At 47.2% G+C, this 117,875-nt stretch overlaps 2 protein-coding genes across 9 annotated transcripts in view; one reads left to right on the forward strand and one right to left on the reverse strand.

The window, feature by feature from the left end:
* The first annotated feature begins 11,587 nt into the window (after window positions 1–11,587).
* On the forward strand, window positions 11,588–92,498 carry LOC119860079 (LON peptidase N-terminal domain and RING finger protein 1-like). Of its 4 annotated transcripts, XM_038413282.2 has the most exons (13): window positions 11,589–12,532; window positions 18,745–18,863; window positions 21,870–21,992; window positions 22,952–23,095; window positions 23,967–24,117; window positions 25,378–25,477; window positions 29,530–29,644; window positions 30,423–30,544; window positions 31,054–31,212; window positions 31,988–32,150; window positions 32,928–33,074; window positions 33,551–33,715; window positions 35,634–39,063. In XM_038413282.2, exons 1-13 carry the CDS (start codon window positions 12,226–12,228, stop codon window positions 35,829–35,831), a joined length of 2,013 nt encoding a protein of 670 aa, XP_038269210.1. In that variant the 5' UTR covers window positions 11,589–12,225; the 3' UTR covers window positions 35,832–39,063. The 4 variants fall into 4 exon arrangements, with proteins under 4 accessions (XP_038269212.1, XP_038269210.1, XP_038269213.1 ...); XM_038413284.2 differs by lacking the exons at window positions 32,928–33,074; window positions 33,551–33,715; window positions 35,634–39,063 and adding exons at window positions 73,246–73,404; window positions 91,075–92,498 and having other exon boundaries at window positions 11,588–12,532; XM_038413283.2 differs by lacking the exon at window positions 33,551–33,715 and having other exon boundaries at window positions 11,592–12,532.
* A 10,340-nt stretch (window positions 92,499–102,838) lies between these two features.
* GRIA1 (glutamate ionotropic receptor AMPA type subunit 1) overlaps window positions 102,839–117,875 on the reverse strand; it is a 217,983-nt gene continuing 202,946 nt past the window's right edge. For 3 of the 5 annotated variants that reach the window (XM_043520205.1, XM_038413281.2, XM_038413279.2), the window contains 2 exons: window positions 109,230–109,364; window positions 102,839–107,297 (listed from right to left, as the gene is read on the reverse strand). In XM_043520205.1, the coding sequence (XP_043376140.1) occupies window positions 107,109–107,297; window positions 109,230–109,364 (324 nt within the window). In that variant the 3' untranslated portion in view covers window positions 102,839–107,108. Of the gene's footprint in view, window positions 107,298–109,229; window positions 109,365–117,875 lie in introns of those variants that run through there. The other 2 variants (XR_005294422.2, XR_006283121.1) reach the window with 2 other exon arrangements.

The following is a 117,875-nucleotide window of genomic DNA, read 5'->3' on the forward strand; positions in this document are numbered from 1 at the left end:
TGGATCAGGACCTGTGGATGGTGGAACAAATGACCTATCTAATTAAACAGAGTTTATAGGTGGGGGGATCTCCCGGGACATGGATAATTTAGGATGAGCATCTAAATTAAAGACTAACATGGCTGCTACTCTGAAACCTAAATTTTGGAATGTTTATCTGAGCCACATTTCAACCCTGCAAGGGTTTCCCACGTTACCATCTTCCTAGTGCGCAGTGTGCTTCAGGATAATTTGCTGTGTTGTTTGACTGCTTGGTGTTTAGAAGGAGAGGACGCTTGTTTGATGTGTCCTTCTCTTCATAGCCTTGTAACACCAGCGCTTGGGGTTGGATACATTTTACAGCCCTTGCGAGTCTAGAAGCAGGGGTAAGATTATTTCAAGGGGGAAAGGAGAGGTCAGCCTGGGAGTCCCGACCTTTGAAGGTGAGAAATATGTCAAATTAACTCAACAGCAAAAGCACCTGGCCTGGCTCCCTGCTCCAGATTTTATGCAGCTGAACAACTGCTGAGTTTGGCTCCCTCTTTCTGTACACAAACCATCTTTGCTTGGGTGGGAGAGAGCGAGGTCATTTTGCTTTAGTGTTCCCATTACTCACACACCTCAACGGCACCACTGAAACTTGCTGCTCAACTGCCGGATTTAACTCTCATTCACTCATCGCCAGCATGCTGGCTGTTCTCCGCTTGCAGTGACCAGCCAGCGCAAGGTTCCATTCAGGGATGCTTTGGCCATACACTGGGAACATCGAGAACTGAGATCTGCCCGAGTCTGCCCCTACATCACAGGAGCATGAACCTTCCAGCACCTTTTCTGCTTGATAGAACCCAGGATTAGGCCCCCAGGTAAATGGCTCTGTGGGGTGCAAGGGAGGGTCTGCCTCGGTATTCAAATGTGGGGTATTTGAAGATTTGGTACTATTGAGGGTCTCCCAGCTCAAGGTTCATCCTTTTTAGCTTCACTCATGGCAGCTGATCCTCCTCTACTGCAAGCGTATCACTAAGCCTCAAAGCAAGCCCCCACGTGGCTAAATACTTCCAGTGCCATCAGAACTGCTACAGTCACCTTGACAAAGATCAGCCAATGAGTGAGGTCTGCCAACGAAAAGGTACATTGCAGTTTGGCAAAAAGAAATGTCCGTTTTTTCTGCTCTCTCTAAAGCAGGGGCTTTTCAACCTTTTTTCATTTGCAGACCCATAAAAAATGTGAGTGGAAGTGCGGACCCCTTTGGAAATCTTAGACATAGTCTGCAGACTCCCAGGGGGCTGCGGACCACAGATTGAAAAATCACTGTTCTAAAGTAACTCTTAGCAGAAGCAGCAAATGATCTATGTTATCCTCAGAATTCTTTGCTCTGAGAGTCCCAACCTCTGTGTCATTACCCACTATAAATTCTGTTCAATTAGATAGATCATTTGTTCCCTCTTGCTATGAAACACCAACGTCTATTTTATTGTCTGAGCTAAACAATAAAAGAAAACAGAACTCATTACTTGTAGCTGAAGAACCTGAAATTTCTAGGCCTTTTTAGCTCCCTGAATGTCAATCATACCTTGTGGTGCTCTCCTGTCCCACCCATAATATATTTTTCTAAGGTTTTTGCATGTGGTTATAACAAGAATCCCTAACTTACACTCTTTTTTTTTTTGTTAAATACCAATGATAAGATGCTCCCTAGTTTTTCTCCACTTAACTGTGCTTATTTTTGTCAACTTTTTTAGGAGAATCTGATATACTGTTTAACAAATTGTCTTTTCCCTACAGTTCTTTGATTCCTGAATTTGGTCTTTCAGAAAAATGGAGCCCTCTCATGATTTCTAAAGCTGAATACCACAGTTTTAAAATCCACAAAGGAATGGCGGCAGGTTTATCCCCTTTGCTGAAATATTCAAGAAGATTCGTGTTTTGTTCCAGGGGATTTGCTTGGACAGGTTTCACTACAACAGGTTTCACTTCCACTGAGTCACCTCAGTGGAAAAAAACAACTGGGTCCCCTTTAAAAGGTGACTCGTTGGTGCGTTATGAAAGCGGCATGCTGGTTAGTAATCTGATTGGAGAGAGCCATGAGCACTTATACAAGCATGATTCACCTGAAGTCTAAAGTACAGGAAGAGGAACATGCAAATAAAATGGGCAAAAAAGCAAAACCACAAAGGGGAAAGGACCAGAAGCCAGGGCTGCAGAAGCTGCAATGTGCTGCTAATGTACACCCAGGCTTCAGAAGTCTGAGGACTCTGCACTGGCCACCTCCAACATTCCTAGCCACAGACTCTGCAAGTGGGTATTTATGTTTTGAGCAGGGACAAAGAGGCAGCCTGGCTTGTCCACACCAGGGATTTTGGGCCTCAGGTGAGGTCTGATGTAGTTCACTGTCACTTTGGTGTGTATGTTAATACTAGATCTGGGAGAAAGTCAAGGGCTTGGGGTTTTTTTTTTTCGTGCCATCTCAAGCAAATCTCATGTCTCCAATCTCCACCTGGAAATGTTGCTTTTCCATGAAATTTCAGTCCAACTAATATGTTCTCCCCCTCCCACTCCCCCCCAGTGAATCGTGCAAAAGCACAAGAAGCCACCTGCGCGTGGAATTCTGCACAGATACAATAGTGGGACAGCGGCTATCACTGGAACGTTTCCTTTGCACGGAGATGGGAAGCTACGGGACAGCGTGAGCAAAACTGCAAGGCAGGACTGTGCGACACTCACACTGGTGAGCACTTCCTCACACAACAGGCTTGGATGAAGTCAGTGAGGCCTCTGGGGTGAGTAAGGGACCACCAACGGGAGTAAGGCTTGGGCAATCTAGCTCTTCCTGGGCCAAATTCGCCACAGTGACGCTATTGACTTCAATAGGCTACTGCAAATTTACACCTGAGTGAACTAAGAGCCACGTTCGGTCCATTATGTATACACATCTCTGAGACACACATACATTTGGCATGTGATGGAGACGAATGGGATGCTCCACCTTATGCTGGGGACCAGGTTGCTCTTGTCAGCTCCTGGCTCATCCATCCTGCCCTGTGCATAGCTCAGCAGGAGAAAAGGCACTGGCAATCGAAGCAGGTTGTTTTAATGGAGACATCACTCCAGACAAAGACTTGGCCATCTGTTCAGTCTCCCAGCTACACGCTCCACCCGCCCACCGTTCACAATTTCACTACACAAAGCCAAAGGCGGGTGGGAAGGGAGCCCATGTGCTAGCTGCTGACGTGTACCCTGTTGGGAATCATGAGGCCTTTGACGGGTGAGTGGGAGCCCAGCAGAAACAGCTAGCGCCGCCCCCCACCCCAGCTCCTGATCTGACAGCACCTATGAACCTCTCAGGCTTTTCCCACATGCCGAAGCCCCGCAGTGTTTTCCAGCTGAGAAGGGGTGCGGGTTCTGTAGGGGGTGTTAGGATATAGATACTCAGGCCTGTCTGTAAAGGCCTATATTTTAAGAATTTAGGTGTATGTTTATCATTTAGCTAGTAATACAAGAAAGAATCTGCGTAAGGGCCTTCTCTCACTGTGACAGTCTGAGACCCTGTTCTTAGGCTGAGGCCTTTGGCTAAGCAACAGAGGCAGCCATAAGCTGCGAAGTGACCGGTCACCTCCTCACATTCCAACCTAGCCAATCTGGGGCTGTTAGGAAGGGGATCCGATCTATCACCTCCAGAGAAAGTGAAGAGCCTAGAAGATGTAAAAGGAAATTTAATTTGATAGTTTTCTGTCTGGTAAGAACTCACTTATCAATAGACACAGCTAGGAAACCCTTATGTCTTTATAGATGTAGTCGTGAAATCCTCACTTCTGTATTGTTTTGTCATTATAGTTCCCACTTTGCTATTGTTTATTTGCATGGTCTCTGTCTGATTCTGTGATTAATTATACAGCAGACAGAAACAATTTTGCTGGGTGTAAACTAATTAAGGTGGTGGGACATAATGGGTTAGCTAATCATGTTACAATATGTTAGGATTGGTTAGGTAAATTTCAGTAGAATGATTGGTTAAGGTATAAGCTGAGAATGTTACTATATAAATTAGGGGCAAACAGGAAGTAAGTTGGGATTTGAAAATAAGGAAAAAGGAACTTGGATTTAAGCTTGCTGAAAGTTCATCCCAATAAACATTTCTAATTGTTTGCACCTTTGGACTTCAGGTATTGTTGCTCTCTGTTGATGCGAGAAGGACCAGGGAAGTGGGAGAGTGAAGGAATAAGCTAACAGGGTGGGGGATGAGTTTGTTGACCATCTGCTGAGTCACGGACCACAGACATTAAGAATCACTGGATTTGATGCCTAAGGCAGCCCTCTGTTTATTTAGTCAGCTGTGGTAAGATTGTCATCCAGCCAAACCCACATCTAGCATACAAGTGCTACACAAGAGGCATTGCTGGGCATCAGTGTTCAGCACACACTCTTCCCTGGACTTCCCACGCAGATTAGTCCTGCTAGAGCAATCTGCGCAGATAGGGGGTGTCATTGCCTTTGCTAGCCCTGGGGGCATATACGTTCAATCAGATTTACCTCGTCCTGATCCCCAGGGCCACCCCTGGGATGCTGCATAATCTCTCTGGGTTCTTGCACAGATCCCATGACTGCACCGTCTCTGAATGGATACAGCCTTTCAACAGCCCTGTGAAGCAGTGAAGTGCTATCACCCCCAATTTACAGGTAGGAAACTGAGGCATACAGGGAGAGATTAAGTGATTTACCTGATTCTGTTGTCACACTGGTGTAAATCAGAAGTAGCTCCTCCAAAATCAGTGGAGTCCCACTGGTGTGGAAGTGGGAGGGGGCGAGAGCTGCAGGGGGCCCTTGTCTTAATACTTCATTTGTGATTTGCTGGGGCATAGGCTGTCTTGCTAATCAAACTTAACAGGGACTTTTGTTCACAACATTTGAGCACTTGTTCACTGGTGCTGATCCTGCGAGGATGGGGGTGCAGAGTTGGACCATCCATAGGCCTCTCTGATCCTGCTGGGTTGTGCTGCCGTGGCACAGTGACATGTTCCAAATGATCTCTTAGCTAAAAGCATCCTCCAAATATTGTAGGAGCTCAACATTTGTGGTGCTGGAGAGCCCCTCTCACCCCCTGCCTTCCAGAGTCCCATGTGGAGATGGCAGCTCTGGACTAGGCCCGCTGACTATGTATCAAGCCAAACGTGTGCAGAAACATAGTGAAGTGAACGTAAAACACCCACTCAGCCTATCTCTGTGCAGACAGGAAAATACAAGTGAGATTCATGGTCCAGAAGCTCAGCTGCTGACTTCAGTGGAGCTACAATGATTTATATCAGGCCCCTTTAGTGCAGCTGGAAAAGGAGCTGAGGAATTGTCTCTGATTATGTGTATGTACAGCCTCTGGCACCGTGGGCCCCAATCACAGCTAGGCCCACTCGACACTACGATATAAACCATAATGATTATGGAATGACGACCGAACTGGGCTTCACTGCGTGAAAGAGAAACTCCAATGACATACACAAGATATTCTAATCCAGGGGTTCTCACAACAAATTTTTTGGTGGCCTCAGAGTGCAGCCACCAAATCTTGCTGGTGGCCGCTCTGACAATTTTCCCAAAAATTCTTAATTAACTTTAGGAAAAACTAATAAATATGCACATACACATGCCCAAATCGTTATAATTTATCTATGTAGGGTTTTTTTCCCCCCAGACTCAATTATAAAAATAATGTACAGTTGTCTCTATTCTTTACTGGACCTAAACAGAATAGAAGCACAAATAAGGCGCTTTGAATGTTCTTGTCTTTTTTCTTGTTGTTTCTTTTGTTTTTTTTTTAAGGCTTGCTAGCTAGAAGTAAGTCTGCTGCAAAAAGTGATATTTTTATGTCTGTTAATATCACTTTTCACAGCAGACCTACTCAGCCCTGGCAAGCTCGGGGACAAATTAAGCCCTGGATGGGGAGGTAGGTACAGAGCCAGTGGGGGCATGGGCGATGGGGCACTGGGAGAGACAGTGGGGACCGGAGGGGATGGTGGGGGTGAGCTTGGGCCGGAGCCTGCCACCGAGCAGCCAGGGAACAGAGCCCGAAGTCCCACACCCTGGGGACAGAGTCTGAAGCCCAATGGCTGGAGCTTGCCCCCTGCCACCCCAGGGCTGAAGTGCAATCCCACCACCTCCGGGAAGGCGGGGAACTCACTGGCTGCCTGCTTCTGCAGGCAGTGTGTCTCCAGAGGAGGGCCGCCAGAAAAGCTCCTGGTGGCTGCATATGGCCACGGTGGCCGCATTTGAGAAACACTGCTCTAATCACTATATCCAATTACAAAGAAGAGAGAACCACGAGAAGCATTTGAAGTGTCTGTATGTGTCAGAGCAGGGCAAATACATTTCATAACAAACTTCCTAAACTGACTAATGAGTCAGCTCTGGCCATGCCTGTATTCTGGCTGTATTCACTTTCCCGGAACTCTCAAGAGGTCACATTTTTATTCACATGAATGCCTGCGGAGAGCGTGCGTTAAGCTTGCAAGCTGGAATATTCACACCCAGAAAGATATGTTTAATAATAGATGGCAAGCTGCTTCAAAGAGCAGGGGGACAGAATTCCTTCAAGCCCTTCACCAGATCCCTGGCATAGAGGCATCTGAGCCATGTCCCTCATAGCCAGGACCTCGGATGAACGCATAGTTCCTCTGTGTGGCTGGGAGGAGAAGAAATTAAATTTAAGCTTGGGTCAGCAACCAATAAATCTGATGGTTGTTCTAGGAATGATATCACTTCAGGCAAAGTCCGTTTGATTTAGCAAGGAAAAAGATTAACATTTTCTTTAATTCCCTAATCCTGTTTATCCGATCCCTCTTACTGAGAAGATCAGAGCTGCAGTGGCTTCTTTGAGTTCTTCTCCAGATGATAAGACATTCATGGACTTGAAACAATACCACTGAACATACATGACTATTCATAGCTAATCAACAGCTCAACTTCGGAATATCAAATACCAAACACTTGCAGCAAACTGTCTGTGATCAGCCCAAGAGAGAATAACATTCACATCAAAATTTAAGTGCTTTCAAATTGTCATGATACATAGAATGCCAGCCCGTCACAAAGAGGAGGCATTTATTAAAGAAAACTGCTGCAACTATAGACACAAGCAAACCGGCTTCCACACAGCTGGTCTTTGTTTACCAGGGCTTGTCCGGATCTCTGTATGGCAATCAGAGAAATCTAGTGGTTGAATTATGTACTGCAAGTAAATGTATCGTTACACAAAGAATGGAAACATTACATGGACATATGATCCACTTGCAGACCCCCTGGCAGTGGAGAAAAGGATTAAATGAATCATGCCAATTATTTGCTGCCAATTATTTGGATGTATTGGGATTAAAATAATTGTTAAATTAATCCTTAAAAAACAATGGTTACAGAAACTGAAGTTTTCTGATTTCCACTGCCTTCAATATGGGGAAGACAGTTCTTTCCATAGCTGCACCATATCTTCAATCCAGTTTACTCCAAGGAAATGTAACAGACAAAATAGATGCCATGAGGTACTCAGATATGATGGTGACGAGGATCACACAAGATGATAGGTAAATAGATAGGGGTGTGTGTGGGGATAGTTAGATATTTAGCGAGATAGGTAGGGGTGTGTGTGTAGATAGATCCTATAGTATATTTGCTGAATAGAGATAAAGAAATAGGGCTCTGCTTTCCTAAAAAGTGACTGAAAATTTATCTCTATATTATCTATTCCAGTTTAGTATATACCTATTTAGCAGTCCAAGGTGCTCACTGCAGACGTCCTATGACATCTACCTTCACAGGCAGCGCCTTTAGCTTTGTGCTGTTAAATTCACCTCTGCCCTCATTCCTCTTAATCATGAGCTTGTTAAATATCTACAGCCAGTTGTGATATCAGATTTCACGTACACACATAGGGTCCAAATTCATCCCTGGTGTCACTCCGTTGACTCCAATGCTGCACCAGTGAACAATGTGGAACATGTTATCCAGGATAACAGCGTGTGCACATACTGATTGCGTGGACAACATCTGGGGAGAAAGGAGTCAGTTAAGATGGTTGGTAATGATTACACAGAGTTCTCTACCCTCAGCTGGCTCTGGGCTGTGCATTATATTAAAATTTCTACTGTGCTTTGCAAGTATCACCTAGTAAATCAATGTAATTTGTATTGTGTAACCCACTGTGCAAAACAGGAAGTTCTCACTCAGTTGGTTTATGACAGCATGATCACTGCTGGGTATTTAAGGTGGTTTTTAAACTTTTCTGGCCAATGAAAGGAACAGGAATTTGATGTCAGGAAAGTAGCTGCATTTGGCTTTCTATGGTATGAAGAAAAAAACCGCCCAGTTTGGAGTTAGGGGAAACGGAAACAAAATTTCTCAGCAGCAATGAATGGTCTACTTCTGGTTGATTGCCCTGCCGTCCAGTCCTCGACCAGCAGGAAGAAATCAGCTGTGAAGGAGACTGGGCCAGATGCAGAAATTTTTAAAAGGGACCCTTTCCACAGGGAGAAGATCTCCCTGAGAGAAGACATATTACTGACTGCACAGGGTACAAGCCAAGCATGATGGGTCCAGCTAATCTATGGTTTTGGTGGTTTTTATGCATATGACCCTATTTATTAGGTTGTAAGCAACAATACAAATTAGCCCAAATCAACCCGCAGGCCTGCTTCCAAGCCATGACTAGCCCCACACCTGTGGCTGCGCTCAGGGTTGAATGACCAACAGTTAACCAAAGGAATTCCCTTTCCCTCTTTCTCCAGTCCATCGCTAGTTAGTTCAGCAATGGGCAGAGTATTCCCATACCCCATAGATCCCTCTCAGTTCAACCCCCACTTCGAGCATGTGTTGAGAACTGCTGAAATAAGGTCCCTCTTGCTAAATGAAGGAGTGAGCAGAAGGGGAGGTTCTTTAGTAACAGATCTTCCATTCAAACGCTGGGCATAGCCTTAGGTATGGGACTATTGATGACCTCGCCAGCAACAGCAGTGTCATGAGAGAAGGGGCTAAGAAGCCCTGGATCCAGAGAACAGGACCTGCCACTCTTGGTGATCAGGGATAAATTTCCTTATGCATTCAAAGGTGTGGACTATTGGCCGGGGCAGGTCAATATTAGGGAAGACAGTTCCTTTGCTCTGCATGAATTTCCCACCCCACATGCGGTCCCCAAACATGCCTAGTGGGAGGAACAAATGCAGCTGAAAAAATATCCAATGCTTAAGGTTGTTATATTCTCAGTAGTTATCCCTGCTCTTAGGACTAGCCGATAAATGGAACAGCATGGATAGCAGATACCGAATATCTGATCTTTACCTAAAGGCTTTGATTTTCTAGTGCTGCTTGCTGTTCTAGCCCCCGATCAGCATAAAGAACCAGTGTGTTGGTGTCTGTTGCCATGGTGACTGAATATTGTCCCCATTCTTTTGGTTGAAATTATAACAACATCTACTAGTTCCTTTGTGCTCCACGCTAAGTGCAACTTTAAATGCCAAAGGGCACAGTCCACCCAGTTATAAAACAGTTGCATTACATACACCCAGAGATGAGATCTGGTGAGCAAATTCCATGCACTTGCAACCTATTACACAGTTGCTCTGCCGTCTTTATAGGGCTGGGCTGGGCTGATCTGCAATGGCTATATCTAATTCAGCCAATGACTAGAGCCTCCTTTTTTCTGTGTTGGGAACAGATGGAGGTTTCCGCACATTTAGTCATTATTTCTATTTATTTGATTAGTCTTTTTTTAACTCAGGGAGCCCACAAGGAACAGACAAACCTCCTTCTCCAAGCAGGTTGAATATGCAAAAATACTTTATATAATGTACGATTTGCTGAGCCACAGAGAGTGCAAAAACGTTAATATGGTGCCATCATTTCCTCAGGAATGCATTATATAAAACTGCCTTTGCCACGTAATTATACTGTAGAATGACAGAAGACTAGATTAATAGTTCTTCGGGCTTGCCACAATATCATATCGCCTTCATGCCCCACACAGAGACACATGAATATATATGAAAAAATGTAATGTGACTATGGATCTATACATTTCTAATTGCATTCCAGTGGAGGGGTTTTATGACTACAGAACTGGACTGGTATGATCTGGATTCAATTCCCAGCTGTGGTGTAGACTCGTGTGTGGCCTGGAGGAAATCTCTTGATCTCCCTGGGTGTCAGTTTCCCATTGGCTAAGGGGGATAATATAAAAAGAAAAGGAGGACTTGTGGCACCTTAGAGACTAACACATTTATTTGAGCATAAGCTTTCCAGAGCTACAGCTCACTTCGTCGGATGCATTCAGTGGAAAATACAGTGGGGAGATTGATATACACACACAGAGAACATGAAACAATGGGTGTTACCATACACATTGTAAGGAGAGGTTTCAGAGTAGCAGCCGTGTTAGTGTGTATTCGCAAAAAGAAAAGTTTTCCACCAAATGCACCTGATGAAGTGAGCTGTAGCTCACGAAAGCTTATGCTCTAATAAATTTGTTAGTCTCTAAGGTGCCACAAGTCCTCCTTTTCTTTTCTTTTTACTGTAAGGAGAGCGATCACTTAAGCTGAGCCATTACCAGCAGGAGGGGGGACCTTTTGTAGTGATAATCAAGGTGGGCCCTGCATATTTTCTCCCACCCTCTGTCTGTCTTGTCTCTTTAAACTGAACACTTTGGAGCAGGGATGGTCTCCGACCATAAGAAGTCATTACAGGACTGGCACCATGAGACTGCTCCCAGCTCCAAGAGGAATGCAAACAAGAGTAGGGAAAGCGAGGGCGCAATGGGAGAAAGAAATGCGCCCTCCTCCTTATTTCATAGTAGGAGCCCTGTTAGTCTGTATCCGCAAAAAGAAAAGGAGGACTTGTGGCACCTTAGAGACTAACAAATTTATTAGAGCATAAGCTTTCGTGCGCTACAGCTCACTTCATCGGATGCATTTGGTGGAAAAAACAGAGGAGAGATTAATATACACACACACACAGAGAACATGAAACAATGGGTTTATCATACACACTGTAAGGAGAAAGAAAAGGAGGACTTGTGGCACCTTAGAGACTAACAAACTTATTAGAGCATAAGCTTTCGTGCGCTACAGCTCACTTCATCGGATGCATTTATTATTGAATGCCACGATTTCCCCGGAGCCCCTCGTACACTCTGCACCTTCCTCAGCCCGCGCGGACGCCCCGCAGGGAGCCAAGCCCTGACCCGGGGGCAGTGCCCCGCAGCCGAGCCGGGTGACCGGGGCGCAGGCAGGAGCACCGGCGTGGCAAGCGGAGCAGTTGCATAAGCAGCCAAGTCCCTTCCCCGCTGGTCCGCTAGGCACCGGCCCCGGCCCCGGCCCCGGCCGCAGGGGGCTGCTGCAGGCGGGCGCGGGCTCAGGGACTCCTTGCCCCCAGACCCCGGCTGCGGCAAGCTGAGCCCACGGCTCCGCGTCTCGCCCTCCCCGCCGACCCCAGCCCCTCCGGTCGGCGGTTATGAAACGCCGCCCGCAAGGTTTGTTTCACAACAGGGGCGGGCCTGAGCCGGGCGCCAATGGGCGGCCGCCGGAGCCGCGTCACGGGGGGGCTGCCCTAGATTTTACGTAATGTAGTTTTGTGCAAGCAACAAAAGCGTTTGCAAGCCGCGGGGGGAGGGGGGGGGAGCAACACCCCGACAAATCGCTCCTCGGGGATGGAGCCGGGCTGCTCCAGCCCCGGGGAAGTGGCTGCACCCAGCTGGCCCCCCTCTGCCTTCCTCCCCGGGAAGAGGAGGGTGGGAGGAGCAGCAGAAGGGATGCGAAAGGGGAGATCCGAGGAAACCTGCGGCCGCTTGGTCAGAGACGGGGACCCCGGCGCGCAGGAAGGGGGCAGGAAAAGCGCGGAGGGGCCGTCACCCGCGGGGAGCCCGAGCGCGCCCCGCCGCCCCCCCCGGGGGGTGCCCGCCCGCCAGGCGCGGCGGGCGAGGATGGGGTAAGGGGCGTGGGTGCGTCCGGATGGGTCCCGCAGCGGCAGCCCCCCCGGCGCGGCGCTGAGCCCGAGGAGAAGGCAGGAGACAGGGACCACCCCGAGCTCCCTGCGCGGGTCCCGGGCCGCCAGGGGAGGGAGAAGCCGGGACAGAGCTGCGCCCCTCGCCTTGTTTAGGGGCGCAGCCCGCCCGCCCCCCCGATTGCCGGGGCGCAGTGCCCCCTGCCCCAGGGCCGCATCCCCCCGCGCCTGCCCATGCGGCGCGCTGCTGCCCCGGGAAGGGCGCGGTAGCTCCCCGCGATGGAAGTTTTCCTCTGCCCCGCCTGTCGGTTTGTCCTGTGGGACCCGGTGACCGTCTCCTGCGGCCACTCCTTCTGCAAGCGGTGCCTGGGCGGCGCGCTGCCCTCCCGCTGCCTCGTGTGCCGGGGGAGGCTGAAACTCCTGGGCTCGAGGGCTGTTCACTGCAACGTCCTGCTGGGCGGCCTGCTGGAGAAGTGCCTGGACCGGGACACCAAGCTGGCCCGGCTGCAAAGCCACCTGCAAGATCTGCTCAGGAGCCGAGACTACAGGGCCGCTCTGAGGACAACCCAGAAGGGGCTGGAACTGGGTAAGCGTGGCGGGGGAGAGGGGGTCAAGGGTCTGGGGGTGGTGGGGAGGGAGGCTGGTCGATGTCTGGATCCAGGCACCCAGACAAAGCAAACCCCCACCAGTTCCTGGTTATGTAACTCCTCGGCGGGCATGCCTGATTCGGAGGCTGCACCGTCTCGCTCGTTATCAGTTTCCTGTCAGTAAAGAGCCGCTTTATTAGCTGAGACGGGAACCCCACCATCCGAGCTCCGTGCATGAAGCTGTGACTTCGCACGGCGTCACTAACGGATGCAGTTGAAGCCAACCTCAGTTTCACCAGGCTTGCACAGATGAAGGGTTTAATCCCTCCAAACCCCACTCCTTAGGACTTTTAAAAGAGCACTTTTATTATCATCTATACCAAAGTTCAGAGAGTAACAGCCCTCTGCTTTTCATTCAGTTGCCGATATTTTCTTTTGCAAGTCCTGTGCACTATTTATGTTATTCACCTGCACGTATGTAGCTTCCCTCCATGCATATGAGCAGACATTGCTCTTCTTTCATGGGCAACTTCTTTAGCAGGTTGAGGGGTATAGTTGCTGGGGCAAATTCTGCTGTCAGCCACTAATCCAAAGGGTTTCATGTGTGTAAGTGGTAGCAGAATTGGAGCCATTATTTTCAGGAGGGGCTGTGAGTTTATGAGAGGATGGGAGGGGAACAGCTGTTTTAGAAGTTGGAAGATCAGTAGTGCAGAGTGCTCACATGCAGCGATGTGTCAGTCCCAGAGGAAGTTCTTTGCCCAGCTTTGCTGGTCACAGGGGCAGTGCCATGTTGCTGGAGCAATTTGGAAAAGGGCTATGAAGATGGAAAATGATCAGCAGGGTTGTGAGATCATCCCAGTGTATCCACCCACAGTTACACCTGTCTGAGTCACCTCTGCTTCTTGGGAGAATGCAGCCATGGCAAAGACTCTTAGCCAAGGTTTGACTAATTCTCTAGTCTCCCAGGACTCCAAGGGCCAGGGCTGGATCCTGCAGTCTTCTTTTAGGATTGACCTCCAGGGGAAATTTGCCGGCCCTGTATTTTCTGAACATAGGAGGAAATGTGGATTGCTCCTAGGACAGCAACAATACTGAGTAGCACTTAGCTAGAGTTTTGCATTTCCAGTGCATGGCACAAACATTAATTCATTAATCACAATAGTACCAGCGCCTGGGAATGCAGTGTTTCTATGTAACTAATTTGCTGATGGCTAATAAATCCTCATTGTGTCCTGAGCAGATCCTTTTATCCAACATATTAACAAAAGGCATGCATCACTTTTCAGCATCACGATTGCTTGATCAACAGTCTTGAAGCAAATGCATGCCTGTGTGTTAATTAACATTTTCATTACTGTTTTATTTTACATCATGGGATTTCTGTAAAAGAAATGTAAGAAAAATGTTCAAAAGTTCCAAATCCTTGTTACACTATATGTGTGCTCCAAAGGTTCGTAGTTCTATGCTTACCATCTCCCCAACTTGTCTTTATTCTTATCATTTGGATTGCTGTTGCACCAGTCTCCTGGTGCTCGGCGTTGTACAAACACATGGAAAATATTCAATCCCTGCCCAGAAGAACTTCCCTTCTTGGTTATGGATACTGCCTGTCTATAAACAACATCTTAAAAAATTGTATTATTTTCAAGGGAAATGAAAAAGCACTTTGCAGTTAACCAAAGGCAGTGCTTTGTTAATACATCAGTTGCCTTATGTCACTTTTGCCAATGAGCTAGTGTATCAGTGGGAATCGTGGACCTCTCTTTAACTTATAGTGGCAATCAAAATTATGAAATGCCATTAGGCAACAGCCACAGATGTAAAAGAAAACACAGAACAGTCACAAAAAGAACATCTAGCCAGATCTTGAACTTTCCCCCACAAGCTCAAGTTCACGTGTGTCTCGGTGCATGTGGCAAATAAATCCGATCTGTAGGCATCATTAAACCTGTGACTACTAATGGCCATGGCATTCTGTCTTTACGCACACATGAAGGGGACAGGTGAAGTAGTGCAAAATAGTCACATCCTAGCTCTTCTCCTCTGGATTCTGAGCTCGGCTCAGGCCCCAAATGAAAAATGAGTTGTGATTTCACCGTGGTTTCCATTTCTCCTCTTAACAAAACACACTGCACAGCTCAGTTTGGCTGGCAGTCCTGGCTCAAAGACTAGGTTGGGAGGAGGGGCTGCATCTCCTTCTATTATATATATATAGCACTAGCACCCGGGAGAGGAGACCCAGTCAGAGATCAGAGCCCCGTTTTGCTAGGCACCAAGCAGATAAGTAAGGAAAGGCAACTGTTACTCCAGAGAGCTCATTCTCCAGGATTATGACAAGACACAACAGGTGGATAAAGAGACACATGGGGATGTGGGCAAGGTTACAGTAAAGACAGGTATGTTTGCATGAATAAATAGTCTCATTGGCCATCATAGTCACAGCTGTCTGCCCGCCAGGACTGCGGCTCATTGGCAGAACTGCATCAGAGCCTAGGTCTGGAATGGCAGAGGATTCAGGTGCACTGGCAGTGTTGTGTGCTTGGGAAACGCACATAGCAAACCAAGCCCAAATCTGCTGTACACCCTAAACACCCTCAGGCTTATACAGAGCAATACACCAGAGCATATGTTCAGAGCACTTACGATTGTTTTATTATGGAGAAGAGAGCGCTGCTAACATTTCAGCAGCATGTCTTCTTCAGAGCGGTTTTGCTAGAATCTCTTATCTGTGGTTAAATAACTATAACTACTTGGAAAGCGTTTCCAGTTTGTTGCTCAATTTTAGCCCAAGGCCCTTTTTTCCTTTGGCTACAGAGCAGTCCTTGGCTGAGTTTTCTTAGAGCTACGTGGGAGTTTAACACTCACATCACACAGCAGATTTTTGCCCCCCTTAGTCATAAAATCGTAGAATCACCAAAATGTAGGACTGGAAGGGACCTCGAGAAGTTGTCAAGTCCAGCCTCCTGTGCTAAGGCAGGCCAAATAAACCCAGACCATCCCTTTCTAACCTATTCTTAAAAACTTGCCGTGATGGGGATTTTACAACCTCTCGTGGATGCCTTTTCCAGAATTTAACTACCTTTATAGTTAGAAAGTTTTCCTAATACCTAACCTGAAGCTGCAGATTAACATTACTTCTTATCCTGCCTTCAGTGGACATGGAGAACAATTGATCCCTGTCCTCCTTAGAACAGCCCTTCACACGTTTGAAGTCTGTCATCAGTTCCCTCCTCTGTTTTCTTTTCTCAAGACTATTCTTTGTCCACAAATGAATTTCCAGAGGTGTGGATGCCTGGCCACTGCGTTTATGTTCACTCAGAAGGACGGCACCACGCCTGCCCTTGTTATAGCTTGGTTCTGGGTTGCTGCTGTCAAGCTCTCACTTTAACCCACCAGGGCAGCCCAAATGAAACCCACCTGAGTAAACCCCCTGCAGGGTGACGGCTTCCCCAGCGCAAACATGGAGGCGATGTTATCGAGCTGGCCTTTCCTCACATTCCGAAGTTAGAATCTGGAGTGGTTGGGGAGATGAGCCTTCCTGGGAGTGCCGGAGAGCCAGCAGTATAATTAGTGCAGGGGTATTTTCTCTCTCTAATCTGCTGTGCATCGCCAGCTGTGGATTACAGAGGTGGGCTAAGGGTTCACAGCCAGGCTTTCTCATTGATTAAGCTTGTACCCCTCAGCAGTCATGTAACATTCTCACAAGGAGTGACTGAAAGAGAGAAAATATTCATAGACAGACAGCTTGGCCGGGAAAATTACTAGCACACTGGGGGATAGGTGGCCCCCTCTGCAAATTAATATATGGTATGACCGGTTGAGCCAGGGAGCCTTTTAACTACAAGTCATCGGCTGAAATCCAGCCTAGGTCAGTAGGATCTGAAAGTAATATCATCTTATGCTTATCCGGTAACCTCTATGAAATTAGAATTGGGGGTGTTAGTGAACAAGTGGCCATGTGACATCAGCAGTCCCCCTGGAACTCGCAGTGGAAGTGCTGGAAGAAAGGTAAACCTTAGAGGTGATCCCACCAGGTCAAGGGATGAGGCCCAGTGTAAGTGTCTGTCCAGGAGCTAGCAGAGGTCTGTAGAATTGGCACTACAGCACCTTTCGTTGGTTCTAAAGCGAGGAACTTCAAAGGTGCCCAACTGCTATTAATCTGTCAATGAGAACTGAATTCCTCGTCCCCGTAGGCTGCTTTGGGGAATCTCAGTCTAAATTTATACTTGAAAACATAGAGCCAGATCCTCAGCAGATGTAAATTGGTGTAGATGCATTGAATTTATGCTGATTTACCCCAGCTCGGAATCTGGCCAATAAGGGCTACAGATTCCCTCTCTTTGTTCCATATTCCTCCTCCATCCATCTTCCTTGACGTGGAAATCACAAACACTTGGCCAGACAGACTTAGAGGCTGTCTAGTGTCCCTGCAGCCTATGGGTCCTCAGCCGAATGTTGTTTTGTAATGTCTCACAGCAGCATCACTCAGTGACTCACAGCAGACACCTCTGGGCCTTCTATGGCAACAGCACACCACAGGGACTATTTTTATTCTTTCTCCAGCCACAGAAGCACAGCTGTGTCCCAAAAGACTGCTTCTGGATGTCTGGAGAACAGCCCCCACCCCTCCTCCCCAGCCTTGAACCAATAGGTCCTGTTCTTGAAAGGCAGCTGTAATATGCATGGTCAGATTCCACTCAGTTGAGGTCTTGCTAAGAGGTTGGGTACATCAGGATAAATTGGAATGAAGGGAAATTGAAGGCTGGATATTTGGGGTGGGAGAGGGGAATCCCTAGGTTTCGTAGATTGTTGAATAGTCTCTGAAGGGATGCTGGCTGTGATTCAGCCTTATTACACCAAGCACCTGAGATTAAAAAACAGGGAGCTGTTCAGCATTAGCAAGGAAAGGGAGTAGATGAAATGGAAGCTCTGATTCCCTGTCTCTAAGCAGTCTGTTTTGTAACTGATTGCTCTGCTTGTTATTCTGTCCATTTCCCATAGCCTGTGTCTGGCTCATCTATTTGGGACAGTTTTACAGCACCGAGCACAGTGGGGCCCCAATCTTTGCTGGTCCTTAGGCATTACAATAATAAACATGATTCATTATTCTAAGGGTGGGTAGTTTACTTGGGATACCCTTGTGACTGGTTTTAAGTAGAACTGGTCAAAAACTTTCAGCTGAAAAACAGTTTTCTTCATGTTTTATGTACCATTTTCATTTTTTACTTATCAGTTTTCAGTTTGTTTTCTTTTGTTTTTGACGATTGTACCACTCTGGATCAGACCAATTCACCACGCGCCAGGCTTCTACAAAAAATCAGAAGTACACCCTAAATGCAAAGTGTCTATTTCAAAATTGAAAAAAAAAAATCATTTTTGAGAAATTTCCAAAACATGGGAATACAGTAATGCAGATAAAAGAAATCCTTGTAAATATTTGGAGATCAAAAATGAAAAACTAGGCCCATTTTGAAACCTAGCAGAATGAAATCAGCTTTGAAAATTTCAGAGTTTTCATGAGTTAAGGTCTGGAATTATAGAGTCTTTAGCTTTGTTGACCAACTCTAGTTTAATCGTAGCCTGCTTTGCATTACCCGTTCCTGTTATAAAATATTGACATCTGTGACTCGTGTCAGACAGGATCATCTAATTAGCTGGATAAGATCTCTTAGTCATGTGTCTGATGTGGATATTCTACTCTGAGAGTGCTAACCTGCATATTCATTGCCTTACGGACTCTTCTGCATCCTGGCCTGAAATTAAGTCATTAACAAAAACTAATTAGTGCCAACAGTGTGAATTTAGTGGTGACAGAATCATGGCGTAAGTTGATCAAAATGCAAATGCAAGTGTATGTGATAAAATAGTGCAAGTCTCACCAATTTGGCATACAATGAGTGTGCAAAACAGTTGTCAAACTGTTTTATCCTATTGGCTGGCTTTCCTTCTACACCCTCTCCTCCGCACTCCGATGTGCAAGCTATGCTTATTTTGCCTTGTCCATCCAATGCCAAGTCAGTGCAAGTTACACTACTTTACCCCGACACCTGTTTTCTGATGTTGTAAACCCCCCCCCTCCCCCAGCTGAATTTGTCCAGGAGATTTCCATAGGACTTGCACCTGTTTGCACTAGGTCAGAATGTGGTTTGCCGTGTATAGGAGACACTGAGTGCAGACCTTGTACTAACGGCACTGAGGCTTCTGCCTGCAGCTCCTGATGATGTTTCGCTGAGGCTGTGCCGGTCGGAGGTGTATGTGGCCCTGCAGCAGTATTCAGAGGCACTGGAGGATTTGGAGGTGGTGTACCGGAGTGAGCCAGAAGAGTTTGAGGTGAGTCAGTGCATGGCTAGTGGGTTTGTTCTGCTACAAGAAGGTGGATGGGGCACTTGCTGTGGGCTACAAGGGCTCTTTGAAACAAAACATGATGCAAAATGTTGAGCTTGAGCTGTGGGACTGTAGCCGTCTGCTCACAGGGACGGGGATTTCATTCCTGGGACGGTTAGAACTCTAAATGGGGGGTTAAAAATGCTGGCGAGCTCTCCCTTCCCGCTTCTCCAGAGGGCTTCATTTGGCCCCAGGCATCTCCCTGATCTTGTTTTGCCACACTTCTACGAACCCCCCGCCCCGGAGAGAGTTAGAGCTGCCCTAAGGAGATGGGGAGGGGGTCCTACAAATATTTAAGAGCAAAATTTGAATCTGTTATCAAACATAAAACACTCCCGGAGTGAACAGGATGCACCTAGCAACTTATCTGCTGATGCACTAGGATTCAGCTCTGGGACTCAGAACCCATTCAGATTTCAGCTGTTGCAGTTTTAGAGGGTCTTCTCCATTAAGCCTCTTCCCCCCTCCAGCTCCAGGGTGCTTTGCCTTTTGGCCGCTCTTCCTGAAATTCGTGGGCATGTCAGCATCCCATGAGTCTTAGGGCCTGATCCAATGCCTGTTATAAAAATTGAGATTCTTTCCATTGACTCTAATGGGCATTGGATCAGGCTTTAACTTGCTAGACTATCAAGCGCACGCCATTTGTTTTGTGCATTGCAATGCTCCACCATGATGCAACGCCTCTGTGTCATCATGCAGTGAGGCAGCATTGTCGTGTGATGCTGTAAACTATCGAGCCTTTGAGGGCAGACGCTCACAGGTGGGAACCTTTCCCTCATCCCTTCTCTTGGGAAATCAGATGGCGTTTTCCAAGGTGCTTTTGGCAGGAAGTTCATCCCTTACACAGTTAGTGATGCAAAGGCATAAGGGGACCAGGCCATTTTTTGTTACCGCTGGCACAGCTGTTGTTCCCTTGTATGTTGCCAGGCAAAATAGAGTTGTTTTCTCTATGGTGAGATATCCTGTGGCTCACTAAGTGCTGGAAGTAGGTGCTTTCTTCTTGGCTTTCCTCCCACAGGCCAGGTACAACAGGACATTTGCTAGACAAGCCCAGTATAAAAAGAGATATATGCATGACTCCCTCCCACCTCCAGCGCCCTGCTAGAGATTTCAGGCCAGACCTTGAAGGGGAAAGGCAGCTCCGTCTCCAGCCTGCCTGCTTAAACTGAGCTGGCTGATTATGCCAGACTATGGGCCTATGGTTTCTTTATGACACAGGCTCCAGTTCACCACGGGTGGAGCTGACCTCGTTTTCTTTGGCCTTCGTTCAGTGTCTGTGAGCAAGGGAGTAGCATGGCCTTTTGGATAATATGACAGCGACAAATGTTCATACCGTCTGATTTTTCTGAGCTCACTTGCCCAGGTTTTGGAGAGATCTGGTTTCTCTGTGTGTGTTTGCACAGTGTGGGCTGGATTCTCTATGGCGTTGTGGCCCCTTTATACTTCTCCAGCTACACAAGGGCAGCCAGATCTCCCCATGAGGGAGTACTCTCAGTATAAGTGGGTCCCCATGGGAAGAGCGGGCATGGATGGCTCTGTGCTGTCTTCCTTTGCAGCCCACTATATACCAGGGGCACATCAAGGAAAAGAGAGAGCATGGCTGGAGTGAACTGGAGGTTTGAGGGCTGTGGGCAGTCGGATGTAAATTACAGCAGCCTTGAGGTTGCTCTAATTTACACTGGGGACTGAGCACAAAGGTGTCTTTGTCCCCTCATTTCCTGTACTGAGCATTGCTTGGCTGGAGTGCACATGTGGCGCTATGTCTTTAATGGCTGTACTAATACAAATTATACAGAAAGATGAGGGGATTTTTCTTTTCAGTGTCACAAATTCTCTTCGGACTCCAAAATTGACAAATTTCCCCCCAGATGCAAATATCTTACCCTCAGCTCAGCTTAATTTGGAGCCAGGTCCCGGCAGTGCAGTGGAAATGCAGTAGCCACTAAGGGGTTTCTCCTAGCCTCCCTTGGCCTATAGTTTGGAAAACTTTCATGGTGGCCCTTCCCTGTGTCCCTGGGGGATGTCTGGGAAAGGGACAGCTTGCAAAGAGCGGCAACAGAGATCTAGAGAGTGGATGGGAAAATGTGCTCATTGTGCAGAGGATCCAATCTTTGAACGCCACCACCTTCCAGCAGCCCTGGTGCAGCTGGTTACCAAGCCGGGCTCATGGTACATTGCTAATTCTGAACTCGCGCGCTTGCTCTCTACACAGTCATTGGGTGTGTCTTGCTTGGAAGCACATTAACCAAATTAAGTGGCAAGTTGCAAATATTGAATGTTGAACGCCGCTGCCAGTCTGAGGTTCTGTCGGGGGCCCCCTGTAAATATAAGATTCACTACTGGCATGCGAAACCTTAAATTAATGAAGACTTGGCCCGCCACTTCTCAAAGGTTGCTGACCCCTGTTTTAGCACCACAGAACAAACACTAGCATGTGAGCTTAAAGAATAAAGTTCTGAGCCAGCAGCGGTAGTAGGTCGCTATCCTATAGAAAATCAGCCATATCCATGCAATACCCATGTTGGCAGTGTGTTAAAAACACAGCCTCAAAAACATTCCTTACTGCTCAGCAGGACTAGCTGCCTTCTTGTCTTTTCCATTTGTAATTTCTGCGATTCTCTGAGACAGCAGCAGTACAGAGTTCACATTTCACCACACATGGCTTTTTATGACATTCATGGGATTCATAGCTCAGTTCATGGGGCTTCTCAGAGGGAAGCCTAAGTGGCCATTTGGGATTTTTTTAAGGGGTTCCGCAAGGTCTGAGTTGGTGGGCTAACTTGTATTAGTGCTGCGTGATGAGCTGATACAATGAGGACTTGGGTTTCTAGGGCTGCCAAGCTAGCGCCTCTCAGGGGCATGAGGTTCCCTTTAAAAGAAAACAACCAGCTGGTGACTAATCTGGATGGGGAATCTGTATGGCTCGGTCCTATTTGTTTTGCTCCTCTGCAGGGCTATTTCAGGAAAGGAAAGGTGCTGCTGGAGATGGGGCAGAAGTCTGAAGCCTTGCTGCAGTTCCACCATTGCCTTACACTGAATCCCAGCTTCCCTGCCGCTCAGCATGAGATGGAAAAGGTGAACGTGCCCCGGGGCCTTTCAGCCAAGAGTCAGGCCCCACTTTAAACCTGTCGACTTCCCCAGGAGATAGAAATCTGGGCATGGATTTCAGTGCCCTTGAATAAAGCAATGAGGTGCTCCTTTCCTCCCGGAGACTGGGCATCCTGCTCCACCGAGTCTCTAACCCTGCCAGCATGGAAGTGAGGAATAGTCTCTTCCTGAGGGCAACTATGAACAGGCTTCCTTCCCCTCACCCCCCACCTTCCCCAGGCAAAAGCCTTGCAGTTTTTCTGTCCAGAAAACTGCTTCTCGAGCTGCAGCTCCAAGTCTCTGGCCTTGGCAATGCTTAGCGGAGGCACTGCACCCAGGCTGGTTAAGAAAGAGCAGTCTAGCCAGCCCGGAGTGTGGGGGATCTTAGTGCAGATCCTGTTTGGCCGGTGTCCCTCCCCTTACAGAAATCACCATGACCTTTGGCACCGCTTGCTACCCCGGCATGCTTCCATGGGCTCAGAGACGTTTCCTCCATCCGAGTCCAGGGCAAGGAACATGGTTGTGGGTGGAGCGGTTTGCACTGCACTTGCCCGTGTTGTATCAGTTTTTTTGGCAAAGTCCCCATGGCTGTTAATTACCACTGCCATATTCCCTCTCTTCTACCACCCTTTCTTCCCAGCTCACTGCACTGCCCGGGCATTAATGTGGCAATGGGTAGAACTGGTGTGTCACTGCAGCAGGAAACCAGGATTCTGCCCAGAGGCTTTGAAGACGAGAAATTGGGCTTGGATCTTCATCTCTACCCTGTCCTATAGCCATCAGGCATGGCCGGAGTTTGGTCCTGCCTAGCTTCTAGAATATATAGGGGTGGGGGGAACAGAGGGCGTTGAGGGCTTAGACTCTTCCACCCCGATCTAGAATCCACATTCCACCTTACGGTGTGCTTTCCCTGCACCAGACATGTGACGTGATTCTTCTGCCTGCAGCTCCTCACGCAGGATGGCTCCCCGCTGCCCGGCACTGTTGTGGAACTACTGAGTGCTGCCAGCTTGGACTTTAAAAGCTCCAGCTCAGGGAAGGAAGGAGCAGGCCCTCTGCTAAGGCCCTCTGCGGCAGGAGAGTACGGGCAGGTGAGGGGGCCTGTTTGGCCCACTATGGTTATGCGTGCAGGTGCAAAGATCAGGTGAAGATAGTCACTCAGAGGGAGGTGTGTGTGTGTAACCAAGAGTGCTGTCATGTCTTTCTCTGGAATTGGGAAGGGGGTGAAGGAAAGACGGAGGGAGTTGCAGCAAGCAGAGATTCAGCACCGCAAAGGGGTGGACAGAGCGGGTTGAACACTGGGAAAGCGATACCCCCATGTCTTGTGAAGGGATTGGGCAGGTATGAGAACACACCCACTTTCCAGATTCTTTTCCCCCCTGCCGTGTTTTTGGTAAGCAAAATATTTCCAAACTTATCTCAGGCAACAAAAGATGTGACAGCAAATTTGGGTCACGTATGCAATTCTCCCTTCCTGTGTTTCGTTTTTCGAGGGGAAAAAAAGTGTGGGGGGGAATTTTTCGATGAAAAGCTTAACGTGAGGAAAAATTCAGGCCAGCTCTCTTAATGAAAGCTCCTCTCCTATTGTTACTTTACCCGCTCTGGGAGACCCCACCAGTTGAGGAGGGACATGGAGATGGGGGAATGTGGATTCAGACGTACCCAGGGAGTGGGCGGAGCTTGGAGAGAGTTGGCCCATGTTTTAAGCACAACACTGGCCATCCTCTGCATGCATGATAGGTGCCCCGGTTGGATAACAAGGAGACAGCATCTTTGTTCTCCTCTGTAGTATGTGTGTGTTTCTCCTCTGTAGTGTGGGTGTAAAATCCTTCCCTTGGAGCTCCCATGCCCAGCATGTGTGGAAAATCCTTCCCCCTGGTGACTCAGTTGTGCAGACGTGTCTATGGGGAATGCAGGAGAGTCAGGGATATCAGGCTTGACTTTTTATTTTTTGTGATCCAGGATCCAGAGAGAGAGACGGAGGATGGGAAGGGGGAAGCTTTGTCTGAACTTAGCCAGTTGGAGCCTCGAATTCCCCAGCAGCCTGCCTGGTGGCTGAGGAGAAGGAAAGACTCAGGGACTTCGGCAGAGAGGCAAGAGGGGAGATCATTAGGTAGGTGGCCTCGCAGGCACCTGGAAGCCCATCAAAATGCCGCGAGTGTGTGTGTCACCCTGTCCTCCATTGCAAGGGAAGTTTGCAGCCTCTCTCTTGGCATTGGGACCCACAGTGGATGGGGCTTAATATTCATGGAGAGTGGAAGAGTCTCAGTGATTGTGGAAACCCAACATTTCTTAATGAAGCTTTGTCAGTCTCCTCTAGAGTGTGTCCCCTCACCAAGCCGGGTAGAGGAGTCTACTCCAGAGACTTCTGACTGTATCTGGTCAAATTCGACCCTAAAGTCACATGCTGCAATCCCCTCTCAGACTCCTCATCATAGGAAGTACAGAGGAGAAGGCCGTGACCTGAACTGGACAGTGTCTATCCCCCCACCTGGTCTCGTAGGCTGCGGGGGACTGGCTGGTATTTGGATTCATATTGGAGTTGTATTTGGATTCAGGTTGGAGTTGTATTTGGAAGTACAGCATCATGTGGTTGTGAATTCCATCCTATCCCATTTGTACTGTGAATTCCCTTCTTCCAGTGCATGTGCTTCCAGCACATTTAGCAGGGTGATTTCCCCATGCATACTCTCACTTAGAAAGGCGGCTGTTAATGCCGGTTCCAGTTACAGTGTGTCCTCCACATAGACAGGCTTAAAAGACAAGTGTAGTTACTTTGCTTTCAAACCAGAAGCTCACTGAAGTCTGTGAAAATATTCCCAATGTCTTCCAGGGGCTTTGGATCAGACCCTCCATTCCGGAGTGAGAAACACTTCCCGTCCTGTACACACCGGGGGAAAATTTTTTCCAAAGTATGAACTTGGCCTCAGCATTGGACATGATGGTTGCCGCGACACACACACACACAATTAGATAATGCTACCTAACACTTTGGCTTTTCCTCTTCAAAGCATTGTCCAGGTTATAACGACTTACACCTCACACCACCCATGGGAGGCAGAGAATTAGTTTCATTCTCCAAATGAGCAAACAGACCTAGAGGGATGAAATGACTCACTCAGGCCATGCAGAATGACTCACTCAGTGGCAGGGCAGAAATTATTGCTCCTGGTCTTACGCTTGCTTCACTAGACTTGAGATCCAGGCCACGCTGCCTGCTAAAATGTTACATTTGAAATCCACCCGGCTGAAACCCTGTGGCTGTATGCTGCAGGAGGGCAGACGAGGTGATCATAGAGGTTCCTTCTGTCCTTAAATCTATGAAAACCCCCAAGCGTTTCCCGGAGGGCATCACTCATTCCTCTGCTCCTAGGTATCGGGGAGGAAACAGCAGCAAAATCTAGCCATCGCCTCGAGCCAGAGCTAAGGGACTTACTGAGCGTGTCTGACCTGGAGTGCTCCCTCTGCATACGGTGAGTCACCAAAGGGCTTTTGCTGAGCGGGGGGCCCAGTTTGCTGGCTCAGATCTTTTGCTCACATCTTGCTGCTAAATTTTTGCATGCCAAAGCGCAGCAAAGCTAAATGAGGGAGGCACGATAAAGCGCCCAGGACACGGATAACAATGTGTGGTTGGTCCCTTTGATGTCGATAATGGAGTCCGTTACCACCAGCTCATGAGTCAGCATTCCTAGTGCACTCTGTGTGATTCACTGTAATGAAAACACTAGGCACCTGTAGGCTGAGGCTCTGAAGTGAGGGGTGCCTTCTTTAACTGGGGACCATTGGGCGTCTCTGTTGGAGAGAAACTCCAGGACTGGAATAGGAGGGGGCAATGGCAGAGGGGAGGAAACTGGTGCAGAATACAGCACGCAGCCAGGCTGGCTTGTTGGATAATATAGAGCAGGGAACAGGCTGGGGCCATTTGACTGAGTGAGCTGATAGTGAAACCCAGTGAAACTTGCCAAAGGGGGTGTTAAAATTAACTTCATTATCCACTTAACTCTTTGAGTACCTGGAACCGTTACACAGCGCTCCTCCTCCCCTCTCCCGAAGGCTCGTGTTCGCGCAACAAGAAGACAAAGATGTTTGCACGTTGTAGCCTGGACCTGAGGCTGCTCCTAAGCCTTTCCCTGCTCCTAGTAGCTACACCGGGGTGGGGGTGGGGGGATTCAGCCAGCGACTGGGCAGCATGGGAAATGTACCACTCCCACTGTAAGTGAACTGAGGAGGGTGGAGTTAAACTAGGGGTGAATTTGGCCCAATGTACCTGCAAATCACCAGTCATTTAATCCCAGGACTGTTTTTTGAGGAGGGGAACGAGGCATGTACAAGTGTCCAGTAGCCCAATGGAGAGAGAAGGCAGGAGAGAAATGTTAGCCCAATGATTGGCGCTTCCATTGGGCAGCACGTCCTGGCCTGTTAACGTCTTCTCCAAGCAGCGGGCACTGGTCCAGGGCTCTCTGCTCTATGTCCCCCTTTGGTCCCTACTCTCTTACTCTCTCCCTTCCCTGGGTTTGTCCCAAGTAACCTGTTACTCTCCATGTCTGGGTGGACCCTCCCCTCTTCTGGGGGAAGGCTGTTGGGACCATTTGGTGGGTAACTGCCGCCTGCTGTGGAAAGTCACATAGGCCAGTCGTTAGCGCTCTGCTGGCCAAGGAGATCGCTGGGAACGCTCTGGAGGCAGCATGCTTGGCCTTCGTCAGTGCTGGTGGGATGGAGCATCTTCCATTGCCTAATGCTGACTGCCCCGGTTGTCTCCAGAGGAAACCCCTGCCCTGTCTCTAGGCAGGTGCAGTAACAAGACAGTGTGGGGTAGGATCACCAGGACTCCAGCAGGGATGCTGTGGGGCTGATCTCCGAGGTTTTAGTGGTTTAATTCCATCGATTGGAGCCCAGGCTGCCGATTGGGGGTGGGTGATTTATACTTCTGATTAAGCAGTAAGCCAGCATCACAGACAGGCTTCACACTGGAGCATTCAGCTAACTAAGCAGCAGGCCAAGGTGAGCATGTTCCCTCACAAATGGCTGGCCTCTCCCAGCAGCGAGAAAGGAGATCTGGGACATGGCTTGCCCCTGCAAGAAGGAGAAGTGGTACATGTGGCTTTTCTCCAAGTTGGGTTTGACTGTGTTCTGGCTTGGTGGAGCTACCCTTAACGCCCACCAGCAGGGACGGGAGGAGAACTAGGCCTTGTGCTTGGATATGTTGGCCAGCAGCAGACAGGACCTGAGCAAAGCTCTGCCAGGGCTCCTCAGTCCTGACCTTAAACCTGCTGCTCCCTCCTCAGGCTTCTGTTCAGCAGAGACCGATGGCCGCACTGTGCTCAGGCAACCTGCCCCTGAGCCATGCCCCCGAGACCACCCTGGGACTTCAGATCAGCCTCTGAACCCAGGAGCAGTGGCCTGAAGCGCTAATCCCTCTGAACGACCCAGCCCTGGTCTGCAGCTCGAGGGCAGGTTATTTTTTAAGCCTGAGTTCCCTGGATTAAAAATAATAATGCGACTAATCCATTAGGGTAGACGTCAGTTCGATGAGAGGAAATGGTCTGTGCGAGCCAAGATGCTGCATGGAGCTCGGGCCTCCTGGCAAACTGACTGACTGTCAAGTGCTGGCAAGTTCTGGGAATAACCTGCTAGGCTGGCTGCTCTTGGCAAAGGGGAATGGCCGTGTGAGCGGAGATGTTCAGTGATGTGTGAGGCTCTGGGGCAAAGTCACTGAGCGTCACCGGGTCAGGTGCCTTCCAGACACTGGTCATACTCAGCTGCATGTTTCCTTTACAGTCAGTTGCCTGCCAGGAGGCTTGGCTGTTAGGGGAGTGAGCACCATGTGCAGGAGAGCTGACTTGCTTTGTAAGATGGAGGTGCTGGGCAGGTGTCGGAGGGTGAATTCTCTCTGTCTATGGTAATTCTATGGTTCCATTTGCCATAGTCTCCGGCTGCTTGACCCTCTTAAAGCTATGTATCCTCCCAGCACCCCTGTGAGGGAGGGAAGGGCTGTTAGTCCTGTTTTACAGATGGGCACCTGAGGCAGATAGACTGACTGTGAGTCTGTGCTTCCCCCTGTTCAGCCTCTTCCTTCATGGACCATGGAGGGAACGGGATTGTCTGCATTGCCTTCAGCATGCTCATAACATGTGTAGCCCTGCAGTATGATAATGACTGTTGTCTAATCTCATGCTTTGGGGCTTCAGCCAGTCACTTGCTGGGGTCAGGAAGGAATCCCCACCCCCAACATGCACTTTGAATCTTTTTTCCCTCCAACTTCCTCTGAAGCATCAGAGATGAGCCACAGCTAGAGACATGATACTGGTTGGGGTGGATCGGTGCTCTGAGCTGGTACAGAGAATCATCTGTCTTAGATGCCTGGCTGGTGGGTCTGGCTCATATGCTCAAGGTCTAACTGGTTGCCATAGTCAGGGGTCAGGATGGAATCTGCCCCCACTGGCTGGCTGGGACCTTGAGAGTTTTTCACCTTCTTCTGCAAATGAGGCCTGGCTCCCCTCCTGGGATCACAAAGCTCTGTCTCACCTACTCAGTTCCCTGCCATTGCAGGGCATCGGTGGGATCTCTGTCTCGCTTGTACTTGATACCTGTGGTACACAGCAGTTTAGTCTCCTGAGGACTGAAATGCTTGAGTTTAAGTGAAGTGACTGGGCTCGACATAGCGGGATTCGGGTGCACGTTAATAGCCTGTGATACAGGGACGGTCAGACTAGATCTAATGGTCCCTTCTGGGTTTATGAGACTCATCCAAGAGGTCTATGGCAGGGCAGTGCTTGAACCCAGGTGTCCGCTAGTGCTCTAACCAGTGGCCATCCTTCTTCTCTAGCTCTAAGAGCTCCCCCCTGCCCCCAGCAGTGAGAGTAATTCATAGAACAAACTAACGAGCAGATCCCCAGTAAAGTGCTCGTCCCCTTTCTGGGGTGTAAGCACGGCAGCACAGTCTCCTCTCCTGTTGGCTCCAGCCTCCGCCAGGTCCCCAGTAATGCATCCTGACAGGTCGCATAGCAGGTGAGCCCTAGGTACCATAGGGCACAGCTGGAGCTGTTAAGAGCGTGGTGGGTCCTTTGTGAGCTCTGGCCACGGAGAGATGTGTCAGTGGCGGGCAAGATGCACCTCTGGTGGGTTTGTGAGCGGCATAGAACTCGATCGCTGTTCTCCAGCAGTGGCTGCACCACTGCCCCCTAATACCCTGGTCACATGGCAGCTAGAGCGTAGTAACTCCATCTGCCGTGGGCTGCCCGCAAAACAGTGCCCTCACTTTGGTGCAGATGGCAGCAGCTCAAAGTGTGCATCCGCGAGCCTCCCACAGGTTCTTTGCACTGGTTGCCCAGAGAGCACACGTGCTTTGCTGGCATACGAAACCTTAACTAGACTGGGACCCAGCTACCTGGGGGGCCTGCTCTCTGCTTCTCTCCTTCCTGGGCTTTCGGCTCTTCTGAGGCCAAATCATGGCCTGTAACTTCACGCACGCCTCTTCCACCCTCCTGCCTTCGGTGTACTCACCCTTGTGCCTGTGGTTCTGCAGGATGTTCTTTGAGCCAGTGACCACGCCCTGCGGCCACACCTTCTGCAAGGAGTGCCTGGAGCGCTGTCTGGACCACAGGCCCAACTGCCCACTCTGCAAACAGAGCCTGAGAGAGGTAAGAGGAAGCCTCTGGTGACTCTGTGGGTTGGAGCAGAAGGGAGATCGGAGCACTGCTGCTAACACGCTCCAGCTGTAAAAGCAGCAGGACTGGAAGCCACATTGGCCAAACTAGGAGGGTATAAGATAGGACCGTGCTGTATGTTGGCAAGCACTGTTCTCTACCAGATGGGGCACTGGGTCTGCTCATGTACGTGTGATTGTTTCATGCTTTTTCATACAACATGCAATGAGACTGTGGAACTCATTGCCACAAGACTAGGTGAGGCCAAGAATTTAATTAGATTCATAGAGAAACTGCACATTTATATACATCTAGGGTTATAATAGTGAAGGCTAACAAAAATGGAAGGGGATTAAACCCTCATGCCTCAGGGATTAAGGGAATCTCTAACTAACATGGATTAAGACGAGACCATCACAAAGCAGATTATCTCAGGGGTTTCTTGAAGCTTCCTCTGAAGCATCTGATATTGGCCACTGTCAGAGACAGGATACTAGACTAAATGGACCATAGGTCTGATCCAGTCTGGCAATTCCTTTCCTATAACACCTAATCCTATTATACCTGTGGGAAACCCTCCTATAGCTGGAATGGAAGGGGCCTACATCACTGGGAGAAGAAGATTGTGGGCTCTCTCCTTCCCATTCTTTGATCTGAAATGGCCTTTGGCTCCATGAGGGTTGGGGATAGTTCCCAGCTTCAGTTGGGCCCCTGCACTTCCCTGAATGTTTTTGCCCAAGGTTGTACTTCTTTCTCTTTCTCTCTCTTTCAGTATTTGAAGGCTGGGAAGTACAACCCCACCGTGCTGCTGGTGGAGATCATGGCGGCCACCTTTCCCTCGCAGCTGGCAGACAGGAAACGGGTGCATGAGGCTGAGATGGCAGAGCTCGCAAAGTAAACAAAGAACGTCTTCAATACATGGGTGTGGGTGTGGGTGTGGGGAGAGGGGCGGGAGAGTGAGTGTATGTGCCTATACCAGAATGTGGACAGGGGAGACCTTCAGTCTCAAAGGGCCCTTCAGAGAACAGAGAGGATCCCACTGAGAAGCTGCTACCTGGTGGGTTGGTGGGGTTCTCTCCACTGGGCCTCCATGTCAGATCAGCTGGACTGCTTCATTGGCAGAGTTATATCCCCCTGGATAATCTGAGGCAATGATTTACTATTCTGCAAGGCCAGAGCATTGTTTCTTCATGCATCCCTTGCCTCTTGGTGGAATGCAATATTAAAGAGCTGGTTTGTGAGACTGGCCAGGTCCTGCTAAGTATAAATTGACTCTTTGAGACTGATGAGACTCGGTGTCCTGTGCTTTTCCATGTGCTGCTCTTGCCACGTCCACACGGAAAAGGGGTGAAGTTTCAAAGCGATGACCAAGAATTTCTTTCCTGTCATCCCCTTCCCTGCAGCCTGACCAAGAACATCCCCATCTTTGTGTGCACCATGTCTTTCCCGGGCATCTCGTGCCCGCTGCACGTCTTCGAACCTCGCTACCGTCTCATGATGCGGAGGTGCCAGGAGACCGGCACGAAGATGTTTGGCATGTGTATGTATGAGAGTGGGAAGAGGTGAGCCACAGACCAAGGCACCAACTGCAGCTGCATTCTCATCTCTTCATCTGTGACCCCCTCCTCCCACTACCCATGCTTCATCCTTTCAGACCTATCGACTGCCCCATTTTTTTGCTGTAGACATGTCAGTTCCTGTGTCTTTATCTTCCAAAATAGTAGCTGTCAGTCTAGGGGCCCTGTGACGTCCACGGGGGGCCACTGTCAATGCTGGAAGAAAGATGATCCCGTGGTTAGGGCCAGGTGCAGCAGTGCTGTAGTCTACAGCTCTTCCAGCATTTCTGTTGGAAACCCCCATTAGGAGAATGATCCACATGAAGGGAGTTTAGAGGGTAGGGAAAGGAAGCCCCACAGATCCTCCAAGAGGCACCTCTCTAGTTCCTTTCAGAACAGCACTGACAGGCTCCAAAAGGCAAAACCCCTCTCCCCTGGTGGGAAGATGGTGGGCTGCGTACCTGGGTCACAAGGGTCAGAGATGCTCAGGGCTCCGGCAATGATATGTAAGAGCCCTGAGTAAAATATATCCATAGTCACCGGTTGCGTAGCTTGGACATAATTCAGTGTCCTGGACACTGGAGGAATCACTCCCTTGCAGATGTATGTGGCTTAGTGGAGGGTTTTATAGCTTGACAGGGATCTTCTCTGTGTGTAGGGCCTTCATCCAGCCAGTTACTGGGGCTTTTTCTTCCTTTTTTTGTGGAAAGACGCTCTCACATTGCTCTCATGCCTAAGCTCCCTCCCTCTTCTCCCCATACTCCCCTCTCTTCTGCTCCAGTTTTGCGGACTACGGCTGCATGTTGGAGATTCAGCACATGGAGTTCTTGGCCGACGGGCGATCCCTGGTGGACACGATAGGAAGGCATCGGTTCCGGGTGCTGAGGCGGGGACACAGGGACGGTTACAACACTGCTGATATCGAGTACCTGGAGGATGAGAAGGTGAGAGCAGCCCGTAGGGCTGCTGTATAAATGCACAGCAGGGGCAGTAACAGTCATTCAGCAGGGCAGACCACCGGTTGAAATGAGGCTATCCCAGAATGGTGAATTCTGGCGCATGGGAGCGTTCTCTCCAGGTGCGTTTCTGGGGCTCAGAATTTCCGTTCGCTCCAGCCATCTGCTGCCGGCTCATCCCTTGCTGCTTTATAATCTCTACTTCCCAGGTTTAGAGCGTGCTGGGGTTTCCAAGAACGGACTTCAGCCGTTTCACCCACGTTGGCCTCCTTGCATTCAACGCCTAACTGGCTGCCCCCACCTCTGTGCTGCAGGCCAGGTTCGTCATGGAGGGCATCCCTTCCTCCCGCTCGCAGTATAGCTCACCAGTGGCACTGGTGGTGCTGAACGAGGAACCAGTGCTGTGCACATGGGATTGGCTCCCTGTGTGAGTGAGCTGACCCAGGCCAACTTCTGCTGTTCGCAGCCTTTCGAGGAGTCACTAAATGGACACAGTGCTGTGGGGGCGGGTGGCTGGGATGACAGCAGTATCATGCTGGGTTGGCACTGCCTGCTGCAGAGAGGAACCTCGCCCATACTCGTGCTGCTCCTGCACGTGCTATGTTACTGAACCAGTTTATCTAAAACCCCTGTATTGCTTTCTTCTCTCCTGTCTTCACCACTCCTGCACTGTCTCCTTCCAACTCCCTCTCCTTGATCTCTCACCCCCTCCGGTGCTCCCCATCACTCTTCTTTCCATTCTGCTTCCATCTCCCCGCCGGCCAGGTGGAAGGGGAAGAGCTGGCCGAGCTGCAGCGTCTGAACGAGTGCACCTACCAGCAGGCGCAGAAGTTTTGTGAACACGGGGATGCCACCTTGAGACAGATTCTGATGCACCGCGGCCCCCTGCCTGAGAAGGAAGAGGACATCCAGGTAATGAGGGAGTTGCTGGCGAGGCGCCTATGGGAGGGCTGCCTTCTTAGAAATAAACATACAGATTCCACAGATGCAATGGCCAGAAAGGGTCATCCTGAATCTCTAACCTGAGCTCCTGCATCACTTGGAGCTCCGTGGTGGAAGTAGAGCATGCATTTAGAAAGACATCCATCCTTGATCTCCAAGCAGAGGAGGATCCGCCCTGTCCCTTGAGGAGCTGGTGCAGTGGTTCATTACCCTCACTGTTAAAAATTTGCCATCTGATTCCCAGCTTGAATGTAGCTGACTTCAGCTTGCAGCCACTGGATCCCACGATGCCTCTGTCTGCTAGATTAAAGACCTCTCAGAGCGGAGAGATTCCGGTGTAGGCACTTAGAGACTGTCATGAAATTGCTCCTGGGTTAACTCCTTTACTCTCTCATCGTGAGGGGTTCTCCCGAACTTGAATCACTCTTGCAGTGTGATTTTTTCAGAATCGAACGCACCAAGCAGAAGTCCTCCATTATGAAATAAAAGGCCCAGACGTCCAGGGCAGGAGCAGCAGAAGGCGCTGCAGGTTGAGAGTGAGGTGCCTTGGTGGAGCAGTATGTGGGGAGCCCAGGACTGGACCATCAGGGCTTTCTGCAGGCCACGCCATGGTACATTAGCAGAGCTGGGGGAGGGAGGGGGCGGAGTTTGCACTCCACGCTATTGAGCAACAATACTGGGCTGGCTATTTTCTGCCCAAATGTTTGTTTGTTTGTAAAAGTGCCAATTGGGGATCAAAGCCCCATTGTGCTAGGTGCTGCAGCTTGTTTCTGCCCCAAAGAGCAATGTATTACTCTCTCCTTTTTAAAACAAGAACAGGTTTGAGGACAGTGATATGGTCATAGGGGAAACTGAGGTAATCTGCATGCCAAGATGAATTGCTTGGGGAACCTACTATGATCTCATGGCTAAACCCTGCAAGGGGTCTGAGCTGGAGCAGGGACGGCGGGGGGAGGTCCTTTCAGCGGATATATCTCAATCCCAGGTGCACGACCATGAGTTTTCACGGGCACTGTCCTGGTGAATATATCAACTATGCCTGGTTTTAGAATATATGCTGTGGGACGAACCAATCCCCACAAAGCTCTTGCTGTTTGGCGGGGATCCTAGAGGGGACAAATAAGTCAATGTGGTCTGCCTCGTCTAGTAGTTGCTCCTATTGCTATTTCGAGAGGGTTTCCCTTGCTCAGCATCATTTTTAGTGCTGGTTTGTGACCCTTCGCTGTCTAACACGTGGCCCACAGATATTTTTAAAGTGTTCCTGGAATCAAAATAAAAAAAGTAAATATTTGCGGCTACTTCAAGAAAATGGCATTTCTGGCAAGGGACGAGGTGCCCAAAGGGCTGGATCCGACTCGCTTGTCACATTCTTCTGATGGATTCAGACTCTGCAGAACAGAAGCTTTCCTTTTCTTAAGCAAGTACATTTCTACTGGTTGCAAAGATTCTCTTCTGAACGTGACTGGACTTTACGCTGCTTTAGACAGCCTGAAACTAGAGGCAGGCCCTCTCCTCATTCCCCCCGAGTGGGGTGTTTTCTCTTAAACCTGGTTACATTTTAAAGAGCATTTTTTCAGATTACTTAGGTGCCCAACTGCGCACCTAAATGGCATAAATAGGTGCTGCAGTGCTGCATTCAGATCCAGGAGCTGCATGTGCAGATGGTCAAACAAAGGGCAAACAAAGTGTCCTAAAGATACCCTGGATAAGGCTTTCCCCACTGAGAACTGCTGTAGGCCAGTGGTTCTCAAAGCTGGCCCACCGCTTGTTCAGGGAAAGCCCCTGGCTGGCTGGGCTGGTTTGTTTACCTGCCGCGGCCGCAGGTTTGGCCGATTGCGACTCCCACTGGCCCCGTTTGCTGCTCCAGGCCAACGGGGGCTGCGGGAAGCGGCGCGGGCCGAGGGATGTGCTGGCCACCCTTCCCGCAGCCCCCATTAGCCTGGATGGCAAACCCCGGCCAGTGGGAGCCGTGATCGGCCGAACCTGCGGACGAGACAGGTAAACAAACCGGCTCGGCCCGCCAGTGGCTTTCCCTGAACAAGCCGGACTGGCTTTGAAAACCACTGCTGTAGGCAACACTCCCCTTTCTGCAAAAGCCACAGGACACAGTGCACACTGCCATGGGTAGCCCCAGTGGGGCTGTGTGGATATAACAGAGGAGGGGATCTGGCCCCCTGTTCAGCGAAGCAAGGAGCCATCTGAAGACCCAGAAAGCGGTGTTTTGAGAAAGGAATTGCCATGTTTGCAGCCCCTTTTTTGGCCATAGCTGCACTCTGGAGCACCGTGTGGTATATATGTCTGAGTCCTTCAATTCTGGAGCCTGGATTGTTCTGCAATGGGCCTGGCCCTTGACGGGTAACTAAGATGTCCAAGTGGACATCTGACTAACAATGGTCTGATGGGGCGATCCTGTCCATCAGGGGCATAATGCCTCCTACAGGGTATCCCACAGGTCCCAGGCCCTGCTGCCTGGGCTTGTTCAAGCTCCCACCTTCTTTCTGAACTGCAGCTTTCTTCTCTCTCTCCTAGGCCACCAAAGATGGACCAGCTTGGTGTTGGTGGCTTATTTCCATCTTGCCCCTGGACCCATCTGACCAGCTCCGTCTCTTTGCCACTACCTCGCTGCGGGCCCGCCTCACTCAGCTGAAGCACATCCTGACCGGCATCCTGCAGCACCGCGATTACGGCCACCAACTCGCAGACCTCCGCCCGAGAGGCAGGATCTAAAATCTGGGGCGTTGCCGGTGCCTTGGCCAACTTGCTCAGCACTTTCTTTGGGAGGGCCAGGGATGGAGATGTCACCTGTTTTATTTCTGTGTTTGGCTTCCATGTTTTTATTGTCTTTTCATCCTCACACCGACCATAGCAACCGGCCGCGCGCAAGCCTCTCCGGCAAACAGAGCTGGCAAGGGCATGCAGTGGCAGTTAGAGTCCTTGATCCATTAGTGATACCACGCCGTCCGTGCAGTCTTGATAAGCTGCTTAGGAGATTTAGGAGCATCTCACTAGGTCTAAAGAAGGCAGCAAGATTGAAGGTAGGGCCAGGCTAAGGACACTGGCTTGCCTCTATGAGCCAAAGCCACATGCCAGGCTATTTTGGTATCGAGAAATCTCACTCAAGGGCAGCCAGAGATGAATACCAGGTGTCGCATTGTTTTGGGCTCTTCCACGATCAGGGTCACTAGCGTTTGCTAGTTTGTCCCAGTCTCTGTACGCTAGGTGAGGAAAAGGGGTTTTAAATGATGGAAGAGTTGTAACGGGAGGGGGGAGGTTTCAGTAGCTTCCCGTGAGTTAGAGTTGCTGTCTTTAATCATGAGTTTGATCTGATAGTCCATAAAAAAAAAAACGAGTTAAGTTAAATTAATTAAATTAAATGAAATAATCTGATCTTCTCAGGTCAGCTTCTAACAGCTGCTTACGTCCAAAAATCCCGAAAGAGAAGTTGCTATTTTAATATACCCAGTTCAGTATGTTCCCGTCTTTCAGGTTTGCTTCCTTCTCTGCTTTCTTTTGGGTGTCTGAATGTGCAGGAAGCTTCTGCCCCATATTCAGTCTGGCAATGCTAAGAGATGTTGCTGCGTTGCTCTCCGAACGGTCAGCCACCTGTTTCTCATGGACTCAGAGACTTTAAGGCCAGATGGGACCGTTGTGATCGTCTGACCTCCTGCACGTTGCAGGCCATAGACCCTCAACCACCAACTCCTGTCACACATAACCTCTGGCTGAGTTATTGACGTCCTCAAATCATGGTTTAAAGGCTTCAAGTTTCAGAGAATCCACCATTTACAGTAGGTTAAACCTGCAAGTGATCCCTGCCCCATGCTGCAGAGGAAGGCAAAAAACCTCCCGGGGTCTCTGCCAATCTGACCCGGGGGAAAATTCTTTTCCAACACCAACAATGGCCCTCAGTTAGACCCTGAGCATGTAGGTGAGACCCACCAGCAGACACCTGGGAAAGAATTCTTTATAATAACTCAGAGACCTTCCCTTGTAGTTTATATCTTCTGCAAGAGGAATGCCGTGGAATGAGGAAGGCAGGGAGAGTTTGCTTAGATTAGAGGTGTGCCAAAGAGGCCGTGGTTGGATCTGGATTGAGTTTAAAACGGGATTCTGCTTCTGGGCAGCTCATTAAGCTGTGGGTTTGCAGGCAAAATCTCAGGCAATTTGGCCCACAAATGATTTTATGAGATTTCCGACATCTTGGGTGATGGAAATCTTGTGAGATCAGCATTTCTCGTGATATTTCTGCCATTTTGGGCTGAAAGCTTTTGTCCTGAGATTTTGGCTGCAGTTTGAACCGAGATCAGAAGATGAGGCCCTTCCAGTTTTGGATGCAACCTTCAGATGAAACTGATAGAGACAGGTTTGGGTCTGGGGCTTCAAATCTAAATGTCCATACATTCAAAATGGTTCGGATGAGTGGATCTGGGATTCTTCTGGCTATTGATGGGCCTGTGATGCTAAGGTTGAGCTGAATCTAAACTTCTCCATAGCAGGAGAGCAAGAGTCGGAGTGCCACTAACTAGTTTCCCCTTGTCACTTAATACAATGGAATGAGATGAAAGGTGGAGGAAATGAGGGTGAGCTAGGACTTTGTGACTGCTTTTCTGCAGATTATCTAGACTTGGTAGTTTTCTCTCCCAACAACAAGATTATTTCTATGGGGTTGGGTTTAATTTTATTTAGTTCTTTATTTAAAAAATAATCAGTTAGTCGCTGGGTTACAGATTTGCCAGGATCTTAGCCCTGCCTGTCCTATCTGCCCCAACTCCCATCGGGAGGCTCCATGTGCTATTGGGAGAGGCCAGTCTAGGCCATGCTGGAGCAAGGTGGAGGAGCTCTTCCTCTCTTTTTGTGTCTTTTTGCACCACATCCTCAGCTACTCCCATTTACACCAGCAGAATATCTGGCGTATGAGCTTGGATCTAGAATGGTTCAGGTGATCATCTCTCACCATGTTCGGTATTATTTGTACCAGGTAGGAAAGGATTGAAAATCTCCAGCCCCCCTGCATGCTCCACCCTGATCCCCTCAGCTAGTTCAGGCACCTCTGCTCACCCCCACCACCCTTCCTCCCCCACCCCTCCAGCATTGGAGGTTTGATTCCCTGCTTCCTAACAAAGTGCCTTGCTTGCGGGTGACAATCCAGATTAACTGAGACCTGCAGTTCCTGAGAAGCTAAAGACAGAATGGGGTGGCTGGTAAGGATGGGTCAAAGCTGGATTTTTGTCTTCACCCCTGGACTCGGCCTTTCCCTTTCCTGCTTTGCACCTGTTACTACAGCACTGGACCCCCGGTGATCCCCAAAGGCGACCGTAGTGGTGGGACAACTGGGTGTGAGGGGCTCTGGCTGCCTGGCCTGTGTGGGAACCCCCGGAGTTTTGGGTAGGGCGACAGCCGGGGTGTCCATACAGAGGGGCTGCAGTGTATTACAGAAGGGATTGACTGCTGCTAGGAATGGAAATACGAAGGGGGTTTGAAAGCCAATGACAAACGCACAGTTTTCTCTCCACTGAACTTCGGGAAGTGCCTCTATTTTATTTGTGGTGGGCGCAATCGGTTCGCCAAGCTGATCAGAAGGCCTGCAGATTCGGCGGGCTGCAGATTCGACTGGCCAACATTGTTCACCCTACACCTTGTTCATCCCCCGGGACCCACCCGGTTTGCTGTTATGCCTATTCTGACAGCACAGGTAAGATGTGATGGGGGCAGTGTCTGGAAGTTGCTGCTAAGACTTTCCCATTTAGCAGTAGTGATCTAGCTTAGCAATTGGCAAGCCCCATGGCGGGTGACCACCGGAGCCACTTCTCCTTCCACGGCCGCGTCTGGTAGAGACTCGCTGGAATTGCTCCAGTTTGCTTGGATTTTTATGAGCAGGTTTTTCCTCTTTGAACAAAACTCTCTGTATTGTCAAAGAAATAAAGGAGAATGTTTTGTGTTGTGCCTGTTTGAACACTGACGGGGTTGGTTTGATTCCTTCCCGTGAGTCCCACTCAACCAAAGCTTGAGCAGAAGTCCTCATGCGGCAACTGGGCCCTTGACAGATGCGTGAAGTGGTAATGCCCCTGCCCTAAAACGTTCACAGTCTGGGTTAGACACAGCACTGGCAGGAGAGAGGATCGGGGTGGAAGGCTGAGCGAGAAAGACCTGGGAGGAGGCTAGGGAGTGAGGTGGGTGCAGTGGAGAAGGTGTGAAGACTTGTACACAGGGAGAGCTGTAAACACTCTGGGAGCTGATTGTATCTTGGGCTCCGTTCAGCTGCAGCTCCTCTGAGGGAGGTGGCTGCTGGGAAATGGGGGGCGTTCCACTGATTCCAACCAAGGTGCTATGAAATGCACTCATGCTGGGCAGCCCTGTTCCCACAGCATTCCCATTGCTTCCTAAGCCAGAGCTGCAGTCGCAAACAGCTGCCCCAGCTCTTGTGCCACGAATGCAGGAGGGAGTGTGTGCAAGGAGCTTCCCTGCACCTTAGGTGCCCTGCATAAGGACCAGAGACAATGGTAGTCTATGCATGCTGGGGCACAGGGCGGGCAGAGAGGAGTGGGAGGGAGATGGCATCATCCAGATCCACCAGCTCACAGAACTTGGCAGTCCTGCCTGCACCCACCCTCTGTGCACTCTCCTGTGGCGGGAGTGAGCTCCTTCTGGGGGCTTAGGTGCCACAGCGCTTTCTATGGGACCAAGGGTCACCACCTAGCCCAGTGCGATCACTGATAGGGCGCTAAGAAGCGGCTTGATAAAGAGCCACCCCCCAACCTCCTCCTTAGTAAAGCTCCAGGAGAAATGCCATCTCCAGGGAATGCCACTCTGGCTGTTATGGCATGTGGCGGCCTGGTGCCCACCCCATTCCCCAAGGGTGATGTTCTTGGAATCCTCCACCCACAAAATCCAACAACGAAAAAGGGAAAGAAAACCTATTCCTGTCTTGCCTGTTGCAGAGAGCAGCACCAGCCCAGGGTTCACCTCCTGCTCAGCAACTGGGGAGAGTGGGAAACTGGGGTGGGCTTTTCAGTTAAAGGCTTAAAATGAAACTCCACAAAAGGTAGGAGAATCCACCTTGCTGCAGCAAGTTTCTAAGGAAATGTCCCCTGGGGCATGTACTCCAGCCCCAAACCTGGCTTGTGTCGGTCTCATCGCTGCAGGACGGTCTCTGCAATCTTCATCAAAGGGCTTGAAGGCTGAGGAATCCCTTTGGGATAGGGCAGGAGGGGCAAAGGCAGCTAACCACATGCTCACTCAGGCCTCGACTCAGCAAGGCCTAGCACGAATAGCCTCCACATTGACTTTGAGCCTCAGTACATTGTGGAGTTAGGGTCTTTGGCTTTAGTTAAATAATGAAATAGTTTGAACCTTTAAATGCCTGCAGCCATGTGGTGACGGTCCCGCCGCAGGAGAGGAGTGGGGCAGTTCCCAGGAGCTGGCCAATCATTGAATGCTCTGCTCGAAGAGGAACAAGAAGATGGATGCTTTGGGAGCAGAATGCCAGGTTAGCTACACTTGGCAGTATTCCCTGCGCTGTAGAGGAAGGAGGGGAGGCCGGTTAAAGGTTGTTTGCAAGGAATTGCCGTGGAAAAGGGCAGCCACGGGACGACGCAAAGGCAACCGGTAGGGAAGTTCTCTTCCCTGCACAAGGACGCTGTGCCTTGGATACTCCACCCGATGCAGAAATCTAACGACAATCAGCCCTGTGGCTGAGGTAGCACAAGTGTGCACAGCCCCCCCTTCTCCCTCAGTCTATTGAGGGAGGATGGAGACTCAGCGATGGATGATTAACTATAATATTAAAGATTTTGCAAGTTCGCTTCTCTGTACGGCAGCGTGTCTGCTCCCTATGGGGTGGAATGTCTGACTTGCTCACGCCCTGCGACTCTGCCACCCTCTAGGGGCTGCAACCTACAAAGAGGATCTGTGCCCTGGTGCGCGATGATGGGGATTTTCCTTTAGCACAAGTGGGTGGAGGCTCCATCTTTCGGAGCAGGGCCTGAGTTCAAGTCTCACTCCTCCACTGGGGAGGTAGATAGGGGAGTGCTTGTAGTTTCATGCGCCACTTCCCCAGCTGCAGCCAGTCCTTGTTGGCATGAGTGGCTGTACATTCCACCATGTTCTGCCAGGTTTCCCCTCAAAAACTGCACTGAAACCGTGAGTGTCAGCAAACCTGATGCAAGTTTCAGAGTTCCTGTTTCCCAATAGTGCTGCCTGGTTTCCACTAGATGGCACGAGGGAGCTGAAGACAGGCCAAAGGGAAGGGTGGGAGAGAAAAGAAGTGGTACACTAGGTCGCTGGAGTGAATGCCTGCTCCTTCCTTCTTAGAGTGACCAGACAGCAAGGGTGAAAAATTGGGACGGGCTAGGGTGTAATAGCCCCAAATATTGAGACTGTCCCTATAAAATCAGGATATCTGGTCACCCTATTTTCTGCACCCTGTCCCCCTAAAACGTCAGTGCCCCCTGACCCCCAAATCAATGGTACAGTCACAGTAAGCATGAAGGAGTCCCCCATATGCATGTACTCATCACTATATATGAAGTTCAATATATTTGGGTGTATAGATATGCATGTTGATATATTTACACAACAGACGCACACACGTCAGCTCTTTACATGTCATTAATCGTACATGCTGGCTCAATTTCTTGTGTGGTCCGGAAATGAATCTCCCCATTCCTGCCCGGGATGTAGTACTGAACAATTGTTTTTGTCAGCAAACGAAGCCGGTATGGTTGGGAAGGCCAAGGGGGGCAGTAACAACACGGAGCCAGGTTGCCGCGCTCTATTCTGACTTGAACGTAAGTCTGTCCCTGCACCGATCAGCCCATCTGGTGCACGGGGCTCAGATGTGATGAGGTCGGGGCGGGTACACGTGTCTAGGCAGAGACTGCAGCTGAGTAATAGCACAGCAGTGAGGAAAGGGGCAACTCACATGCCAACCTCCCCATGCTGTCTATGCTTCACTAAAGATAGCAGTGGCTATGCTCGCCCCCAGAGTCGGATTAAGACCTTTAGAGGCCCTAAGCACTGAAAAGATTATGGTCCCCCCAACACGTAACTCAAAATAGAAACAATACTATACCGTAAAATGAAATTTTATTTTTCGAAATGACACAAAACTTACATGTATGCTGAAATTAAAATAGCTTCTTTCTAGATTTTTTCATTGCAAAATTCTGGATAAGTTCATCGAAGCTGACTCAATGAAGCATGTCCGCTTCCATACAATAGGGAAAGTGAATCAAGTCTGTCCTGACACGTTCTCTGAGGGTTTTTTATTCTTTTCAGCTGAGAAAAAGAGCATTCTGCAGAGCAGTTAGTAATCATCAATGGTAGAAAAACATGTTGTGCGATCTCTACATTTGGAAATACACTTTGTATTCCCTCTTTCAATATTGTGCCATGAAGATCAATGTGACTGAATTTCATTTTTCCTGTTTCGTTAAACGTTGCACGCATATAACAGTGGAACTGCCGTATTTCTCAACAGAGATTCATGTTCAAGTCAACAGGGTATGAGTCAACGAGCTTTTGGGAACCTTGTGAATATTGTTCGTCAGATAAGTCCATATCATTTAGAAAAGAAAATCTACTTGATACTTCTTTGTACACTTCACCTCTCCTCTTCATATGAACTTCACGTGTATCAATTATAACGTAGTAAGTAGATACGAGAAATTTGTCTCTAGGATTCCTTGCTGTTTCTGATGCACTGCTATCATTTGCTTGTTTTTTCCTGATTCACTTGCAGGACTGGGCTTCTTTGTAGTTAGTATCAGGCAAGATATCTTGATATGTCTTCAGATCTTTCAAAATCATTCCTCAAAGTGCGTAAGTGGTCTGCTAATGATTGACAGAGGTCTTCACATGTTAGCAAATCCAATTCTTTCTCTGGGAGAGCTTGACTTGTGTGGTCAAAGTGTTGTAAAATTACATTCCACATGGTCAACATGAATACAAACTCTAGTTCTTGCATCTTGTTTGCAATGTTTTCTGCCTCTCGTACAGTTTCTCCCTTTTGTGATTGGTCTTCAGCTATACTTTCTAATGCATCCACAATCTTTGAGTAGGACTCCAGACTTGCACTTGTTGCCACTGCATGTGCCTTCCAGCAAGTATTAGAAAGAGATTTCAACACACAATCATTGCCCAAATATGTTTTAAGAACTGCCCATCGGTTTGTTGAGGCAGAGAAAAATGTATAAAGTAACTAGACTGTTGAGAAAAAACTTACTGCCACTGGACAATAATCAACAGCGCTGCGGCCAACAAGATTGAGAGAGTGTGCAGCACATGGTATGAATATGGCACATTTGTTCTGTTCTAAAAGTTTCTTCTACATTCCTTGATAACGCCCTGACATGTTGGCAGCTTTGGCATTAGACTGACATCTGCACTTTAAGAAATCTATTTTGCAAACTTGGCACAGATAAGGCAGTACTTGATTTGCCATTTCATCACCAGTGTGGCTTTTCAAATTGAGGAATGTTATAAATCGTTCAACTGGTTTTCCATCTGTGGGGGGAGACATATCTTAGTACACTACTCAATTTATCAATATGTGAAAGATCAGGTGTAGAGTCGACAGATAAACTGAAGTACCCAGCAGTACTTATTTCATCCACAATAGCTGAACGAACTTTGTCACTCATTAGACCAATGAGTTCATCACATATTGTCTTGGATAAGTATGATGGGTTACCTTTGCCAGCATTCCCATATTTTGAGATCTGGCCTGCTAAAAATGGGTCAAACTGAGCCACAGGCTCCAACAATTCCAAGAAATTTCCATTCTGCAATGATACAAATGTGTCATTTGATCCCCGGAAAGGCAGACCACGTTGAGCTAATGTTTGAACAACAGCTATAACACGCTGCAAGCCATTTTGTCAGTATTCACACTCCCCTTTAATTTGCTTTTCCAATTTTTGTGCCAATCCAAAGCCCTGTCTTCGATTTAAATATGTCAATATTGAGTCTCTGTAAGTAATGCTATTTTCATGTTGGTCAATTAAAACAGTATTCTGCCAGTCACTAAATCCATCTGCAGCAAACCAGGATGTTGAAGGTTTATACGCAAAAAGTTTGCAAACAAAACAGTACACGGACCTTGTTGATGGTGAATACAGTAGCCATTCTCGAGTTTATTTCTCACCATTCACTTTCATGCTGAAAAATATTTTTTGTGGACAATATCTTGTTTGTTTGCCATTGGTAAAAGTCTGATGAGCTTTCTCAAATGGCCCAGTGTGGTGTTGACAATCATTTGGTCCACGATCTATCCAGTAAGCTACATCATCAGTACTGAAATCAACCCACATACCAGGATCTTTTCTCCTATTATTTACAGCATGAGCAGGTTCAGTCTCTGACACATCCACACCTTCTAGAACAATGTCTGGTTTACCACCAGGAATAGATGATCAGTTACAGTCTCTGACACAGCCACATGTTCTGGAATGGTGTTTGTTTCACCAGTAGAAGAAGCGTCAGTCTCTGAGTGTGTAGTGGAGTGTAAGGAAGTCTAACAAAGTTCTGATTTTTCCCATGATGACTAGTTTGATGCTTTTTAAAAAAAATCAAATATCAAATTTTTTCAAAAAATCTCATTTTTTTGGGTGCTCCCTGCTTTGCTGGTGCCCTAAGCATGTACTTAGTCTGCCTATTGGGTAATCCAGCCCTGCTCTCCCCACTGTACCAGGAGCCATGGATGGGCGTGGGGCACACACTGCCGCACCAAGGACTTGGAGGTGTAGTCATTGGGGAGGTGGGTTTGAAAGAGAAAGAGGGCACAGCCACGTGATCCATCCCAGTTCAATGTGCTCCCCACACATTAGCGGATGGTCTACAGGGGCCATGGGCAGTACCAGCCACTTTGCCCCACAGCTCTGTGCTGGCCGCTATGTGTGTACCAGGCTCTTTTCAGGAAAGACAAGCTCCCTGCCCCAACGAGCTGACAGTGCAGATCTGGACACCCTATGCTTTCCATGTTGGTCAAGCGGCAGTGAATCAGCTCAGCCATGTTATGATTTTTAATGTGTTCAGGAGTCCTGGTCCCTGCTTAGGACCCCATTGTGCCATGCGCTGTATAAACACAGAATACAGAGATGGCCCCTTACCCAGAGAGTTTATAGTCCAAATAAGATTAATTTGTGTGGTGAGGATTGGCACTCTGGGTCTCTTCTCCTGCCTTACTCCCAACTTCTCCAGCCTTTTTCCTTTCTCTATGCGTCCTTCTAAGTCTTTTCCTTGTAGTGATTTTAGGCTCCCCTTTAATCCTCAAAACAAATAGTCCTAATAATCCCTAGCTCCTAGGTAGCACTTTTCTTCAGTAGATCTCAAAGAGCTTCACAAAGGAGGTCAGTGTCAGTCTCCCCATTTCAGAGATGGGAAAACTGAGGCACAGAAGTGCCCTACATTGTCCAGCAGGCCAGGGGTAGCACTGATTAGAACCCAGATCTCCTGAGTCCTTTTGCCTGCCTCCAGCACTGCACCCAATTCCTTTCCTCCTCCTCCTCTAAAAATTGGTTGGAGATGTTCCTCTGCAGCCTGCGTTTTACATCTGATAAAAGTCCCCCACTGCATCGCCTTAATGCCAGACGGCATGTGAATTGCAACACCCTTGCATGCAAAACTCTGGAACACTCCCACTGTGTGGCAATTTGGCAGTACAACACTATTGCTATGAGCAGCCAGGCCGGTAGAATCATAGAATCATAGAATATCAGGGTTGGAAGGGACCCCAGAAGGTCATCTAGTCCAACCCCCTGCTCAAAGCAGGACCAAGTCCCAGTTAAATCATCCCAGCCAGGGCTTTGTCAAGCCTGACCTTAAAAACCTCTAAGGAAGGAGATTCTACCACCTCCCTAGGTAACGCATTCCAGTGTTTCACCACCCTCTTAGTGAAAAAGTTTTTCCTAATATCCAATCTAAACCTCCCCCATTGCAACTTGAGACCATTACTCCTCGTTCTGTCATCTGCTACCATTGAGAACAGTCTAGAGCCATCCTCTTTGAAACCCCCTTTCAGGTAGTTGAAAGCAGCTATCAAATCCCCCCTCATTCTTCTCTTCTGCAGACTAAACAATCCCAGCTCCCTCAGCCTCTCCTCATAAGTCATGTGCTCTAGACCCCTAATCATTTTTGTTGCCCTTCGTTGTACTCTTTCCAATTTATCCACATCCTTCCTGTAGTGTGGGGCCCAAAACTGGACACAGTACTCCAGATGAGGCCTCACCAGTGTCGAATAGAGGGGAACGATCACGTCCCTCGATCTGCTCGCTATGCCCCTACTTATACATCCCAAAATGCCATTGGCCTTCTTGGCAACAAGGGCACACTGCTGACTCATATCCAGCTTCTCGTCCACTGTCACCCCTAGGTCCTTTTCCGCAGAACTGCTGCCGAGCCATTCGGTCCCTAGTCTGTAGCGGTGCATTGGATTCTTCCATCCTAAGTGCAGGACCCTGCACTTATCCTTATTGAACCTCATTAGATTTCTTTTGGCCCAATCCTCCAATTTGTCTAGGTCCTTCTGTATCCTATCCCTCCCCTCCAGCGTATCTACCACTCCTCCCAGTTTAGTATCATCCGCAAATTTGCTGAGAGTGCAAAGAGAGGTCTCTTGCTCACTCTGGAATAATAAAGAGATTAGAAAAACCCCAAACTGGATTTCTCCATCTCACCTAAACTGGGACTTTTATCTCTCTTCCATCAGCTGCTTTCACGAAGAAACCTCAATAGCAGCTTTCCCAGTCTAGGAGGCTGGGCGAAAAATAAGCTAAGCAGGCGAGTAATTAATACAGCAGGTGTCTGGCAGGGCCTTGTGTTTTGTTAGCATTTGGCATGGCTCCTAACTAATTGGACTGGTCAGTTCTTGAGAGAGAGAAAAATAAACAGACAATGGTTCAAGTTAAGGTCCGCAGCTTGTTAAAGACAAGCTTTTGCCTCAAGTGAACCAGATTGCATTTTAAGGTTAACAGAGGCAACCAGAGGGGAAAAACAAAAACAAACCACCACCTAGTTTCCTATGTACCATAGGGAAAAAAATGAGTATAAACTCAAGACTGAGTGTACCACTCTTGTCCCTCTACGGTGAGATTTAGCTTGGCCTCCAGTGCTCTGAAATACCTTACGTAAGCAAGACGAGGACGCTTGAAGAAATAACATCAACTGGATGTGTCTTCACTTCCAAGCAAGCCCACCCCTGGAATAGACTCAGACCCAAGCAACCACCAGCCACGGAAAGGCCACATAAACCCCTGCTGGAACAATTTGAACGGAAGCTGCCAGCACCCTCTGGAGAAATGGTCCCCATTATTTCCTCCAAGCGGATTGTACTGAAGCACTCAGTGAGTCACGGCCTTTTTCTGCCCAGGACCACTCACAGGTCTGCGTCCGGGGGGCCTTGGTGCTGCAGTCCAGTGGGAGCATCCCGTATCACCACGCAGCCCAGGCACTGAAGTGAAGGGGCTCTCTGTCCTCTGGGGCTGGGGTCCCGGACATCCCGCAGTGAGGCGTCCCTCCTCCGGCTTCTATTGGGTTTTATTAAGGCTTGCTTTATCTCTGCCACTGCCTTAACATTTCAGGAAGGAACCCCCAAGAAGCAAACACAGGGCTCAGCGGAGGTGCCTGGAGAATAGCAGCAGCTGCCGTGAGGCGGCTTGCGGGTTGCATGAAGCTCTGCGGCGTGGCAGTTTGAAATCTGGGCCATGGAGACGTATGTAGCGGGAGTTCTGAAGTCAGCAGAGTCTGGCTATGACCTGGAGCTCACACACATCCGTCTAGCGAGTGCTGCTGAAATGTGCTGGGGGCCCTTCGCTGGTCAGAGCCTGACCTTGCTGGGCCTTATGGACGTGAGCAGGCATCACTCAATGGGACCGTTTGCATGAGTGCTCCTGGCCTTCACTGAGTCTGGCCATGTGAGTGGTTGCAGCCTCCGGTCCTTGCTTAGTATTATGAGGGATTCCAAGCTGAAGGGATCTGCCAGCTCCTTAGGGCATGTCCAGCAATGCCATCTCCTGGGAGTGATGCCAGGATGGTCCAGGGCTGATGGAGTGAGGTGGGATTCCTGGACACCCACAGCACCCCGAGGTCACAGGTCAACAGCTAATATTTGCTCTGTGATGTCCTGGCAATACGGCCACACAATATTGTAACACAGTGGCCTTGTCCTTGAGGGCAACACTCCCTGCCCCTCCTTCCCAGGGCTACTGTCTGCCAGTGCCAGAGAGAAAAAACGGCTCCCTTTTGTCCCGGGGTATTAAAATGCTGGCACTGCCTGGTGCAACAGGGCTCACTCCCTCATCCTGATTCACCTCACTTACTCTCAGTGTAAATCTGCTGACGGACACACCAGTCATCACAGGGCAGCGGTATCAGCTCTGGCTTTATTCTGGTGCTAATGTCAATGAAGATGTGTGTTAGAGAGAGCGGGTGCAGGAGTGTGTCTGTGGCATATGTCAGCATAGATCCCCACCAGCCACTGACAAATGAAACCTCCCTTTTCTGAAAATGACGTATTCTTCTGAGCCTGCGCTTCTAGTGTCCTTAGCAGTGCAGACCTCCTCCTCCGGGGCAGGCATCCTACATAATACAACAGGCACCAGCTTGTCCATAGGCAGCTGCCGTGTCAGGTGATTCACAGATGTTCACCTTGGCCAAGCCAGCAGGAGTCGGACTAAGTTCCTTTAAGCCACAAGTGCATCACACCCTGTTGATTTCTGTGGGAGTTAGGCACTTTTGAAAACCCCACCAGGTTCCTGTCTGTTTATTTAGCTGCCTAAATATCTTAGAATCATAGAATATCAGGGTTGGAAGGCACCTCAGGAGGTCATCTAGTCCAACCCCCTGCTCAAAGCAGGACCAATCCCCAACTAAATCATCCCAGCCAGGGCTTTGTCAAGCCTGACCTGAAAAACTTCTAAGGAAGGAGATTCCACCACCTCCCTAACTAACCCATTCCAGTGTTTCACCACCCTCCTAGTGAAAAAGTTTTTCCTTATATTCAATCTAAACCTCCCCCACTGCAACTTGAGATCATTACTCCTTGTTCTGTCATCTGGTACCACTGAGAACAGTCTAGATCCATCCTCTTTGAAACCCCCTGTTCAGGTAGTTGAACGCAGCTATCAAATCCCCCCTCATTCTTCTCTTCTGCAGACTAAATAATCCCAGTTCCCTCAGCCTCTCCTCATAAGTCATGTGCTCCAGCCCCCTAATCATTTTTGTGGCCCTCCGCTGGACTCTTTCCAATTTTTCCACATCCTTCTTGTAGTGTGGGGTCCAAACTGGACACAGTACTCCAGATGAGGCCTCACCAATGCCAAATAGAGGGAAACAATCACATCCCTTGATCTGCTGGCAATGATCCTATTTATACAGCCCAAAAATGTTTCAAAAAAACCTTTCAAAATCTGGCTTCACATGACTTCCCGTAGGTCTCACAATCAGCCTGTGCCAGCGCCAACATGTGAACCGACATCTCCTGGTTCTCAGTGTCTTCACCATAAGATCATTGTTCGTCTCTAGCTTCTTTCTATCAATCGGCTTTCTGGCTTGCCCAGCATGGAGGTATCAAAGCACTGCAGTGGGCGCACCCCACCAGCTGCCTACGTCACAGAACCAAAATGAAAGTCTTGTATTGGCAGAAGGGGGCTGAAGAAAGGAGGAGCCTATTTGTAGCAGAGCCATGAAGATGGTGGAAAGCAAACAAACAATCTCAGAAGGTTACACCACTGAGGCCAGTTGGGGCTACCCCTGGGTGGCCGAGAGAGCAGAATTTGACTCATTCCACATAGTGTTCTATGGCACTTGCTGTTCTGTATTTAAAGCATACACGTGAGACTCAAGGCATGAGGGCAATTCCATGCAGCAGGCTCACTGCAGCAGACCAAGTGTCGGCCCAGTTCCCACATTCGCTGGGAGTGTTTTCTGGCCAGAGTGACGCGATGCCATTGTTTGCGTGGCCTCAGTGCTTCGGTTTGCATAAGGAGGTGTCCGTACGTAGCTCTCCTTTCAGATTCTAGCCACTGCCTCTGTCATCAAAGGCCCACGTCTCTGTGCCAGCTCTCCAGTTGTGGTGCTTTCCTTCATGTGAGAAAGGGGCAACAGCTCACTGGGCGAAAGCCCTGGGCAGAAGGAACGTGAAAAACTGAACTTGAGGGCTGTCACTTTGCTCTTCTGCTTCAGCTTCCCACAACTTCTTGCACAAAGTGCTCCCCTGGTCACTGAGGTCACCACAGACTGGAGAAAGGCTGATGTAAAAAAACCCGAAAACACAGGCCTGAGAAGTGCCTGTAAGGGGTATTAAAAAAAGCCAGCCTCTCATTCCCTTCCCATATTAGAGCCAGGCAGCTGTTAATAGCATGGCATGCTCGGCTGCTTATCTATAATTACAGAGCAGCCTCCTTCTCCTCCCTGTGCTTACACACCAATGAATTACCTCGGTTGGGCATTTCAGATGGAAAGGGAACAGCTAGGGGCTTCTGAGGTGACAGCAAAAACACGGGGAGTTGGAGAGGGCAGGAAGAGGCTCCTGATCAGGTGATTTTTCTCAGCGGGGGTGCAGAGATCATCCCATTTCCTCTTGTTTCCTCATGTCCTGGGGCAGGGAAGCGGTTCTACAAGATGCCAGGCTGGGAACCCTCAGACACAAGGGTGATAGGCACGATATCGGAGCCTCGAGAGCACAGAAAGGAACGAACGGCCTGAGTCATATGGATGAAGAATGAAGGTCTGACTAAGCTCCTTGGTGCGGGCATATGGACAGCACCTCACACAGAGAGACCCAGATGACTGGGTCCTTCGGATGCTATGGCAATACAAATAATAAATAGCAATAATAACTGATTTGAAGCCTATCAGGGAGCTTCCAGCGGTGGTGTTGGAACAGGTTTTATAGTGGGGGGGGTACTAAGAGCCATTGAACAAAACTGTAAACCTTGTAGATGATGGAAACACTTCAAGCCAGGGGGTGCTGCCACACCCCCAGCACCTTCAGTGCCAGGACCCCTGGCTGCCAGTGACTGGTCTAAGGGAATAGGATGTATCAGAGAGGAGTTTCTGGTCCTCTCAACTAGTTCACACTCCTCTCTTGTATCATGGGGCCTTCCAATGACAGAGACTGCAGCTCAAGGCACCTACGCAATAACAAGCCAGCCTCAGGATCAAAGAAATGCCAACGAGACGAAGCTGCTGCACTACTAGTCGTCCCTTTGCAGAGTCACGTGACTTGTCAGAGGGTGCCGAGAACAAAATGGACGAGAAGGAGCGTGCAGCGGGTTGGCTTTACAAATCGGTCTCATTGTTCTTGTGATGCTTGAGTGCCTCTGCACCCGGATGCAGCAGTACGCAGGAACCATGACCGCTACAGCTGCTTACATCAGGTTTTGACTGACATAAGTGGTGCATAGAGGCAAGACGGACAGCAGAATGACATGACCTTAGGCCCAGGATTGGATAGTTCTATGGCACTCATTTCTATTCGGGCTGGTAACTGAGAACTCATGGCCCAACTCCACAATTGGTGTCAATCTGCATAGCTCCATGCAATTATACCAGCTGAGGGTCTGGGCTAGTAACTTGAATGGTCACTGCTCCCTTGGACCAAGCAAAACTTAGATGGGGTGGGATCTGAGTTACTACAGAGAATTCTTTCCTGGGTATCTGGCTGGTGAATCTTGCTCATATGCTCAGGGTTTAGCTGATCGCCATATTTGGGGTCGGGAAGGAATTTTCCTCCAGGGCAGATTGGAAGAGGCCCTGAAGGTTTTTCACCTTCTTCTGTAGCATGGGGCACGGGTCACTTGCTGGAGGATTCTCTGCTCACTGAAGTCTTTAAACCACGGTTTGAGGACTTCACTAGCTCAGACATAAGTGAGAGGTTTTTCGCAGGAGTGGGTGGGTGAGATTCTGTGGCCTGCGTTGTGCAGGAGGTCGGACTAGATGATCATAATGGTCCCTTCTGACCTTAATATCTATGAAAAAAAAACCCTGCAGGTCATATATTGGTGAGGAGGGAATGGCTTGAGTAGTCCAGAGCCAGGCATTCCCGGATGGTGGGAGGCAGGGAGACAGACTGGAAATCCATGATATTATGCTAATGCCATTGAACAGTAGAGTAATGGGTACACGCAAAACATGCTAGAGAACACCAGAGGGACCCTTGGGAAGGGAACACAAGTGGAAGAGCTCAGAATGCCAAAGAGTTGAGATTTAGGGGCAGCGGCTTAAATAAAGAGCCCATTTAAATCCTACCAAATGCTTCAGTCCAGAGGCAGCACAGTGCAATAGCTGACAGTGTTGTTATTCTGGGGGTTGGGTGAAACCTTGTTGAAGGGGGTAGTTGTAATCACCACCCTTCATTCTCAATAAAAGTAAGACATAGTTAAACTCCTTTAGGAGTGGGATAGCTGAAACAATGAGAGCCACCACCCAAAACACATGCAAGGCCAGTCAGAAACTGAGCTACGTGGGCAGAGGGGTTTCACTGGGGACTGAATGCAAATGCAAAGGGCTGTGTATTGTTTTGGAGGAACTGTATGTATGAGGAGAGGCAGCCAAACATACCGGAGAGGCAGCCAGAGAAGGCAAGCAGAAAGCCAAAGGCAGCCAGAGAAGCACTTGTAGTGAGACCCTGAGAAAAAGCTAAGAGAGAGCTTTTTGGGCATAGTGCTGGCTGGAAAAAGAGGCTTGGAGGATTGACCAAGGAAACGGTTTCCTGTTTGATTCATACGATGTTCAGGGAAACAGAACTTTGTGAGCATTCTTTTGTAGAGAAAGAGGATTTCATCAAAGAAATACCTGTTTCCATCATCAATTTCTTCCCCTAACAGAAACAATGTGCAAGGCACCAAATACTACACCAAATACTACCTAACTGCTTGGGTCAAAGAGTGTGCCAGTACAATGAAAACTTGGACTCAGGTTTCTTCTGCCGGGGGTTTTACCAATACTGAGCAATGAGGTTTGCTGGTCTGCACTGAAGATTCTCCAAGCACCCAGTTGGGTTTCCTTATTAATTAAAGACAAGGGTTTCGAAGCACGAGATGGCCAAGCAGCTGCGTGACCAGCAGAGAAACCAGCTTGCTTCACAGCAGTAGTGGCACAGCTCTGATTTCAGAGAGTTATGACAGCTGCAGGCTAGATCACTGCTTGCAATAAAATACCATCTTTCCTTTGTTCATAGCCTCTTCTAGCCAAGAGGAACACAGCAGTTTACGTGGAGCTGCTTTCATGCACAGGGAGACCATTAACTGTTTAGCCACATATCTAATCCTTTCTCAGCTCCTGGCCTTTTATTCCTTCAGTGAGCAACTAGGCCTCTTGCCTGCAAATTGTCACATGCTGTACCGCAAGGGGGAGGCTACATGTGAGTGCAATTAAGTATTAATTATGGCTAATTTTGTAGTAAAGAGGAACCCAAAAAGGTTAGTGACTTGCCCCAGGAAATCAGCTGGAGTAGAATCCAGGAGGGCTAATTGCTAGGACTCTGCTCTAACCATTGTCTAATACTGCCTCTTTCTGAGTCCCTAACCTGCAGCTCACATACCATTAGGCACCCATCAGCTGTTCATTCCTTCTCCCCCAGAGCTCCCTTGCTGCTGATTTATGATTTCACTAGACCGTTCAGCTGAAGCAAAATATTTACAAGATGATTAAATGGCGAGAAGATGGGAAACTCGTTAAAAGTGGGGGACTTATATAAATATAATGTTATTAAAATCAAATGTGACTTTTAGCAAGGACAGCTCTCTAAGCTGCTTTCTGTTTACCTTAATTGTTTCTCCCCATTAATTTAAGAGTGAGACTTGTACAAATTGAGATCCACAGAAGCCAGCTCACAAAAGCCTAAATAAATTTGATTAATTTCTTTCAATTACGCTGGCATGTTTGGGGTAGTTAATTATGTTTCCTAGATTTACCTCCTCCCTTTGCAGGAGTGCTGGGAACATGAACATGCCGGAATCAGTGACAATTAGATGGCAAAATCGCTCTATGAACAATCATCATTTTTGGTTCCTTTCTGCGGGAACAACACACCATTGAGGGGCAATAAGCGAAGTGATGCCTTCCAACCCTGTGCAATGAAAACTAGGGAAAGGCAGCTGAGGACTTGTGAAAGGTATTTGGTGAAGTACCTCTGCATTGCGTCGTTGAGTCCGTTCCCCTCTGTGACATGTACCCAGCATCCTTCATTACCCATTGTTTCCCCTTCAGCAACACTGACAAGGGAAAAAGAAGCTGCATTTTCATGCCTCCTCCCCACCCTGCCTGTGCAAAATGGGGCACCCCAAAGTTAGTGGGGTGTGGAAGTACAGATAGGGGTTACAACCCTCATGATTATGTATGAACCCCAGTGGGCATCATCGTAACGCCTTATAAAAAGGTATAACCTGGCCTGTAGGCCATGGGAGACTCCAGAATATCAAGCACTCGTGAAGATGACGACAATGAAGATGATAAGGGCAATGATAACTGACACGCAGGAGATGGGAGTGATGCCACTCAGCAGGTTAAACCTTGTGTATTTTCTCTGTATCTGCTGTTGTATTTCAGTGTTTGCAGGACTGTTTATCTCCTTAATGGATTTGTTAATAAAGGACTTTGTGAAATGGCAATTGCTTCTCGTGTGCTCCTCGGATCTCTCGTTCTCATAATATTGGTAATAATCTTCCTGATGCTGTAGCTGCCCTGAATTTCTTCCACCTTCCTCTTTCTTCATTATTGTTAATAAGGTGGAAGAATAGATCTGTTCAGCTTCTACCTACAGGGAGATGTCTGTTACGCTCAAATTCATCTGGGCAGGTTGCCTCCCATAAACCTCAATGTTAAAAAGAAGAAGGAGAAAGTAACAGAAACTAAATTGTGTCATTACTGAAAGGCAGCAGGTAGACGCTGTCTCTCTCTCCATTCTCTGAGCTGCAGAGGAACACCTGTTTCTCCTATTCAGTTCCGGACCTGCTTTATCCCTCCTGTGGACTTCATGCCTTCGAGATATGAACACCCATTCTCCCCAACACGCCATTGATACTGTACTGCCAATCCCATGCATTCAAAACTCATGAGTCATCCCCCCCACCTTCCCAAACAAAACAATACATGGAGGGTTCTTTTTATTTGCCTTCAGGTTTCTGGGCCATTAGGATGAACTTAGAAGACTTTTGTTCCAGCTTTTCTCAGCAATAATAAGGCATACATTCCTAACAGTCAGAGTGATTAAGCACTGGAGCAATTTCCCCAGGGTTGTTGTGGAGTCTCCATCACTGACAATTTTGAAATCAAGATTGGTTGGTTTTTTTAAAAGATCTGCTCTGGGAATTATTCTGGGCAGTCCTCTGGCCTGTACTGTACTGTACAGGAGGTTGGACTAGATGATCAAAATGGTCCCTTCTGGCCTGGAATCTATGAATCTGTGAATCTATGAAACCATGTGGGCTAGAAACTTACTTTTTAAAAAAATGAAAGCTGGAATCCCTATGTATTCACGGGACTCCAGGAGCTGGAGCTGTAAGAAACAAACCAAATGTCGTGAGACTGATGATCAAATCATGAGAGCCATTCCACTAGGAATGACTGACGCTGTGGCTGTACCTGGAATGCTTTATGGTCCTCTGCGCATGGTCCTCTGTGTAGACACAGACCTCATGAATCCCATTTGAGAGCTTGCATGGCATTTTCAAACATGGCCCAAGGGAGTTGGACACCCAGCTCCCAAGCTACTTTGAAAATCCTAGCCTTGGTTTTCATTTCCTGGCTCCAGTCATACAACATGGATCAGGGTTACAAAAGGACTCGTGTCCTGCTGCTATGGCAGGAGTCAAGGTACATGGATCCAGTGGCCATGGTGATGCTTCCTGACCCCTCAGCCTAGGAAAATGATCCATTGCTGACAATAGGTGCAGTGGACAGGTCTGACCCCAATTTCTGACATGGAGCTGATTGTGGTTTGCCTTTGTCCTTGCCTGCAGTTAAACTCTGCTCAGCACTGGTTCATCTACACCTCTCATTAGCAACAGGTCATTTTCTTATGGAGACAAGGTTGCTTCCAGTACCGTGGGCCCAGTTCTGTCCCCACTGAAGCCAATGGCAAAAGTCCCACTAACCTCAATAAGGACAGTTGGTACAGTCCCTTTGCATCTAGCTGCGTTAAGTGCATCCCATTACATTTATTGTTTGGGCCGAGCCCTCAGGTGGTGTATTTTTAACAGCAAGAGGCTGATATGTTTGCTCAGGGGTCATCTCATGGTCAGCCAACATGGTTTGGGCCTGTGCCACTGTGGTCTATGAGGACGGGAATGTTGTCTCAGGGCCCTGAAGTCTGCCCGTCTGCAGATAGGACATTGAGGACACCCTAGAGGCTCCTTGGGGAGAGCAGCTTTCAGAAGCCGAATGATTTATTGTCTGCACAGAGTTTCACTTTGCTAATGTGTGCAGAAATTGGCAGTGTGGCAAAAGCTGCCCGAATGCTTTGCAAAAAGTGAGTGTGGCCAGGAGCCTTTGGGGGACTTCGGTCACCAGCCCCATCTCCAGCCGGGGAGGCTATTGTCTGACACCCCTGACTTTCTCCTGCAGGCACTGAGCTGGATTTAATCCTGGAGTGGAATGAGCAAAAAACCTTGGTCAACTGGGGGTTGGGGGGGGACATCCCTGGTGGGCTGCAGACACCCCCTCCCCCATGCTATGTCCCCTTTGTATTTCAGCTCTCTGGTATATCCCCCCAACACACAATACATCCCCCATCCAGCTGTGTGTCACTTTCACAGTTGCCCTACTGCAGAGGGCACTGTAGGGCTGGACTGGGGCAAAGCAGGGGTGGGCTAGAGGAGGGAAGGGCACAATGGGGTTAGAAGGTCTGGCCCAGGCAGTCTTGCACCCCTGCTATTCCCCATTGCCACAAGCTGCTTAGGGACTAAGGCAGTAGGAGTTACAAGTTAGGGCTGTCCAAGGCTGTATCTTTGCCCCCAGCAACAGAATAGGGGAGGGATAAGCAGCCTGCACTGGTTGACTCCTGCTTTATCAGGTCTAATTCTCTGCCACCTCCCACCGGTGTAATTTTGGAGCAACTCCATTGAAGGCAATGGAATCACACTGGTGCAAGCAAGAGGAGAATCAATCCCAGACCCTCCTCCTCACCTCGGGGAGGCACAGGGCCAGATCCTCAGCTGGTGTAAACCATCATAGTGCTTTACTGGAGCCCTGACAGTCTACACCGGCTCTGGCTATGCTCCACAGCTGACGTTAGTCACTCCAAGCACCTCATCTCAGGCCCGTGGCCTCAGCTCTTGGGTGAACTCTTCTTGTTACAGGGCCTCTTTGGAATAGATTCCCGGGACTGCATTGGGCAAATGACAAGGGAGATTTCCTGGACAATTCTGGAATCACCCGGCTTTCCGTTTTTTAAATGCAGAAGCTGGTTATAGCTTTTTTGGGGGGTGGGTTGGAGGGTGGGGGGGAGAAGAAATCTATGCATAAAAGTAAAAGGCAACCCCTCCCTAGATAGTTTTTTTTAACTCTTCCAAAAATAGCCTGAGGTTCGAGCCAAAGGGACTGCAGCCAAAATTTCCATAGCAAGCATCCATGTGGAGCATGGGTGAGGGATGGTACTGTTCAAATAACCAACGTGGGAGAAACGGGGCTTGATTCACCATTGCCCCACATCAAGGGCCACCCAACTAAGCACTGAAGCAAGTAGCCAGATTTTCAGAAGAGCTAGCCTGGCCAGTGCTCCTTGGGCTTTGAGCTAAGGGCTGAGTGCTGAGCGTTTGAAAACCGGGCCCTTGGTGAGCTGCCTAAATGGGAGTTGAGCTCTTAGGGAAACCCCGGCCTTAAATGTTGGGTGCTGGGCACCTGGAAACATGGGCCCTCAGTGCAAAGGGCTGCAATGAGCATGCCCCAAGCCCGCTATCTCAAACGTAGGAGGGGGGCAGAAGGCAGCCAGTGGAGGACAATGGGGAGAGGAGACAGGAGGAAGCAGGCAAGAACCGCACTGGAAAAAGTGCTGCCTGAAGACAATTTTCACAGGCATGGAGTATCATGAATGACTCGGGTGGGAGCCCTTTCATACCATTCCAATGCCAGCAGGGACCCTTTAAATACAGATCCACACTCAGAGCCGGTGCTGCCTCCGCTAAAGAGGGCATTTAAGAAAACAGCAGCAAACCGTACTTAAAGCAGCAGACGAGCTTCTCTCCCCTAAATGCATTGCTATGAAGATTACTAAGCAAGCGCAAGCTTTTCAGCTCCCAAACAAATCCATAAGCTCCCACGAAGCCCTCCCTCCCACAGACGTGCAACAAATCCAAAGGCCAAATATAGTGAGTCATTTTTTTATAGGGCAGTTTGATTGAAGCCAGAATAGTTACCCTGTTTGAGCTTTGGATTTGCAAGTTTAAATCTTTCACAGTCCCAGGTGCACCCAAAAAGATAAGGGAGTTAGCAGGGATATTTCCATGGGTTTTAAAAAAATATTCTGAGATCGCTTTGAAGGAGCATCTTACTAGTTCAATATCTATACATTATCTCCTGTTGTTATTATTCCTTCTCGATCAAATGAATTCCTGAAAATGGAAAACAACTTCACTTAAAACAAAAAGAATAAACATTCTCCAGTTTCCCAGCTCCTCCTGCTTTTTACTCCTTATGCTTGATAAGAGCTTATATAAGAGAGGGAAGCTGCTTCATAACCTTGCAGACTGAAGGTTCCCGTTAATGAACACAGTATTATAGCAGGTGTAGAACAGGCAGGGGCTGAGAGGCACAAGAGATAAGTGTAACAGCCGCTTGAGAACGCTGGCTACTTAGAAAAGCTTATGATGGGGGAATGAATTATTTAAAAACCAGAAAGCAATGCACCCGAGAATGTCCAGGAGTGATTTGTTTTGGCAGTGAGGGACAGGGGGAATTGCTTTCCATTCTCCCTGCTAATAACAGATTCACAGAAAGCCTAAAATTTGCTTACAGACAGGAGCTCAGCATGTCCAAAAGTGCTGACTTCCTCTGCTCAGCTGGGCTGAGTTTTCTTACCTCTCCCGGGTGCCAAGTGAACAGGAATTTGCCTTGTTTATGGGTAGGTCTTCAGAACAGATTTAACTCGAGTGATTGTCTCCATGTCTGGGCCCTTGGGTTAGCATAGCCCGGGTGTGAGCACCTCCACCGCAAAGCCTTACCCAAGTTACTGTGCCCTGACTGGTCCAGTGCTCTCCCATGTGTGTTGTTAGGACTTCTAGGGCATGTCTTCTGGTTCTTCACACTGCAGTAAGCTGAGCCGCTCTTTGATGCTTGCCCAGTGAATTGTGGGAGGACTTGTCTGTGCTTCTGGGCACGGGGGCAGGGGGAAATTGTGGGAAGGCACTGGGGGGCTAGCCACACTTGAGTGATTTAACTGCCATTCCCACTCCAAAGTGGCTGGGTTACCAGCCCAAATAGAAGTCACACTCAGGCTTTAGCTTACAGACTCATCAAGAGAACCATGCCACATACATAGCCAGATCGTAAGCAATCTGGTGCAGGGACCATCTCTTTATTCTGTGTTAGTACAGCATGGGGCTCAGAACCAAACTGGGTGGGCGAGGTGAAGATGGTGACTGATTAACCTATGACCTGTTGAAAAATCAGTAACGGACACTCAGACTCAGCAATTGCTTGACACCAACGTGGTCTGCCAGAGAAGAAAGACTAGACACTGTCTGGTTTGACAATCAAAGCTGAGATTAGCCCCGGCATCACTGTCCTGCGACCGGCAACTTGATAGACATGGATGGGGAGGATGGCTGCAGGCTTTATGGATTGCCAAGCCAGCTCTGCCTTTAGGAGAGTTCCATGTTAGCGTGGAGAGAGGAAATGGCCAAAGGGGTTAATATACTAGACTCTAGGGAGGGAGGTTCAAATAAACAGCCGAAGCTTAAAGGAGAAAGAGAATCTGCTGGTCTTTCCCTTGCATCTATTTACAGATACTGCCAAAGCTTCCACTCAGTCAGCTGGTCTTTATACAGGAATAGTAGGAGGAAATGCTGCAGGTGGGCCCTGAGCATCACAGGGAGAGAGAGGAGGCTTGCATGGCACAAGACAGTATGCTGCCTTAGGGATAGGCAGCGTGACCTTGTGGCTATGGCTTTGGGCTGGCAATCTAGGGGTCTGAGTTCCAGTCTTAATTCTGCCACAATTTTGAGCAAATCCCAGTGCTATGTAGGTGGTGATCTCTTTGGGGCTGGAACTGTCTCTTGCTACATGGATGCCCAAAGCTTAGCACAAACGGGCACTGATCTCACATGCGGCCTTTAGATGCTACTGTTATAAAGAATAATAGTAGTCACTCATTTGCAGCAGCATTATTGCAAGATACTGCCCACTTATACAGAGTCCTGAAATGGGATGGGATGAAGCCTTTGATTACTTCTGAGGGCTTTTTCTCAGAGAAGCCTCATCTCCTGTTGTGCTGTCTTCTAGCACCAGGGGTAGCGATGGTATTCCCTAGCAGTCACTTAGCAAAAGCTTCCTACAGCACCTTTGAGCGACAAAGCCAAGTGCCAAAGAGACACTGAGTGCTGGTCCCGCGTTCGGAACATTAGGAAGTAATTAAAATAGTTTTTGAAAAAATTAAATTCATAAGCGAGATTCCCAAAGGCATTCGTCAGGGCCCAGGAAATGAAGGCCTTAAAAACAGCGATGAGACTGAGAACTACACTGGGAGTCGGCGGCATCGGCTGTTATGACTCAGCAGAAAGAAGAGAGTGAGAGTTTTGTGGAAAGAGCATCGGGAGAACAAGCAATTATTAACCATGCAGGATAATGGCTGCTCTTTTGGGGACATGAGCCTTCTATCGATTATTATTGATTATTATTTCTGTTGCTGCTAAAAGTGTCTCTGAAGAGCTGCACCTTGAAACAGGCTCTAAAATGGATGCCTCTTTGCTCACCAGTTCTGCTCCTGGTAGTACAGGTGTGGCGCACAGAAGTGTGTATCCTTGCAAGGACAGATATTACTCAGAGTCTGAAGAGTAGAAGAGGAAGTCTCCGTGCATGGTTGGGTTGAAGGGTTCTTTGCACATGCCACAGACCAGGCGGGTGTACAGGAACGCAGGGGGAAAACCCTGGCCTTTATTCCCGGTCACATGGCAATAGTCATGGCTGCAAATGGTTATAGGGGATAACTTATGCACCCTGTTATATGAAATGAGTCAACACCACTTCTCTTAGACTCCTTTTGTATATATTCACACTCAGACCTACTGACAAATATACGGTGGTTACTGCTTTTTGCTCCTGTTAGCCCTTCTGAGCCAGCGCACATGAGAATGGCTGGTCTGGAATCTGGTCTTCCTTTTGCATCAACAATGGAATTATGTACTAAGTTCCAATCCCTGATGCCCGTGCAACTGCAGTGAAAGCACTGGGGCTTTATAGGTGACCACAAGGACAAAACCAGTCTCTGGCTGTTCACTTTTTGTTATTCCTTGTGTGTGATTGGTCCCCAAGTCATCTGGTATTATTTCTGCTCCGTGACTGGATGAGCAAAATATTGCAAACAATATCACTTGCTCATAGAAAAGGATGTTCCCATGAAGAACAGCTATTCCCCCAGCATCCTGAGAACAAAACCTGATGCTCCCGGATGTTTGTGCGGGAGCAAACAAAGAAAGGCCCGGACATGGCAGCACAATGGAGTTCCATGGAAGTTAAAGGAATATCCACACATACTTTTTGGCAATGCTCACTCACCTCTACACTGGAGTATGTTTGGCCACCATTGCTCACGAGATTGCCAGCCAGTTTGGAAATCAGGAAGCCAAGACTGAGGTGCACTGGCAGAGCTGGGAGAAGGGTCCGGGGCTGGAAGTGGTGCAGGTGGGGAACGAGGAACATCAGCAGAGACTGGGGGGAGGTATTTTGTCATGTTCCTTGCTGTAGCCAGTGCTGTGCATCTGTTGTTTTAGGGACCAGTAAACCACACTAGGAATCCGAATTGCACCTCCCAGCTCATTTGCAGACATACCCTTAGGCTCAATGGCATGCACCGTGCTGGCTCTTAGTCAAATCCTTCTGCCCTTCGGGAGATAGAAACGAATCAATGAAGAATATTAAATAACAAATAAACCCACAATGATTTAGCATTTCCCATAAAGGTCAGAGTCCTCTGTGGGCATATCTTCGCTCTCTGCTTTGTTGTTGCTCTGTGCCTCATTCGACGGAGTGCTGAGCTCTCTCTTGTCATTTCATTTCCTCCAAGGTCTTTGTGCTTTCTGCACCAGGGTCTTACATCGGTGGAATAGAACCTACTGCAGAAGAAAGGCAGGCTAGCATCACTGCTTCAGCTTCTTCAGGGCTGGCATGGATTTTCAATTGATCCTGCAGTGAAACTCAACTGATTCACTCAGCGGGAGCCAGATTCTCAGCTGGAACTATCCTGATTTTATCGCCTTGATCCACATAGGACTTTCTTAAGGCTCTTTGGGGCTGCACTGATGATGTTAAGGATCATCCCGGGCACTTGGGGTAGAGTTTTTCTCTTCCTGGTATTTCACCAGTTCAATACAGTTCAGCTTCAAACTCCTCAAAGTGTTTGACTCTGAGGATCTGATTTGGTCATTACAAATTCAGCTCGACATCTGGGTTTGGATTCTGGTCTCCTGCCCCATCCCCTTTCTGCAGTTCAGGGAGGTTGGAATCCAGGGATGATTCTACCTCTAATCTGATTCTTTTGGCTCAAGAAGCAACATGATTCTGGAGCTAGCAGCAGGCACTGGGAATCCAGCTGTTTATTAAAGCACACTTTCACATGACAGGCATAGCGCCAATCCAGCCAGACAAGGAAAATAGATGGGAAATGAGACGTTTTCCTACCTCCACTGTTTAGCCATCCCTCATGTGACTGCTTGCACAATCACTGCTGGAGAGAAGACAGATGCCTGGTTTGTGAAGTGGGTGATTAATAGGAACACAATAGTGACCACAGGGGCATAAGGAGCATAGGAAATCAAGCACACCCGTCCAGCACTTGGTGCCTGGAATGTGTGGAAGAGGTGAGTGGCCATTTTGGAATGGGAGGGACATATGCAGCCTGCCCTTCCTCCATACCCTATTGGTTTGTGAAAGCAAACTTTTGTGAAGGGGCCTCTGCTCATTACAGATGAGGAACATACATACAGGTGCATTTAAACCCAGCGATCATTCCTTTAAGGCACTAACTGCAGGAGAACGAGAATGACTGTCCCTCCATTCAGTCTGTCCTTCTCCCTCCATCCCACCACTGATCCCAATGCTTTGGTGGTCATTTAATCTCTGAAATGAGTGCGTTCCAGAGGCAGCAGCCTTTAGCAGGAAGATCCTAGGTTTCTTGGTTCTGTTTCGCTGTTGGAGTGGGCTCCCTAATTTACATCACTATCAGTTACATAATTTATCTGAAGCAAGGTTTTCTTTTCTTTAGCAATTTCTCGGATTATGAAGAACCGAGATGGTACCTAGATGCCACGGTGATGGGTGCATCACAAATACACAAAGAGGTAGCAGCCTGTTACTCTATACCCAAAGGGGCAATCATGTCCTTCCAGCCAGGATTAAAAGAACCAAAAAGGAAGAACAAAAGTAAAGTTTCCCTGAGAGAGCATGCTACATGTGTCTTCTCTGTACTTCTGCACTGGCCTCAGCACAAAATGGCTGTCAGCGTCCACAGACAGCAGAGTCCTTGACTATCTAAAGGGGTAGGAAAGAACCAAGGAAAAGTTAGCTTTGTGTGTGTGCATGTGCACAAAATCTCAGGCTCTCTCTTGCGATCGCTGCTTTTTATTTTTGCAGACACAGGTGACAAATTTAAGTCAGGACCCCACAGAATACTGACTGGTGTCTGCAGTTACTAACTAGTCCGTGAAGACAAAGTTAAATTCATTCCACAGAAGAGGCCACTGGACTGAGAGTCAGCAAATCTGAATTTTATTCCTGCCTCTGTCAATTGCCTCTTTGTCTCTCTGCTTCTCCTCCCATGCTTTTTCTGTTTTGCCTCTCCCCTTCATTGGTGGTTTTTAAGAACAGGTTACCTGTTACCTATCAGGGATGACCTAGGTATACTTAATCCTGCCTTGGTGAGGGGATGGACTAGGTGACTTCCTGAGGTCCCTTCCTGCACTGCATTTCTATCATTCTATTTAGGTATACATTTTTCCGAGCAAAAGTCACAGCCACAGCAGGCACCACCTGGTGCAACAATAGACTTGGTATCAGATTATAAGAATTTATCCACTATGTATCTTAGGCTCTAGACTGCAAACACCTAATGGAGATTCTCTTGTAGCTTGAGTAATAGGAGCCTGTGCTTTTGAGGCAGAATGATCCGAGCTTTGCCTCCTCTATCACCGTGAAATTCTGAATGGTCGTGGTGTCCAGTGGAGGTGGAATCTCAGGTAGGCTTCATTGCCCACTTGTTGAATTTTCAAACAAATATCTTCCTGCTTTTGCCCATTCTGTCCCTCTTGCTTACAAGGAACTTCCTAAAAAGAAAAGGAGTACCCGTGGCACCTTAGAGACTAACAAATTTATTAGAGCATAAGCTTTCATGAGCTACAGCTCACTTCATGAAGTGAGCTGTAGCTCACGAAAGCTTATGCTCTAATAAATTTGTTAGTCTCTAAGGTGCCACGGATACTCCTTTTCTTTTTGCGAATACAGACTAACACGGCTGCTACTCTGAAAAAAGGAACTTCCTGTAACCATCCCGCAAAGCTAACTCATTGTGCTCCTGCAAACTCTCCTTTGCCAAGTGACACCAGTTAGGTAGCTCATATACTGAGACCAATGCCTGTCATTCTGATCAGTACTTGTGCCCCTCCATCTGTCTGTTGGTGTCCGTCTGTTGTCTTTTGTCTCATGATTAGACAGTAAGGTCTATGGGGCAGAGACTGACTTTCTGTTCTGTGTTTGTACAGTGCCTAGCACCTGGGGTTCTGGACCGTGACTGGGGCTCCTAGGCATTCCAGCAACAGAAACAATAAATAATAATAAGAACAATCATTACTAAATACATAGTCAGGAGACCTGGATTCCATTCCTGATTCTGCAACTGACCTGTTGTGTGATCTTGGGCATGTCCCTTGTCTCTGTGCCTAGACTTCCCATCTGTAAGGTGAGGATAATGATACTTAACTTCCTTTTGTAAAGTTATGGATGAGATGTGCCACATAAGAGCCAAGTATATTAACTGGTGGCTTTCAACTAAGTGATTCCAATAATCAGCTGGGCTTTGTCTCCATTCTAACAACAACTCTTCTTAAATCTAACTCCTTTATTTAAAGTGCCACTGGAAATGATGACAGTTGAAAAGTCACAGACACAATCGCTGAGTCCAGCCAGCCTTCCTGGGACTCCTTCATTCTGAAATTTTAACGAGTGTTCCTGGAAAGACACAGCAATTAGTACCAGAGTGAGAGAGAGAGAGAGAGAGAGAGAGAGAGAGAGAGAGAGCAGATGAAAACCTTTGAAGGGTGCCAAGTTGTTGAGAGGCAGATCCTGCTGCATAAGAACTCAGGAAGCAAGGACATTCTGGGTATTGCTACAAATGACTGAACTTTGCATTCCAATTATTTTCCTCAAGTGCATGGTTAACAAACAGTAGCTGGTCCCCACTGATTTTCTTGTCAAGCAATTTATTGTTGGCAAGGATGAAAAATCAGCCGGTGTTAATTCCATCAGAAGGTCCTTCCCTTCTCTGCAAAACACTCCCTGACTTCTCCAGCCTCTCTTCTTAACAGGATTTTGGGTATTGCTGTTGCACCTGGCTGCACATCATGGAAATAAAACTGATTGTGCAAAGTTAAATGTAAGCAGGATAAAAATCAACTCTCAGTGATTATAGAAACACTTGGAACTGTTTTTTTCCTTTAATTCTCCTTCCCTGAGTAGAGTTTATATCTACGGCAAAGTGGGCTGACGCTAAAGCCATGGCAGCTGCGTGGCTTAATTCGAAGGCAGGCACCCCATCTGCAAACCAGAGAGCCCCGTACATATAGAGAAGGAATGAAGCAGAAAGAATGCAGAATGCTCTAATCTAAATGAATTCATTAGGATGAAATTCGGGGCCCATTGGAGTCTTGGACAAAACTCCTTTTGACTTCAGTGAGGCCAGGATTTCAGCCTTCAGGCAGAATTACAGATGCAATCACTTACACTGGACTGAATTTGGCCCTTAACCCGTCCATGTCAGTGCTGCAGTTTTTGCTATAATTAGAGATCTTTGACTCTGAGGGCCAGATCCTCAGGCGATATATAAAACCTTTGTGGTTCTCCTTGATGTATAGCATGGTCTCAATCTGTGTTCATGGGTAGAGTATGTGCAGGTTGTCAGTCTACCCACCCGTACAATATAGCCCTACTCCTGACACACATGAGACAAAAGGGTGGTGGGGGGAGGCAGGGGAAGTCATACCACAAGTTAGATTGTACTCTGTTTGAGGCAGGGATCATCTCTTTGTTATGTGGTTGTACAATGCCAAGCACAATATGATCCTGCTGCAAGCCATGACTGGGGCCCCTGGATGCTACTTTAATACAAATAATTAATCAAAAACCAAAATTCATCCTACATGTCTTTATTTGGCTTAGAGGATGAGGCATTTCATGGTGTAAATTTCTGTCACCAGCATAATCATTGTCAGAAAGTAATTGCTTGTGCACACGTAGACCTAATTCCAAACGATTCAGGCATATCTTTGATTGGCTTATTTATTGGTCAGTTTAAAATTCACCTGCCATGAAAAATCACCTGTGAGCTGTTAAAATTTGCTTTATGCAAGGATTTATCCAAACACAGCTGTCTCATGGAAGCCTGCAGATGGCAAACAGGAGCAGACATGAAGCCAATTCATTCTATATCCATGGGAACAGTTTTCACTAGTGCCTAGACAGTGAAACTTCAGCTCCATTTTGGTAGGTGCTGTACAAACACATTGCGAGAGACCATCCCTGCCCCAAATCCGGTACCATTTACACAGACAAGACAAAGGGTGGGAAAAAGGAAGTATTGTTGTTGTATTTTATAGATGGGGTCTAAGATCCACAGGGTTTAAATGATTTCTCAGGGTCACATAGTGAGTCCATAGCAGACCCAAGAATGGGATCTTAATCTCTAGAGTTCCAGTCCAGTGCTTTACTCACAAGACCATCCTTCCTCTCAAAGGATGTGTCAACAGGTATATTGGCATTCACCTAGCTCTCCAGGTAGAGTGCTGTTTGTCTCTCCTTCATTGCTGCTTTCATCAGTAAGCCATGTTCACAATACTAGATTCTCCAAAGGGGACCACCAGACAGTCAATTTCCAAACTTGAAAAATAGCTATGCAAATTGGTGCACGGTGTTTGGGAAAGTATCATGTGTTTAAGCAGGCTGATCCATTGTGCCTTGCTGGGAGAATCCGGCCCTCATTCAAAGCTTGCTTTCTTCCCATTTCACATATCTGGTAAATGCACTTCTGTCCAGAAGGAGAGGGCTGAGAAAGTCAGAAGCAGGTGAAAAAAGAGGCTGATACCGAAAGTTCTGATTTAATTGTAGTGCCTGCTGCCACTTGGTCATTTTGTGTGCACAGAAACCTGTACTGGAATGCAGACTGGTGTGTAATTACACAATACTATTTCTGCAATCAGGCCTGAGGTTGTGTGGGCACACCCACTGATGTCACCTCTGGAAATGTGGCTTTATTGTTTCTAGTTTTAGCGTCTGAATGACACTGTTTAGGAGCCTGATCCAAGCCCCACTGAAGCCAATGGAGAGACTCTCCTCACCTCAGTCTGCATTGGAGTAGACTCTTAGAGACTATGGCTAATTGGAAGGTCTGATTGCTCTGAGACAGCGGATGTCTGTAAACCTTGGAAACTAGAGCAGAATTATTCATTCAGATTTGGGGTGGGTTGACGTTTGGTTAAGAAGGCAGATGAAATAATGAGAGGAAAGGCCACAGTGAAATTTGAACACCAAAACCAGAGGCACTCATTATCCCCTTAAGGAGGGCTGAAGAGAAGGTGATGCCAGGAAACTGTTAGGAGAGGTTAGCAGGCTTAAAAGCAAGAGGGCACCAGCTGAATCTGTAGTCTCTGGCACAAGAGCCCCTACGGAAGTACAGTGCAGGTGCAGAAGACAAATGGTCTGCTAGGAACTCTGTCCCATTACGAAGAATTGCTAGGGCCGAGGAACTGTACAGCTGGCTGCAGACACTCAGACTGCAGCTCACTTCACCAGTGGGTGTTCACACTGGCTATTAGAACTTAGCCCTATGCCAAAGCCCCGACCAGCTGCAAGCAATAATGCTCTTGAGAAGTACCAGCCTGGCTGTCCTGGGGCGTCGTGCACTCTGTGACTCCTCAGAACTAGTTCTCCAAGTCCAGGAGCAATGCAAGCTTCCCCCACCCACACATGGGGGCAGCAAGCTTCTGCACCCCAGCCCTCGCTGAAGAGGTAGTTCAGTCGCTGGGTCTAATCCTGTAGATGCTTTCCACATGGAACTGGTTTCCATGGGAGTTCTTTGCACAAAGGGTTTCCCCAACGCAGAGTCCTCTGCCCTTGTTTAGCCCTCGGCTTGTCTCAACCAGCCTGCCAATGGGCAAATCATTGTGGTGGCTTTCAGCATGGGGACACCTGATCTGTTGGATAATGGGTGGTTTTGCACAAACCAAAGAGTTGCTGTGAAACTGATCAGATGGGGATAAAGCCGATACAATTGAAGCTTTTAACCTATCTGTGAAACCGCTCAGAAGGTGCCATAAGATCTGGCAGCAGGAGAGACAGCAACTGGGTCTCCTTACTAACCTTCTCAGAAAAAAAATCAGCTTTCTTATGCCTAAAACTTATGGCCCATTCCTGCAACCATTGCTGACTTGAGCAGCCCCACTGCAGTCATTGAGACTACTCATATGAGGAAGAGCTACTGGCTTCAGGGTGGCAGGATCAGCTCCCAGAAGGACTGAAGGCTTGAAATCTAAGGGGGAAGTAACCCAAGCATGGGCTCCATCTGACAAGGGTCTGAGCTAATGGCATTGGAAAATGTGCAACATTTTCCCATGAGGCATCTAGCAGGACACAAGTTTGGGCCTAGTCCAAAGCCCATTGAAGTCAGTGGGAGTCTTTGCATTGGAGTCTCTGGGCTTTGGATTAGACCCTTAGACACTTTAAAGATGAGAGAACTTTTAGCAAAGGAAATAGGGTCTGCTCCTGCCTCCTTTCAGCCAGTGCGGATTTTGCCCTTGATTTCACCTCGGAGCAGGATCGGGCACTTTCTGTGCAACAGCATAAGCTAGAGAGGTCATTTGCAAAGTCAGATGCAATGCAAGTTGTCCCGAATGCACACATTTAGTTGCAGTTTGAGATCAATAATTGCATATAATCATAGAAATGTAGGGCTGGGAGGGACCCCGAGAAGTCATCAAACCCAGCCCCCTGCTCTGAGGCAGGACCAACTAAACCTAGAGAATCTCTGACAGGGGTTTGTCCAACCTGTTCTTAAAAACCTACAAGGATGGAGATTCCACAACCTCCCTTGGAAGCCTGTTCCAGTGTTTAACTAGCCTTACTGTTAGAAAGTTTTTCCTAATATCTCACCTGAATCTCCCTTGCTGCAGACTTTGCCCATTACTTCTTGTCCGACCTTCAGTGGACACAGAGAACAGTTGATCAGCATCCTCTTCATAACAGCCCTTCACATATTTGAAGACTGTTATCAGCCCCCCCCCCCACCTAATCATCCTTTCTCAAGACTAACCATGCCCAATTCTTTTAACCTTTCCTCACAGGTCAGGTTTTCTAAACCTTTTATCAGGTTTGTTGCTCTTCTCTGGACTCTCTCTCCAATTTGTCCATATCTTTCCCAAAGCATGGTGCCCAGAACTGGACACAATGCTGAGTGGAGCGGGGCAGTTACCTCCCCTGTCTTCATATAACACTCCTACTAATACATCCCAGAATATTAACCTTTTTCACAACTGCCTCACACATCGATTCATATTCAATTTGCGATCCACTTTAATCTCCAGAGCTTTTTCAACAGTACCACCACCTAGCCAGTTAGTCCCCATTTTGTAGTTGTGCATTTGATTTTTCTTCCTATGAGAAGTTCTTTGCACTTGTCTTTATTGAATGTCATCTTGTTGAATTCAGACCAATTCTCCAATTTGTCAAGGTTGTTTTGAATTTTAACCCTGTCTTCCAAAGTGCTCGCAACCCCTCCCAGCCTGGTGTCACCTTCAAATTTTAATTTCCACTCCATTATCCAAGTTATTAATGAAAATGTTGAATAGTACCAGACCAAGAACTGACCCTGTGGGACCCCACTAGATACATTGATAGCTACTCTTTGAGTACGGTCTTTCAACCCATTGCACACCCACCTTATAGTAATTTTTATCTAGACTGCATTGCCCTAATTTTCTTCTGAGTATGTCTTGTGGGTCTACGTTGAAATCCATACTAAAATCAAGCTATATGGTTTGGAAGGTTTAAACGTTTTGCACGATGTTAGTCACAACCCACCCCTCGAGCCTGTTTCTGTGTGTACACTGGGCACCATTAAAAACTATATAACTGTTTTGCTGATGTGATCCTCACAGCATTTCCTCATTCTGAGGACAGATTTGCATGGTTTTAAGGGCATCCTCAATACATGTGTCGGATGTTCAGTGACATGATAGCTGATTCTTTCTAGTTTTTGTGCTGAGCCTGTTTGCCCTGGGAACATGCAGACACTGCTGCCATGAAAGCAGGAAACACTGGAAGTCTAATTTAAAGGCTTTACCCCCACAATTCTGCCCATTCTTTTTGAAGCAATCAGCTTTGAATGGCAGAGCATGTGTGCAAGCTACGCGGGCATTTGCAGGAAAGATAAATAGAAACAGAGTTTGCTTTTATTAGCTTAGGAAAGAACCACACCAACTTTCATTTGGCCTGCAGAGTACCAACAGACCTGGCTTACCTGACCAGCCAGCTACCACTGAACAGCCCAATAAGTCTCATGGCTAAAATGTCACCAGGTTTTCCAGCTCGGGATCCTAATATCTCGGAAATCTCTGCAAGCAGATGCCCCGTAATTTGCTGCTCGTTGCTTCTGCTGGTACTGGCGATGGAGTTGCAGCAAACAGACTTAGTGTTCCTCTGGTATGGGAGAGGTTTGTTTCCCAAACATCTGTGATCACTTGCTAAGAAGGAACATTGTTCTCTCTCATCTATTTTCTGCTTCTCTTTCATGGCGCCAGATACACGCTCAGCCTGGGGCCGAGATGGAGAGGAAACTTCATTCTGACCCAGGGGATACTTTTTTTTTTGGTAGGAGGGAAGGACGGTAGGAGACAGAGAGAATCAACTCCTATAACAACCACATTTGCCAAACAGAGGCTCAGACAGACTTTGGGTCCCACCATGATTGTCTAGAGAGAGAAAGGTGGGAAGGAAAACAGGCACAGAGATGCGGTCACACAGCAGGGCAGTGGCAGGACAGGGAACAGAACCCAAGTCTCAATCCTGTACCATAGCCACTAGACTGTGTCACCTCTCAACCTGCGATATCCTAGGAAATAAAATGTACATGAAGGAAAAATGGCGCCTTCCGAAAATAGGAAGCCCAGACCATGGGACACCCAGACTGCCCATAGAGCTGATGTTTGTGAATACAAATTGCTCATGGGTACTTCGCTGCAAAATGACTCCAGGTGTGGATGTCAGTGATCCTCTCAGTGCATGCAGGTGCTTGCATCAGCAGGCCTGGCTGGCAAGGCCACCATGTAACTTGTTTGCTACTGAGACAAACTGCTTTCGTCTTTTTAGAGGACTGGCAGTAAAATATACCCGAAGCCTAAAAACAAATCTCACAAAGAACTGCTTTCTTTGGTATGTAATTTTTTAAAAGTCATCATTTGCTCCGCCCCAGAATTTGCTGAAAGCACTCCAAGTTTTTCTTTGTTACCGAACAAAATAATTGCACAATTAGCAATGCAGCTCACACTTCTCGGGGTGATGGGTTTTTACCTAGAACAAGTATAGAATGTAACACTTTGCTTTTCTAAAGTGGCAAAATACTCTTGCTTGCTTTTTTAATTCTGCATTTCGCAAATACACAGCGGGGTCCCCACGGACTTAAAGAAACAAATAGTCACCGCTTAAAAAGCTGAGCTCTCTGTTGCTGCCAAAGCAGCCAGCGGAGGAAGTGCACGGCAGCTAACAAAACCAGATTCCAGGGGTGGGGTTTGTGTGTGAACATCCCCTAGCACACTCCTAGGCTCCACCAAAATACAAATGATTAATTAATGATGATGATTAGTAGTGGTATGACTCATGATGGGGGAGGACAGAAAGTAAATGAAGCAGAGACTGACTTTGCCTGCAGTTTATTTTTAATTCTCAGGAAAGGTGTGGTTCGAAAGGGGTGGTGTTGGGGTCGGTAGGACGCTGGGCTAAGACTCCGGACTCTGGTTTTACTCCTGCCTCTGCCATGGCCTAGCTGCATGACTTTGGCTAAGGGCTCGTCTCCATGTACAGCGTTAGAGTGGTGCAGCTGTAGCGCTGTATTGAAGACACGCCGACGGGAGAGCTTCTCCCATCGGTGCAGTTAATCCACCTCCCTGACAGGCGGTAGCTATGCAGTGGGAGAAGCTCTCCTGCTGACGTAGTGCTGTCTACACGGGGGGGTTAGGTCGGTATAACAGCATCGCTCAGGGTGTGTGTGTGAATTTTTCACACCCGTGAGTGACGTAGTTAGACTGATAGAAATCTGTAGTGTATCCCTGGCCTTAGTCAGTTCCCTTCTCTGTGCCTCTGTTTCCCCTCCCATCTGTATCGGTCTTGCCTACTGGGACTATAAACACTTTGGCATATCCACTGGCTGACAGGGTATCTGAACAGCCCCCACCCCACTGGGCACCTCAGCTCAATGGGGGCTTCTGGGTGCTGCTGTGATACAAATAATAAAGAACACATCAGTAGAAAGAAAAATGATATTTACAAGCTTTTAAAAGGATCTTCCAAAGCAGGGGAAGTAAATGATCCATATAATCCTGCTGAGTAGTTTCTCTGAGCTGCTGTTCCTTTGACTGGTTTGATGGATAATTTAATAGACCATCAGATGGGTTTGCTGGGGCTCAAGATTGGAGACACGACAGAGCAACTGGAATGATTTTTTCTTCCCTCTCCCCAGGCCTGGGATCTTACCTCCATGTGGCTGTTCAGCTGTAGCGTGCCAGGAGGGGGAGCAGGAAGGCTGTGTAGTGCTGTGGGATTGTCAGACACTGCTCATTCCCTTTCGCAGAGCAACCTGGAACCCAGATGCTTGCAGTCGGTGAGCAGAGAACACAAGGCAAGTGTCAGTGCTCTGGCTAGGGACTTGGGACAATTGCATGTGTGTATTCTGCTCCCCTGCCTGGGCCCTGCATCAGACTGCCATGGACAACTCAGTTACACAGGTGCCTCCATGCCAAACCAGGGGCAGAGCGAGGAATGCTTCAGGTCAGGATTCAGGTGCATCAGCAGCGCTGTGTGTGGGGACCCAGGGCTGGAATAGCAGGGGGGGCTGGGGGTCAGGATTGAGGTGCATTGACAGAGCTGTGTGTGTGTGGGCGGGGGGTGGGTAGCCAGGGCTGGAACAGCTTAGAATGAGCCCAGATCTCACCAGCGTCAGAGCAGAAGAGCAGCCACAGCTCTTCGCGTTTGCCTTTCACAATGGCTATCTCACGATGGCCCAGCAATGCCACTTTTATTTACTGGTTTCATTACTTTCTCTCATCCAATGCCGTCATTAAAGGCAGTAATGGAGGATCCCAGTTCTGCTGATTGGATTTTGCTTCCTTAGTTTTTTTCATGGCCCAAGACCATGGTGATGGGCGTGATGCAAATACCTGGGTAGACAGACAGCTGTGGTTTTGCAAAGCGGGACTGAGGTGTATTGGCAGAATGGGTGGGGAGAGGCTCCATTTCTCCTCCAACTGGATTTTTAGCCCCCACTCCCTGCCCTCACCCAAGCAGGACATTCCAGGGAACCAGGAGACATCTCCTTGACCTCCCCCTGCCAGGCAGCACCACATGGTTCGCAATGCTCTGCTGGCCAAGAGCTTTGAGCTTTAGGAGCATCCACAACAAGGGAAATCACTCTGTATGCAGGAGCCATGGTGCACTGGGAGGGGGAACGGAGGCAAGGTTGGGCCCATCCTGCCAAGTGGCACACGCCCCCTCCACAGCCCAGGCTGAAGGTCCTAACCCCTGCCACGGCTTGGGGCAGGGCGCCTTGAGCTGAAGCACATGGGCATATTCACATTAGTAGCACATATGCAAATTGCTAGCAAAGCAATTAGCGTTGAGGTCAAACAATTTGCGTGGCATGCCACATGTAGGGCGGTTGCTGGTGGGTGTATAATTCCGGTGCTGCAGCTCTGTCCCAACACAGTCATTCTGGTGGATTCTGTTTGAGTAAGTCACGAGTTGCCCCGTGCTTCTCTTCTCCCTGCCATCCTGCCCTTCTATCTGCATTGTGCTGGGCGACAGCATTTCCATGCTGCCAGACACGGGGCAGGATGGCAGCTTGGCAGAGACTTACGCGGGGGCTCCTCCGTGCAGCCGGCGTGTTAGTGGCAACAGGACCTGGCAGAAAATGGAGGCTGAGAGAACTGGCCAGGGTTGGAGAGATGGCGACGAGACCACAGCCTCCTTGCGGCTTGTCGCTCAGCAGCAGACAGGGGCTCTGCACCGGAGAGAGAGGCTGAATAAATAACTAAAACAAACAAGTCAACCAAACCAACTTTCCTTGGCCCCTCCGCCCCGGGGCTCTAAGTCACTCACATCTTACCCAGCACAGCTGATTAGCAGAGCCGTTTCTCAGTGGCATGGCAGTGTGGGATGTGGGAGATAACACTGTAGCAGGCTGAGGTGAGGAGATCGCTTTTTGCCCAAAGCCAAATTGCCTTGGAAATTAAAGGCTCCTTTGCCACAGAGGAAGCAGAGTTCTCAGGGCCCAAGCAGACCCTGGCACTGTGAGAAAAAGCCTGTGGCTATTTTAGCTCTGATAAGAAGAATCTAGCATCGGCGGGTGGCGGGGAGGAGGATACATAATGCCCTGGATGCTGTCTTTCTTTCATATCAGGGGACAGACCCACCATGCTTGCACCAGAGCTGGGACGTGGAGTGACTCCGCTGGCTGGCTCAGATTCGTGTGCCAGCTGAACAGGGGCTCTTTGCATTAATAGTCGCTGTAGGCAGAGCGCCTTCAGCTAACAAGAGCCGCTGAGGAAATTCCAAAGCTGAAGTTAGACATCGTCCTAATCCTGCCCCAGGTAGCCTTGGGATAATTTAGCCCCTATAGGACGTGAGATTGCTCACTGAGCCCCGGCAGCATGGAATCTGGGCAAGCTCACAACTGAGGGAGAGCCATGTTCTGTGTGGTTTTAGTAAAGCCTGAGGTGGGAGCCAGGGGCCCTGTGGGGAAAAAACCCAAGGTGCACACACACACTCAATGGATTTTGCATCTGTCAGTGCTAGTGAAAGGTGCTGGCTTGTTTGATTCCCGCATTGGCAGGTGGAGCCTTCAAAGCACCATCCACAAATGCAATAAAGATCTTCCCCTAAAGTCGAAGGGATAGTCCACAAGGATCAACTGAGTACAGGGGACAAAACAGGAAGGGGAATGAGGCTAGGGGCCTGGAAGGGGACACTAAGCAGAGAACCCTGGACAGCACCCAGAGGTGTGAAAGGCATTAGCCTATTTAAGTCCTAGGAAGTCACCCATGGAGTGGCAGAAGCCACCCATGGAGTGGAAGCCCCACCCCTCAGATGAGGGAGGGGCCACAGAACAAGGATTTCATGGGCAACAAAAAAAGTCAGCCAACAGGAATGAGCGCCATAGGGTCAACATGAGGGAAGCCTGAGTGGAGATGCCTGACAGCACCCACTGTGCCAAGGAGGCGTGAAAGGCACTGCGAGCCCTTGCAACGAAAGTCCTCTACAGCATTACTCCACAGTGCACATACAGCACAAGCAGACCGAGCACCTCCATGCTGCAACTGGGCAACGCACCTTGACTCTGACCAGATGGTCTCCCCTGTAGAGATGAGATGGCAATTCCTGCCCAAGGCACTTCTAGCTTTTGCTTTTCCATTTGCCTTTATAAACTGGGCTTGGTCATTTCTGGGTTCCCCAGTCCAGCCAGAGAGAGTTCCTATGTCCCCCACCTACCCCACCTGCACATCAGCAGCTCCGCTTTCTGGGCCATTGTGTCTCTTGGGCACTCATCCATCATGTGTACTCTTAGCAAAATTCTTTTGGCCCAGCAAACTTTATTACAGGCAAATGTGTGTCTGCATTAAAGGTTCGTTACAATCCAATCAAACCTATAGTCCCTGGCTAGCCATTTCTCTTCCTCTTCCAGTGCTGTTATCACTTGGGCAGGCTTATTGGAGGATTCTTATCAGGCTTTCTAGACATTTGTGCTAATGAGTTCCTGTGCATCAGCGATTTCTCACTGCCAGTGTCTCACCTGGCTGTGCACAAAAACAGCTATTTCCCAGTTGTGCCCCAATTCAGCCACTCGAGATTAGAGAGCTGAAAGAGCAGGATAATGGGAATAGAATGAAAAGGGAAATGTTGGGTCTAAGTAATAAAAGTAACAGCAGTTGGGCAGTGGACAGCCAGGAAAGTCGGAGTAAATCAGAACTAGGAATTATACTTTGTGCCTTTTGTCCTCGGATCTCACAGTACGCTACACACGCTCAACATGAATCAAGCCCCTTACCTCTGAGAAAAGATTATTATTCCCACTTGACAAGAGATGGACAAAGTGATGCTCAGAGAGATCAAGCAGCTTGTCCAAGGTCACAGAGTGAGTTGGTAGCAGAACTATGCTTTGAACCCAGATCTCTTGAGATACTCCCTATTTGATTACAAGTGGATCATATTGCCCCTGCTTAATCCTCTTCTGCTTTTCAGCAGCCTCCTCCTCTGGCTTCTCCTCCTCCCTTACTTAATTCACTTTCCTCTTGTCTTCCTTCTCCAACAGCTTTCTAAACATATCACAAAATATTACTGACCCCACTGCACACAATTTCCTTCCACCCAGGGATTCATGTTTAAGAAGGAGAGTACTGGTCCAAACACAATAGGAATTGCTGGCTTCCCCACATCTTCATCCCAAGTTTGAATCAGGCCCAATTTCTCCATTTCTGAGGAGTTCTGACTTCAGGTAACACCAGCTGGTTATTTCCACCTGCCACTGGAAGCAACCGTGCCAAAAGTACCACATGACAGGGTAACAAGCCTTGTGGATGGGGGGAAGCAATAGATGTGGTATATCTTCACGTTAGAAAGGCATTTGATACTGTCTCTCATGACCTTCTCATAAACAAACTAGGGAAATACAACCTAGATGGAGCTAGTATAAGGTGGGTGCAAAACTGGTTGGAAAACTGTTCCCAGAGTGTATTATCAGTGGTTCACAGTCAAACTGGAAGGACATATCAAGTGGGGTCCCGCAGGGATCAGTTCTGGGTCTGGTTCTGTTCAATATCTTCATCAACGATTTAGACAATAGCATAGAGAGCACACTTACCAAGTTTGTGGACAATACCAAGCTGGGAGAGGTTCCAAGTACTTTGGAGGATAGGATTAAAATTCATAATGATCTGGACAAACTGGTCTGAAGTAAACAGGATGAAATCCAACAAGGACAAAGGCAAAGTACTCGAGTTAGGAAGGAACAATCATACATACAAAATGGGAAATGACTGGCTAGGAAGGAGTACTGCAGAAAGAGATCTGGGGGTCATGGTGGATCATAAGCTAAATATGAATCAACAGTGTAACACTGTTGCAAAAAAAGTGAACATCATTCTGGGATGTACTGGCGGGAATGTTGTAAACAAGATACAAGAACAGGTTTCAGAGTATCCGATGCATCCGATGAAGTGAGCTGTAGCTCACGAAAGCTTATGCTCTAATAAATTTGTTAGTCTCTAAGGTGCCACAAGTACTCCTTTTCTTTTTTCAAGATACAAGAAGTAATTCTTCCACTGTACACCATGCTGATACAGCCTCAACTGGAGTATTGTGTCCAATTCTGGGTGCCACATTTCAGGAAAGATGTGGACAAACTGGAGAAAGTCCAGAGCAGAGCAACAAAAATGATTCAAGGTCTAGAAAAGATGACCTATGAGGAAAGATTGGAAGAACTGGGTTTGTTTAGTCTGGAGAAGAGAAGACTGAGGGGGGACATGATAACAGTTTTTAAGTACATAAAAGGTGTTATGAGAAGGAGGTAGAAAAATTGTTCTCATTAACCTGTGAGGATAGGACAAGAAGCAATGGGCTTAAATTGCAGCAAGGGAGGTTTATAGATTCATAGATACTAAGGTCAGAAGGGACCATTCTGATCACCTAGTTTAGGTGAGACATTAGGAAAAACTTCCTATCAGGGTGGTGAAGCACTGGAATAAATTGCCCAAGGAGATTGTGGAATCTCCATCATTGGAGGTTTTAAAGAGATTTTAAGGAGGTTGGACAAACACCTGTCAGGGATGGTCTAGATAATACTTAGTCCTGCCTTGAGTGCAGGGGACTGGACTAGATGACCTCTCTAGGTCCCTTCCAGTTCTATGATTATTACTATCTATGAGTTGACAATACAGTCTGTGGAGTTAATCCCTCGCCTGTGGTCCAGTTGATTCCAATGCCCACAATATCTCTGTGCTTGAGACTCATATGAAAACAAAATTATAGCTATAGGGTAAATAGAATTCTTTAAGCATCCTTGGAAATCTGTCTAATGAGGCATGTGGTGCCCTCAATGGTAGGTCAAGTCACTACTCTTGTGCCACCCTCCCCCACATCCCTTTACCCCTCCCATGTTGCTTGGAGTGAGTGCATCTTATCGATCCAATTCTAATGATGCTCATTCTGTTCTGCTTTTTGGTCTGTATGATAGAAAATGGCATAGTCATTCTTTGTCTCTTACTTTTTTTAAGTATTAATCTCCCCTTTTCTCTCCCTCCCCAACCTTCTCCCCTCCTCCTCCAGTGCTACCATCTTTTGATGGGCTGGACTTATTAAGACTGAAAGGGATTTACCATGTGTCATTTTCAAAGGTCTAGGGTCAGGAAGATTTAATTGCTGGATTTTTCACAGATGGTGTTAACATTTATTAAAGTCAATTTCTCTGATTTCCTTTTAATGAGACGACAACTGTGTGCATGAGATAACGTTAGGTTCAATCGTGTGGGACTCGCAGAAGGCTTAAAATAATCAGACCACGGGAAAGAAAAAACCCCAACAAAACCACACCAGTTCACTCCACCACTTAAACAATTATGTAGCAGCAGCAAGAAACCACAATAATTTCCATGGGATGTTGCAACAAGGCCAGGCGTGATGGTGGCTTTTCATTTTATTTTTAGATGCTCTCATTGAGAAACATAGCTAGCAAAGGTTTTTTTTTTAAAAAAGGAAGAAAAACTGAATGGCCAACAAAAGTGTCTTTTAGAAGGAAGGGGTGGGAATGGGGCTTTATACTGAGGGAGTTCTGCTTCTTTTTTACGTTGGCTGCATTGTACGGCACAGCTAATCTAGTTTGTGATTTTCAACTTTTAGGGCCAAATTTTCACAGGAGACGTCTGAACTGGAAACTGCCAGCATCTGTGAGTTGGCAGTTGGTATGTGCAAAACCCTGAATTTAGGGGTGCTATTATGCAAGGAGCTATCTTGTACCTGCAGCTATGGGCCTATGGATGAATGCTGGCCTATGCCACAGGGAAAATTCAGAAGGCACCTTAGAAAAGTTAGCTCTGCAACTTGGGTCCTAAATATCTTCCTAAGCTCTATGCCAGCATTTCCCAGTGTGGGGTGCACTTCTCTGGGGGTGCAAAGGACTAGTTGGGGAAGGGCACAGAAGAGGTGTGTAAATGAGATGCAATGGCCTCTAGCCGCAAGGGGTGGGGTTGATGGGGTTGTGACCACTCGAAGAAGGCCCGTGCCCACTTTGTGGTGTAGGGAGGGAGTTGTGGATGGATATCTGGGTAGGAACAGCTCCAGACTTCGGGCGTTTAGGAGGGCCAGAGGAATGATTTTCCCTCCTCTGTCTCATCTCCTTTCCTACCGCCGAAGTACTTAACTACCGACTCCAGAGCACCTAGCAGTAATAATAGAATGAAAGGATTTTCCCATGGCTGACCGTTAAACCTACAGAGATGCAGGGCAGTTTATCAACCACCCAAACCGACTGGGAGAGCTCTTTGGGGAAGGGGTTGCCATTTACCACTTGCTTATATAGAGCCGAGAACAAAAGGAGCCCCAACTGGTGGTGGCCTCCAGGCCCAACCGCAATATAACTCATAGTAATCAAGTGGAACACAATTACTCGAAATTCACTGAAACGAATATGCTGTGTGTCTTCCGCTCCTTTGCTCTCCTCCTTCCATGTCTTTAGCCTCTTCCCTTTCTCCTTCTAGCTCCGACCCATTCTATCCATCTTCCTTCCCTTGTCTCATGTCTCTCTATTGTTGTCTCTTCTGTTGATGTAATTCTCCCTCCCCTGGACCATATCTCCGGGACTTCTGTTGAAGAGCAGCATCCCATCTCCTTTCATTTGCTTTGTCTCTTTGTTATTTGTCACCCCATCTCTGTTGTCCACCCCTCCTCTCTCCCTCTTTTTGTGGTCTTCACAAGTCATTTGTGGGTCTCCCTGTTCCCCTCATCCCCACCCCTGGGATACTTCACGCTCTCCTTCGCTCTTCTTCCTAGCATCTTCCTCTCTCCTTTTCTTTCCTGATGTCCCCCACCCCCTCTCTCCCGGTAGGTCCAGAGGGAGACACCATGAATTACCAATGGCCGTGGGAAAGAATCCAAATCCCAGACTGTCCTTTTCATGCTGGTGATGGTGAAAGTTATCTAAAAAGAGCTAGAACGTTATTAGCCCTGATCCTTAAGGAGACCTAAAAATCATGAGGAGAGGAGATATGATTCTGGGCTTTGCCATTCTCGAAGACTCACTCTGTACACTAGTCAGATTGGCCAGAGTGGAGAGGTCCTGTCTGTATTTTGGACCCAGAGTGAACTCCCCCAGCGCAGATACAGTGCTATTTCTCAATGCCATTTGATTGCGCCTGGTGGCTTTAGAGGTTCTCTCTCTCTCTCTCTCTCTCTCATGCAATTAAGCCCTGTGCTTTCTTTTCAGTCTGCTAAATAAAGCCTAAATGATCATAATTGAGAAGTCACTGTTTCATTTGGCATTATTGCTCCACATATGCACATTTCCAACAGCTGCTTGTTCTAACTGAAAGAGGCGGATGGCTGGCTTCCTTTGGTTTAATGGTATTTTTCTCCTCTTGAATCACTAACTGATCTGTCTCACAAAAATAGGAAGAAAGAGGAAAGCATTACAAGATTGCCAGCCACAAGGTTTGCAGGAAACCTGGGTTTGACTCCTAAACCTTGCCACTCACTCTCCAGGGTGGTAGGGAGTAGGAGAGCCTGGGAGGTAGGCCTTGAATCACACTGACTTGTGGTTACCTTGTTTAGATGACAAAGAAGTGTCATTGATTGGTTTTGAAGAGAGCTCTGGAACCATTGCTTCAGCCAGGGGATGGTGGGGTGAGAAGATTATTAGACCGTGAAGGTGCCTCTACCCTACAAACGTTTTTCAGTACAGGAGCAGCTATGCCAGTGCTAGCAATGGTGTATTAGCTTAGACTGGCTGTGAACATTTTCTGCATTGTATCATAGAAACAATGCTGGAAACCGGCTACGGAAAGGGATCTGACCTTTCTTGCATGATGAGCAGACCCAGTGAGAAAAGACAACTGGCTGCATTTATGAAGGGGGGGTTCTAAGAGGTCTGACTTATATCAGCACCATGGCAGAGCTGGGCCTGCACCCTCCCTTCCAGGGTGGAGGTCGGAACTGATTTCTGAGGGGCTTGTTTTCATTGGGCAGGGAAAGGTAAGGCCACCCCAGATTTGGATGTCAGAGCTGAAAGTAAGAGAATTCCGCTTCCTCCCTTCCTCACCTCAACACTAGTCACATCATCTCAGGTGGAAACAGCAACATTTCTGGCATCAGAGAGAAGGTGCTGGCTAAAAAAGAGTTGATCCAAGTGCTTGCAAAGGGTGGGAGTGACAGGGAAGGCCCCAGACACCTGAAAACTTGCAGAAAGGAAAAGGACAAGAGGGATGGAGGGAGGCTGGTGTCACATGATTTTTGCATCAACATGGTTCTGGCCTCTATTTTCCATGTTGCCCCGTTGCTCAGTGGCTACTCCTCTGTCCACACATAAATCCTCTTAAAGACCCACTTCTGCTGTGCTGCTTGCCATGAATCTAGCTGACTTGTATATTAACTTCCCACTGTTCCCTTTCTCCTAGCCATTTGCTGCTCCTATGTCCTTAGACTGTGAGCTCCACAGAGCAAGCACCGTTCTTTGTGAGTGTCGGTGTGTCCCCAGCACATCAGAGATGCGACCGTAAATAAACAATTCATATCCATTTGGAGGGGAAGTGTACTTTGATGGGCCCATTCCCCCTCTCCAGATCCTCCCACCCTGCCTAGTCTGGGGACTCAAAAACGTCAGTGAATTCATCTTCCCGGGGGATTTCTTCTTTTGCTTGGTTGCTGCTGGCTTGCTTCCCGAAGCAGCCAGCACCTGCCTCTCCACTGAAGTTGAAGCTGTGCCCTCAGCCCACCTCCTTTCCCTCTTCTCTAGGCTCACATTTTGTAAATCTTTATTTCAGAAGATGGATCTAGAGGTGGTGCCATTCCAAAGTCACCATATGCCTTATATCCCTGCCACTTCCTAGACTTTCCTGGAAGGAGCGGTCCAGCTCAGGAAGGAGATGCCCTGGAACGACTGCTTGGCTTGCCGCTCCACTCTGCCTTCTGCTGCCGAGGACTTAGGACCTGATCCAAATGCCACTGGAACCAACGAGAGCGCCAATAGGTTTTGGATCAGACCCACACCCAGTTTCTCCTTTGGCTACTTGTGAAGGAATGAAATGTCTCCTGCATGCAGGGTATGGTCTGTGCTTTGTATCTCTTCTCCCCTGGCTTCCTTTGTTCTGCGTTGCCCTCTCACTGGATTCCAATGCCCTACTTTTGTCCAGCCTTTTCCAAGAAGATAGGGCAAACACTGTGTTCAGTTAACGAGGTTTGATTGCTGAAAGCACCAGGAGGTAGTTCATTTAGAGCAAGCAAATTAATTGAAACCTAAACGTACATAGTCAATTTATTGCTGGGAAAGCAATTACCACAATAGTTTGGCCCTTGCTATGTTAGGAAGCAGGACACATTAAGCTGGTTTAACAGCTGCCTTTTATTCTACAAGCAAGAAGAGTTTATACCATTGGAATCTTTCCTTCAGTTCCCATCTCCCAGGCTCTTGGTCTCCTGGCTTTGATCTTTAGAGAGACAGTACTCTATTACTGCAGTTATAAATTAAAGGGATGGAATTTTCCGGAGCCTTTGGCAAGGACGGTATGCACAAAGAGGTCTGTCTGAAAACAGCTAATGGTCAGATGCTGAAAGAGTTTTCCCCTCCTCTATTCTTCTTTGAACAGATTGATTTGGGGGCGCTTAAGGGAATGTGCTGTGCTCTGGGCACACGTTGTCCTGAACATGACAGGTTGCAATATTTACTACTGAATCAGACGCTTCCCTTTTATGGCACTTGCTGTAAAAGTATCTGAGAATCCAGAGCAGAAATATAACCTTTATTTTTTGAAGACTTAAATGCAACTGGAGGAGCAAGTGGAAGGGAGGTCATTCCACGTCAGAAAAACTCCAGCCCTCCAGGAGAATTCTGGCAGGGCCAAGACCCTCCAACAGTGAGAAACAAGAGAGGAATGTGACATCAGTAGAACAACACTCAGTGACGGTTCAGGCCCAGAGAGGAGGGCACCGTTTTCACTTAGTAACCGCTGAAAGTGGATACCTCCGCATAAGAGTTTTCATGGTGACCCATCTGCTTTGTTTAGCCAGAACTGGCACTCCAATGTCTTCCGGCACACACATAGAATGGGGAGAGTAAAGCTTTAGAACTCTCCCTCAATTTATATTGTCTCCTACTACAGGGGAGGAAAACCCCAGATCTTTTCCCTAAGCTGGAAATCACTGAAGGTGAGTGGATTGGATGGGGAAAGATGGAGGTGGGAGAACCTCAGAAAAATCTGGAGTGTGGAAATAAGCTGTAAATAAGCATCCAAGAGTTCAGGTGCTTTTGAAGACAGTTGGACTTTTGGGGATTCACTCATTCTTAACTCCAAGGTGTAAAACAGGCAATCCATTGGGCATCATGGAGAACAAGACTCTGCCTTGAGATTGCTGTGCACTACAGAGTCAAGGAGTGTTCCTTTATGATGCACTCAAGCCATGTGCCTAAGAGACATAGGCCATTTGGACACATGGCCATGGGAACTGAAGTGAGACCAATTCATTTCAGAGAGGTCACCAAAGGCTGTTAATGTGCCAGAGTAGTTCCTTAGTGTAAATGCCTTGTAAATTATTAGTATGGAATTTAGCTATCAAGGCACTCTCATAAGTAACATCCTATTAACTCTTTATCACTTGAAGGAAGCCTTCACATTAAAGAGCAATAGTTCTGAGCCAGGCTCCACTGGAGAGCCGACAACCCCATTAAACAAGCTGTAATTTTTTCCCAATCATGCTTAATTGCTTCAAAGCTGATTGGTATAAAATCTCTAGGCACCACCTTCTAACTTCCATACAAATTAAGGGTTTTAAGCCTCCTTCCCTGCGTTCCTACCAAAAGAAGGCTCAGTCTGAAAGGAGCAAGTCTCAGGACTGTATTTACAATGAGTATTGTTTTCCGCACTGAGCTGCTTCAAGCCAGGGGAGCTGGTAAGCATGCAAGTGCTTGCTTGTCTTCGAGGCTCACAAACAATGGGAGCCGGAGAAAGGTTTTGCTTCAGAATTACATCATTGGCACCTCCAAAGGGAAGCTGCATACTCAGAGGAAGCAGCCAAAGCTCATCAGAAAAACAGCACCTGCAACATCTATAAGTAGCCGCGGCTCTTTGCATTTGTTTCCCCCTCCCCCGTCTCTCTTGGCATTAGTGTGATGTTCAGTACATGCAATGCTTCCTTGCTGTGTCTTGTTAAGCTGCTGGCTCTGGGGCTAGCTCCATCACAACTCATTATACCCTACATGCCATCCACACAACTAGCTTTTGCTCATCTTTTCCCCCATCCACCAGTCTCTCTTTTTCTCCCTTCTTGCTCTGCCCCGTGCCCTCTTCCCATCTCTTGCTCCCCTCCCACCTCTTTCCCGCTTAATCACATCGCAGCTTTTCTAGCCGGACAGGTTGCCCGTCAAAGAGTAACACGTGTGAAAGCAGCAGAGGTGGCAGACCCAGAATTTGCACAGCCTACGTCCGGAAAGAGGAGACCACTAGCAAAGAGAAAGTTCTCCTGCCCCTGCTCCTATCAAAGGCACAGGTTGGAGCCCCTGGGGCCTTAATGGGTTTGTGTGCACCACGCGTCTCATGCCTGCTCCGAGAAGGTTATAAACTCAGGCATGTTTTGAAAGGAATATGCCTGCCATGGACTGCCGTTTAGGTGAGATTGGGCCCAGTGCGGCAGGGCAGAAATAACATAAAGGAAATCAGCTCTGAGAAAAGCGCAAACCCACTGCAATTTAGACTGTGAATTCAGGGCAGGGACCGTTTCTTTATAATGTGTATGTACAGCACCCAGAACAACGGAGCCCTGCTCTCAGCTGGGGCCTCGGGTACTGCCCTAATACAAATAACCAGATTCTCAATTTTTAATGGCTGGAAAGAGCCCCTTGTTGATAGACCCCATTACAGCAGAGAGAACTCATCCAGATTTCCCTTCAACCACAGCCCCCAAGTGCTGGGCATTACATCCAGGAGCACAAGCCCTCAGGAGAGCTGAGACAAGGGGAAAGTACTGTATGCTCCCTTTGTACTCCCTGGGGCTTGTCTGACCCATACTGGAAGTTAGAGCACTTTCAGGGCATGCAACAGGCCCCCCGGTGCCAGTATACTGGGCACGACCCCTGGCATGTTGTTCTGCTTCTAACCTCTTGTACTACGGTAGAGGCGGCATAGAGCCCTACCTGGGGAGTCCTCCATTGTTGTTAGGGCACCGCTGCACCACCAGAAGAAACTGCAAAGCCATTTTTCAATGACTATTTGCCACCCAGCTCTGCTCTGCAGGTACTTGAGGGGCCACTGTTGGGTTTGGAGCACGCAGTACCTCAGTGGGTGTAAATGGACCCGGGGGGGGCCCACTGGGATTTCCTGCAAACAAGAAACCCAGGGGGTCCTGGGGACAGACCAGCTGGGACAGGAAAGGAATGGCCACACACCTAGATGGGGGCGGAGCAGCTGAGTTGTATGATAAAACGGGAGTAAAGGTAAAAAAATGTCTTGCCCCATTCAGAGTCCACCCCAGGAGTTCCCTCTGCCAAAGTAACAGTCAGCGCTGACAAGCTGAAGAGAGGAGAGGAGAGGAGAGGGAGACGGAGACGGAGACGGAGACGGAGACGGAGACTCAGACTCCCACTCCCACTCCCACTCCCACTCCCACTCCCACTCCCACTCCCACTCCCACTCCCACTCCCACTCCCCCAAACTCAGCCCCTTCCTTCCCTACAGCACATCCCTTTATAGTGTGTATGTTGTTTAGTTAATTTGCTACAGCTGACCCAGCCTTGCTCCCCTGCCTTCAGGGCAGGTAATTGTGGCCCTTTCCATGGGGAAAATGTTAACCCTTTGTCTGCCAGGCAAGGGTCTGTAAACCCATCATAGCCAGGCAGTCCCCTTTTGTGGACTCGGGTGAGCTTGGCGATGGAAGTGAAAACTCTGTCCTTGTAAGTCATTTCTGCCTGCCTCCAAGGAGCAGAAGGAGCACAGCTATTCTGATTTCTTAGCCAATTACAGGAACCAGCAGGCTGGTTTCACTGCAGTGAAGGCAAAGCCACAAAACTGGGACAGATTTCTCCCAGATTTTGCCCCCCGCCCGTATAACATTTTCCTGTTTCAACTTTTTTTGTAAACATTTCAATCTCTTATGTTAACTTAGTAGAAGTCTGGATGGAAAGCAAACTCCAAGTGAAGCCCAGCTGTGCAGGCACTTCCCTCCTTTATGACCTGCATGGATTAAGTCAGGGCATAATGTTAGGGCATAATGAATGTATTTAAAGTCAAAGGTTGACTCCTGGTATGAACACGCATGTGTCTTCCTGGAAGTAACGATTGCTGTATTTCCCCCAGAGGGTTCAGGTGAACTCCCACTGCACCAACTAGCTGCTCACAGATAGCTGGTCTTGTGCTAAAGACACTATAGGAGAGAGCTATGGGCTGCGGGTTCAGTTCCTGTCTCTCCCCTCAGGCACATTCTGTGAGGTATTTCTGCCTCAGTTTCCCCTTTCTAGAAGGGGGCTAATGATCCTTTCCCAGATTGCAGGTGTGTTGTGAACCGAAATCCACAACCAGGGTGTGTGTGTAAATTCCCAGAAGGAGTGACCCTTGTTCTCACTAGCCCCGTTCCTTGGCTGACTCTTGGTGGGTGTTCCGTAAGCATCTCGACGCAAAAGCTTGGTCCAGCAACAGCCACCCTCTTGGCAGGCTGTTGAATTCTGTGCCTCTCCTTGGTGATGCTGATGCACCCCTGGCTTCCTTTCCCAGACAGGGCATCAGGCAGTTCACCCACAATGATTATTATCTGTTGGGCTCTGCGTGGTCCCCTTGCTGAGGAGCCAAGCTGCCAAGAAGCTGCCTGGAGTCTGACCCTCTTCAGTACATGGATTTTGCTTAAGTGCACAGAAGGGCAATTGCTGAGGGCAAGAAATGAGCCCTGAGGCTGAGGGGATAGGGAAGGTTGTGTTGGGGAAAACAGCAGGATTTGGGTGGCTGAGGGGGTGGGAGGCTTGTCCGCTGTTGTGTGGGGATCTGACAAGCGGGAGAGGGCATTAGGTTGGGGCGGGGGAGACTTTTCACTATGGGGGTGGTCTGTCGTCTCCTCTGGCCTTCCAGATTCCATTCCCTCAGGCCTCCTCTCACCCCCATTTTCCAGCCTCCTTTTTCTCGGCAGAGTCATCTGGCATCTGCCCTTCCTTAACAGTCAAAACATTACAGCCAAGTGCCACAAGAGCAAAGCCCCAGTTTGTTGGCTTCACATTGGTTATAAGAATTCTCTCACACATGAGCCTCAGCAGCTGCTCTACACTGGCCAGGGACAGGCTACACTTTCCCCTTCCACAACGAGCCAGGAGGGAAGCAGGCCTACCAGATCGGGGGTTGGCCTAGGAATCAGGGGACCGGGGTCTATTCCGGGCACTGCTGGGGTATGTTGGGCAAGACTCTGCCTCAGTTTCCCTCACTCTGTCTGCCCTGTCTAATGAGCCTATAAGCTTTTTAGGGCAGGGACCATCTCTCACTATGTGTCTTGGCTGCACCTAGCAACATGGGCCCCTGATCTTAGTTGGGAGCCTCTATGGGCTACCATAGTAAACTAATGATAGGCTCCACAAAATGAACTCAAGGGGCTGCACCTTCCCCCACCCCAGGAATGACTGCGCTAAGCTTTCCTCCCAGGACATTTTAATTAATAATTTTTTAACAGTGAGAGTAATTAACCATTGGACCAACTTGCCAAGGGTCAGCTGGATTCTCTATCACTGACCATTTATAAATCAAGATTGGCTGTTTTTCTAACAAGATCTGCTCTGGGAATTATTTTGGGGATGTTCTCTGGCCTGTGTTATACAGACAAGATGATCACAAGGGTCCCAGCTAGCTTTGGGATCTGTGAAAATTGCTCTGACAAGCCTCAGACTAGCCATTGGTGCTGAAGAGCAGGTGAGTTGGCTCAGTTTAGCAGGAGAGGAAAGCTCCCACTATTCACAATTGGCCAGAGGAGTCAAGTCAATGGGAGAAGCAACTTATTATTTTTCTTCCTCCACCCTTGGACCTTCCAGAACTCACATAATCACTGACTGATGTTGTACCTTAAAACATCCAGAGTGTATTATGTCTCACTTTAAAGCCCGAAAGCGCATAGGCCAGTGGCCTGGAGCTTTGGTGGAACTTACTGGAGATATGCTGATAGCAAAATGCACAAAGGAGGATTTCTGGGAGATGTAGGGGGTCCATGTGGCTGGACGGACCTCGCTCAGTAACCTGTGAAAATAAATACCTCTACTGTCAGCTTCCACCAGCTCTCAAATGACACTGAAGCCTTGTGCAGAGGGAAGAGTAGCAGGGAGACACGCAATCCAATGATTGACAAAACAAAGGTAGCATTTCACACAACAACAATTGACATGGCTGATCCTGGCTGTTCCTTTCTTTTGCTACTATTAATGATCCTTGTTTCTGAATGACAGCCTCATCTCTTTCCGGCTAGCTCCTCCCCCTGGGTGATCCTGCCAGGAACTCATTACCAGCCATGGTTTGTGATGATAGTCTGTTGCCATGGAAATTGAATGTGATGTCATCCATTCAACATTTTGACTTCACACTGGAGACAGAGTCCCTGTACCGTTGGGTAATTAGCAGATGGGCTCAGAAAGATGGTGAAAGCTCTGTGAAAGGTGGATGGGTCTCTCTTGTGAGCTTGAAACGTTGGAAAGTTTCCTTGAGATGAAAATGCCTCTAAATGAAACATGAGAGCCAAGCTAAAAATGCAGGTGTGTCAGGAGAGCAGTTACAACAGAGTTGTCTCCAGACACTGTTAAAGCACTAAATTGTCTTACAGTGTGGATTGGAATCTTAACCATCCCACCGAACCCTGTTAAAGCCTTGGATAGTCCACGATGTAATTTATAAAAGGGTATAACAGCTTTGGATATGGTTATGGGTCCTAGGGAAGATGTGGCATATTAATGTCAGGACCCAAGAGGTGAACCAGCTCCAAATCAGGGACAATAGTGCTCCATCCACCTGACATTCCACCACACAAGGGTTAACACATTTCCCTTTGAGCGCTCAATAAAAGCTATCCTAATAGTTTAGCTGTTCTCCTTTGAAAAGAACAATTAACAGCATCAGAGGTTGCCCTTTCATCTAGCTGTATGGATTACCACACTAAAGGGAATTGGTTATGAGGATAGAAAGGTCCTGACATTTCGGTCTTGAAGGAGCTGCTTTGTGAGTAAGTCTTTGATTTGTTGTTGTTGATATTTTATTTTTAGCTCTCTCTCTCTCTCTCTCTCAAACACACACACACACACACACACTTTTAAATATCAATGGCTGTCCATTTCAGAAGATCTATATTTTCTGTTAAGTTTCTTAAGAAATGTCAGGGTTTTTTTTGTGTGTCTCATAATATATCTATATTTTTATTCCCCAAACAAAAATACTTTGTTATCTTAGAGCTAAGGTTGCTCAAGGGTAAATATGACCAACACAATCAAAAACATTCAAGGAAGCTGCAATTTAATGGTAAAAAAAGTTTCCCCAAAATGTCACCACTAGTTTTTCCTTATTTTTCATCAAAATTAGAAATTTTGATGAAAATGTCATTGAATATTGAAAAATTTCAACAAGCAGGTAGGAAAAATCCTCATGAAATTGTAAGCAACATTTTTTCCTGGGTTTTTTTTTGTTTGTGTGTGGAAATTAGAAATTTTAATGAACTATTTTGTCAAAAAATTGAAATCTAGAAAATGTCAACCCACTTTACGAGTTAAACCAATAGTCACAGCCACCAACCCATACCCACCCACCCACCAATAAAACTCCTTCCCTTTATCCCCTGAATATTCACAGACTCCCTAGCAACACAGTAAGTTCACAATTATAACACACGTAGTCACCCACAATGCATATATCCAATTCCTTGTAACCACACTGAACCACAAAATCTCAGGCAGAGCAGGAGAGGCAAGCTGGATGGATACAGTATCAGTAATACATGATGAATTTGAACAGATCCTTCCACTTCTGGCAGAAGTAAAACTTGTCATGATGAAGGAGAAGAAATAACTTTCGTTCCCTTTAATTCTTTGCATTTTCAGTTGGGCCTGTGGCTGAGATGTGGTGTTAATGGAGAACATTGTGAAGTTTGGAGTCGATGGTGACTGAGGTTATGGACTGAGGCAAAGAAGAATGCTCAGGAGTATATTTACAACCTGGAAGATCTGTAATCACAGGCTACATCTACAGTGCAATGTGAGTCCAGGGCTCGAACACATGATCAGGCTTAAGCCCCCTTCCTTCTACAGCCAAATCAGACTAACCCAGAGCCCCAGGACCCATGGGGTGGAGGGTCTGACCCTGAATCAAGCCAGGACCAGGGTTCAAAACCTGTTGCTTTGCAGCATAGATGCAGCCCCACTAGACTCATGCTCTGGGAGTCCGTCAAAAATATCCCGCAACCCCTTGGGCCAACTTCCTTTGTCTTCTGGACAGTCAAGTTTGGTGGACAGTCACAGTTTCCCACACTGCACTACAAAGGGCTAGAGCAGCCACATTTTGGGAGTATGCTAGGAAGTCTGGGATATGGGTGGTTAGATTTGGGCCTGCGTAATGAGGGTAGACACTGGAGCCCTACATTTCTAACCTGGGATTACAAATGAGTGTAGACATTCAAGCCCTACATTAACACACCCAGTGTCTGCTAACTCAAATTCAGTTAACCCTGGGCTTACATTGCAGTGTAGACACACCCACAGAAATGTTGGTCTGGAAAGATCTCGAAAGGCCATTGAGTCCAGCCCCCTGTGCTGAAGCAGGACCAAGTAAACCTAGACCATCCCAGACAGGTGTTCGATGGGAATGCCCTGGCTGCCTTTGGCAGACTATTCCAGAATTTAACTACCCTTATCTTTAGACAGATTTCCTCATATCTAACCTAAATCTCCCTTGCTGCAGATTAAGCCCATTACTTCTTGTCCTACCTTCACTGGACATGGAGCACAGTCAATCCCTATCCTCTTTAGATCAGCCGTTAACATATTTGAAAACTATTATCAGTAGGGTGATCAGATGCCCCGATTTTATAGGGACAGTCCCGATATTTGGGGCTTTTCTTATATAGGCGCCTATGACCCCCTACCCCCGTCTCGATTTTTCACACTTGCTGTCTGGTCACCCTAATTATCAGGTCCCGTCTCAGTCTTCTTTTCCTCAAGGCTAAACAGGTCCAGGTTTTTAACCTTTCCTCGTAGGTCAGGGTTTCTAAACCTTTCATCAGTTTTTTGGCTCTTCTCTGGATTGTCTCCAATTTTTTCACAGCTTTCTTAAAGTGTGGCCCCCGGAACTGGACACAGTTCTCCGGCTGAGTACTCCCCAGTGCTGGCTAGAGTGGGACAATTATCTCCCGTGTCTTATGTACTACACTCCTGTCATAGAATCATAGAATCATAGAATATCAGGGTTGGAAGGGACCCCAGAAGGTCATCTAGTCCAACCCCCTGCTCAAAGCAGGACCAAGTCCCAGTTAAATCATCCTAGCCAGGGCTTTGTCAAGCCTGACCTTAAAAACCTCTAAGGAAGGAGATTCCACCACCTCCCTAGGTAACGCATTCCAGTGTTTCACCACCCTCTTAGTGAAAAAGTTTTTCCTAATATCCAATCTAAACCTCGAAGATTGCGAAACAATTGTGATTGTCGAAACAGCCCGCAATACACTCTTTTGAAAAGCTACGAGGTGTTTTATCCAGCAAGCATTATCGAAAATTCAGTTGTCTGCTAAACAGCAATGATGGCAAATTTGGAGGCGACAGCCAATAACTGAAAAGTACATTGGAAGAAGTTTAGCCCTGCTCCGTGAAGCCAGAACTAAAGAGTCACTATGAACGTCTCCATGCTATAGTTTCCAATTGCACGACCCCAAGCCTCAGTAAGAAGAGACAATACAAATGCATTACAAGGTTACAGTAATAATACTTCATATTTACGCAGGGCTCAGAGGGCTGGATTGTGCCTTTTAGCACAGCCCAGAGCAAGGAATGGTGGGTAAGCTGCACCTCCCCAGGAAACCCTGAGCCTACAATACTCCTTTTGAATTGGACACAGTCCCTGCCCTGCTTCCTCCTGGCTCTGGAGGTTAGTCATTTGTGGCTGGCCTTTACTGGCTGCAAATTATGTCATCTCCCTCCATCCTAGCCCCTACCCGCCTGTGCCAGCTCAACTTGGCTCCAGACATGTAGGTAGAAGCAGAACTATTCACCCACTGAATCCCTCCATGGAATAGGTGGGGCGGGGGAGAAACCCCCCACTAGCATGAGTAGCTGAGCCAGCCTTCCGGGCAACATGCATTAATATTCTCCTGCAGGAATAGACCAGCAATAAATGACTACCCCTGTGGGGAGCAAGGTGGCATTGTGACCCAGGGGCATATCTGTGAGTCACAGCGCCTCCTGGGGCTACTCCAGGGACAGAGCAACAAACGCACTTCCACCCCCTTGCTCAGGGCTGTGCCTCAAGTTGCCATCCAGCTCTCACTGAGCAACATCCTCCTCTGTCACTCATTGGGAAAATGCTCGATTCTATTACAGGCCGTGCTGGAACACGGCGTTGCCACCTGCAATTGCTGTCAGTGGCGGTGTGAGGCTTAGGGCAGGGCAGACCCAGGTCTCTTGCTGTGGTTCTGTTTCTTTGGAAGGAAACAATAAAAACATCTCAACTCCTGTAATTTGTGCTGTGAGAGTTCTTAGCAGCGTGTCACAGAATCAACAGACAACAGAAGGGGAAAATAACCTCCAGCCGTGGTTCAGTTCCTCTGGATAGCTATGGATCACTTCATAGTGACACTTAAATGCAAGGCACATTTTCTTAACAAATAAGAATCTAATGGATTAGGTCCCATCTAATTATGCATTCTGCATTAAGCTGATGCACTCACTGTCTGCTGCTGCTGGCATAATTAAACTTAATATACTTTTAATGATGTCTTCTTAACTCATGCATTCATATATGATTAGAATCAAATGCAGACAAGCTGTCACCAGTCCGGGATAGGATCTTTTTGCAGGTCCTGATGGCACTCTTGCTGAAATATTAATAATGCAGATTTCAAGGTTAGCAACATTGGTTTCGAAGTGGGGAATGCTTGTCATGTCAGCCGAGCTAATCCGAGACAACAAAACGGCAAGCTGTTCAAGTCCCGCCTCTCTTTGTCCTGGCCCTGGGAGAATGTGAGTCATACTTTGTCAGGAAGATAGTGTTTGTAAAATAAAACTCAAAAGGTAAACTAACTGCCCTGGGAGCTGCAGGCAGCAGCTTCTAAGGGAGATGCATATCGAATGCCTCAACCACTGTCCTGATATCTGTGTGCTTTGTGGTGGTCTCTGCCTTGAGTGCTCAGTCTTCGCTCATCTCCCCTGGGCTGGGTGCTCAGTCTGCTGGGGTGCTGGAACAATTTATAGAGTAAGGGTGCTGTGAGCCATTGAATCAAACTGTCAACCCTGTATAAAATGGAAACCACTTCAAGCCCGGGGGTTCTGCAGCACTCCCACCCCCAGTTCCAGCACCTATGTCTGTGCTCTTTTAAGCAGAAAGTGGCCCAGTCTAGTGGCTTCGCAGTCAGAAGACTTGATTCTGGATCTGCCACTAATGTGGGGCAAGTCCCTTTGGCCCATATTCACAAAGGTACTTAGGTCCCTAAATCAATGGGAGTTAGGTGCCTAAATACCTTTGTGAATCTGGGCCTTCACCTCTGCGTTTCCCCTCCCACCCCTTGTATGCTTAGATTATAAACTCTTTGGGGCAGGGAACGGGTCTTATTACATCTCTGTGCAGCCCCTAGCGCAGCTGAGGCTTCTAGGTGTTACTGGGATATTGATGACAATGAGGAAACAAATGTACTCCCAGCAATTTCGCCTGATTAAACACTAGATTTAAAATAACCCGGAAGTTGCTTCTCACATTTCAGCATCTTGCAGGAAAGGGCTCAAAATTCGACTCCTGAGGAGTCTGTGGGGGAAGCAGCAGGTATTTCTTTAGATACTGCATTGATTACAGAGTGCTGCAGCTCAGTCTTGGTTTGTGCATGGAGACATGTATTTGTATGGAGCCGAATTCTTCTGTCCATTGCCTAGCAGCACAGCTGGCTTTTGGCTTGCCAAGATCAAGTTGTGAAATCATCTCCAATCCTTCTGACAGGAAAGAATTGATTTATTACGCTGCAATATATACTGCGTACAACGCCGTGTACCTTTCATCTAAAAAGTCAGGCCGTATAGAACACGACATGCTATTAATTCTGATGCCAGCCAGAACGAAGAAGGAATTACTGCCAAGGGGATCCAGAGAGCATGTTAAAACATCCCAGCAGAGTAATGAACATACATTGTGGCTGTTACATTATACTGTATTGATCCCCAGGAATGAAAAAGTACCCTGACAGCCATCAAAGGCTCCTGTTAATAATGCTGTGTGTGCATGCATGTGCTGTATATAATTAACTCATGGAGAAAGCTGAGCAAATATTTCCTAATTAATCCTCCCAAAGCTCTGATAGGGAGGATTAACCCCATTTTACAGCTAAAAAACAGACACAGAATGACCAATTCTCCTCTCATTCACAGCTGTGCAATGCCAGGGAGAGTGGAGGTTACCATGTGCGCTTCCCCAAGATCACTGAGAACCCAGGCCTAACTCTTAGGCAACAATGCCTCTTCTGTATAAACCTGCACTTAAAAATAATACCCCCTCCGAAAGTGAAGCATGGGCTTAAGGGCTTTGGAAGCTTGGGACCAGTGCACTCAGCACTTTGCAGGGTTGAGCCCTAGCACATCACCTCAACACCCTAATCCAGACCTCACCCTCTGGAGAAGGACTGGATGGGACACCACCAATGCCCCACCATAACGTGCTGAAGGAGAGGAGGCATCAGTAACAGAGATGAGACACTCCCATCCCCCTGGAGGCTGAGCACATACACTGTCTCTGTAGCATCATGCAGTTCCCCCATGTGCTAGGTGTCACCATGCCTCTCCCAGGACACACTGGCTGGTGCAGCAGGGAAAGTAACTGGCTAGGGATAGATTATTTCTGCCACCTGGAGCGAGAGGGAATCAGTGACCTTACCAGGTTCTCAGAGTCTCTCACAATTTGTTCCCTGGGGCAGCACAATTATGCCCTGCCCCTTACTCAGGGCTTGTGGCAAAGTTACAACCTAGCTTTCCATAAGAATCATATTAGTGGGCCCCTACACATGGCAGCTCTTGTATTATTATTATTATTATTATTATTCTTTTTCTTTCTTTCTTTCTTTCTTTCTTTCTTTCTTTCTTTCTTTCTTTCTTTCTTTCTTTCTTTCTTTCTTTCATTTCCAGCACTGAAGGAGATTCTTGAGGCTCAGCAAACCAGCCCTTGTGTCACCTGCCAAGTAAAATCATTTCTGCCCTACTCATTTCAATGGGTTATTTAGCTCTCCAAGTTTTTAACTTGGATCTTACATGGTTTTTGCATCAAGGGAAATAGAAACAGTGCCTGTATTTTAAACATAATCAGTAAATCCAGGAGCGTTGTTTGGGTATTTTACCGCCTGATTTGTCTGGGATGCCCAATCGCCAGTAGTAACTCTGGCTTTGTTTTCCTCTTTCCACTTTACTAATAAATAACCATTTCTTTCTACAAGACATGCTCAACCAGAAATTACAGGGCTGATGCAGGAATTACTGGTGAAATTCTCTGGCCTGGGTTATGCAGCAGGTCAAACTAGATGATTGTAAGGAACTTAAAATCTATGACTGTATAACAAATGATCTGGCCTGAGTCGCTCACATATAGAAGACAGACACCTGCCCATGTGTAGAGCAGTGTGTGTTTGTACAGCACCAAGCACAATGGTGCTGGTCCATATCTGGGGTTCTTAAGTGCTACAGTAACACATATAATAATAATATGGTAGGACCTGTTTTTATGTAATTTCCTAGTATTGATCCTCTTATGTGGCTGTATGGAATAAACCAGATTAGAACAGACTTTTTTGTACTCACAAATAGACACACAGTGTGCAGCATGAGAACATAAGAACGGCCCTACTGGGTCAGACCAATAGTCCACCTAGCCCAGTATCCTGTCTGCCGACAGTGGCCAATGCTAGGTGCCCCCAGAGGGAATGAACAGAACAGGGAATCATCAAATGATCCATCCCCCGTCGCCCACTCCCAGCTTCTGGCAGACAGAGGCTCTGGACACTTCAGAGCATGGTTTTGCATCTCTGCCCATCCAGACTAATAGCCATTGATGGACTTATCCTCCATGAACTTATCTAGTTCTTTTTTGTACCCTGTTATGGTCTTGGCCTTCACAACATCCTCTGGCAAAAAGTTCCACAGGTTGACTGTGCGTTGTGTGAAGAAATACTTCCTTTTGTTTGTTTTAAACCTGCTGCCTATTAATTTCATTGGGTGACCCCTGGTTCTTGTGTTATGAGAAGGAGTAAATGACATTTCCTTATTTATTTTCTCCACACCAGTCATGATTTTATAGACCTCTATCATACCCCCCTTTAGTCGTCTCTTTTCCCAGTCTTATTAATCTCGCCTCAATTTTGTTGCCCTTTTCTGTACCTTTCCCAATTCCAATATATCTTTTTTTGAGATGAGGTGACCAGATCTGAACACAGTGTTCAAGATGTGGGCATACTGTGAATTTATACAGTGGCATTATGATGTTTTCTGTCTCATTATCTATCCCTTTCCTAATGATTCCCAACATTCTGCTAGCTTTTTTGACTGCCACTGCACATTGAGTAGATGTTGTCAGAGAACTATCCCGAATGACTCCAAGATCTCTTTCTTGAGTGGTAACAGCTAATTTAGATCCCATCATTTTATATTTATATCATATACCTTATATTTGAAATTTGAGTGAGAAAATGTTGTGTCCTTTTCCATTTATCTTCTCAGCTGACAAAGACTGGTCTTGTTTGCAGTGCTGTTGTAGCCATGTTAGACCTAGGATATGAGAGAGACAAGGTGGGCGAGGTAATGTCTTTTACTGGACTGACTTCTGTTGGCAGAGAGGACAAGCTTTTGAGCTACACAGACCTCTTCCCCAGGTTTGGAGAAGGTAAAACTTGGATTTTATCCCTTGGACAGAAGCACTGCTCTCATGGAAAAACCCCATGGCTCTTTATAGGGAAGAAAAGTATAGGGGCCTATGGAAATTGAATAATGTTCTATAGAAATAACCCTAAACCCCACAAAGTGTAATAGAGAATGAGAACCTTTTTACAGGATGTTTAACCCAATTGGTGTGTTTAATGGAGATCCCTATCCCTGCTCTAGAATTCTCCCAGTTTCTAGGACAGCTTAAAGATTCTATAGAAAGTTCATAATTATGCATTAAATTCTACAGCCCTTTTTCATAATGGCAAGACCATCCCTTTCTCCAGCTGCCTTTGTGGTGAGACTCTGACCCTGGCTGAGAACTTGCAGTGCAGCACAGTGTGACATGTCACTACGAAAAAATGCTCCCAATATTTCTTCTCCAGGTTGGGTGGTGGCTTCCTGGTCTAACCTTTCCCCACTGGAGAATTGTATTCCCATCTGTACTTAGATTTCAAGTGAAGGTGACTTTATTTGTTGCTCTACATCGATTTCCTAATGGAAGTTTACTTGCAGTACAAAGCCACTGCATTCAATTTGATGTGACTAGTATCTGTTCAGGAGAAGCCCAGCACCAGAATAGCAAGGGGTGCTTCTAGGAAGAGCTGAGTCAGGAGTATTGCATTGTGCTTGGCTTCCCTATTCCTGATTCTAGAGAGTTACTTTCATAGGAGCTAAATTCATTCACAAACTTACACTCATCCCATAAACACAAACCATCATAAATGAAGACTTGGAAGAGAACACAAGTCCAGCTCAGTGTCTTCAGTGAGATAGTAAAGCTGGGAGGGATTTCATCTTCATAATAAACTAGATCAACGTGAATGATTATTTCCATAAAAAGAAAAGGAGGACTTGTGGCACCTTAGAGACTAACAAATTTATTTGAGCATAAGCTTTTGTGAGCTACAGCTCACTTCATTGGATGCATTATTATTTCCATGGAACTGAACAGTTTGTCTGGCACGCTCTAGTGTCTCCTGATACTGGGTTTACATATGGATCCTGCCACTGCAGACCCTGCCCTGTTGAGGGCGGCAGTGGTAGAGTGATATCAGCCAGCTTCCTTTGCATGCAGCTAATTACATTGATACCAGAGATGCAGACATGCTGGCACATCACTCAGCAGCAGGCTGCCAGCAAATACAAACAGGGCCGGTGGCTGAAGCAATGACAAATTGATTCATGCCTGTGAATAACGAGGATGTACCAGGGGAGTCTGTGTTCAGGGAGGTCAAGAACTACAAGAATCAGCAGAGATGACTTTTAAATGTACACGGGGTAGATCTGGTGCATGTGGCCAAGCACATGGCAGGCAGGGACTGTGCCAGACTTGCCCACACTGCAGCACGGCACGGACCCACAGCAAACTCCAGCTATTCTAAGCCTGGAGCCATAAACTCTCTATCTTGACACACAGTTCCATGGTTTAGCAGAGTGTGTAATACAGACAGAATGTGACCTCACCCCGGATTTGCAGTGGAACCCAAATCCAGCTGGGACGCTTCCCTGGTTTCATGTTTTGATGCAAAGCTAAGTGCAGAATATGTCCATTGACAGCTTCACGCAGGTTCCCAAGCCTTCCTAACATCTGGGCCAGGTTTTAAGTGAACCTACATCTACACTTCGAGCTAAGGGTTTGACGTGCTCGTGCCGGCTGTCACTGAGTTAGCGAACTAAAAATGGCAGCATAGCCATGGAAGTTTCCACTCACTGGTTTCCACTGAGTTTTGCTTGGAGATTTTGGGTTAGTTTGAGCCCAGCTCTGGAAGCAAAACTCAGGGGAAAGCGATTGCAAACCCCGATAAATCAAAAGGGGGTGAAAATAACCCCATGAACCTTGGTGATGAATGATGCCATCTGATCCCTAGAGCAGACATAAACATCAAGAAGGGTCCAGCTCCAAATATGGACAGTTTGGTGCTCCGGGGGGAACCCTCTGCCTCCACCTGACCCTGAGATCAAAAAGACAGAACATTATCACGAGTGTCTCATCTAAATGGGCCTGATTTGTAGTTGTGGGGCAGAATGGAAGTGGGAAGGTGTTTGGAATGCGACAGGACCAGTGTGTCCTCTAGACACCTGCCCACTTTCTGGACTGGGCCAACCAGTTGTTAGGCCCCTGAAACTTTGCTGTGCTACAGTCGTCCCCCGCCCCCACTGCTTGGACATTTTATCACAGGGGAGAGTAAATGCTGGATCATTATTTATTTGGCAGGGTGAAAAGCCGGGGCCATTCTGCCCTGGGGATCCTTCCCCATTCAGAAAATTAACAGCTCAGTAAAATGACGGTACCTTCATCTCTGTTATCAGCTTACCAGTGTAGGGCTTCCTTGTTCCAGATGGAGGGTCCATGCCAGGGGAGCTGGTCCTGAACTCAAAGCAGCAGCTGGAGGACTTCAGGGGAGGCTCTGCCCTTCAGTGAACATCCCAGCAGAGGGTGAGGCACGCTTTCACATGTACGCTTAACGAATGAGCAGATGCCCAGCTGAGGAGGACTGCAATGGTTTGCTAGAAACCACCGCAGTACAAAGTATTAGCTCCCAAAGACTGCCCTTGCGTCAGGTAGAGGGGTCCCTCCTCAATCAGCCAGCAGCGAAACCTTTTCACTTAAGGTAGGCCCGCAGAATTCCTGCTCCTAAATTTTGCAGCTCATGTGGCTGCCAACACAATGCTTAGCCTATGACGTCTTTAAAAGGCTTTTGGCAGCTCTCGGGAGAGGGAGATAAGCACTGTTAACCTGGCTGTGGAAATGGGATGCAGAGGCAGAGGCACTGGCTCGATGCAGAGTTGCACTGGTTTAACTTGTGATTTTAAACCAATTTAAAGTGGGGCCATATGCTATGTGAACACTTTCATTTTGGTTTAAACCAGGCTTATTTCAGTTTAGCTCAAAATTGATTAGGAACAGGTTTAAACTAAACTGAAACAGGTCACCCAAACTAAAAATATTGTCCACACAGGAAGGGGGGTTACACTGCTTTAACTAAACCAGTGCAGATTTGTGGCTACAAAGAGCAGAGAGGATAAGGGCTTGTCTAAAGGGGAAAGTTTTACTAGTTATACTGGTAAATCATACCAGCATAGTTAAATCAATATAGTCATACCAGCATAGACCCCTGTGTGGGAACACTGATTCCAGTATTATTTCTTATTCTCATTTCAGTTTAGCTTAAACCCCTTCCAAAGTGACGCAAGCAAAATCAGATAAAGGCACTCTAGTTCTGGAATGAGTGTGTCGACATGGGGAGTTATATCAGTATAACTATGGCAGTTTAAATCACAGCTTAGCTTATACCACTATAATTATTCCAGGTAGAGAAGCCCTAAGTGACTTGCTCAAGGCCAGTTTTAGAGCCAGGACTGGAACAAAGGGATTCTTGACTACCAGGCCTGTGCTCAGATCCCTAGGTCAGATTTCTGTTCTGGGAAAGCTCCACCAGTTCTCCCTGTTTTCCCATTAGGGCAGTAATGTGGGAACAGTTTGCAAGAAACCAAAAGAGCTTCAGAGAAAACCTTCCCCAAACTGAGAATTCCCTGGCACTCTAATCTGAAAAGAAACCATCCTTCATAGCTCAGTCCCCTAGAATTTTCTAATTGATTTTTAGCCACTGTTATTTTATTAGTAAGTAAATAAAACAAAAAAACCCTTCATTCTGTTGCCCCTATATATCACTGACGGTGAGATGGCCCATTAGACATTCTAATATACCGGGAAAATTGTTGTCTAGCAAGAGGGGTAAGATATGATTGACTGCACATTCCTGGTGGGTTCAGAATGGGACCAATCTCTGTCTGTTTTGTGACTCTGAAGAGCCATGCTCCAAAATGCTAAGCTTCCATGTGAAACAATGAATTGCATTTCTAGCCCTTCTGAATGGCAGCAAAATAACCAACTGTAGACTGAGTCTGCAGAAAGCCTGAAACAGTAACTCTAAGAGAGCTGTGAACTGACCTATACGCCTTAGTGGGACTCTGAAACCTAACAAGGACAATTTAAATGTTAATGTCTTACACTATTTCAGTGCTTACTACTGTAGCAGAAACATCCAGTGCATGTGTTTATTCTACAACCTCAGATTGCCTGCCACCCCTCCAAGGTATCCCTTGTCCAGCTGCCAAGACATCCAGCTTCTTCTACCTTGTTACTTCTATAGGGTAGGTCGGCTTTTTCCAGATGAGAATCTGTGGCATATTGAAAATTCAGAGGCACAGTAAAATAAATGGAATTTAATATCAAAATAAGTCACACAAATTACTGCAACTGAGAGTATTATTCATTTCTATATATAATTTAATGTAAGCCTTCAGTTTAGAATTCCCCAAAATCTGCCACTGAATTTTCAGAGACCAGGGGTTTGTGTGGCAGAATTCAGTTCAGCTTGCTGACAAGAAACAGATCCTCGGTTATAGAACCATAAAAACGATGGGCTGGAAGGGACCTCGAGAAATCATCAAGTCCAGTCCCTTATGCCTAGGCAGGACCACAGAAACCTAGACCATCCCTGACAAGTGTTGTCTAACCCTGTTCTTAAAAACCTCTAATGATGGGGATTCCACAACCTCCCTTGGAAACCTATTCCAGAGCTTAACTCCCCTCATAGTTAAAAAGTATTTCCTAATATCTAACCTAAATCTCCCATGTTGCAGATTAAGCCCATTACTTCTTGTTCTGCCTTCATTGGGCATGGAAAACAGTTGATCCCCATCTTCTTTATAACAACCCTGAACATAATTGGAGACTTTTATCAGGGTCCCCCTCTGTCTTCTTTTCTCAAGACTAAACGTTCTCAGTGTTTTTAACCTTTCCTCACTGGTCAAGTTTTCTAAACATTTTTAAAAAATATTTTGTGTTGCTCTCCTCTGGACTCTCTCCAATTTGTCCACATCTTTTCTGATCATTATTGGAGGATACTTTTACAGGGACATAGGCTTATTCTTCTTCCATTTCTTGCCCATCTCTAATTGCTGTACTGTGAGCCAAAATGGATTCTCTTTCGTTGTGCGGGAACACTGGCACGGCCACACTAGATCAGACCGAGGGTCCATCTAGCCCAGTATTTTGCCTCCAAGAATGGCTGGAGGAAGATGCTTCAGAGGCAGAGGCAAGGAAAATGTACAGTAGGCAGTTATGAAATAACCTGCCCACAGGAAAAGTCTCTTCCTAGCCCCCATCAGTTAGTGGTCATCTGATACACTGAAGTATGAGGGTTTATATGCTCTTTCAAATGTTGGTTGTCATCCCCCGCACCACTTTCAATCCTTACTAGTGTAACTGTCGCAGATCTCATTATCTGTGTAAATGTCTGAGCTGTTTGAATCCTGCTAACCTTTTTACCTCAACGATCTCTTGTTACAAGGAGTTCCATAGGCTAACTGCATGAAAAAGAATGGGAAAGATGTCAATTGTTCCAGCCTCTGAGATACAGTGACATCTCTAATAAAAGTCAAGATTGGGGAGGGTTTTTGGACCAGTGGTGGTTCTGATTTGACTTGGAGCTGACAATACCTCATTGATTGCAAAAGCAAACTAAAAATATCCTATTCCATTCCCAACCCCCCAAAAAACTCCAAACAAACAAGAAAGCCCTCAACATTCCCCACCCCCTCTCATCCACCAGAAATGATATTTTTGCCTTCACTCGTTGGGTAAATATTTGATAGATTCCCAATTTGAACCTGAAGCAGTTTATTTGGCTGCTGTTCACAAGTCAGGCACAGCAAAAATCAAGGAAATATAGTTTGATTCAGGTTGGATAAGACTGCCTCTGGGGTAACATCATTTTCATAACACACATCCAGCACTGGCACAAAATGGCATGGACAGCTATGAAAATGGACCGTGAAATCTCGGTACTTAAATTTCAGGCGATATTTTTCATTTCTTATGTAAATAAAATCAAAAAGCACCGTTTGCAAAAGAGAACACAAACCGAAAAATGTTTCTATGTTTGATCAAGCAAAATCCTTTGTAGTTCTACCACGAAAGACAGTTAAAACAAAGAGAGCTGTTAAATAAAAGATCCAGGTACCAAAGAGCAAAATTTAATGAAAGCTGAAACTGTTAAATATGGATTCCTGTTGAGAAAAATGTCAATGTCTTTAAGAGTTTTCCCATTATTCTAGTTTTAAGAAAAGTGTAGTAAAAATACATATTACAAGTTAACATTTTTTCCACGCTTTTGTCTCATTCCTTTTTTCACCCCTCCATTGATCAAAAGCATTCTAAGATTTAGTCTCCTGTCTTATTTTCACAGGCATTCAGTCCTATCACAGAAAGTTTGTTCCTACAGGGCCATCTAACTGGCTGTTTCAATTGTTGGACAGAGCTTCTTTGATTCCCTGCCACAAAGGCAGCGGGGTCTTTGAAGGTTGATGGGGCTTATTTCCAATTCCACAGAAAAGGGAATCTCTGCAGCCTGCTCTCAGTGCAATTTCAGATGGCGAAATAACTGGGTTATGAAAGGTCCTGGGACAAGAAAAGAATCAGGCAGCAGACTTTCCCAGAAGAGCTCTGGGACAGAAGCCGGAAAGCACCCTCGATGCCTGCTCCACTCCTGCACGTATACAGAACTGAAGTAAAAAAAAAAATAAAGAGGTGGATAAAATAATAATAATAAGTGCAGAGATGGTGACCTTGAAGAGTTATTCTGAGTGGCTGATGAAAGTGCTTGTCTGGATGAAAGATGGAGACTACAAGGCTTTCCACTGGCAGGGAGAGAACACACAAGGGCACAAGACATGCGGTGCCCTAGTTAGGGTCCTTGAGTTTTTGACTTGCTAGTCTCACGAGGGTGACTCTCGGAGGAGTAGAGTCAGGGACAATAGATGGGTAGCAAACAACTAAATGGTAAAGAATAGTTCAGAGCAGGTCAGTCGTTAAAGGTTGCTGACATACAGCACCACACCATGAATCATGCGCTAAAGAGAACTGGTTTTCAGCCAGTCATGCTTATGAAAAACCACTCAGGGAAATCTTCACCACTGACCTGCTCAAGTTATTTGATTGTCACTTTCTCATCAAACTCTCTCTTCTCTACCTGTCCTCCTCATGCCCCCCAGTTTCTCCACTTGCCACGTTGCAATCTCTGTTACTTTACACATAAAGCATCCCATGAGCCTCTGGTGGCAGCCCCTTGTCACTGTGCAGGGTTCTCACTGGCTTTTGGAAGAAGCTTCAAACTCTTAAAAAGTCTGAAGTGACTGTTCAGACACAAGTGGTGGAAGTGCGGGGAGAGGAATGGGGTAGGAAGGGTATCTCTTTGACAGATCTTCTATTTCTCTTGAAGGTCCCCTTTAAATGATTTGCTTTTGGGGAGGCCCTCCCAGTCCCCAAATGAAAAGCATTCTACTGTCCATGCTGGCAGCTTCATAAAATGAACATTTTGTAGCAAAAATAAAATTAAAAAAACACAATGGGGCAACATTGCCAGCAGCTGGACCCCTGCTGCATGTCCTTCACTGCGGATTTTGCCATTTCATTTCCAGTAGTAGCAGCACTGGGTTTTGGATCATAGACTTTTCTGCACCAAGCAGGGGAATCAACTGGCCACTTGTGAGTTCCATTTGCTTGCTGAGGACCAATAGGCCAGAATCCACTGCCATTAGCTTTGCCACCAATGGGACTGGGCCAAGTGGTGATTTCTGAAGCTGAATTCAACTGGGCCCAACTTCAAGGAAGCATCACAGAAGCTTGTAAAGCTCTTGAGGGATGTCCTCCTCATTTGTTTGATTACATGGCATCTTGGTTTTTCTCAGGAGGCTGGCTTGGCCAGTTAACCATGAAATGTCTCCTTTCATTCACAACTGGTCATAAAGGAATTTCACAGCCAAAAAGCAGGAATGTCCAGAGTGTAGCTCCACCATTTCTAGCTCCATTTTACTTGTTAGCAGGCTGTCTGGTTGCTTTGTAGATGGTTTACTCCAGGCTCAGGGTGGTTCTGCCATCAAAGAGAGCATGTACAGAAGCAAAGCAATGAAGAAATGGGTGACAATTGCCCATTAACCCCAGATAAGTTAGGTAGGGGGTTGGATGGATGTTATATTTGATTTATCTCTTCCCTATGCAGCAGTCTGCCATGATCTTAGTCCTCTGCTGACTTGTCCACTTAGCCTGCCACGTGTGGGGGTTTCCCCTCTGCAGGATCTGGTATGGATTCATACCCCAAGTTCAGAGCAGCTTTCCCTTGAGCCACCATTAATCATCTCGGGAATAGTTATGATATTGGCCTTCGGTTATGTCGGCTCTTTCACTGCCAGTTACAACTTTCAGCCATTGTCTCCATCCAGCCACTCCCTCCCCCTTTCTCCGCCAAAGTCAATTTCTGTTGCTGTTTCAATTATTTTCTTGTCTCTAAAGTCCTTTTTTTACATAGGGAGAATGGAGAGATCCCTCCACAGTACTATCAGTCTTGTTACAACAACGCCGCCCCCACAGTGCTGAAGCAAAGATGGCAGAATCGTGATGAATCACAGGGTTATATGCTGACACTCCCAGTGAGTTAGGTTTGCTTTTTATTTTATTTTCCTTTCATTGTTAGTAGCTCAGACATTATGGTTTGCATCCCACACTAAACCTGATTAAAGGATTGAGTGGGGAAGGGGGAGAAATGATGTCACCCTGACACCATGGGAATTGGTAAGAAAAAATATATATATTGCACACACAAAGACTTATTAACAACCAAGTTAAAACAAAATGGCACAGTCTTCCTCAGTGCTCCAGTAGGTCTGCATTCCAGGATGGTCCAGGAACCTGTTGAATCCCGTTACCCGTCTCCTTATCACAGTACAGACTGCTATTGTTCTCCTGCCTGTGGATCTACCAGCAAACAACAAACAAAATAGATTTGATTTCCTCAGGAAGATCCATCGAATTATCCCTTTTGTCATCATTGTTTTTCTTGCATTTGTTCGGTTTGGTTTTGGCACTGGAGGGGTGGGGCTGGCGAGACCCGGCTCTCACCCAGGGGATGCATCGTGGCCGATTATAATCCCGTAGCTCCCAGGGACATCCCAGTGCTGTGACTCATGCACGGAATCGCCTGCATGGATTTGGGGAAATCATGGCTGACCACCCGTCCATTTTCTCCACTGCTTCCTGCTGTAGCTGGCCTGGGAAGGGTTGCTGTCCTTATGGCTTCGTTAATTGATTGCTGTGGGATCAAACAAAAACCCTTTTTAGGCGGGACGGGGGGTCTCCCCCTGTCCTTAGAAATGTCTGAAAAGTTACAATATGAAATACTTTTCCTTCGTCTTTATCTTTCCTTCATTCGCTAACTCCAGCAAGTTTCAGAGTAGCAGCCGTGTTAGTCTGTATTCACAAAAAGAAAAGGAGAACTTGTGGCACCTTAGAGACTAACAAATTTATTTGAGCATAAGCTTTTGTGAGCTACAGCTCACTTCATCGGATGCTCAAATAAATTTGTTAGTCTCTAACTCCAGCAAGGCTCCTGTTTTTCTGCAGTTTTGTACTGCATCTATTTTACTTGCTTACACCTCTTCTAGGTTCCAAGTTAAATGATTCCATAACACCTTGAGATACAGGGCACATGTGTCATGTGCAGAAAGTACTCCACCTATAGACCGGGTAAGTTATTGACCATTTAAATACATGGTGATCTCTAAGGCCCTGATCTTGCAAACACTTGAGGCATTCTTATATGAATAAGTAAAGCATATGCCTAAGGCTTTGTTTACACTGGCAAAATGAGATGTGCTAGGAAACCTAACCTAATTTTCCCAGTCTATACAAAGTCTAAGGTTGTCTACACTTGGAAATTTACTGAAATAGCTATTCTGGAGCAGTTAGTTTGGAATAAGGTTCAGTATTAGATCCAGACATATTAGTGGCATATAAAACACAACTCCTATGTTTTCTTTACCTTTCCCCAACTCTCATTGGTTCGGGCTTATTTTAAATCTCAGTGGGGAAAGAGATATTACACATATTCGGTTGATTAAATGTGTAATCATCATTGGTGAAACGTTAACAATATTGAAATATAAAAATGTAAACTGAAGAAATGATCATGTATTCCGTTTTCAAATCCAGGTAAATTTTAGTGCTCATAGAAGTGAGACTCTCATAGGACTAGTCAGACGTAACCTAAATGCCATAGTGACAAATTCTGACTGGCTTCCATGCTCACTGGAGTGGTCAAGTGGAGGATATAGGGGACAGATTGTTTTCGAAGGGCACAATTAATGTCAAACTTTTACCCGTAAATGGTAATCCACCCCAATTCCCTTGCTTCTCATATGAATCAAGATGAATTCATTCCACAGGCACTCTCTGGTTATTAAACCTGCATACCCAGAAGTCTCTAAGTATAATCCTATCTGCTATCTGCTCTCTGCCATGGCACTCTGAAAGGATAACAGTACCATGTGGGGGGAAGGTCTAGTTTGTTAAAAACGGTGTCCCTAAGTCTCCAAATGTGCACATGCACTTTGAAAGATTTGGGTGCATATCACAGTATATTTTCTGCGAAAATGGTGTTCACGGAGTTAATGATACTTTGTTTTACCTGAGATTGTTGGATCTAGGAATTGGTCCAGCAATAAGATACAGCAAATGTTCTAAGCAGCAACCATTATTGCTTAAATATAAATAGCATTAGGACAGTAACACTTAATGGAATTACAGGGGCTGATCCACTACTGAATTACTCCATTTTTATCTTGATGCAACTCCATTCTTTCTTTTTGCATGTGTTTACAGCAGTGTGAAACTGAAGTAAATGCAGTAGTGCATTAGCCCAACAGACTGCAGCCTTGAAGAGCTAGTCTTTGTTTCCTTGAAGCTAGACTGTAAGGAATTGTGATACATTCCTATGGTCATTCGTGCCAGGGTTTTGCTTTGTATTTGAGATCTGCATTTGCACTACACAACGGTGTAGATCTGACTTGACTGTCAAATAACTCATGTATTCGTATTAGTTAGTTCCCTTCATTCATTCTCATTCTTTCCTTTCTAAACACATCAACTAGCGTATTCACATCATCATCCCTATAACATGGGTTTCCACCCCGGGTCTGGGCTGCATCCGGCTTAGGAGCCTGGGTGGTGTCAGAGAGAGGTAAAAGGCCTGAGAATGTGTTGCCACCTTCATCCGCTTTGTTTCACTTCTGGACTTATAACAAAACTCGACTAAGGCAACCAGCATGGCTAGTCCGAGCCCTCCGATCAGGATATAGAAAACCCCGGCTACGTTGCTGAGACTCAGAGCGCTTGTCTTGTCCTAGAAAGAAAGGAAAAGGGGACGGGACATGTGGGAGGGGGAACAGCCAAATGAATATGGGGTTGCTTTGTAAGAGGCACAGTACAATACAGTAACACTGGCATGTTCCCATCTCCCTCTTTAAACACAGGCACGACATTTCTAAGAGCATTTTCAGTTTTTGATTCAATTTCTTTTCAATCTAATGTTTCCCTCACACAAACGAATAAACATTTCTCCAGCAATACAGCTCTATGTAAAGGTTTGGGTTCTGCTTTTCAATCATCAAACTTAAACACTTATTTACCCCAAATCCCTAGTTTAAATTATTGGTTAAAAGAAAAAAAATCTCTGTGTTTGTGACATTTGCATGTCCCCAATTTTGCTCCTGAAATTACCCATTATCTTGGAAATGCTTGTTCCTTTAGTCCTAGATTGTATCCCCCGCACATTCTGTTGCTGAGCAACACGTCAAGATGCCTTTATTTTTGTAATTATTATTATTTCTCAGTACAATATTCAGGTGACACTGGAGATGAGTAGTCCTCAGATTTGAGTTTGATTTCTATTTCAAAGGCAATTATTGCATGTGTAACTGAGATGCGTGTCTAACTTAACTATTTGATTCTCCAGAAATAGGGCTATTGATTGCAATTACTCATATCTGATACTTGGATAATGATGTGACAGACACTGTCTAATTAATCCCCCTGGCAACCCTGGTTAGTAGGCAATATCATATTGCCTCATTTTACAGATGGGGAAACTGAGTCACAGAGTGCTGGATTCAGCCCTGGTGTTAGCAGGTGCAACCCCACTGAAGCAAACAGAATTGACTCAACTTGCACCGGGGCTGAATTTGGGCTGCAGAGGTTTACCCAGGCCACATAAGTCCCTAGCATTGAAGAATTTCTGAGTCCCCTGATCATTTATCTAGGCCACACTCCCTCCTTTGGTTAAAAGTTAAATAGACTTTCCTGCTAAGTGCTAATTGCTGTTCTGTGATATCAAATAGATACTTGTTCACTATTAAGGAATGCTGAGGGCAGGCCCAGTGGCATGGTATTTAGTGCTCCATTCTGCCATGTGGGAAGCCAGGGCTAGACTGATAGTGCTTGGTAGGTCAGGCATTCTGGGCTGAGTGTTCAGCCCCTGGGCAGGGAGAGCCATGTGTTGCTCATCAGTGATCCAGCCAGTTAAAGAGAAGGATTAATGAACTCTGGCACTAATTGCTGGGAGGAGCAGAGCTCTGCTCATATGCAGTCTCCATCAGCTGGGTGGTTTCATGATGCTGAACTGACATTGTGACAAACATGGATCCTGTGACACAAAGGATTTGTTTATTTCATAGACTATGCAGATTTTGGGAGGATTGGTTTGCTCGCATTCCTTGGGCAGGTCTTACTCTAAGCAGGCAGCAGCTACCAAATCCTTGAAAGGCCCCTTCAGCCAGCAGGGGAGGAATCTGTGGCCAGAAAGATACAAACAGGTATTTTCGGACAAGTGTTAAAATTACATGAGCATTAAAAAGGCTTCCAGGATTTAATAATTCGGTGGCCACACAGGACTTTCCAGTCATCCACTGTCTGACTCAGAGGGGTTTTAGGTAGGCACCACAACCCCCTTGCAGGTGAATAAGTGTTTATTAACTAAGGGCACCTTAGAAAGTCCCCCTAATTCTTGGAACAGGTGGCGATTCTTGGGTCAAAAATATTTTTAGAAGAAAACCAGCCTTTTATTTCAATATGAACATTTTTCATGAGAACTTTTGTTCCTTGTGAAATATTCTGTTTTATTTGACAGACCAGAATAAAAATTTCAGGAAAAAAATAACTTTTTTTGTTTTTGTTTTTAAATTATTCACAGGAAATACTTACCAGGTACTGACCAGCTCTACTCTGCGGGGCAGTTCAGTAAACAGGATCCCTTTTTCTAATGTCCTCTTAGAGCATTACAGGGCTCCCTTTGGAACATGCACTACAGCACATACTGTGGGGCACCGACGTAACTTCTCACACCGGATTCCTTCAGCCAGAAGGCGGAAGTGCTACTCTGTTAGAGTAACAGCTGCCAACTGTGCATATAATCTGGGTGGATGGAAAAGTCTTTAACTTTGATTTCTTTTCCCTCTCAATTAACCCAGGTCTCAAGAGCCTTGAAAGCAGGATTGTCACTGTGCAGTGTACTTTGCGGCCACAAAGTATTGAGATCTACCCTAGGTGTTTAAGAATGAAGTCTACTTGCTCCAGAAGCTCATCACAGGGCATGTTGCTTCCATCTCTTGCATAGCCTTTGCCATGTCAGTCAGATTATTATCTAGCCCATTCTTTCAAGCATGCTTTCTCTAACTGAAGTTAATTTGCAGGTCCCCTCTTAGCTTTTTGGGCGTGCAACATCTCCTCCTCTTCCCGGAACCTCTGTCTCTGCAGCTGCCACATCAGCAGTAATCATTTTGTGGTCTGTCTTTACATGTTTTCTCCCATTCTTGACTGTGTTTTGTTGCAATATGTTTTCTCTGAAGATTATTTGGAATCAAATTTAAGAGCCACTTGAAGTCTTCAAGGTGGTTTGAGCAGATATTTGACAAGGCAGACCAGTAGCTACCAAGAAACAGGGTTAGGCCTGTCATATAACACACCTCTCTAAAGGCATATTCTAAAGGGATTTCACCTGCCAGACAGAGAGACTGAGAAGACCTAAGTGGGTTCCTCAACTTTTTGCTCTCCTTGTCATTCTGGGCTGCCATGTCTTGCCACAGTATCCTCCCATTTCCTTTCCGTCTTAGTTGTTGGATTCACATGGGAAGTGTCGTTCCATTAGCTTTAATGGGAGTGGGATCTGGCAGATAGGCAATCATGCTCCTATTTATAGATTTTTCTGTCTGACTTATGCTAGCTAAGAATCTTTTGGTCTGGTCTAGTCCTGATGGCATAGAATCATAGAATATCAGGGTTGGAAGGGACCTCAGGAGGTCATCTAGTCCAACCCCCTGCTCAAAGCAGGACCAATCCCCAACTAAATCATCCCAGCCAGGGCTTTGTCAAGCCTGACCTGAAAAACTTCTAAGGAAGGAGATTCCACCACCTCCCTAGGTAACACATTCTAGTGTTTCACCACCCTCCTAGTGAAAAAGTTTTTCCTAATATCCAACCTAAACCTCCCCCACTGCAACTTGAGACCATTACTCCTTGTTCTGTCATCTGCTACCACTGAGAACAGTCTAGATCCATCCTCTTTGGAACCACCTTTCAGGTAGTTGAAAGCAGCTATCAAATCCCCCCTCATTCTTCTCTTCCGAAGACTAAATAATCCCAGTTCCCTCAGCCTCACCTCATAAATCATGTATTCCAGTCGCCTAATCATTTTTGTTGCTCTCCACTGGACATTTTCCAATTTTTCCACATCCTTCTTGTAGTGTGGGGCCCAAAACTGGACACAGTACTCCAGATGAGGCCTCACCAATGTCAAAATAGAGGGGAACGATCACGTCCCTCGATCTGCTAGCAATGCCCCTACTTATACAGCCCAAAATGCCATCGGCCTTCTTGGCAACAACAGGTTTCAGAGTAGCAGCCGTGTTAATCTGTATTCGTAAAAAAGAAAAGGAGTACTTGTGGCACCTTAGAGACTACCAAATTTATTTGAGCATAAGCTTTCGTGAGCTACAGTTCACTTCATTGGATCCGATGAAGTGAGCTGTAGCTCACGAAAGCTTATGCTCAAATAAATTTGGTAGTCTCTAATGTGCCACAAGTACTCCTTTTCTTTCTTGGCAACAATGGCACACTGTTGACTCATATCCAGCTTCTCATCCACTGTAACCCCTAGGTCCTTTTCTGCAGAACTGCTGCCTAGCCATTCGGTCCTTAGTCTGTAGCGGTGGATGGGTTTCTTAAAAAAAAAAAAAAAGGAGTACTTGTGGCACCTTAGAGACTAACAAATTTATTTGAGCATAAGCTTTCGTGAGCTACAGCTCACTTCATCGGATGCATTCAGTGGAAAATACAGTGGGGAGATTTATATATACAGAGAACATGAAACAATGGGTGTTACCATACACCCTGTAAGGAGAGGGATCACTTAAGATGAGCTATTACCAGCAGGAGAGCCGGGGGAGGGGGAGGGAACCTTTTGTGGTGATAATCAAGGTGGGCCATTTCCAGCAGTTGACAAGAACGTCTGAGGAACGGGGGGGGGGGGGGGGGGGGGGGGGGGGGGGGGGGGAAAAAAAATGGGGAAGTAGTTTTACTTTGTGTAATGACCCATCCACTCCCAGTCTCTATTCAAGCCTAAGTTAATTGTATCCAGTTTGCAAATTAATTCCAATTCAGCAGTCTCTCGTTGGAGTCTGTTTTTGAAGTTTTTTTTGTTGTAGGATAACTACTCTCAGGTCTGTAATTGTGTGACCGGAGAGACTGAAGTGTTCTCCAACTGGTTTTTAAATGTTATAATTCTTGACGTCTGATTTGTGTTCATTTATTCTTTTACGTAGAGACTGTCCAGTTTGACCAATGTACATGGCAGAGGGGCATTGCTGGCACATGATGGCATATATCACATTGGTAGACTATCAGAAGCTCGTTCACCTGCACATCTACCAATGTGATATATTCTCCTGCTGGTAATAGCTCATCTTAAGTGATCCCTCTCCTTACAGTGTGTATGGTAATACGCATTGTTTCATGTTCTCTGTGTATATAAATCTCCCCACTGTATTTTCCACTGCATCCGATGAAGTGAGCTGTAGCTCACGAAAGCTTATGCTCAAATAAATTTGTTAGTCTCTAAGGTGCCACAAATCCTCTTTTTCTTTTTGTGAATACAGACTAACACGGCTGCTACTCTGAAACATGGGATTCTTCCGTTCTAAGTGCAGGACTCTGCACTTGTCCTTGTTGAACCTCATCAGATTTCTTTTGGCCCAATCCCCTAATTTACCTAGTTCCTCTGTATCCTATCCCTACCCTCCAGCGTATCTACCTCGCCTCCCAGTTTAGTGTCATCTGCAAACCTGCTGAGGGTGCAATCCACACCATCCTCCAGATCATTTATGAAGATATTGAACAAAACCGGCCCAGGGACTGACCCTTGGGGCATTCCACTTGATACCGGCTGCCAACTAGACATGGAGCCACTGATCACTACCCATTGAGCCCGAAAATCTAGCCAACATTATACTGCCAGGCTCCAAGCAGGGCAGCCAAAGATGGCAGATCCACCACAGCACCTTTGCTTTTCAAATCTCTCACAGTGTGTTTCTGTTCCAGCTACTAGTTTTTTCTCTTGAGTCATTTTACCCCTGAAAATTGAGTGAACTGAAAGTCGTCACTCCTTCCTCGTCCCTGACAGCCAGAGAAGTCCAGTGACTGCACCTCTTCAGCTGGGGAGAGCAGCTGCAAAGCCCAGGGGTATCTGCCTAAATTTCACTACTGCCACCGTAGTAACATAGTCCCAAAACAACGGCACTAAGAATCCAAGGGAAAAGTCTGGCTGCAGCTGAGCCATGAGGAACACTGAAATCACACGGTGTGTGCTTATCTCAAAGCCTCTTGTTGGGATCCCAGGTTAGAACTGAAATTGCTCCACTGGTGGCTGTCAGCTTCTTTTCTTTTACTCCTTTTCTTCCCTCCGCAGGCAGGATTCAGTTTCTAATCAGCAAGCAGTTATCTACCATGTGGCCATTGTCTTGCAGATGCAATTCCTTCCCAGTGGATAAGAAGTACCCGGCTCACTAAAGGGCTGTGAGGGCTAGGAAACAATGCCTGCCATGCAATGGCTTTATCTGCTGTTTCAAAGCAGGATCCTCACTTAATAACACTACTACCAACACAAAGAAATGTACCCATCCTGCACTAACTGCCAGCGAGAAACCAGCCCCCTCGCTGACCCTCCAGTCCTCGCCATTTGGGCTTTGTGACACCACTCCAGAGCAGATGCTCTCCCAAGGAGTTTGCCCATCATGCAGCCAGCTTGTTAGTGGGAGTGTAAATGTCACAGCTTGTCTCCTGCAGAGGCTGAGAGTTACGGTGGGGGGAAGATTGGCAGGTGAAAAGAGAAAGAAAAGCCCGCTGTTCAGAAAGCGCGGCATCATCGCCATGGCAACCAGGCACCTTCCAGTCTGTTCCTTTCAACCAGTGCCACTCGTCGTTATTTATTCTGCTCTCCTGAAAGCCTTTCGGGTGCAAGTTCCTTGGCTTCCCAGCGGGGCGCTCCCCTCCCTTCACCTGCACAGCCAGAGCCCGTTCAGAGCAAACGGTGACCTTAGAGACTAGCATGGCTGCTCATCCGATGAAGGGAGCTGTAGCTCACGAAAGCTTATGCTCAAATAAATTTGTTAGTCTCTAAGGTGACCTTACGGCAAGTAGTCCGGGCCCTCGCAGCCCACTGAGAATGTGAACTGGTTCTTCGAGCAAGATGGCTGCATTAGCCACCAGGCTTCCCAGGACCCAGCAGAAGCCTGCGACATTTACACCAAACACCAGTCTGCCTTCTCCCAGGAGACCTTTTAAAGCCCAGCATTGAACCATTTAGTTCTCTAGCTGTCGGCCTTGAGCATCATTGCATCCGCTGAAGTGAGCTGTAGCTCACGAAAGCTTATGCTCAAATAAATTTGTTAGTCTCTAAGGTGCCACAAGTCCTCCTTTTCTTATTGTGGGACCGCGACGGGAGGATTTGTACACGACAGGCAATGGACACAATTATGTGAAAAAAAGGAAACCAAGAAAAGGTTTCCTGAGGTGAAAGGCCACCATCGGCTTGAGATCCAGCCAATTTAAAAAAAAAAAGTGGTTTCAGCAGCTACCCCTGCCCAAGTCCCCCTATCTGGTTTGAAAGTTTTGCAATCACAGGCCCAAACCTGTACCTGTATGTGTGTGGGCAAACCCCTGCGAGCCTCACTGTCTTTGATGGAGTTCCCCGCGGGTGCAGGGAGCTGTCCATATGGGGGTAACTGCAAGATGGATCTGCATTGGCCTGCTTTGAAAATTGCTCCTGTCTTTTCTGCTGCCTTGCGGAACACCTGCCTGAACAGCAGGGCAATCTGATTGATTACATGGGAAAACAGTGAAACTAACTTTTTCACACAGTGCTCTCAAAGGCACAAAGTAACTCAGCTCTAACCTCTGTCACTTACATAAACCCTAGAGGATAGCTGGAACAGCAGTAGGTAAAAGTTTTCACAGAGAGTTGTGTTTTTTAAACTGATTGCCTCTTCCAAATGTTTTTTTTCAAGGTAATATGTTGTTCCTTTGGTTACAAAAGACAGACAGGGACTTTGGGAAGTCAAAGTTTATCTGGAAGAGAACTTCCCCAAGTCCAGGGGCTGTTCTGATTTGGCCCTTCATAGGGGTCTGGGTCTGCTGCAATGTTGGGTGTAGGGAGGTAGTTGCCAAGTTTAGAAATGAGATATAGAGGCATCACCTACAGACATAGAATCATGGGACTGGAAGGGCCCTTGAGAGGTCATCTGTATGATGACTAATGTAGCCAATCATGTAACATCTTCTGAAACCAGTTTCCATAAGCCAGAGAAATTTTTGCTATTTAAAAATGCTCTGAAGGCACCAAAGATTTTACATATTCCAAGTTCTCCCTGACTACTAACTAGCATTGGGCACAATCCCAAGATTCTGTTTACAGTGACCTGCAGCATTATTCTTTAGTACTAACACCCTTTAGAAACAAAAACCTAACTGCAAACCAAGTTCAGGTAAAAACATGTGGAGACCTGGGATGGTCTTGCCATGTGCCAGGGTATATGGGGAACGGCCTCTGATCCCGTCTGATTTACTCTGAATCCTGGCATCTTAAACACATATGTTCCCTATCATGCATGTTCCACAGCCCTCTCTCCAGCAAGGTCAGTTCGATGCACAAGCAGTATCACATGGTGCTCAACTCAGTCTGGCCTATTCTCTTCCTCTAGCAGTAGGAGTGGGAACCTGCCCCTCTACCACCTTGGGCTCTGTGTGTGTTTGAGGATCTCATAAATCCTAACTCCCAGGCTGTCCTTTCAGTGTAGCCAATCAATGACTATAACATGAAGAACACCAAGTATGTAGATATGAGTGTCATAGCTAAAGGTGTGCTATAATTCCTGTAGCTAGGTATGCATTTCATAACAGTCTGACGAGATAAACCAGAGAAGAGCAAGCAAGCAATCCCACAATCCATTAGGGGGCTGATATTCTTTGGGATCTGTTATTTAAGAAGTAGGTTTCATCATTGCTGTTGTTGTTTGCCAGTGTGGCACTTTAGGAGATGGGGACTGGGGGCATATCAAAGGGCTGTATTCACAAGAGGAATGGCTGCACAAAGCATTCAGCACACATGAGCTATGGACTTGTTCAGTTCTTCTATAAAGAGGAGGGCAGGTGTGTTGATTTTAATACTGATTAAATGCATTAATTATTAATTATTATTATTTATTGTTAATGCTGGAGACATTATGCTTGGGACTCAAAAAGGAGCAGAAGAAATGGCCCCTTCCCATAGTAGTTTATAATATTTACTTTAATCCTTCTCTGATGATTC

This window comes from Dermochelys coriacea, chromosome 8, assembly GCF_009764565.3.
Source record: "Dermochelys coriacea isolate rDerCor1 chromosome 8, rDerCor1.pri.v4, whole genome shotgun sequence".
Lineage (NCBI taxonomy): Eukaryota > Metazoa > Chordata > Testudines > Dermochelyidae > Dermochelys > Dermochelys coriacea.

Excerpts from the sequence above, each read along its gene's own strand:
- LOC119860079 (XM_038413282.2), top strand. The coding sequence starts at position 12,226 with ATGGAAGTTTTCCTCTGCCCCGCCTGTCGGTTTGTCCTGTGGGACCCG. Across the intron at positions 31,213-31,987 it reads ATGTATGAGAGTGGGAAGAG|TTTTGCGGACTACGGCTGCA; the intron begins GTGAGCCACAGA and ends CTTCTGCTCCAG. Across the intron at positions 33,716-35,633 it reads TTTCTGCAGGCCACGCCATG|GCCACCAAAGATGGACCAGC; the intron begins GTACATTAGCAG and ends TCTCTCTCCTAG.